Source organism: Canis aureus, chromosome 3 (genome assembly GCF_053574225.1).
Source record: "Canis aureus isolate CA01 chromosome 3, VMU_Caureus_v.1.0, whole genome shotgun sequence".
In the NCBI taxonomy this organism is placed as follows: Eukaryota; Metazoa; Chordata; class Mammalia; order Carnivora; family Canidae; genus Canis; species Canis aureus.
In genome coordinates, this window is record NC_135613.1 from 30,626,227 (window position 1) to 30,748,122 (window position 121,896).

A 121,896-nucleotide genomic window follows, 5' to 3' on the forward strand; every position below is an offset into this window, starting at 1 on the left:
AACAAGTTCCATTAGTTGACATGGGCGGGGGCATCAGGGCTGTTTGCCTTAATACCCCATTTAGCTAACCACAGTTTTCTGCATGTGTGCCTTATTTTACAATGAAAAGGGTTTTTGGCAGGAGCGGGGGGGGGGGGGGCGGGGGGGGCAAAGGGAGGAGGAGAAAGAATCTCACACAGGCTCCATGCCCAGCGCAGAGCCCGACTCAGGGCTCAATCTCACGACCCTAAGTGAGAATCAAATTGGATGCTTAACGGACTGAGCCACACAGGCACCCATACAATGAAAAGGTTTTAAAAGTTAACTACTATAGTTATTATTAAAATTACCATCCTCTCCAACACCATCATCATTATCCTCAAATCATTCCACAGATATTTCTAAAGAGTCCCTTGTGTCTGGCACTATGCTGGGCACTGAGCATTCGGTGATAAGAAAAGCAGGCTTGATCCCTGCACTCATGGAACTTCCCCCCGGGGCAGGTAGGTGGTGGACAGGTAAAAAAATCTGTCCACATAATACCCTAGCCCGAGCTGGAGGCGGGGCGGGGGGGGGGGGTGGCTGAGTCTGGTAGAAGCATGTAAAGTCTTCAGGAAAGGTGGACATTAACCCACAGACATTCCTTGTTCTCACTGAAGAGAAAATGCATTTTGCTCCATGGGAAAGACAGTAAGATTGCAGCCAGCCTGCGTGGATGACCACCACATCCTAGGCACATCCCTTACTAAGAGACATGGGTGTCCCAGTTACCACAAACCCCATGTACATGTGAAAAAAGCAAAAAGAAGTCCTGACTGGTGCTGGGGACCACTGTCAGCTGATGTACGATGGACATGTGGAAACAAATGCACAGTGCCAGTGTTCATTTCAGAGTCAGGCAATTATATACACCCAGTGAACCAGTGCCCCAGAGGACAGTCTCTGTCAGCCCAGCAAGGCCCCGGGGCCACATCCCCACTCATCGCCTCTCTTCCAGAGGCCTCAATTTTACATTGTGGACACCTGATCCAGGCAGATCTGTCACAATCTGGCTATCACTCTCCCTAAAGTGGAGGCCAGGGTTGGTGGCCATCCCCAAGGCCCATGAAACATTACTGCCCACTGTCACCCCCAAACCTGCAAACAGGGGCAAGAAGAAGTGCCAGCTGGCCAGCACCCGGGAAGGGGGCAGATGGGCTAGGAACGCAGGTACCTGTCACCTGCAGACCAGAGTTCACCCACCCACCTGCTTTCAAGGGGTGAGGGCCCAGGAGCCACGACAGCCCCAGGCAGCAGGCTGGGTATATTCCAGAGCAATCCCAGGAAAGAGAGGGGATGGGGGAGTCATTCCTGAATGGCCAGAAGTACCACGGGGGGTGGACAAGCAGGAGTCCTTGTCTCTTTCTCTCGGGCTCCCTTGGGCCACGGAGCTGGCGGCAGTCCATTTTAGTGCGTGGAAGGCAGCTTGCATTTGGATCTTCCTCCAATAGTTCTGTCTGCCGATCGAAACATCCCTGGCATTGAAGCAGGTGCACAGTCCCCAGAGGTGACTTATCCCTGTTTCCTGGTGTCCCAGCCAGCCAAAAAAACATTTGCCTTGATCACAAGGTAAAGTGGTAGAGAACATGGGGGACTGACAGTAAGTCTAGCCCCCCACTCCCCATCCCTGCCCGCTCACAGAGCATCATATCCTAGAGCAGGACAGAGCATAGCCATCCGCTGCCACCACTGAGAAAGGGAGGTGTCTCGACACAGATGACTTTCAAGCCCTATTTGGAAAAGGAAAGAGATTGTCCCTGCACACGCAGCTGATGTCTGTGGGCTGGGAGGAGCTGGCCTCCACGCTGGCCTTCCTGGCACACAAAGGCTTCCTCTGAACCAAATAAAAGCCCTGAGTGAGCCGCGAAGCCACAAATAGCACTGGAGAGGGCAAGCCCTTTGTAGCTGGTGAGTCGCCTGATGGGGGTCCAGAGGCAGGAGGGAGACAACCAGGGGTGTCTTGCCAGAAGGACTAGGATCTCAGGGGCACCATGCTACTGTGTCCCTCTGCCTCCTCTTTGGCAAGTCCCTGGGGCAGGGATCCTGGAATAAGTCCCCGGTCCTATTAGCATCCCTTCAGGAGGACTCTAGGTCTCAACCGTGTGTCACCATCTGACATCACTCCAACATCCTGGCTGTTTGCAGTGGGTGTTTTTGGATGAGAACTCTACCTGGAATTAGTTCAAGAGTTTCGTAGGAAATCTGCTGTATGAATGTCAGTGAAGTGAATCTGGAGGCTGGTTTTCATCCCCCTACGAGCTACTTCCGCATGTGCTTATCCCTCAAAAGGAGGTTAAGTACCAACTCCCACTCCCGGGCCAGGAGTGCGACATAACCCTGATATTTTCCTGTGTGCCCGTCACAAGACAACTGCATAAAGAAAGCCTGGAGAGGGCCCCTTTCAGAATGCTGGGCCGAGGGCCAGGTGACTCACAGAGGTGAGCAGGACCAGGGTCTGCAGCCAGGCCTGGGGTCTGCAGTTGGGTGATCTGTTGTGGCGTCTCCATATCACCTGAAACCCAGAGTCGTAACCCACACTTCCCCCACTCTCAGAAAAGGCACTGAGCAGCAAGGTCAAGTTCACACAGCAATTTAGTTGCAGAGTAAAGCTCTTCCCTCAGATCTGCCCAAATCTGACAGATATAAATCACGTATGTCATCAGATCCACACGCACACAGCATGTATCACGGACGACTAAGAAGACCAGAGAGCACTGCCGACCACACTTTACTACAATGCTTTCTGCTCTCTTTTAATTGATCTTAGAATTCATAAAACCAAAACTCTTGTGGGTTGATTTAGAGATGTTTTATACCACCTTTCCCTCGTGTGCATGCATCAAAAGAAAATGTGTGTGCAAGGTGTCGGAGGAAGGGCTTTAGCCACAAGTGGGACCCCATCCGTCCTCAGGTGGTCGTGTGTGGTTTGTGGCCTGGGCTACAGCTGTGCACGTGGCACAAGGAAAAGCCTCCACGTCCACAAAAGAGCCTACGGGGACGACCCCCGCCAGGCTGCCCTGCCCCCATCACACGCACCCAGCATGGGGGAGAGTGCGCATCAGGGTTGATGAAGTGGGTTGGTCTGTACACGGTGTTTTGCAGTTTGCAGAGCATGTGCTCATTCACTATCTCCCCTGTTCTGAGAACTTCAATGGAAAGTTGTTTTTTTTTTTTTTTAATGGAAAGTATTTTTATCTGCACTTTACTTCAAGGACGCAGGGATTTGGAACTCTCCCCAGGCCACACAGCCAGTCAGTGGCAGAGCCCAGATTCCAACACGAGCTTTCTGTTTAGCACGAAGGAAATACCAACGTGGGAAAGAGCAATTTGGTGCCTTAAAAATGCTGTTTTTAAAGCTTGCCTGTCACCCAGGTCTTTGAAGGGGGACCCAAACCCAGGTTCCAAACTGAGGAAGAAATCAGACAAATGAGTCAGTGCGCGGAGAACCAAAATCTCACTGCTGCACGAAGGGCTGGGGCACAGCTCTGTGGCCGAGCCACGCAGCCTCCCTGCCCCAGGGCAGACCTGGCCAGCTGCTCCCCGCCCCCCATCTGGGCAGAAAGGAAGGAAGGAGGGATACCCAGGCCCTTCAGCTCGTGACATGTCCTCTTTCGTCTGCATCCTACTGGCAAAGGTGGACCAGGAGCCGCCCCTCACCCACAGGAGGTTCACTCCCCTGTGGAGTCAGGACACAAAGCAAGGACAGGAAGCCTGGAGCCTTCCACGAAGGGACATCTCTCCCCTGTAAGGAAACGTCAGGAACAGGCAGTGACCACCCACCCAGACACCCAGGCCTCATGGTGACACAGAGACAATGCCCAGAGCCCTCTGCAAGATTGGACAAGTTTAGAGAAAGACCAGCTGACCTGCCTAGTGAAACATCCTCTCCATGTGAGAAGGCCGTATCTCTGCTGAGGGCATACTCCATGAGCAGATTGGGGCCAGTCAAGAAAGCAGAAGCAATGCCCACATTTTAGGAAAAGGAGTTTCTTATGGGGATTATGGCTTCTGAGAATGTGGAGGGATGGCTGGGGGAGGAAGGTATGGAGGGAGTGGGAGGGGAAGAACAAACCCCTCCAGCCTGAAGCAGCAGCAGATGGGGAGCCGAGTAGCAGAAGCCAGAGGCACAGCATCTGGCCCCAGCTGGTGCCCCACATGGGTCCTGTGGAGGGCTGGCTGAGCCACAGCCTCTGCCACCCTGCCATGCCGACAAAGCCACTGTGTCTGAGCACCGCCACATCTGGCCACCAGGGCCCCAGAGAACCACGGCTTCTGCAGCACCGCACCCTGCAGGCCACACATTGACCGCCGGCCTGCCCAGAGGCAGAGCCCGGCCTTGGCAGGAAGGGCCGGGCAAGTGGACAAGAGACGTCCTGGAGACAGAGATGAGGGAGTCTGAATTCTTGGGAGCTGGGGGAGTCCTCCATGAGACTCGGGGGACTGCGCTGGGGAGGTCAGGAGCAGTGTAGTAGAGGGCCCAGCATGGACAGAGGACCAAGGGACTCTTCAGAATGATGATGGTTGGATTCCCTTTTCTTTTCCCTTTCTGGAGACTGGAGGTACTCATGAGTCATGGGTGGTGTCAGTCAAGCGAAGGGGAAGCAGCTGGGATGAACAGGGGCTAGGGCACCAGCCACAATCACCTTGGGGGCTGTATGGGGAGAGGGCATGGGTGCTGCGTGTTGTGCGTTAAAGGACAGGCTTTCTTGGGGACTGATGGTGAGCTACCACGGCCTTGCTACAGTAGATTCGACGTGACCCTGCACAGCTCCCTAGTCCAGAAGGATGCTCTTCAGCCCTTGCTGGATGCTGCTTCTCGGGGACCATTTCTTCTGTCTTAGAGAACCCCAGCTGCATCCCGCCCTGGCGTGTATGAGTGAGGGCTCTCCAGAGAAACAAAAACAAAACGATGTGCATACACGTGGAGAGAAATTTGGTTCAAGGAACTGGCTCACACAATTATGGAAGCTGCAAGCCCCAAATCTGCAGAATGGATGAGGAAGCTGTAGACCCAACCTTTGCAGCCAATGCTATAGTTCAAGTCCCAAGTCTGTCCGCCACAGAATTTCTTCTTGCTCAGGAGATGCCGGTCTTCTGCTCTAGTCAGGCCTTCAACTGCTTGGATGAGACCCACCACATCACAGAGAGCAATCTGCTTCACTAAAACTCCACTGACGTAAATCTCAATCTCATCCAGAAATAACCCTCATGGAAATACCCAGAATAATGTTTGGCCCCATATCTGGGCACCATGGTCCAGCCAAGTTGACACATAAAATAGACAGCCATATCTGGTCTTAAGATGGTGCCCCTCCAGGGATCCCTGAGTGGCGCAGTGGTTTAGCGCCTGCCTTTGGCCCAGGGCGTGATCCTGGAGACCCGGGATCGAATCCCACATCGGGCTCCTGGTGCATGGAGCCTGCTTCTCCCTCTGCCTATGTCTCTGCCTCTCTCTCTCTGTGTGTGTGTGACTATCATAAATAAATAAAAATTAAAAAAAAAAAAGATGGTGCCCCTCCAGGTCTGTCTTTGCCACAGTCGGGAACCTGGCTGTACATCCCAGCAGTGGGATGGGCAGGGTAGTGGGGGTGATATCCCCATTTCTCCCTTATTCCCCAGAAGAATGGCTGTCACGGGGCACCAGCACCACTTTCAGAGGCCAGACAGCTCAGGAACACCATGGGAGACGTGGCCTCAGTGGTCCTCACGTGTCTGTGACGGGCTCGTCCACCACCTCACACTCCAACCCAGGCTGCTGGCTTCTGACGTGCCAGCTCCTCATATTGACATCATAACACTCAAGTGCCGCCCCACATTCCCGATGCCAGACCTGTCCCAGCTCATCCCACGTCACCCTCAGGGGGCCCAGATACCACACATACTATGTCAATTCCCATCTCCTCCACTAGAGCCTTGGATTCACAGGGCAGGCATCCGGGGCCACTTGTGTCCACTGCTGTGTCCCCAACATTGTCTACACCATGATCGGGCACAAAATCGATACTCTATAAATGGATGTTGAATAAATGCATCATCAATATTTCAAAACTGTATTCTAACCTAAACCTGTCCTGTTGCAGCCCCAGACAATGCCTCCCGGTTCCTGTCCACTGTCCTCAACACAACTGTCTTGTCCTCCTTCCTCAGGGTCATTTGTCAGGTCCCCCCAAGGCTTTCAGAAGCCTCCATAGCAGGAGCTGGACACTGAGTGCCTGGGCATCCCTAGGGAGAGCTGTCAACTCAGAGTCGCCTTCAAGGGAGCGAATTTCTGAGCCATGTCCCAAGTGCAGAGAAGTGCACATGCTTGACCTCTGTCCACACCAGCAGGGCTAGCTGCACCCGGGCACCACCTGGCCATATTCCTTTCAGGTGCCGCTTCCCTGGGCCTGGGGTCTAAACCTGGGAGTTTGTGTCAAACTTCTACTACTCAGCCCCTTGCTCCCGAGCCCCTCTCCCCAGGCCTCCAGGTCACTGGAGACCCAGACACAGAGCAATGGCAGAGTCATGAGAGTGTGCAGCCCTGACCCCACAGCCAGCAGCAGGCCCCAAGGGCAGGCCAGACACTGTCCTCCATGTCTCGGTTCCATTCTGGTTCCACTTGCCATCAGACAGACTATCCCAGACCCACTAGGCTTCACAGGCTCCCTTCTGGGTCCCCACACAGGACACGGCAGCCACTCAGAACTGCACCCCAGAAGGCTCTGTTCTGAGGACGCCTATGCCCACACAGAGATGCCAGTGATGCTGGGTGACCCCGTGCCTGCTGGTCTGACCCTGGTCTGGGTCCTTAGTTCCTGCCCCATCTCTTGGCCCTGGTTAACTTAAGATTTGGCATAAAGGTGCTGGAGTGCATATGCAGAGGGGGCCTGGGAACAACCAAAGCAGAGTGTCTGTGTGGAATGTCCATGTTAAATCAAGGCTGGCCTCTCCAGGGAGCCCTAGAAACCCTGGGACCATGGGCTGCTGGTATCCCTCCTCCAACTGGGCTGGGGGCTTGGGTATCTGCCCCAGGAGGGAAGCAGAGGCAGGAACAAGGTTCAAGACACAGTACGGGAAGGAAAGCTTCAAGGAAAAGTGGGGAGTAGGCAGCAGCTGGAGTGTGATGCTGAGAGAACACAGCCCTGCCCCAGGGCACACCCCCCAGGAGCAGCCCAGCCAGTGGCCCCAGGGCTCCGTTACAGCCTCTGTCACTCTGGGCCTCCCATCTTCCTTTGTGGCTGAGAGATGTGGACCAGCACATCTCTCCCTCCATCGTGCTTCGTCAGAAGCCCCACAAAGGAAGGTCTTCTAGAAGCCCACGGAGTGGGGAGTGGGGAGAGAGGGAAAGTCTGCACCCTTGACCTGGGTCCCAAGTCCTGGCTATGCCTCCTAGGTCCTAGCAGCAGAGGCCCTGTGGACATAGGGGCCTAGCTTGGCCCGCCCTGTAGTGACCCGAAGACCTCGCAGAGGGGCTGAGCTCAGGGGCAGCAGAGGGTGGCAGAAGGCAGGGTGAGCACACTCCACCCACCACCAGGCAAGACCCCAAGCACAGAACGAGAGTACAGACATCACTGTGGCATCAGATCAACGTTGCCTCCGGACCAGCAAGCAGGCACTGTGCAGGGGCAGGGGTTCCTCTGTGACGAGCCTGCATGAGAGCACCTGCCACTTCTCCCCGATTCATATGGAATACGCTTTCACACCCCTCGTCCAACAGGGTGTTGGGAGCCAAAGAGGCACTTTCTCTACAGAAGGGGCTGCTGCTCATGAGACCCTGGCCCACCCATAGATTCTGAAGGTCGTCAGAGAAGGAGCCACCTTCCTTGCCCTGCCCCTGCCGCCCTCATCCTGAGTCTCCTTGGAGCCGGCCACAGGAGCTGGAGCCCCTACCGTGGCTGCAGTTCCCTGTCTCGTCCTGCCCCCTGCTGTCAGGACTGAGACACCAGACTACAGGGTGAGCAGGCCCGGGATGGCTCTCCAGCTGGCCACCCTCCACTTAGCACTTACTGGCACCCAGCACTTCCCCTCCTGGGGTGGGGGGAGGGGAGAGGACCTCCCCCCTGCAAGCTCACCTGGTAGCGAAGTTCAGTCAGGGGCAGGATATCTAAGTCCAGAACCTGACGCTACTACCTCCTTGCTATGTGGTCTTGGGCATGTTTTCTCTCCTCCTCATGCCTCAGTCTCCCCAGGTGTAAATGGATGCAATGAGAGAACCCATCTCTAGGGTGCTTCAAAAATCAAATGAGGTCATGCACAGAAGAAGCTTAGAACAGTGTCAGGCACAATGAAAGTGCCCTCAGAGCACATAAGCATCACTATGCTCACCCCATCAGCATGGGGGCTCAGATGCCGAATGTCCCCAGTGTCACCTGACTTGGCTACTCCATCAACAGTTACCAGGGAGCTGCGAAGGGCCCGGCTTCCATCCCAGTACACCCCACTTCTGTGTTAGCCACCTTTGCAGGTGGGTACCCTACTCTCTACAAAGATGAGACCCTCATGCCAATCAGTAGTTAGGGTGGCCAAGTATGCACAGCTGGGGCACCATACCTCTACTGATGCCTGAGTGCCCTGTTTGCCCTGCCATCCCCCGAAGACTTCCCCAGAAAACTGCCTTGTACTTCCAGCACCAGTGCACAGCCCAGGCCAGGAGGCTTGAGAGGTAAGTGAACATTGGGGCCTGGACCACTGGACCTCAGGAGCAGCTCTACTATCTCAGAAAGTTGGACGTACCTGACACTGCAAAGTTTAAAAAGCCACTGCTAGCAAGAGCCCCATGGTGACACTGAAGCTAAACTTATCACCATCTGGACACAGCACCATGGCCTGTGGGTGACCTTAAGTAACCAGTAACTCAGGTGCCACCAGGCACAGAACCGAGGGTTTACTGACCTTAAAACACATGACTTTTTAAACTCCAGGTAGTAAATGAACGGCAAGAACATCATCCCATTGGAGGTACAGATAATTAATTTGTGGATGACGGGGAAGGCTGGCCTCCGGGGCACGCTAGTGGCCAGGGGTACTGTGGGTCGGGGGTGCAGAGGAGCCTGGCTTGGGTCCTGGTGGTCCTGGGGAGGGGGAAGAATGTGTTTCTGCCAGCCCAGGGACCCGTGTTTCATCATCTCAGCAAGTTGGCGGGAGCTGTTTAACAAATCACTGCAGTTTGGCGGCCCCTGGGCTTTCGCCGGCCTCACTTCCGAGCAGCGCAAATATTAAAACATCGTTATCTGTGTGCCTCTCCACTGGAAGATTGCATCCTTGCAGCAATGGAATCAAAAAATTTTAGTAAATTAAAAAATTATTCAAAAGAACATTTCTCTCTCACCAAGAAAAAGGCAGGGTGCCTCTCATTTTCCTGAGAGGAGAAATGTTCTATAAAACCTTTCCCTTTGTAATCAGGTGCATACAATGGGCATTAGTTCCAGGGAATTCAGCAGAAATCACCAGAAAAGAGATAAGAAAGTTCCAACCAGCCTACGAAAGAGGGAGAGGGAGTTACAGACCCACCAGGACACTGTATTTCATCTTCTCCATGGGGAGGGGGCAAATAATTTAATCTGTCTCCCACCTCTGGGGGACCTCTAAGATGTCCCACCTGGCAGGAGGGCCTGCCTTCCTGGGCCATGGGTCATCCCAAGTAATCCAACGACAAGATGCACATGATACTTCTAGGGTAGGGCCGGCCATGCCTCAAAGACCAGCCCTGTGATTTAGGTACCCATCACCTGGAGACTGAGACCAACGATGCACGCAACCCACTAGTCAATAATCAATTGATGGATCCTCAGTCATCCCTCCGTGAGGCAGAGCTATCTAATGAGCATGTGGGGCAGGGAGGCTTGGGGGAGCTCTCTGGTTGGCGATCCCCTGCGTGTGCATCAATGCTGACCCAGTGGGGAGGGCCAGCGAAACTCACTTTGGGCACTTTTCAGGATCTGTTCATGTGTCTCTTCCTTTGGCTGATCTCAACTTGTGTCCATTCCCCGTAAGAGCCCTCGGAGAGTTCCATGACCCCTTCTAGAGAATTAGCTAACCAGAGGGTGGTCATGGGGACTCCAAGCTTGCAGCTGAAGGGAGGTCTCATGTGGACTGCGTCCTTTACCTGTGAAGTTGAGGGATGCCTGGGTGGCTCAGTGGTTGAGCGTCTGTCTTCAGCTCAGGGCATGATCCCGGGGTCCTGGGATCGAGTCCCGCATCAAGTTCACGTCAGGGAGCCTGCTTCTCTGCCTATGTCTCTGCCTCTCTCTCTGTGTCTCTCATGAATAAATAACTTTGAAACTGGGCTAAATTCATGCCATGTATCTGAGACAGAACAAGAGTCAGAGAGAGAGAGAAAGAAAGAATATCATTCTCCCAATTCCTCATCTGGTACGAATGTGTCTTCTGGATATTGACGTTCTATATCCTAGGACCAACAAATCCAAGAGAAAAGATTATCCCCACCTTTTCACCTCTAAATTCATGCCAATTGTGCTAGTTTGAAAATGTCCAAAAATTCCAGATGGTTCAGTCATAAAACCCTCAACGAGACACAAACCTTGTTAGCCGCCCCTCGTCTGTGAGCCAAAAACCCAGGAACCAAAAGAGACGAGTGTGGAGACCAGATAACAAAGCAGGCCCTGCCTTCCACTTTCTGCCCAGACTTCAAAAAGACGGCTGGAGTGGCACAAGCTGAAACCGTTCCATGAAGCAGCCGGGACAGAGCGGGGAGGAATCCAGCCTTGGCAGCGGCACCACCGGAGAAGCAAGGTTACATCCGTGACATTAGCTCACACCTGTTAGCTGCTGCGAGCAAGGCCGCGGGTAACCCTGGCTGTGCCACTGAAATTTACGTACAATGCCATTTATCCAGCGTTTAGCTGCCTCGAAATGCACTGACCTGAATCTGTTCTGGATTCTTAGCAAGCAGCAAGACAGGGATGCCAGCCGCGGGGATGCGAGGAGACAGATGCCCTTCAAGGATAGCGGGGATTCCTTCATGCAGAGGAGCCAGCCGGAGTGAGGGCAGGCTGATGTGCCATGCTGTCCCCCGTGTCCACGGAGCAAGGGGAACCCTCGCTGACCCATGTGGGGAGGCCCTTCCCGTGTCCCTTGGGACTCCAGTTTACTCAGAGCCACCTTCTCAGCTTGACTTACAGACTCACATCAGTTATGGTTTTGTGAATTAACCACTTCCTCGATCAGATACCTTTCTTTGTTCCCTGAGCCGGCTACCATCCACATGATAAGGAGAAATACGGGGCTCCCCCTGACTTTGCCATGTTTCCCAACAAATACTGCTGATGCAAAATCTCTCTGGTCCCACATCACTGCAAGCAAAACTGCATATTCGTGGCATGTCTTTCAAGTGGGTGAAAGACCACAGGAAAGAAGGGATTCATGTATTGTCTGGGCCTCCAGGGGCAGGCACTTCTGCCTTCCTGAGCTGGCTCTTGCCTGCTTGCCCTCTGGCTGCCCTGGCTGTCCCTCCGAGGGCCTTCATCACCCATACTGACACCCGGGGAAGATGCAGGCACCTGATAGCATCTCTACAGCCCAGAGGAAACTCATCTGATTTGGAATCTGATGAAATTTAGCTCTCCAAGGCCACAGCCATAAATAGACCTAGACTCGGGGTCGGTCATTCTTGGTCCTATTGCTCTATGTCCTGCCAGAATGTGACATCAGTGAGAACGGGCAGGACCACCGCAGTGCCTTCTCCTGCATGGCTTCCCCGACGTGGGTGGTGGCAGGGTCCTACCAATGCTTGGGTTCTGGTGCCTGAAACACAGACCGTTCCAACAGAACTTATTCTTGCACAGCCGCATACCATTACGTTGCCTACGGAGGGAAAAACAACCACCAGTTAATGATCATCGTATTTGTGGACAAATTTCATTTCTTTGGCGGCTGTCCCTAACGTGTCACTGATGCTTAGCCAAATGAGCCAAAAGGGCGATGGGACACGGAAGCATTTGTGAGTGGGAGGCAGAAATAAACCTGCTGTGAGCGCCTAATTTACACATTCAGCTCCGCAGACCGAACCTCGCTTGGCGGTTAATATGATCATAAGCTGATTTCCACCACCACCACCCTGCTTGCTTGAGGGCAAGGGAGCTCCCAAAATAGGGCTTTTCATCTTTGTGTTTTTCTTCCCGCCTGCCCAAAGGTTCTCATAAAATGGCATTTTCTTCATCTAGCTGGAAATTTAGCCTTTTCCAGGCTCTGCAAATTCCAGGCTTTTTATTCAAAGGACATTGTAACTGTGGTCCCCCCCCACACACACTGTGCAGCTAGCAGCTAGGGAGCTTCCAGGCCAAGGCAATGTCAGGGTTCGTGGTCTGAATGCTCCGTGCTGACTGCAGCTCATTTGTACCCCAAAGGGAGTGAAAACTGCAAGCCCCTCCCTCCCTGGTGGGAACCACACCTGCCTGTGGTCAGGGTCCCAGCCGTGTGATATGGTCTGCGATGCTTCTAAAGATGCTGAGGCACACACAGAAAGCTCCGTAAATGTTTGGTGAATAAAATGAATATCCAATGGTAGCACTTAAAACGTGCTGAGGAGGTGTCAGAAGACAGTTCCCGGCTGATGGGGGCTGATCTGCACTGCTCCAACACTGGTGGAATGTGGAAGCATTATAAGGATTTTCCTTCATGCACATTTGCATCCTGACTACTTCCCAAAATGACTTTGAGTTGCTATCAATAAAAACAGAAGTGCTATTAGATTTTTAGGACACACACCTAATTGCAGAACAGACAGAAGGCAAGAATTGAAAGCCAAGTGGATGTGAAAAACAGTGTCAAGAAATCCCAAGTAAGGACCCCTCGTGGTGGTATCTCTAGGTGACCACAGCTGTGAGCATGGAGGGCACCAGGTCCCCTGTCTCTGAGGTGCCAGATGAGAAGCTGGCCCTGGACAATGACCTTCTGCTGACCAGGAACTTACTGAAGCATGCACATGTGTAATCACCCACGCTTGCACACTCTTCCCAGCAGGGTGTAGGAGATTTGAAGCAGAACACGGCCAATTGTTCTCAAACATTTTAATGCCACAAACTGTTTGATTAGCCTGCAAATGAGCTACAAAAATCCCATCCATGTTTAGCCACCAGGGAAGCTTCGTGAAGACCGTCCCCACCCACCCATCCCTGCACAGGTACGTGCCTGTGGCCCCTCTCCGCATCTTCCTCCAGCTGTGTATGCACACACATTCTGCACACTAAAAGCCAATGCCAGCACTGCCTCCTCCAGAAAGCTTTTCTTGCCCAACCTACCTCTACATGACCACTTCCTGCTCCACACTGGCGGCCCTTTGGAACACCATGGCACTTCCCAGCAGCCACAGCAGGAGCTCTGCATGCCTCTCATGTGCCCTCTGAAGCTCAGAGCTTGCATGGCCTCCTTCAACTGCATCCCGAAGATGCCTTACAGGACCCCAGGAACCTATGTGGCATTAGGTGAGGAGTTGAGATCTTTTCCACAGTAGACATCTGTCCGACCATGGTGAGGAGTTGAGATCTTTTCCACAGTAGACATCTGTCCAACCATGGAGCTATGCTTGTCCAACTCATAAAATGAAAACCAGGCTGGGAGCTTTTATTTTTTTAATCAATGCTTAAACATATCACATTCCTTTTATAACTAGACTTGTTTTTCAGAGCGGTTTAGGTTCATGGCCAAACTGAGAAGATACTGAGATTTCTCATATTTCCCCTGTCCCTCCCACCATCACTCAGCCTCCCCCACTAGCAACAACCCCCCCCCCCAGAGTGGGACACATGTTATCATTGGTGAACATATGTTGACACGTCATCATCCCCCAGAGCCCACAGTTTACAGTGGGGTTCACTCTTGGTGTTGGACATTCTTTGGGTTTGGATGAAAATAGTAATTACTCCTAGAGTCACTTCATTGCCTGAATGACCCTATCTTCAGCTCATCCGCCTGCCTCACCCGTCTAGTTTTGCCTTTTCCAGAATGTCACATAGCTGGAATCATACAGCATGTACAGATTTCTGATTGGCTTCTTGTCGTTAGTGTGATGCAATTGGTTCCTCCATGTCTTTCCATGGCTTGACGGCTCATTTCTTCTTAGTGCTGAATAATACTCCATAGTCTGGATGGACCGTTTTGTTAACCCACTAACCTTTTCTAAAGGACTTCTTAGCTGTTTTTAAGTTTTAGCAATTACAAGTAAGGATGCTATCCAACATGCTTGTGCAGGCTTTTGTGTGGATATAAGTTTCACATCCTTTGAGTGGATACCAAGGAGCATGCGTGCTGGATGACAGGGTATGAAGATGTTCAGTTCTGTAAGAAACCACCAACCTGTCTTCCAAAGTGGCCATGGCATGTTGCATTCCAACAGCCATGAGAGAGCTCCTGCTGCTTCATATTCTTCTGTGAGCTTTTTGACTTGTGGTTTTCCCTCACTTAAAAAATTACTATATCTGCTTTTTTATATATAAAAGGTCAGCATAAGAGAGACAATCCTTCGTCATACAGGCCACCATCTGCTGGTACTAAGGAGATGTGCTCCAGGCCAGGATGACCCAAGTGAACGAATCCACTGACTTAATCAATTGAAAATTCTCTCTAACTTTTTCGCCAGCCACGCAGTGTTTGTGGAGGGCAAATATTGAACTGTGGACATAGCAGTGTTTGGATGGTGAGCTTGTGTTACAGGCGAGAATACAGAGTTTCCTCCCAATCTTCAATCCACAACTTCCTCATATGCATTCTTACCACCATTCATCCTTTCAACAAATATTTGCTGAGCACCTAGCAGCATGTCCCGGCCACTGAGCCCGGCTCTGGGGCCGTGGTCATGAGCAAGATGCAGGCCTTGCCTTCCAGGAGCTGAGGATCCCTGTGGGGGACTGACCACAAACAAGGAGCACACCTGCCATTAGGACGGCCCTCATTGTGTCCCCACCTGGAAGGCAGGGCACAATCAGTCTTGAAGAGGGAAATGAAGTACACGTCAGGAACCCACACAGAGGCACGGGCTTTGGTTCTAGCATGCAGGATTCATGGCATCCCAGTGCCAGGAGCCCGAGAAGCAAAGAACGGCTCCTCCACCAGCTTGGGGCTTCCTGCCTCACCAGAAGTGGCAGCCCTGGGGCAGGTGCAGCCCTGGCCCAGGTGTGGGCTCCTGCCTGCTTCCTCCTGCTGCGCTTGAATGGGACTTGGTCCTGGAGGGAAGAGGTGACCCTGAGTAATTTCCACTGCCACTTCCTACCAGGAGCCTTATCTCACACCCCCACCCCCATGAGCTGTCCCTTGATGTGGCTTCTCCCCTGTAACTTCCCTCACTGCTGAAGATTTACAATTCCTTGTTTGATTATTATACCAGCACCCACCCCCCTCACCCCCACCCTAACCACCACTCTACCACCTTAGACTAAAAGCATGACAAAGGCAGGCCTGATGACTCCCTTGAGTGCACCACTGTTGTAAGCCCAGGTCTAGCCCAGTCCCTGGCATACAAGAGGAGCTTAGCACACAACAGTTTAGCAAACACCTAGAATGAACAAGCGAGCAAATGAAGGAGTGATGCTCCAAGAGAGAAAAGAGTCACAGTGCCCCACATCCTGAAGGAAAAGCAGAACACTAAATAAAGCTATAATGAGGAAAGTGAACTTGTGGGCAATTGATTGGTCAGGAGAAGTCTGGTGATGCCCCCTCCCGTCAAGGACAGGCAATTTAAGCTGATTTGAGGTCTGAAGCAGGTATTATTAGTCAGGAAAGATAAGTGGGGGGCTGGGGAGAGCAAGTTTTCCAAGGAGGAGCCATAGCTCAGGGAGCACACACAGCAGAGGGTGAGGGAGAGAGCAGTGGAGCTGTGGTAGGCACCTCACCTCCTACACATTCATTCAACAAACATCACTGAACACCTACCATGTGCAAGGGCTTAAACTGTAGAAGCATGAGGAAGCACCAAAGAGCTTCAGCAGGGGGTCAGCTGGCACTGGTAAGTGACCACTCCCCTGCTGTGGGCTCTGTGGGCAAAACAAGGAGGGGGACCAGCTGTGCAGTCTGGAATTAGCAAGAATGGCCACTGACTGGATCTGGGCGGTGAGGGAGGGTGAGCTGATGGGGCGGGGGGGCGGGGGGGGCGGGAACTGGGTGTCAGGCCTGAGCAGCTGGGGGACTGGACACACCATTCCCACATTGGGGGAGGGGTGGGGGAGCAGGGCATACTTGAAAACAGAGATGAAACCCTCCCCGTGGGGGGCTGGACTCTGGAGGCCCCACCAAGTCAGGTGAACTCATGCAGGGGTCCCAACACCTGCTGACACCATGTGCAATGGGAGAGCCAAGAACTAGCTGGTGGCAATCAAGTCCTAGTTTATGAAAGTGGAGTTCTGAAGGACTCCGGAATAAAATTTCAGGACCTGGCTTATTAGGAAACCAATCTCGGTGCAAATGGGACAAGTTAGGGCCACCAGGTTGGCTCAGTGGTTTAGCACCGCCTTCAGCCCAGGGTGTGATCCTGGAGACCCGTTATTGAGTCCCACGTCAGGCTCCCTGCATGGAGCCTGCTTCTCCCTCTGCCTGTGTCTCTGCCTCTCTCTCTCTCAATCTCTCTCTCTTTCTCTCAAATAAATAAAATTTTAAAGAATGAGATAGTTTGGGTGTTTAACATGGTCCAGCCTTGGGTTTCCCTCCAACAGCTGGCAATGACCTTATCGGTTTCCTTTTCAAATAGATTTTCCTGCCCAAGCACATCTGTCTTCCTTTCACACAGACCATGCAAAACATGCAGCTAGAAACACAACCCTAGGGCAGCCTGGGTGGCTCAGCAGTTTAGCGCCGCCTTCAGTCCAGGGCGTGATCCTGGAGACCCAGGATCGAGTCCTGTGTCAGGTTCCCTGCATGGAGCCTGCTTCTCCCTCTGCCTGTGTCTCTGCCTCTCTCTCTTTCTCTGTGTCTCTCATGAATAAATAAATCTTAAAAAAACAACAAAAACACAACCCTGGGAAGGAAGGAGGGTCCAGACAGTGGCCGGGGGACAAGCATGCATATATGTAAGTGCGTGTGAATACGTGTGAACACGTGAGCGTGAGCACGTGGGAGAGAATGAGTACCTGAGTGTGAACACACGTGGGAGCATGAGCGCATGTATGAGTGTGAGCGTGAGCGCAGAAGCGTGCACAATAGCCCCGCGTGTGTCCGCACCTGCTGCCAGAAGCAGCCCGCGGGGGATCTGCCTGAAGGGGCCCCACCTAGTCTGCAGGGCAGGGATGCAGCGGCGGGATGGGGGGGGGGGCGCTCACATTTATGCACTAGATAGGCTCACTGGGTGTATTTCCAGGCTGAGGGAGGCGGTCCCCAGGAGCAGAGGAGTCAGCGCCTGGAGAGAAGAGTAAGAAGCACGTGTGCTGGGGAACAACGCGCAGAGGGACCCTCGAGCAGTACATGGGGCCGAGCACAACACAGGTCACTTTTCGACCTCTACAGTTAACTGGAAAATCTAATGCTTCTGACAAAACTGCCTATTTTAAATGTTCTCACCTGTAAAAATATAATAACCAGCACTCTCCTGGATGGCGAAGCACACCTACGGTGGCTGCTGCAATTGTGGGGCGCCACCAGGAGGCCAGTCCTGGAGGGGCAGCGGCCAGCCAGGCCAGAGAACAGACTGGTGTCCCTCAGCCCTGGCAGAGGGTCGATGGGCCAGAGGACAAGCTGGCGTGCCTCAGTTCTGGCAGGGGGTGGGGGGAGTCGATGAGCCAAAGGACAGACTGGTGTCCCTCAGTCCTGGGGCGGGGTGGGGGAGAGTCGATGAGCCAGAGGACAGACTGGTGTCCCTCGGTCCTGGGGGGTGTCAATGGGCCAGAGGACAAGCTGGTATCCCTCAGTCCTGGGGGGGTAGGGCTGATGGGCCAAAGGACAGGCTGGTGTCCCTCAGTCCTGGGGGGAGGGCCAATGGGCCAGAGGACAGACTGGTGTCCCTCAGCCCTGGGGGAGGGTCGATGGGCCAGAGGACAAGCTGGCGTGCCTCAGTCCTGGGAGAGGGGAGTCAATGAGCCAGAGGACAGACTGGTGTCCCTCAGCCCTGGGGGAGGGTCGATGGGCCAGAGGACAAGCTGGTGTCCCTCAGTCCTGGGGGGGGTGCCAATGGGTCAGGGGACAGACTGGTGTCCCTCAGACCTGGGGTGGGGTGGTGATGGACCAGAGGCCAGACTAGTGTCCCTCAGTGTTGGGGGGTTCGATGAGCCAGAGGACAGAGCTGGTGTCCCTCAGTCCTGGGGTGGGGTGGCGATGGGCCAGAGGAAGAGCTGGTGTCCCTAAGCCCTGGTGGGGGAGTGAGGGGGTCAATGGGCCAGAGGACAGACAGGTGTCCCTCAGTGTTGGAAGGGGTCGATGGGCCAGAGGACAGACAGGTATCCCTCAGTGTTTGCGGAGTCGATGGGCCTGAGGACAGGCTGGTGTCCCTCAGTGTTGTAGGGGGTCGATGGGCCAGAGGACAGGCAAGTGTCCCTCAGTGTTTGAGGGGTCGATGGGCCTGAGGCCAGACTGGTGTCCCTCAGTGTTGGGAGGGTCAATGGGCCAGAGGACAGACAGGTGTCCCTCAGTGTTGGGGGGGGGGTCGATGGACCAGAGGACAGACAGGTGTCCCTCAGTATTGGGGGCGGATGGGCCAGAGGATGGACAGGTGTCCCTCAGTGTTGGGGGGGTTGATGGGCCAGAGGATAGACAGGTGTCCCTCAGTGTTGGGGGCGGTCGATGGGCCAGAAGATGGACAGGTGTCCCTCAGGGTTGGGGAGTGGATGGGACAGAGGACAGACAGGTATCCTTCAGTGTTGGCGGGATCAATGGGCCAGAGGACAAACAGGTGTCCCTCAGTGTTGGCGGGGTCGATGGGCCAGAGGACAGACAGGAGTCCCGGATGGGCCAGAGGACACACAGGTGTCCCTCAGTCCTGGGGGAGTTGATGGGCCAGAGGACGGACAGGTATCCCTCAGTGTTGGGGGGGCCGATGGGCCAGAGAACAGACAGGTATCCCTCAGTGTTGGGCGGGGGGATGGGCCAGAAAACAGGCAGGTGTCCCTCAGTTCTGGCAGTCAATGGGCCAGAGGACAGACAGGTGTCCCTCAGTCCTGGGGAATCAATGGCCTGAGAGGGACAGGTGTCCTTCAGTCCTGGGGTTCGATGGCCCGAGGACGGAAAGGGGTCCCTCAATCCTAGCAGGTCGATGGCCCGAGGACGGAGAGGCGTCCCTCAGACCTGGGGGTTGATGGCCCAAGGACGGACAGGCGCCCCTCAGCTGGGGTCGGTCCCGAGGACGGACAGGCGCCCCTCAGGTGGGGTCGGTCCCGAGGACGGACAGGCGCCCCTCAGGTGGGGTCGGTCCCGAGGACGGACAGGCGCCCCTCAGGTGGGGTCGGTCCCGAGGACGGACAGGCGCCCCTCAGGTGGGGTCGGTCCCGAGGACGGACAGGCGCCCCTCAGGTGGGGTCGGTCCCGAGGACGGACAGGCGCCCCTCAGGTGGGGTCGGTCCCGAGGACTGACAGGCGCCCCTCAGCTGGGGTCGGTCCCGAGGACGGACAGGCGCCCCTCAGCTGGGGTCGGTCCGAGGACGGACAGGCGCCCCTCAGGTGGGGTCGGTCCCGAGGACGAACAGGCGCCCCTCAGCTGGGGTCGGTCCCGAGGACGGACAGGCGCCCCTCAGCTGGGGTCGGTCCCGAGGACGGACAGGCGCCCCTCAGCTGGGGTCGGTCCCGAGGACGGACAGTCGCCCCTCAGCTGGGGTCGGTCCCGAGGACGGACAGGCGCCCCTCAGGTGGGGTCGGTCCCGAGGACGGACAGGCGCCCCTCAGCTGGGGTCGGTCCCGAGGACGGACAGGCGCCCCTCAGGTGGGGTCGGTCCCGAGGACGGACAGGCGCCCCTCAGGTGGGGTCGGTCCCGAGGACGGACAGGCGCCCCTCAGGTGGGGTCGGTCCCGAGGACGGACAGGCGCCCCTCAGCTGGGGTCGGTCCCGAGGACGGACAGGCGCCCCTCAGCTGGGGTCGGTCCCGAGGACGGACAGGCGCCCCTCAGGTGGGGTCGGTCCCGAGGACGGACAGGCGCCCCTCAGCTGGGGTCGGTCCCGAGGACGGACAGGCGCCCCTCAGCTGGGGTCGGTCCCGAGGACGGACAGGCGCCCCTCAGGTGGGGTCGGTCCCGAGGACGGACAGGCGCCCCTCAGCTGGGGTCGGTCCCGAGGACGGACAGGCGCCCCTCAGGTGGGGTCGGTCCCGAGGACGGACAGGCGCCCCTCAGCTGGGGTCGGTCCCGAGGACGGACAGGCGCCCCTCAGGTGGGGTCGGTCCCGAGGACGGACAGGCGCCCCTCAGCTGGGGTCGGTCCCGAGGACGGACAGGCGCCCCTCAGGTGGGGTCGGTCCCGAGGACGGACAGGCGCCCCTCAGGTGGGGTCGGTCCCGAGGACGGACAGGCGCCCCTCAGCTGGGGTCGGTCCCGAGGACGGACAGGCGCCCCTCAGCTGGGGTCGGTCCCGAGGACGGACAGGCGCCCCTCAGCTGGGGTCGGTCCCGAGGACGGACAGGCGCCCCTCAGGTGGGGTCGGTCCCGAGGACGGACAGGCGCCCCTCAGCTGGGGTCGGTCCCGAGGACGGACAGGCGCCCCTCAGGTGGGGTCGGTCCCGAGGACGGACAGGCGTCCCTCAGCTGGGGTCGGTCCCGAGGACGGACAGGCGCCCCTCAGCTGGGGTCGGTCCCGAGGACGGACAGGCGCCCCTCAGGTGGGGTCGGTCGCGAGGACGGACAGGCGCCCCTCAGCTGGGGTCGGTCCCGAGGACCGCGCGGCCCTCAGTCGCGGGGAGGCTGGCGGGCGGTGCAGCGGCGTCTCCAGGCAGCAGTCCTCGCCCTCAGCGCTGGGCCTGGGCGTCCTAGCGAGCCTGGGTTCGTCCGTCTAAACTCTGGGAGGCGTCCCTGGGCTCGTCGGGTCCCCGCGCCGCCGGGAGGCCGGGCGCTGGCCGGGGCCGCGGAGGAGCCGCCCGCCGGGTGACCCGGGAGGAAGCGCCGTCCGAGGCCGTCCGAGGCCGTCCGCGCCCGGGGGTAAGGGCCAGCGGAGGTCCCCGCAGCGGTCAAGCCCGGGCCGGTCGTGTAGTCCCTGCCGCCGACCTGGAGGAAGAAGCCCGCAGGGACTCGCCAGCCGGCAGCCCCCGGGCCGGGCACTCCCGCGCTGCCGCGACGCGCGGACTCCAGGGACCGGAGCCCAGAAGCCCGCCCCCCGGAGAACGAAGAGAGACCGCCCTCCGGCGGACAACCACTTCCCGCCTTACTCCAGACACGTGGCCGGCGCCCAAGGCGGTGCCCCTCACAAACATGGCCGCCTTTCCCCCCACCCCCATGCTGTGACCTCGGAGGCGCCCCTCACAAACATGGCCGCCGCACCCTTAAATGCTGTGAACACAGGAGCAGCCAGCAGGTGCCCTTCACAAACATGGCCGCCGCCCCTCTTAAGTCCTGTGGCCACAGCGGAAGCCCGCCGGGTGCCCCTCAAAAACCTGGCCGTCGCCCCGCCCGCTGCGCACAGCGCCGACTTTGTTGGGTCACGTGCCTGAGGACGCCGGGCTGTGATTGGCCGAGCTGCTGGTGTCGTCAGACGCCGGGGGCGCGGGCCGAGCACCGCGGGGCTGCGGCTCCTCTGAGAAGCGTTAGGTCGGGACGCGGGGTTCTGGGGCGGTGCTGGGGGCGGCAGTGCGCCGCTCACACTCATGAGGAGCCGGAAGGTGAGGGGCCTAGGCCGTGCAGGAGCTGCGCCAAGGCGGCTGGGGCTCCGGCCACCCGTTGTCTGGGAGCCGAGGAGTGGCCGCGGGACGCCCGGGGCCGAGGGGCGGCCTCTGGTCGGCACCCCCTGGGCCGTCCCCGGGGCAGGGCCTCCCAGACCTGCCGTTGGGTGGGGGAGCACCCCGGGTCACGCCCCCCCGGGTCGGGGTCTCCCGGGCCAGCCCGGGGAGGGGGCGGGGCGGTCCTCGGGGTCACGCGCCCCAGGTCGGGGTCGGGGTCTCCCAGGCCAGCCGGGGGAGGGGAGGGGGCGGGGCGGTCCTCGGGGTCACGTGCCCCGGGTCGGGGTCTCCCAGACCTGCCATCGGGGGGAGGGTCTTCAGGGTCACGTGCCCCGGGTCGGGGTGGGGGGGTCTCCCAGACCAGCCATCGGGGGGACGGTCCTCAGGGTCACGTACCCCGGGTCGGGGTCTCCCAGACCAGCCATCGGGGGGACGGTCCTCAGGGTCACGTACCCCGGGTCGGGGTCTCCCAGACCAGCCATCGGGGGGAGGGTCTTCAGGGTCCCGTACCCCAGGTCGGGGTCTCCCAGACCAGCCGGAGGAGTGGGGCGGGTCGGTCCTCACGGTCCCGTACCCCGGGTCGGGGTCTCCCCTGGAACCAGCCGGGAGCCCTGAGCGCTGCCGCCGCCCCTGAAGCCACTTGGTTTTTCAGCAGGTGACCTCAGCTTGGCCCAGGAGGGTGGGAGGCGACTGACCGCTCGCCGGGCCCTGGCGCTGGGCACCTGGGCTGGGCCGGGTCCTGGGGAGGGGCGGAGTCTTTATGGGCGTCCTCATTCATTCGTTCTTAAAGATCTTATGTACTTATTTGAGAGAGAGCGCACCGAGGGAAGGGCAGAGGGAGAGAGGTTCCCCGCTGCGCAGGCCCCCCCCCCAACACACACCCGGTTCGGGGCCTCCATCCCAGGACCCTGAGGTGCTGACCTGAGCTCTGAGCCACCAGGCGCGCCCCCACCAGTTCACGTTAAAGTCGGACCCCCGTTTTACCATTCTGTCATTTTACTTTTGTTTTCTTTAAATACGTTTGGTTTCTTCTGTTCCTTGTTTAAATGCATTAAAATGAATATTTTCTACTGTAGCATTTTAATTATTCACTTTTTTATAACATTTTTCTCCCAGCAGTTGCTCTAGGTTTTGCCATGTCCCGTAACTTAGTGGAATCAGCTTAAGTCCAGTGAGATATAAAAGTGGACCTTCCCTTTACCTCTCTTGGAGGGTTGTTGTGCCTGTTCCCTCCTCCATCCTTTCCCGTTAGAAACGCGGCAGTCCTGCTCTCATGGTCTCTCCATCTGCAGGCCATTCCTCTGCGCAGGTCGGCCGTGCCTCCACCCCGTCCGCTGTGCTGTTGCTGCCAAACACAGCACCTTTATACGCCGTCAGCTGCTGCTCAAATCCGTGAAGAGAGAAAGGAGGTACTAGTGTAGGGACTTGGTGCTTGTTCTATGACCATGAACTCCCATCCCGGATCACAGAACCTCCCTGAGGATTCCTGTAAGACGGCTCTGCTGGCCGCCATTCTCTGGTACCTGGGAGTGTCTTGCTGTCATCCAGAAGGATAGCTTTCCAGATGGACGATGTTTCGTTGGCAGATTTTTTTCTTTGAGAACTTGGGATGTGTTTGACGAGACCCATTGTTTGTGCTAAGTTAACTGTTTGTCTATGCAGCTCCCTTGTAGTGAGGAGTTGTTTTCTCCCGCCGTTTTCAGGATTTCTCTTGTCTTTGGCTCTCCGCAGTGTCTCTTTATGGAGCTCCTTGCGTTTCTCCTACTGGGAGTTCGGTTCTTGGAGACTCCTGTGTGTTGGTGGTGGTTTTTCAATACATTTGGGAAGTCTGAGCCATTATTTCTCTGCATATGTTTTCTGCCCCTTTCCTTCCTCAGGCTCCCATTACACATATGTTGGTGCCCTTAATTGTGTCCAGTGTGTCCTTGATTCTTTATTCTCTATCCAGTGCTTTAGCTGTGGTTTTTTAGCTCTTGAACGTTTTTTAGCTCTTGAACGTGTTCGTAATGGGTACTTTTAAGGCTTTGTCTGATAACCTCAACCCTGGTCACTCTCACAGGCACTTCTGTTGGTGGCCTTTATTCCAGTGCAAGGGCCTGCTTTCCTGCTTTCTTGCATGCTCCATAATTTGTAGTTGAAACTGGGCATTTCAGATAATGTAGGAATTCTGGGTTCCTGCTTCCACCCCCATTCCGTGGCTTCTTGTCAGGCTTTGTTTAGTGACCGGGCAGATTCTCCTCTTGGACTCGTCCCCCCCACCCTACCCTCACCGGGCAAAGGTTGGACCTGCCCTCCAAGGCCACACTGGGCAACCCACATGCACACTGGGATGGAGAAAGCCAGCTTCCTCTCCTTCCCCTACCACAGTTGGCTGTTAAACTCCCATTGAACGCCATTTGATTGCTCTGTTGTTTTCCACAGTAGCCTGGGGCATAAATTGCTCAGTTGACTATGTGGCCTGAAGTTGATCTTGATTCTCCGTCTGTCTCTCCACAGTCTTCTGTTCTAGAGACCCGCCTTAGGCATGACCTTCTCCACACCTCTCACAAATGAAGTCAGTTCCTTGGGGAAGAGATTAAGAGTTTCTGTTTTAGTGTCTGCCTTTTCCTCAGGCATTCTCTGAATCGGCTCCGTCTGGGACAGTGACAGGCTTCACTGTATGACACTTCTGATTCTGAATGCTCTGGGAGAGGGGGTGCTGGCAGCAGCCCGAGATCCCCTCGGCTTGCTTCTCCTGGTCTGGAACCACCTCCACAAGCAAGGGCTAGGGTGATGGGGTCCCAGTCTTAGTGCTCTGCCCAGGGTGGAGCCTCTACCCACAGCTGGGGTTGGGGCAGAATGAGAAAGGCTGACATCCTGCCCCGTGTGGGAGGAAACCCTTCCGCCTAGGAGTGGGAGGGCACCTGTGTTCTCAGCACTGGCAGTCTAGAGTTCAAATACCACTGAGTTATAGGAGGTCTTGAGTGATTGTTCATCTGCTCTTTGCCCACAGGACCATCTCCAAAAGTCTTCAATGATTTTTCATCCTTCTTGCCAGTTTTATGGGGGGTCAACAGGGCTCTTCATGCTGTCCTATTGGACATCAATCTTGTCCTGCCCTTTGGGAAGCCACATTTTTGCCTTTGACATCCCACTTTTTAAGCAGTCTGCTTGGAAGGCAGAAGACCTCAACAATGAGAAGTTTCTCATTTGGGGATTAAGTGGAAGCAACCAGCTCTCAGAGACAAGAAACTGCTCCATCCTTAACCAAGAGTGGGAGCTTGTACCTTGGGGGAGGAGGCAGCTGTGACTGCTTTCAAGCCAGCAAGCTGCCAGACTTGACTGCAGCTCTCACGTGGATGGCAGGTGGTACCCAGAACAACCACAGCCCCTGAGTGTCCACCCGGAGCCCCCAAGTTTGCCTCTTCAAGGGGGCCTGGAAAGTCAAAGGTGAACAAGCCCCCTCGGGGAGCCTAGTGCACCCCCGGGTTACAGTCCCTGCCTCGGGGACAAAGAGGGAAGGATAAGAGCCAGGACAGCCACTCCCCTGCCCAGCCCGTGCGGAGTAGCCAAGCAGCTGCATGCTGGCAGCTCTTAGAGCTCATAGATGGGAGAGCCCTGTGACATGATGCAGGGCAAGAAGGACTTTGAGGCCACATGTCACTTGGGTCACCTCAAACAGGCTCCTCACTGGAGCCATCTTCACTCTAAAGTGAGAAGGCTGCTTTGGAAGCTATTCAAGCACAGCGCCTGCTCTGTCAGTCCTCTGTCAGACCTCAGTGACACTGGGAGCTGTAGTCAGGGCCAGTCCCGCACCCCCAGCTAAGCAGTCACATGGGACAGTGTTGGGAGTAGGACTTAGAACAGGGAAGAGAAGACAGGTGGTGGCCTGGGGCTAACGTGGCCACTCCCTCCTTGGAGGGGAAAGGGCTGCAGGAGGTGTGCTGGTACAGGGCAGGGAGGAGGACACCTCTGGCATCTCTGCAGGCTCTGCTCCCTTCACATGACTGACCCCACTGCTGCCGGGCTTCAGCAGACCCTGCTCTTGATACGACGTGGGCCCAGACCCAGGTGCACACACCCAGAGGCCCTTTACCTGGCCTGGAGCACCTTGTCCCCACTGTGCACAGCTGAAAGGGTGCCCTGTCCTTCCACAGGCCCCTGCCTTTCCTTTTCCTTACATTTTGAATGTTCTCCAGTATCTCACAGCCTGGGTGAGCTGTCACCTTCCAGGACCTCTGGATACCTCCAGGGCTGTAGGTGAGAGTGGGCAGGATGACACAGTAGAGATTTCTAAGCTAGCTCATCTCTTTTTTGATTGGTTTCCTCTTCTGTCGAGCATGCTGCCCTTCTCTGGGCCCCAGGGCCCCCAGTTCTGGGGACTGCTGTGATGAGAGCCCTCGGGCCTCCCACCTGCATGCCCACCCATGCTCACTGGCTACTCTGTGTGACTCACCTTTATTGCCAGGTTTCAAATTGATCTTTAAGGGCACTGTTTTTTAAATGCATTTGGTATCCTTTCCAGAACAGAAAAGGGAATTAGTGGAAAAACTGGTAAAATTCAAATCCAGTCTAGTTTAGTGAATAGAGGGGGGCTTCACCCATGTGGATTTGTTTTGCCAGATACACCATGGGTTATAAGGTTGATTCTTAGTTCATTCCTTGTTGTCATCAGAAGACTGTCTTGCATTCAGAATAAAGTGGATGCAGACCAATAAGCATTTAAAGCTTCTTTAAAAGCCAGAAGTTAATTGCTTTAAACTGACACCTATAATTTGAGGGAGGGTGGGATGGGGTGGCTTTTGTTTTTTATGTCACCTTTTATCAAGAACTTGGACACCAGGGATGCCTGGGTGGCTCAACAGTTGAGCATCTGCCTTGGGCTCAGGGCATGACCCTGGGGTTCTGGGATCGAGTCCCGCATTGGGCTCCCTGCATGGAGCCTGCTTCTCCTCTGCCTAGGTCTCTGCCTCTCCCTGTGTGTCTCTCGTGAATAAATAAAATCTTTAAAAAAAAAAAAAAAAAGGAACTTGGACACCATGTAAAAAGTTGGAGAACCTTCTGAGGAAGGGTATGTGCTGCTGAGCACGTTTGAAGTTAATGTAACATCTACTAACTGCCAAATGGAGGTTCCTAGAAATGTATAAAGTGAAGGGGGCAAACTGAAATTTCCAAGACTACAGGAAAGAGTAGACCTGCATCTTAAACCCAAAACAGTTTTGTTTGAATTCGCACAAAGCCACAGGTGTTTTCTGGAAAGATGATGGAGACGGGGGTGGGAGGGACTCTCCAGTGTTTCTTTCAGTCAGGAAATCCCTGTTTCCATGCTCACGTCTCCTAAAAGCACTTTCTGACACTATGGGACCCTGTCTAGCTCACAGGTGCAGTGCGGTCTTCAGCGCGCCTGCGAGCCCGCCGTTGCTCGGCCAGGTTGGCCTCTGCTCGGGAAGCCAGCACCGCTGTGTCTGCCAGGACAGTATGTCAGGTGAGCCTTTTTACCACGAAGATGCCTGGACTTGATTGCCTGACAAGTGTCCTACTAAAACAGAATTGTGTTGCTTATACCCCAGAGAGGAGACAGCAGTGCCTTTACTGCCTTCAGAGAGCACTGCTTGCTCCGGTCCGGGGCGGTGCTTTTGGAGTGCTCACCCCTCCTGGGCCTACGTGCCTCGCACTCGGTCTTCACACGCACCTCTCCTAGTCAGTCTTGGAATGCAGCCTTCCTCGTGATGCCAGTAGGCATGCTGCAGGCCCCTTTTCCCCTAAAGTCTTTAGAGAAAGGTTTGCCCGCACCTGCCGTACAGTTGCCGAGAGCCTGAGTGCCCAGGGTTGCAGTAGGGTTGACCTCCCTCACACACGCCCAAAGGTCTGGTTGGGACTTGGTTTCTCTCCTGAGCATTGTTCTAAAAACTTTGAAGTCCATTTAACAAATATTTGCTGAGCACCTGCTCTGTTCCGTAAAACCGATCCTGCCTTCATGCAGCTTACGTTCTAGCAGAGATGCCTGGAAACTGGAGTGTTTGGTTATAATTTTATAATATGTCAGTACCTGCTTCTGAAGTTCCCTCAGGAACTCCACCAGTCCTGGGGGAGCAGCGGTGGGCGTGTGTCTAGATTCTCTAAACTCTGTCCCCTTGGAGGCAGACAGTGTTGTAACCCTGTTGTACAAGCTGTGGTAACAACATCTGTATTGTGTAAGGTGTGAGAAGGAATACTAGCCTCTGGGACTGAGACATTCTTAATTTTGCCCTCTGCCTCGTAATCCTAGATGTTTTCTCTTGACAGACGTCACACAAAGCTGCCGACAGACGAACGTCCAAGAAGTTCAAATGTGACAAAGGTCACCTGGTGAAATCAGAATTACAGAAACTAGCCCCTCAGAGTGACCGTGTTGCTGTGCCCAGAATACCACCCGAGAGCCCTGGTAACAGTGAGCCTCTGGGGTTTGCCAAAGAGCACGCGCTGCCCCCAGGAAAGGGGGCTGGAGCTCCTGCACAGCCGGAGGCCGCGGGGTGCCCCCTCAGGCACGCCACAGCTGTGGGCGACACTTGCCCAGCAGAGACGGAGGACAGCCTGGCCCTGCCAGCACACACACCTCTGGCTGGGGAGGAGCCTCACAGCAGCCGCTCAGCACAGGGTGGGTCCACACTGCACACCGAGCAGGCCGCAAGACCTCCGCTGCAGACGGATGACAGCGTCTTTCTGGATGAGGACAGCAACCAGCCAATGCCTGTGGGCCGGTTCTTCGGGAATGTGGAGCTCATGCAGGTAAGACTGGTGCCTCCTGCCCCATGGCCACCTCCATGCTCGGTCAGCACTGGGCGGCACCCCCCTCTCACCGCATGTTGGCACTGCCTTGGCACAGACTCCAGTCCCCAGGAGGAGAAGCAAGATCGTCGCTAACTGGGAACGACCCCACCTGTCCTAAGCAGAGAATCGTTGCCAGGGCACCAGCTACTGCTGGGAGGCCTCTCCTTCCTTGCTGGGCCTTCAGGTGTGGGCTGGGTGGCCTGCTGGGTGACTCTTAGCCTCCCCACACGGTTGTGGGCAGGGAGCAGCCGGTGGGGAGCCAGCCCTCCCCTGGAGTGCTGACCAGTGCTGTGGGCTGGTCGTGGCTAAAATGAGTGTTTTCTTCCTCCAAGGACCTTCCACCAGCTTCTTCGTCTTGTCCTTCAATGAGCAGACGAGAATTCAGGAAAATGCATTTCAGAGCCAAAGATGATGAAGACGATGATGATGGTGCAGAAATGTAGAGAATAAAGTATACACAGTGATTTCCTTGCATATTTAATACAGTTAATAGTTCGACAGTTTAGCAAGTGATGAGATGTATATCAAGTTTATCTCCCAAGAAACCATATTCTTAACCAAATGTTGAAGCTGGCCCGTAAAAGTCCTCATACAGAACAAGTACCTGGAGCGTTTACACTTGCCATCCAGAACCATCTCTGAGACTGCACAGCCACTGCTCCCACACGCATGCATTTTCTTGTGTTTGTGTGTAAATGACACAGTTTGGGTCCCCCAGGGGGCTCGGGACTCAGTGGGAGAGATCTTTCTAAAGAAACTCCCCACTAAACTCTAGTTTTGATAATACATGAGTTTATTTTCCATTATCTAAATTTGATCATTCTTGTGATTGAGTCAATGCCAGTTCTTAAAGAACTCTCCTTTATCTCTGTATATGAAGCTAATGTTTACCGTGGAAATTTTGCAAAATGCATATGAGAAAGAAATAAAATATATTTTGAAAGTATTTTTAAGGAAATCTCTATGTTCCTAAAACTCTTCCTTTCTAAAATGTTGAGAGCCAAGTGGAGAAAATGACTCCTCTTCTATTTGTAAGGCTGGATCAACCTTTGTACCCGTTCACCCAGAGATGGGGGTGGGGGGCACCCGGAGTACAGAGCTGAGGCCGTGCAGTCTTCACCCCACGTGGTGACAAGGCCAGCTGTCCCCATGGGCTTTGCGCACCCACGTGGTGGAGCAGCTTATGAAGCACTGGGGAGAAGGACCAGCGGGAGGGAGCCATCTATAACTCAAGAAGACAGGGTTATTCACGAGGAGCCACCGTCTCTTCTTGAGCTGTGGTTATCCCCCCACCTGCACTGGGTCTGCAGTTTTAGTTACCCACCCCCCACCGCGAGTCGGAAGCAAGTGTCCTCCCTATGTCGGCTTCATTAAGGTCGGTGGAAGTAGCCCAACGCTGTCCCCCACCCATGTCGCTCACCTTTATCTCAGCACATAGCCATTCACCATGTCACAGCCTCCCAGGAAGAAGGGTGAATGCAGGCCAGGAGAGCACGAGATCCGGGTCACCTAGCATCACAGCAGTGCATTGCTGAGAGCCCTCTGTGTCACTCTTCCCTTCCTGTGTGTCATTTATGGTTATGCTTGATCGCAGGTGTGTGTACAGGAGAAGGGTTGGCACATAGAGGGTCGGGACCAGCCATACCTACAGGCACCCACTGGGGGTCTCAGAAAGGACCCTCCCCCTGCCCCCATAATGGACATTTCTGGCTTAGTTATAACAGCAGCTGGATTTAACCCTGTAAAAATGCCCTGTGAGGCCCAGAGGTACCTTACCTGAAGGATGGTTTGGGGGCAAGTAACTGAGGTGCCCTGGAAGCAGTTTCAGCTCCTCCAAACACCCACCCAAGAGACCTTTCCCTGCAGCCCCTCTGCTTCCAGTGTCATCATCTTCCCATTAGCAGCTGTGACCTCCACCTACGCCAGATAATTGTATGGTTTATTGATCAAGAAATGACTCTATTTAATACTTCGAAATTGTTACTCATAAAGGCATTTTGACGGTAGCCAGGGAAAACAGCTAACTACTTGAGGTTACTGCAGAAATAACTAGTGATCACAGCACGTGGGCTTGTGGTGACCAGGCTGCCTCAAATTCCCGGAGTCTTTGTGTCCTACACACACTTCTAGGAGAAGCATTGGCACACGTGCGGAAGACATGTGTGGCCATGTTCCCACCAAAATGCAAAACAAAAACCATGCCCACTCCTGGGAGCTGACCCCTGCTCACATCAGTGCAATCTCCTGGGGTTGGGAAGGTGGCAGAGGTGGCACATGTGTGTCCCTGCTGGTTACTTCAAGGTGAGACACAGTGTTCCCACAAGAAAAGGCCAAGTGTCCCCTGGGAGCCAGCACAGACCGTGGGGAACTGGGGAGACACACTGCTCATGTGCCATGGGACAGCACAGCAGAAACGTCACCCCTCCGGGTTGGAGGGCCCGCACAGGATGACTTCAGCAACACCGAAGAAGTGGCCCAGAGCCTTGGGACAAGATCAAGTTTCAGGAAGCATATTAACACAGCTGCTAAAATGACTTTAGTTATGAGTTCTTGGTGATCCATCCTGCCTCGGTTGTCTGCCAGCATTTAAAATAATTGCCAGGTCCTGGCACTATTAAGAGTGTGAACTTCTGGAATCACTCCCTGAGGTTGGTCTTCACAAAATGACCTACACATGGCTGGGTGAGCCGTGTAGAGACTAGTAGAGCCGTCCTGCCACCCTGACTTCAGCGCCCCTTGTGCAGAGGACCTTTAGACCAGTATCAGGCCTGATGCTCCCCACCACTCCCAGAACTCAGGAAAGAAGCCACTATATTCACAGTCCTGCTTATCACAGGGAAAGGACATGTAGGGCAAAGTGCGAGGGGAACAGCCTCCAGCGACAGCTTCATTCTGCAGCCACCTGGAAGCTAACCGGGGCCCTACTAGGGTCAGTCACACAGGCTCCTCGGGTCCCAGCCCCACCCAGGTCCCTGCCGCTGAGGGGGCCTAGGGTCTCCTGTGCACAGACCCTCCCAGGGCAGGGTGGTTCCAAGCCACAGCCCTGGCTCTCCATCCCAGCACCCTCTCCCCCTCCTCAGCTGCCATCTGAGGCCGATGGCCACTGCCCCACTCCTGTAAGCTGCAGGACCAGGGTCTGGAGGTCATCTTGCGGCCTTGCTGACCAAAGAGCCTGGCCCACGGCAAGTGGATGGCCTGCCAGTACAAAGGACCTCCTGCCTGGGTGTCACGGCAGTCCTGCGCCCTCAGATCACCAGACTCTATGCTCCCAGCTCCTCAATTTTTCCTCCCACCTGCACCAACCTGGGAGTCTAAGGGTGACACAACTCCTGCCTGGGGACACCACTCCCATCTGTAACAGTCACCCAGCATCCAGGCTGAGGGCCCTAAAACAAGCAAACTCAACCACATCACAACCAGGATAGCCTTGCAGCTCTTGCTCCAAGTCTGCTCTGTGTTGCCAAAGACTGGATTCCTGGTGTCCAGCCTCCCAATCAGAAAAGTGAGCAGGACTGGCTCCCTGCAGTAGGAGTCTTGTTTCTCCCTCTTCCTCTGCCCCTCTACCCCCCCAACTCGTGCTCCCTCCCTCTCTCTCAAATAAATAAAAGTTTTTAGAAAGGTAAGCAGGAGCTTGTGTGGGAGCAGAGGGCAGTGGGGGAGACAGTGAAGTCCTAGCCAATCAAATCTCAAAGCCCAGCCAGGTGGGTGGCACCTGCAGTGCTCTGGGCTGGAAGAAGGCGGGTGGCTCCACAGGTCAGCAAAGACAGCACCAGGGCACTTCCGGACAGCTCCACGAGTGGCACTATCCTGCGGGGCCAGGTGAATACCAGGTGCTGACAGGCACTGCTATGGCCCCACTCTCAGGACTGGCTCATTCCAAGATACTGCTATTTCAGTGAAGAAAATGGAATGATTTGGGGCACCTGATGAGCATCTGCCTTCGGCTCAGGTTGTGATCCCAGGGGTTCTGGGATCGAGTCCCATATCAAGCTCCTGCAGGAAGCCTGCTTCTCCCTCTGTCTATGTCTGTGCCTCTCTCTCTGTGTGTCTCTCATGCATAAATAAATAAGTAAACCTTTTTAAAAAGAGAGGAAAAAAAAGAAAGAAAATGGAATGATTTGTATTTTTTAAAAAATCACCCTTTATTTTTATCCTTATTATCATCCCCAGACAGTGTAAACTTTTTTTGATGTGTCTACTTATGAAAATCTTTTATTACTTTTTATGATTATACAAATATAAAATTCAAATATTACAATCTGCATGACTTTAAAAAGTATTTTAAAAGATTATGAAATAAAGGCTTATTTCAAAAACTTCAAGTTTTATAAAATACATGATTTAGAAAATTAGCCCTTTGTAATCCAGCACACCCCCACCACGTCCCCAGGGTTACTGCTGTCCAGACAGTGTGTTTCCTTGCAGATTCCTGCGTGCACTAACACACTCGTGTGACACACATGCACAGCCGGTTACAAACCTGCAGGTCACACTGCACGGTAAAGTCACTGGCTGCTTCATGTGCCTGACACACAGCCCCTGTTTTGTACATAAAAACACAAAACGGCTACACGGCTTCGCATGATGTCAACGGGTAAGACTGAGTCATGACATCGGACCACTTCTGATTCACAACAACAGCAACTTCCAGTGGGTTCAACACAATACCACAGTCAGCCCGTCCCCTACGGACACACACAGGGAGGGTTTCCTGCTCTCTGAGTCATAAACGACACGATAGCACGTGTCTTTGCACGAGCTTTATGGAATACAAACCTTTTACCCCAAATGAGCTAGAGCAATCAGAAATGTCCAGACACTAGAGCTCCACATCCGCCGTGGAGTGGAGACTGGCGCAGACATTTGGCCTGATGCCGTGTCAGTGTGGAGGCCACTCTGTGCGTGCATAGCAGCAGGACATCAGGGCAGGTGGGCCCCTGCACTGAGGAGTGTGGCTCGTCACTGCCAACCCACACATGCCCCTGCAGTGCACCAAACTTGTCCCTGGGCGCTTGGGCTCTCAGAGGTGCAGAAACTGATTCAGAAACATGAGGTCAAAGTCTGTGGCCCCTGAAGGTTTCCTAGGAGCCTCTGGGATCGTGCACAGGCCAGGGCAGGAGGCACCTGCAGCCCGTCACTGGCACTTCCGGGCTGGCCGCCGCCTCTTGGACTTCGTCGGCAGTTTGTAGATCCTGTGTGGGTCACAGCTGAGCTTGTGAGTGGTTTTCTTATGGCAGGCGATGTGGACCAACTTCAGGTTCTCAGAGGTGAAGAGCAGGCTGTAAAAGTACTCCCAGGCCACTTCTCTGCCATCTCGCTCTGTAACAGCCTCCGCCAGTGCAGGGACCACTGTGCGCTTCTTTTCTATTCTGCAAAGGAAGGGAGAGCCGGTCACTGTGTGCTGTCCCATGGCACCTGCCAGGACGCCTGCTGTTACAGCACAGAGACACTTCCATCAGCTTCTGCTCAGCCACTGATGCTGAAATGGGAACCACCATGAGGGGGCTTACAGGAAAAGACACAGCACAGCGGTTCAGAATTCAGAAGGCACCACACCCAGAAACACCCCGAAGGAACAGCACAGCAGGGACACCTCGTTTGGCTGTCTGCAGGAGAAGGTCTGGGGGACAGTCCTTCACAGGTTCCTCACCGCATGTGGCCATGCCTGCTGGCCCAGCCTAGGACCCACAGAACGGCTGGGGCCGTGCACACCTTCCAGTCCTGGCAAGTACACAGGAGGAGAGGAGTCAAGCCCAGTGTCCTCGCCGTGAGGCAGGAGCGCCTCCTCAACAGCTGCAGAAATGAAGCTGAGCCACTCCATCCTCCCTGGAGAAAGTCGCTGGAAGGGCTGAGGTCTCTTTCCAACCCAAGCCTCGTGCTTGCGTGTGTCCATGCTGCTTTGTGCAAATCTGTTTCATTTATAAACAAACTACTCAAAGGCCCATGTACTGGGTCACCTGGGTGGCTCAGTGGGTGAAGCGTCTGCCTTTAGCTCAGGTCATGATCTCCGGTCCTAGGATTGAGTCCTGCATCCATCAGGCTCCCTGCTCAGGGGGAGTCTGGTCCTCACTTTCCCTCTGACCTGCCCCACTGCTCATTCTCTCTCTCTAATAAGTAGATGAAATCTTTAAAAAAAAAAAAACAAAAACAAAAACGCCATGTACTAACAGGTACAGAGGCTTGTAGACCGACAAGAAAGAACCAGAAATAATACCACAGCTAGGAGGGCTGCCAGCAGCGTGGCAGACCAGACCACAGAGACTCATGTCCCTACAGCACAGAGAAATGCTGAACAAATGGGAAAAGAAGTACATGCATAAGATCACAAGAAAGAAGGGGACCCCCACTGCCAGAAGCAGAGATGCCCACACTTGATCTTTAGGGGCGAGCCACCCTCCTGCATCCTACCAAGACTGCGTCTAGAAGGGGCCCAAAGGGAGAGCCGGAGAGGTAAGAGGGAGACCCCACTCCAGCCATCAGTGCAGGAAGGGAAGTGGCAGGGAGCCCAGAGCTCTGGAGATGGAGAATAAGCCACCCCATCAGCCCCCTCCTGTGGCATACCCAGCCCTGGGGCAGTGGCTTCTGGCGGTCGGTGTGGCAGGGCTCCTGCTGACCCTGACCACTCCATGGCTGTGCTGGCTAGAGGGCTGGCTGGGGGCCAGGCTCCCCCTGGGTACCTCTCACCCTCAAGGAGCCAAGTCAGGCCCCTCCCTGGTGATGGCAGCGCCCAAAACAACAAGGCCCCTGAGCAAGCATCCTGTCTGCTGGCCTCAAGTGGCCGGGCCTTCTTCAGTAAGGGGAGGGGTGGGGAGGACACACAGCTTCAGGCACCAGGAGGCCAGATTCGGGGAGTAACAACAGCATGACCATTTCCATGGTCACACAGAAAACCAGGACCCTAGGCTCACCCTTGACACTGCCACATGGAGCAGCAGCCAAACAAGGAATCAATACTCCATTGTTTCAGAGCCACTGAAAGCCCAGTGTCCTGTAGAAACAGAGACAAAACCAGTCTTTGGGGACAGGACGAGCCAGTGCACCCAGGACGCCAACTGAAAACAATTCCCATGGAGGACGAACTCAGAATCCAGGCACACCGTCACCAGGACCTCACAGCAACAGGCAAGGGGGTTACAGCCATGGACGGCTCTGAGAAAGCCAGGGTACAGCACCCTGAGACACACCACTAAGAGGTTAGGGAGAGGTCCCCAGACCAACCCCCTCCTGACACCCACTGTAAAGGGCAGGGCCCCCCGAGACCTCCCACCTCTGCTCCAGGCTGGCCTGCTCCCCCCCTTTCAAGCTGGGACTGACCTCTAGATGGATGTCCCCATGCCCCAGCCCGTCATGGAAAGTAGCAGACAATGAGCTGGAGAGCCCAGATGTCATCTTGTGGTGCTCAGGGCCAGACAGAAGGGGTGAGACCCCAGGCCCTCCCCAGAGGGTATCTCTGCCCCCCAGCTCTGCCACCAGGAAAGCCCTTCTCACCTGGATGTGCACCCCCATCCCCGTGCCCCAGTAATGGTGGGCAGGGCCCAAGAATCTGCCTTCCTGATCATCCCCAGCTACTGCTGCCAGCCCATGGACCACATCTATGTGGTCCAGAACCGGACACCACGCAGCTTAGCCCTGAACCGGTGTTCACCCCAGGTGGTCTTATAACTGGAAATCAGACCAGAAATGCCTACCAGTTCAGAAATGCAGATGCAAATGACATTCTAGTCACAGAATGAAGCACTCTGCACCTGGGAAACAAGCACCCCAGCCCTACGAACGCATCACAGGATGAATAAGCACAGTGCAGTGTCACCACTGGTGACCCCATCATGTCCATTTTCATGGATGAAATGTCTGTACCAACAGGTATCAGAAGAAGACGTACGAACATCAGAAGAGAGGTTCCTGGGTGTCGAAGGGGATGGACACGGAGAGGTAGGAAGGCAGCCTCGACTGTCCCAGTGACCCCTGGATGCATCCAGTCCCATCTGATTCCCAAAAGTGGTTTAGCCACTTGAAGGGCATCAAAGATGTTTGTCTTCATAAAGCAGAGACAAGGACACCATTATATTCCAGGAAAGCACCTCAGCTAACATAACACAGTTTTATTTCTGCTCTTAGAATGAGCTCATATACACAGAACAATCCTGCTGGCCCTCACTCATCCAGGTGAAAGCCGGAGATGCCCTACACACGAGAACGACCCGGAGCACCTGCTCTGAGCTCATCCTGGCTGAGGCGGAGATGGCCCCAGAGTGCAACGCCATGACAGCACCCACTGGGCCCCACAGATGGGAGCCGGACGGGATAGGGGCACGTGCGCCACGTCTCGATCAGCTCCTGTCACAGCCACCATGCTGAAGGACACCTCATCACGCAGGTGAGGGGCCTGCACCTGGCACCTCATCCACCCCACACATCCAGTACATCTCTGAGTCCATAACCCACAGCTCAGCACATGAAACATGACGCAGACGGCACCCACGGATGCCACGGCTGGGAGAGGCCCCCACAGGCACTCTCTCGGTCTGTGGATATAGTTCTGACCTCAACAGAACGCGTACTCACATGTGGTCCAAGTTCCACGTGCTGAAGAGGACCCGGCTCTCCCGATTACCATAGGGATTGATGGAGTGTTTGGATGCACAGCTGTCCACGTCAAAAGGACCCTAGGCCGAAAGACAACACAGTGAAGTCCACGAAGCGGGCTCAGCTCTCACTGCTGGTCTCATATCAAGCTGAGGAGCTGAGGAGAAGGTCCTACCCCATGGGAGATTCAGTCCTGGTAAACGGCGAGTTGTCTGGGGCAATTAGGAATTCTGTCCTTGGAATGGCAGCCCCCTTTCCCTCGTTACCCCCAGTACGATACTCCGCAGTGGCTAGGGGGGCAGGCTGGCTCCTGCCATTGTTAGGAATGCCAGCTTTCCAACCGTGCGCCTCCTGGATCTCCACCCAGACAGACCCACTGTCTCCAGCCCACTCCACATGCCTGCAGGCACACGCCATCCCCCTCCTCCATGGCATGGCCCACGCACTGGCTGCTTCCTTTCTGTCTGCCCCACGAGCCCTTCCCAATATTTCCCTACAATCCCAACACAGAGGCTGGGCGTCAGAGACATCAGTCTGGACTTCCCGGCTTCGGTTTCCCCGTGGCTGGCGTTCCTGGCCATTCCACAGCTTCAGTCACTCCTTCGCAGATATCTGCTGAGCACACGCCACGTGCCATGGCCCCCACCCGCCGTCTGATGCTCCAGTCACCCCCAAGGTGTGCAGCTCTCCAACAGAGCCCACTGCCCCCACTTCCCTACCCTCATCCCCTTGCAGGGTCACCTGTCCACTCCCACATCCTTCAACCCTGCTTTAAAGTGTCACTCCCTCCCTGAAATCCCCCGCTCTCCCTACTGAGGACTGTCCTGTCTCCTGAGGGCCTGCAAAGCCTCCCAGCTCTAAGCCCACTGCCCTCACTCACTTACAGACCTCAGAGCCTCAAGCCTCCCAAAGTCAGAGTGAAGCTTTTCATCTTTGCCCCTCCCCCGTGAAACACCTGGGCTCAGGTGATGCTCATGGAGAGTACTGCAGTCATTCGGAGGCTAATATACAGTTGGTTGGAAAGAAGGGGTGTCCTGCCAGTCAGGACCCATCACCCACAGAAGGAACCGCCCAGGCAGAAGCACAGGGAGCCCATCTGTGGGAGAGAGGCCATGCCCACCTCCAGGGCCTGCTCTGTACCCTCAGTGGCAATACAAACACCATCAGTGCAGGGAGGAGATTTTACTGGAAATGCAAAGGGGCCCAGATACTTGCTGAAGCCCAGGAGGCCAGGAAGGAGGAGAGGGCGGCAGGACAGCCCCTGCCAGTCCTTGCAAAGACCACCAGCTCCAAGCCCCTAAACTTGTGACCCAGGTTGGTACCACCTGTTGGGAAGTGGTGCCTCTGTAATTTCTCCAAGTGTCCAGGAGGAAGCCCAGAACACTGCTTCCAGCTGGTGTGACCCCACCAGGTCACATCTGGCCACAAATCCTGACATCTGCATTGCCATCCAGAAAGCTTCCCCAGGGACACACTGCTTTTTAGAGGCTGTGAAACTGTCCTTATTGCCCAGTACCCTCCTCCCAAGGGAAGACTCCACTCCTGGTGCAGCTGTGCACTCCTGACCACATCAGCAGCACCCCAGGGAAGCCATCAGAGGGCCTGCCAAACCAGCCACTGGGGACCAAGGGGCATCTTACACCGACCATCCGGTGGGGAGGTAGGGGTTCAAATGCCAGAGATTGGAGATCTAATGGCTGAGCTGACCCTCCCATCAGGCCAAGGCCCAGAGGGCTGCCAGAGAAAAAGCCACAGGAGGCTGGCTCAGCATCCCCTGGGTGGCCCCAGATCCGTGGCCCACGGCGCACCTGGCAGCAGAACCAGCCTTCTGGGGTGCAGAGCCGGAGGCCCGCCCTGGCTCCTCTGTCAAAGTAGCTGCCATTGTATTGCACCGTCCTCAGCTTCTGGCACATGAGATCAACGATGCGGGTATACTCCCCCTGGGCCTCCTCGCCGACAGTGGGGGCATACGAGTTCACCTGCAGGAAATCAAAGGACAGGGCTTGACACAGGCACACAAGGTCCCCAGGCCCACAAGGTCCCCAGGCCCACAGTCTGGCGGGCTCCCACATCCACCTACCTCTCTCAGGTAGCTCCGGATCCGGCTCTCGCAGCTGTACCTCAGGTACCCAGACTTACTCTGGAATCGAGACTCTAAGCCTGGAACCAGAGAAGACAAGACGGCTCTGGAGTCCATGGCCAAGCTCTCCCGGCAGCAGGCTGTGCATACTGCCGGCCTCAGCTGAGAAACGTGCTGTGTTCTGCTCACAGACTCCGGTTCTTTCTGCCTGGGGAGGGTCCCCTGAGCCCCCTGCGTGGGCATCCAAGTCCAAGGGGCTGCAGACTCACAGGGCTTCTCCTGCAGGCTTCAAGGCCAGCCCCGAGGTGACGCACCACGGGTCCACGGCCAGGTGATGGACAAGCAAGTGTGGTCCAGCCACACAGGGGAGCTGGAGCCAGCCTGAAGAAGGGAGAAGCCCTTCAGGGGATCATTCAGAGGATGAGGTCCCATGCCACGTGGGACCCCTGAGAGCGGCCGGGCTCAGGAACCCCCGTGTGATCCCGTCTGAGGCCCTAGGGGAGTCAGAGCAGAGACAGGCGCCAAGGGCCACAGTGAGGACCTGGGGGGGCGGGGGGCAGTGCCAAATAGGCACACGGTCTCAGGGGAGGAACCTGAGAAAGTTCTGGAGACAGACAGTGGTGATGGCGGCACACCACGGCAAATGTGCTCAACTCCATTAAACTACACACTCACGGTAGTTAAAGTGGAAAATTTTATGTTACACACACTTTTCCACAGTGAAGAAATGAAAAGGCCGGTGCCAGGGCTGAGAGCAGAGGGAGCCGGGGAGCCCCTGGCCCGGGAACTGGGATGGGATCTGGTGGTCTCCACGCGGCGGCGGCTCCAAGCAAGCCCTCCCACTCCCAGCACCCCCCTACCTTCGAACCATGGTGGGTCCTCGGCCCTGGTCTCGGCCGCGATGTTCTCGCTGATGGTGTGCAGGAGGTCAGCCAGCAGCTTCTGCCGCAGTGGGGCCCGCTCGTCCGAGAGCAGCTGCCGAGCGGCCTGGATGAGCCCCGCGGACGGCCTGTGGAACGCGCTGAGGAAGCCACTGATGTCACTCACATCTGCCAGCAGGAGGACCAGATAGAAGAGCCAGTTCCCGGGCGCTGCCGCAGGAAGACAGGGAGCTGCCAGCCACGAGAACCGGCTCTCCGCACATCCGGCACCGCCTCGCTTCTGGAACTGCTCAACCTCAGGGCTGCCCTGGGCCCCAATCCTCGCCCAGACACCAGCCAGCCACCTCACCCCCACCTCGGGGCCTGGGCCCCGCTGCCTGCCCCTCAGGGGTCGGACGAGGAGGGGATGGCACTCAAGCAAGTCTCTGCCCTTCTCTTCCCCAAATGAAACCTCCTGCATCCTGGGGCCTCCTTCCAGACCTTCCTCCAGATCTGCCCGCCATGGTGCTGCCTGCGGCTGAGCAAGCGCTGAGCAGCCAGCAAAGCCAGAGTCTTCCACAAGCCCCTACGACACCTCTTACAGCAGCAGGGGCAGTGTGCACAAGGACCCCACGGCCGAGGGGGGTCGTCCCAGGGACAAGAGGCTGGTCTGTGCTCGAAAATCAATCAGAAAAAAAAAAGAAAATCAATCAGTATGATTGGCCCTCAATGGCTAAAGACAAAAAGTGCCATGATCATATCCACTGATGCAGAAAGACTGGGGAGAAACTCTTCCAGGCCGAGGGCTTAGTGAGAAGTTTCCAGACAACGTGGGGAGCGTGAGCACAAGAGGAAGGCTCAGACAACATGGGCTGCATCCAAATGGAAAACATCCACTCCCTGAAACAGCCTGCTCCAGGGATGCAAAGACAAGCGACAAGGCAGGAGATGCCTGTGAGCCACACATCTCACAGAAGACTCGTATCCAGAACACATTGTGAGAGAAACCCCAAAACCCAATAGTTAAAAACTCCAATGAGAAGACAGACAAGACAAATGGATAAAGAACAGTCTCCTCCGCAGAGAGGACAGGTGGCCGGCCAACCAGCCCAGGGACAGACAGCTGGCCGTGCCCCTACAGGGGTGCAAAGCTGCCCGCACCGAGATGGCCCCACACACCCATCAGGGTGGCTGGGGCAGAAGACGGCCTTCCAGCCCACCCGGCCACAGAACGAGCACCACCACTCCAGGACACAGTCTGTTTCTCTGTTTTATTTTTTTTTTTAAGATTTTATTTATTTCTTAGAGAGAGAGAGAGAGAGAGAGAGGCAGAGACACAGGCAGAGGGAGAAGCAGGCTCCATGCAGGGAGCCCGATGCGGGACTCAATCCCAGGTCTCCAGGATCACACCCTGGGCTGAAGTCGGTGCTAAACTGCTGAGCCACCGGGGCTGCCATTTCTCTGTTTTAAAACACACACACACACACACACACACACACACTCCCCACTTTATTGAGAGGTGACCCCCACACTTCATAATTCACCCAATGGAAAGGCACACCCCGTGTTCCCTAGTATGTGCCCCCATCTGCACATCCCACTCAGCGCATCTGCATCACCTCAGAAACAAGTCCTGCACCTGTCAGCTGGATCCCCCTCCCTGCATTCCCTGCCCCCAGCCCGAAACAACCACTGGTCACTTCCAGCCTCTGTAGACATCTCTGTTCCAGACATTTCAATACGGACATTTCAATACGAACAGACCATACGATACATGATCTGTAGTTGCCTCCCTTCCCCTGGTGTGACACATGCAGGGGTCGTCCACGCAGGGGCAGCGTCAGCACCCGGTCCCTTTCCCTGTCAGTATACAGCCCATGGGGCTAATGCACCACACTGTTCATCCATGTGTCTCTCTGTGGACACTGCGGCACTTCCACCTTTTGGCCATTAGGAACAAAGCGTCTGTGAATAATCACGAGCAAGTCTTCATGTGGAAATGGCTTTTGTCTCTCTGGGGTGTACCCTAGCGGTGGGACTGCAGGGTCACAGCTGATTCTATTCAGTTGCAGGAGCCACCCACCTGGCCCCTGCGGCAGCTGCATCTTACACCCTCCAGCAGCACACTAGTGTCCCAGTTCCCCTCTTGCCCTCACCAGCATGTTACTGGCCCAGCAGGTGTGAGGTGGGGCCTCACTGTGGGTGTGGTTGGCATTCCCCAATGACTAATGATATTGAGCATCTTCCCATGGGCTTATTTGCCACCTGAATATCTTCCTTGGAGAAATGTCTATTCAGAACCTTTGCCCGGTTTTATATTAGGTTCCTCTACTGCTGGATTATTTATTCTAGACAAGTCCCTTACCAGATACATGATTTGCAAATTTCTTGTCCCATTCTGTGGGTTGACTTTTCACCTTCTTGATGGCAGCACAAAAGCCTTACACTCGAAAGTCAAATTTACTTATTTATTTTCTTTAGTGGTTCTTGTCATACCTAAGAATCCTTAGTCAAATTCAAGGTCATGAAGACTGACTACTGTGTTTTCTGCTAAGGGTTTTATATTTTTAGGTCTTGCATTTAGGTCATTTACCCATTTTGAGTTGATTGGGTGCCAGCTGAGGGTCCAGCCCATCCTTTGGCATGTGGATGTCCCGTTGTTCCAGCACCACTTATTAAAGAGATTATCCTTTCCCCTACTGGATGGTCTCAGCACCCTTGTCACCATCAGCTGATCACAGATGCATGAGTTCATTGCTGGACTATCTTCTAGTCCAATATCTTGATGGCTGCTACTTTGAAGTAAGTTCTTAAATTAGGAGGTGTGGGGATACCTGGGTGGCTCAGTGGTTTGGTGCCTGCCTTCAGCCCAGGGCATGATCCTGGAGTCCCGGGATTAATTCCCACATCTGAGTTCCCTGCATGAAGCCTGCTTCTCCCTCTGCCTATGTCTCTCTCTCTCTCTCTCTCTCTTTCTCTCTCTCTCTCTCTGTGTTTCTCGTGAATAAAAAAATAAAATCTTTAGATAGATAGATAGATAGATAGATAGATAGATAAGGAAGGGTGAGTGCTCTCCCTATGTTCTTTCTCAAGATTACATATGTATCATGGATTAGAATCAGCTTTCTGGAAGGGAACCAGCTGGAATTCCAATAGGGACTGGTTTGATCTGCAGGTCAATTTGAGAAATGCTGACATCCTAACAGCATTAAACCTTCTGACCCACAAACATAGTATGTTTTCCCATATACTCAAATCCTTATTTTCGGGCACCCTCGTGGCTCAGCAGTTTGGCACCTGCCTTCGGCCTAGGGTGTGATCCTGGGGACCCCGAATCGAGTCCCACATCGAGCTCCCTGCATGGAGCCTGCTTCTCCCTCTGCCTGTGTCTCCACCTCTCTCTCTGTGTCTCTCATAAATAAATAAATAAAACATCTTTTAAAAAAATCCTTATTTTCTTGGAACAATATTTTATAGTTTTCAGAATAGAAGTTTTGGACTTCTTTTGTTACATTTATTCCTAAGTATTTTATTCTTTTTTCATCTTTATGTTATTCATTGCAAGCGTATAAGAACAAAGTTGGGTTTTTCATATTGATCCTGTATCCTGCAACGTTACTGAACTCACTGATCAGTCATAATAGTTTTTTAGTGGACTCCTTAAAATGTTCTATACATGAGATCACAGTGTCTGGATGCCTTTATTTTTCTTGACTAACTGCCCTGTGTAAAACCTCTAGTACAATATTAAATAGAAGTGACAAGCACAGACATCCTTGTCTTTAAAACCCAAACATATACTTACAGCACCCAGCATTTGTACTCCTAGACATTTATTCCGAAGAAATGCAAACTTCCGCCCACACGAAAACCTGTAGGCAACTGGCCCCATGGGCTTTAAACATAATACCCCAAAACTGGAAGCTAAAACGTCTCTCAGTAGGTGAATGGGTAAACAAATGGAGGCACGGCTATGTCTTAAAATGATGAAGTGATGAAGAGGAACACACACCACTTAGATGGATCTCAGCAGCTTACTGTGAGTGAGAAAAGCCCATCTCAAAAGATTATAGTGTGATTCCATTTCCCTAATGTTCTTGAAATGACAACATTACAGAGATGGAGAACACATCAGTGGTCACCAAGGTTGAGGAATGGCATGATTATAAAGGGGCAGCATGCAGGAGAACTTTGTGGTGGCAGATGGGACACCTCTGCAATGCTGACGGCAGCGGCGAACACATAAACCCACATGGTGATAAGTGACACAGAGCACATGTCCTGGACCAGTGTCAGCCTCCTGATTTGGATGTTGTATTAAAACTACATCAACTGCACCTTTTAGGGGACACTGTCTTTGTAACTTCCTATGAATCCATCACTGTTTCAAAATAAGCAATTTAAACTTTTTTTTCCAAAGAAGTTTACCAAGTGAAAGGACTAGTGGTCTCAGTGGAGAGAGGGGGATAAAGTGCCAGAGACAGACAGACAGACAGAGGAAGGGGGGGTGCAGGGGGGAAGGACGGAGGGAGACAAGGAGGGGTAGGTGGGAGTAGGGATGGGAGCGGCCCAGCCTGGTCTGCTCTCAACTACACCATGAAATGGGAAAGAGTAGGAACAGACAAAGATTCTGAGGACCACAACTCTGTACTGCCCAGCCCCACCTCCTGCATGGGACCATCCCAGGTGGCATCAAGCTGACTCTGCTTTCTGGCTCTTCCTCTAGAAGGACAAGGCCCCACAGAGCAAGAGCACTTGCAACCTCGGAGCACACACCAGACATCTCACCCCTCACTGCTGGCAGCAGAGTCCCAACCGCAGGGCAGAGCCACAAACACACTTCTCTGGGGCTTCCTTCTGCCCCTTAGGCCAAAGAGGCAGATATCTCCATCCTCAGGGCTCCCGCTTCCTTCCTGGGGCACCAGAAACATCTCCTGAAATGTAAGCCATTTTGCAAAAGAGCCATAACAACCCTCCTAGGAGGAGAGCACACACACCTGCCACCGACCTGCAGATCCCGTGTGGAGCTCATCATCCTGCAGACACCCACAGAGAATCATCCCTGGAAACCATGGCTCTGCTAAGGCCCCAACATGACAGCATGTCAGCAAACAGCACGAGAGAACAGACAGTGAGCACAACCCGAGCCACCGCTCTTCCATCAGAGCCACAGGGCCCAATGGCACAGAACAGGGCCACTCTCTGGCTCTGCCTTATCGCAACCCCTGCGGGTCCCAACCCCCAAACCCCTCCCTTTTGCCCTCAGGAGTTATGAGGACATCTCAGAAGAACATAAAATTTAAATAACTTAGAAAAGAAAATAAAACACCTAAAATCCCCAACTGGGCTCCTGGGCAAGAGGAGAGGCAGCTCCACCATCTAAGCGTGCTCCTTGATGCTGGGGGCTTGCCCCTCCAGAGTTGTGAGCAGAAAGACCCTCTCCTTCCCAGGCGGCTGTCCACAGCACCTCCAGCACCTCCAAAGCCAGTGCAGCTTCACTGCTGCCCTCCCACGTCCCCACCACTTACAGCCTTGCCAGGTCTGGCCCGAGGTGAGAAGCACCAGCTCCGAGTTGTCAGGCACACTCCAGAAGTAATCTCCAGTTAGCTCTGTACCGTCTTCGTAGAGGCACAGACGGGAGCCGGCGACAGGGAGCTGCGGAGAGGGAGAGCAGGGCGGGATGCTTAGGCACTGGGTCTCTGGCAGGCCCACCCTGGGAGTGGTAACCTGAGGCCTTTCCACCTGCGGTCCTCACAAACAGCAAGAACAAAGTACATTTTGCTCAGGATGCCGTCTGCATTCTACAGGTGGAGAGTGCTGGGGTCTAAGGTACGCACGTGTCATAACAGACACCTACTACACAGGTTGCTCTAAACAGTGACAAGTCACGTGAACATACATACATAGTGGTGACTACTGTGCAAGACTCACCACACAGACCCTTTCAAAATTGGCTCCTTAAGGGCACTTAAAAGCCAAGCCTGTTTCAGAAAATAATGCCTGACTGCTTCCACTAAGCCCATAAACACATCCCCATCGTGAGGGCACAGCACCTGACTGGCGTCAGGACACACCCACTGAGGGCACTCTGTTTTCTTGGGCAATGATTAATTAAGGAGAACATCTTACTGAAAATGACTCATCGCCCCTCTCTGACAAAGCGTAACCAGCACACAGTGCCACTACTTTGCAGGCACTTGTTAGATATTGATCAGCTTTATGAACGTTTATGGCAACTCCTCATGCACCTGCACCTCACACATACACACACCCACAACCAGCAATGCTCCAAGTCCAAGTCCAGTCAAGAAAACAAATGCAGTTAAGAATCCAGTAAGAATGGTGACTGAAATCCCTGGAACAATAGTGCTAGCAGGGCCTTTAGTGCCCTCTGAGCACAAATCCTTCATTTTACAGAAACGGATACTGAGGCCCAGAGAGGCCACGTGGGCTGTGCCCTGGAACCCAGAGCAAATTAGCAGGTGTGTGCTAGAATCTCGGGCCAGACCTGCCATGATCCTCATAGTCAGAAGAGGGAGGTCCCAGATCCCTCCACAAATTCCTGCTGAAGGGGGCTTGAGTAACTAGAGGAAAAAGTCTGAGGAGGCACCAGGCCCCCGGAACCCAGCCCCACACCTCCAGGTGGAGGCATCCGGTCCCAGACCCCAGTCCTGCAGTTCCAGGTGGAAGCACCCAGTCCTGGACCCCAGCATCTCGCACCTCCAGATGGAGGCATCTGGTCCCAGACCCCAGCCTCCCGCACCTGCAGGTGGAGGCACCCGGTCCCCGGACCCCAGGCTCTCGCACCTGCAGGTGGAGGCACCCGGTCCCCGGACCCCAGGCTCTTGCACCTCCAGGTGGAAGCACCCGTCCCTGGACCCCAGCCTCTCGCACCTCCAGGTGGAAGCACCCGGTCCCCGGACCCCAGTCCAGGTGGAAGCACCCGGTCCTGGCCCCCAGCCCCTCGCACCTCCAGGTGGAGGCATCTGGTCCCCGGACCCCAGCCTCTAGCACCTCCAGGTGGAAGCACCCGGTCCTGGACCCCAGCCTCCCGCACCTGCAGGTGGAGGCACCCGGTCCCCAGACCCCAGCCTCTCGCACCTCCAGGTGGAAGCACCCGGTCCTGGACCCCAGCCTCTCGCACCTCCAGGTGGAAGCACCCGGTCCCCGGACCCCAGTCCAGGTGGAAGCACCCGGTCCTGGCCCCCACTCAGCCTCTCGCACCTCCAGGTGGAGGCATCTGGTCCCAGATCGCAGCCTCCCGCACCTGCAGGTGGAGGCATCCCGGTCCCCGGACACCAGTCCTGCACCTCCAGGTGGAAGCACCCGGTCCCCGGACCCCAGTCCAGGTGGAAGCACCCAGTCCTGGCCCCCAGCCTCTTGAACCTCCAGGTGGAGGCATCTGGTCCCAGATCGCAGCCTCCCGCACCTGCAGGTGGAAGCACCCGGTCCCCGGACCCCAGCCCGGCACCTGCAGGTGGAGGCACCCCTTCTTCAGCACCTCCTGGCAGCTCCTCCCCGCCACCCCAAACTTCTTCTGGCTGTGCAGAGCCCGCAGCTTGAACGTCTTGGGCTTCCGGAACACCGCAAACATCCTCAGGGCCTCAGACCCCGCCGGAGGCACCTGCTTGTCGGGCCGCTCAGCCTAGTTCTCGCCCGGGCCGCAGACACCAGCTGAGCGACCGGGATCCTGCGCCCGGGTGGACTCTGCGGCGGGCACCAAGGCCGCGCGGAGTTCCCGGGAAACTCCATTACCCAGAAGGCCCGGGGACGCGGAGGCGCGGCCCCGCCTTGTGCGCAGGCGCCGTCCCCCGGGGACTCCATTACCCAGAAGGCCCCTGGACGCGGAAGCGCGGCCCCGCCTTGTGCGCAGGCGCAGCCCGGCCCAGCCCGCCTGGTTGTCATGAGAGCGGCGGCCGCGGCCCTGGCGCTGGGCGCAGGCGGCCGCGGCTGCTCCTCGGCGGCCACCGGCGCTGCGGCTCGGGGGTGCGGGCCGGCCGGGGACGGCGGAGGAGGCGCCGCCTGAGCTCCGGGAGGCGCTGCCGAAGGGCGGCGGAGGGCCGTGGGGGTCGTGCACGCGCCGAGGTCCGGGCGGGCCTTCCGCTCTGACAGGTACCCCGAACCCCGACTACGCGCGGGCCGGGGCTGCGGGGCCTGCAGAGGTGGGCGCGGCCGGGGGTCCGGGGAGCGGCCTGCAGAGGTGGGCGCGGCCGGGGGTGGTGGGGAGGGCTGCAGAGGTGGGCGCGGCCGGGGGTCGGGGCCTGGGGCTGGGCCCGGGGTTGGGGGGGCGCCTGTCGCGGTGGCGCGGTCGGAGGACCGGGACCGGGCCGCGGGCGGGGAGCTCGCCCCCGGGGGGTGCCCCTGCCGGAGCGGGCACCGCCAGCCACAACCCGAGGTCCGGTCTGCGGTGGCCTGGAGCTGGCGCCGGACTTAGCTGACGGTGACCCGGAACCCCGACCGACCCGAGTGGAGGGAGACCGCGGCCGCGCCCTGTGCGGGTTCAGCGCTGCTCTGCACGCCCACCCCCTCCGTTTGGTGCCGATTCAGTTTCGGATACGCTCTGCGGCACTTTCAGGCTTTAGGATTACTCGACCGAACGTTATTTGCACTTGTAACGTTTAAGTTTCCCTAAAAAGAGAAGTGGAAACAAGGTTTATCTCCTAGTCTTGTAGCAAAATGTTGGGAAGTTGCCGAATTATTTCAGTTTACTTTCTAGATGTCAACAATCCTGATGCACAATTGGAAAGATACGTGTTGATAGCCGCAGTGAAGGACCGGCTGAGCTACCCTCGTCCATGCAGGCACCGGCATGGTAGCAAGGGAACCCAGGACAGCAGTTGCTGCTTGGGGCCCTGCGTGCTAATGGCTGAGTTTCAGCAGAGCTTTGATTTTTGTCAAAATGTTACCGGTGATTTTTATTTTAATTTTTATTTATTTATGATAGTCACACAGAGAGAGAGAGAGAGGCAGAGACATAGGCAGAGGGAGAAGCAGGCTCCATGCACCAGGAGCCCGACATGGAACTCGATCCCAGGTCTCCAGGATCGCGCCCTGGGCCAAAGGCAGGCGCTAAACCGCTGCGCCACCCAGGGATCCCAGCGGTGATTTTTATAGACTGATAGCAGCATCCTTTAGTGACACCTCCAGCATCATGTAACACTCTCAAAGGTTTCCACAAAGAGGACCCTGGGGTACGAGGTGGAAGGGCTTTGGAAGAGAGTGGCCATAAAGGAATGCTTTCCAATACTTAAAGCGAGGTGATGTCTCTACAGTGCCAGGGCGTTCCTCCTACCTGATTCCTACACACCAGTACTTTGTTTGGGATTTATTGAGGCAATATAGTATAGTGGACATAACCCCTATTTGGATTTCAAAGGTCCTATTTTAAGTCTAAGAACCTTAGCAGAGGGTATTGGCCAAGATCAGAGACTCTGGAACCCAACCAGCTAAAATCACTCTGCCTACAGGGCTCGCTAGTCTTATAGCCTTGAGCAAGGGCTCTCTGTACCTCAATTTCACATCTCTAAAGTTGGTATGACGACAAACCTATCAGAGTTGTTATGAAGGCACGCGTATGTGTCTAGTGTTGAGGTCGGCCCTTGGCACACAATAAGTGCATTAAAGGTAGTGTCTATCTGCAAGCGAGAGCGCTCTGTAAAGGAATATACGTGGGGCAATATGCATGGTGTTTCAAACTTTAGAATTTCAGGAAATATAATCACGTTCAGTTGAAGATATTTAGTAGATACCTACTAATTTCAAGGTGGAATAGGCCGTAATGGTCCCTGCTCTTAAAGATGACAGGAAAAATTTGAGAAATTCAGAACAGAGAGAGGGATAACTGATTTTTAGTTAAGCTTGCCTGGACTTTAGAATGCGTGACAAGAACTGAGGGTTTGAACAGCAGATTGGGTCAGGACACAGTTGACCCTTCTGCCCTGGACAGGGAGCACATGAAGAGCTCTGAGTTAGGACACAGATACTGATGACCCCAGTTGGGCTTGAGAAGGAACACAGTATAGCTGGGAACAGGGGGAGTGCTCCAGGTGGGGAGACCTGGCCACAGTGCACTGTCACCCTGTAGAAGAGACAGTGGGGTGGAGAAGAGTGGATTCAGCCATAGTCTATCACCTGAAAGGCAGGACCAATAAGACTTGGCACTTGAGGAATGGGGAGTGGGACAGAGGGTAAGTCTGCTAAGAGCCCAAGGCTGTGGAAGACAAATTCCACTCCTGGTGGGAATGCAGGTGGGGCTCTATAGCACACCCTGTGTATAATCATTCAGTTTTTGTGCTTGGTTTCCTTTATTTTCTGAGTGAGTTTACTTCAGTATTCCTCTGCTGTACTGTGACATCCTTCATTGTCAAAAATTACAATCTTTAATAGTGGTTTATTCTATTTCTAATGCTTGTGTTCATATATTCTAAGAGGATTGGCAAGTAGCAGTTAATAATTTATTGATGTAGGCCTTTTGTTTTGTTTGTTTTGTTTTGTTTTGTTTTTAAAGATCTTATTTATTTGTGGGAGACAGAGAAAGAGACACAGGCAGAGGGAGAAGCAGACTCACGCAGGGGGGCCCAAGGTGGGACTCAATCCCAGGACTCTAGGATCATGCCCCAGGCCAAAGGCAGGCGCCAAACCCCTGAGCCACCCAGGGATCCCCTGATGTAGGCCTTTTGAGGTTCTAAATGAAAGTAAAAGAAAGATCTAGATCATGCATCAAACATATTAAAATAAGCAAAATTTCATTTAGGATATATCTATATGTTACTTGCTATTCAGAATTTCAATTGACAGTATGTCCTATCCCAGAGAACATTCTGGAGAATTCTTTGTTTTCTCTTAGTGAGGATGGGGTTTCATGTTGCAGATACTTAAACCTAGTTCACATTGGCTTACTGTAGGGGAATTTGATTGGCTCCAGAACTGGAAAATAAGCAGAAGTTCATGAGTAGTTTGGGCCTTAAATGTGGCTGAACCTCAGGGTTCCCAAGACAGCTGTTTCCCCATGTCTGCCTGTTCTTTGGCAGAACCTCCTCACTGGTGGCTGTCAGTAACTCCTGGAAATATTCTTTAAAAAAAAAAAAGATTTTATTTATTTATTCATGATAGACATAGAGAGAGAGAGAGAGGCAGAGACACAGGCAGAGGGAGAAGCAGGCTCCATGCCGGGAGCACACTGCAGGACTCGATCCTGGGACTCCAGGATCGTGCCCTGGACCAAAGGCAGGCACCAAACAGCTCAGCCACCCAGGGATCCCCTCCCGGAAATATTCTGTGCCTGCAGCCCCAGCAAAAAAGCTTCTCTTTCCCGGTAGCCCCAGCAGAGGCCCGGGATGGAGTCACATCAGTCCAGTTTGGGTCCTGCTCTCATGTTGCCATCCCTGAACCAGCTGCTGAGGTTCAGGAACCCACAGTCTGACCAAGCCTGGGAGCAGTGCAGGTAGAAACTGCAATTGAGGTGCTGTTTCCAAACCAGGATAGGATGGATGCTGAGCAGGCATGACCAGATATCACAACACCCACCCTCAAAATGATATTCAACTATGAGCAGTTCACTAAACAATGACATAAAAAGTTCATCCAACCAATATTTAAATATCTCCTCAAGCAGGCCCCAGGTGTACTTTCTGCACCTGGCATATCTCCCTGTAGTCCTGCCTTCCTTGCTTGAGCCATACATTTGCATTCAGCAGTTGTCATGATGTTGATTAACCCACCCTTTCCTCCCATATTTTTGTGTAACTTATTAACACACTGGTTATATTAGTTTCTTAACTAATATAAAAAACTTGATGTTTTTATCTTAACAAAACTCTTTATTTTTGCTATAACAAACTGCCACAAACCAGATGACTTAGAAGCCCGCGGTCAGGGTGTTGGCAGGGCCATGCTCCTTGTAAAGGCTCCACAGGAGGATCATCCCATCTTCTGGTGCTGACAGCACTCCTGGGTCCTTCTTGGCTTCTGCTCCGATCTCTTGATCTTCGCCTTGGCTGTGTGCGTGTCTGTGCCTCTCAGATGGACACCAGTGCTTCCATATCAGGGCCCACCGTCCTCCAGCATGACCTCGTTTTCACCTTATTACATCTGTAGAGACCTTATTTCCAATAAAGGTCATATTCACAGGTCCTGGGAGTTAGGACTTCATCCTATTTTGGGGGGGAGACACAATTCAACCCACAACACTTGTCAAATTTTTAAGACCTACTTTTGGAAAAAGTGAAGATAAATGGTACCTTAGAGTTAGAGGCTCCCATGAGAAATACTTAAAACCTAGATTCCTTCAGAGATGAGAAAATTCTGACATGTGAATTATTTTGTCTATGAGCAAGGCATGAGCTAACACGTTCAATGTGATAAAATGTTCCCAAGTTCCTTTATCTTAAAGAAGTCTTTCCTGTCCTTATAAACAGCCCAGCGTCCAGGATGCCCCACAAGATTGGCTTCGTTGTGGTCAGCTCCTCTGGACATGAAGATGGCTTCAGTGCCCGGGAACTAATGATCCACGCACCAACTGTCAGCGGGTGGAGGTCACCGAGGTGGGCCAGACTGGGTCTGTGGACTAGGGTGGCAGGCTCCTTTCATTGGACACTTCTGCTTGTATTAATGACTCAAGCCTCAGAACCATGTGGTGGTTAGCATGCTGCAGTGCCGTCTGTGCATTGATGCCATGGGTTTTTTCCTTATGTTTTTAAAGAAAATTTGTTGGACCCTTTCCCCTAATAATATTTACTGACATTCACCTAAGAAATGTGCAAGTAGGGCGCCCTGGTGCGGGTGAGGAGGGGGTGCATGAGAGAGCTGTGCTGGTGGCCACAGACAGCTCCTATGTGATGTTTGCCAAGGGCAGCCAAGTGGTGGCTTGGTTGCTGAGAAGAATGTGGGGTCACGGAGGGGTTTCTTAAAATGGGGGTGGAGGGGTGGGTTCCAGAGTGTGTTTGTGTGTTGATGGGAGTGATGGGGAGAGAAAAGCCAGGGTGGGGACAGGCTGGCCCTGGTGCAGTTTGGGGTGTGGGTGGGGGATGAGGCCCCAGCAGGGATGCTGTTCCATTTGGGGAGCAGTAGGAACAGCCCCATGTGAGGCTCCTGCTTTCTCAACAGTGGTGTGTAGGGCTGCTAGGAGAGGTGGCGGAGAAGGGAGGGAGCATGGCCAGGAGGCAGGAGTGGGCTCACCCAGGAGACCACTGGGTCCTGTCCAGCTGTTCCATCCTTTGCTGCTTCCCCCTGCCCAGGCCTTGGACGCCCCAGTGTCTTAGTAATCCAGTGCTTGCCAGCCCAGCATATGTAGTATCTACTGTCTGGGGCACTGTGCTCTGTTGCTAAATCATGATCAGCTCCTGCAGTGTGAGGTCTTTGTCGACACTGGTTCTCCAGCTCCTTCTCATGTAGAGTTTTAACGTGCTCTGTCACTTACTAAGCAAAAGTAGAAGTTCCACTGTGGGCAGTTGTAGGCTTCTCCTGCAGACTGCCAAGCACACATTATAGGCACACATCCCTCAGGATTCTCTAAGCAGGTGGCTTTCCTGAAGCATTTGGGTTCCTGTGGAAAAATCCTTTGGCTCTTTCTTGCCCACTAGTACAGCCTCTTACGACTGATGTTGTTTATCTCGTGTTGAACTTCATTTCAAATGGTTTTCCCACTACCAGAAGCATGATTCACATAAGGCAGCAGGCAGATGCAGTCTGCACTGGAGCTTCAGCTCCACCACAGGCAGGTCTCAGACACAGCACTCGCAGACCACCTCGCTGCGTGCAGAGCACCGCACATGCAGCCAGAACCCGCGCATGTGAAAAGCCAAATGTGTTTGCTTTCAGATTTTGCCAGTTTCCACAAGAAATTGTTCTTCAGATGGTGGAGAGGTGTCGAATCAGGAAACTGCAACTGCTTGCCCACCAGTACATGATCCCCAGTAAAGTGGAGTTCTACATCAGTGAGAGCCTGCCCGAGTACTTCGTGCCCTACCAGGCTGAGCGCTTTCGAAGACTTGGGTAAGGGTGAGAGTGAAGGCTCGTGTTGGGAACTTTTAACGTGACTCTCCCTGTGTCAGAGCTGTGGGAATGAAGGGACCACCCCTTGCTTTTGGTCCTGGGTCACAGACTCCCATGTGCTCAAGCACATTTCTGAGCAGCTGCCACACCGAGATGTGCTCTATTAGCAGTGCTGTCCATCTGTTGCTAGCATTTGTCTCTGCTTTTCAGACGCAGAACTCATTTTAAGAAAACTGGTTAGAATACAGTTTCTGGGCTTCTCCCTAGGTTTTCCCTTCAGACTTTGATTTAAACTTTGATTTAAACCCGTTGAGCTCAGTAGGAGCAGAGGCCAGTTTCATTGCACACACATTTCCTGTCATCATGGTTCCAGCGTGTACTCTCTCTTTCAGCTATGTTTCTCTCTGTGACAATGAGAAGACAGGCTGTAAAGCCCGGGAGCTGAAGTCAGTGTACGTGGATGCAGTAGGACAGTTTCTTAAGCTGATTTTTCATGAGAACCATGTCAACAAGTACAACATATACAATCAGGTGAGACACGTGCCCTCACCTAGACTGCTCCCTATCTCCTTGCAGCATTATAGGGGCCTGCACCCCTGCGCAAAGGTATTTCAAATCTTTTTTTAAGATAGTAACTTTTATGGAAGAATATTAAGCTCTTCTGGAACTGTGCTATGTGATCAGGAGCTGCTGCCCCACACCACAGGTACACACTGGGAGCCTGGCCAACCCAAGTACGATGGGCCACTCAGGCTAACTGGATACTCGAACTCAAAGACTTTGTGTGGGTAATAGAATTAGTTATGCAGTGAAATGATAAATTGTGGTGATCTTGGGTTTAAAATTAACATCATCTGCTTTTTACAAAATTTTACTGTGTCCACTAGAAAACTTAAAATTATCTGTGTGGCTTGCATGGTTTCTGTTAGGTGACACTCTTCTGGATAAACCTATAAACCTTTAAGAGATAAATCCCCTGGTAGAACTTAGGGGTATGATTTCATGGTACAGGCAGCCCAGCTCTAAGTCCTCATTCTTAATCTCTCCCTCCCTCCCCTTGTCTTTCTGTTCCTTTTTCTTGTCTTTTAGTTTTGTTTTAGATTTGGCATGATTGATGTAGTAGAAATCAGTTGTGTCCAAAGCAGACTCATAATTAGCATGGATATTGACAGCACTCCCTGCTCCCTCCAAGAGGAGTGGAAACATTCCTTCCACCAAATCAGAGTTTTAAACCCAGCAAGTAGGTTGAGGAGAGCTCTGAGATGCAGTTCCATTGCCTGGTCTGCCGCAACAGTGCTTGACTGTAAACCTGAAGATTGATCGCTAACGTGCTTCTACCTCGGCCCACCAGCAATACCCTGTCGCTCAGTTCCACTGCAGTGACGTTCGAGGAAGGGACGGTGTCAGGTGGAGCCACTGGCCCAGACAAACTGAGCTGTGCTAATGCAGGCCTTCAGTCCATTGTCTAGATTACCAAGATTGAGTAGATGGAACCCCATACTGGACTGTGAGTGGATGGTTTGGTGTGGCACTGTGTTAAAACTGTGGAGGTTTTTAGCCATTATTGTTTTAATGTACTTTAGATATTAAAATAGCCACTTGAGTGATGCCTGAGTGACTCAGCCAGTTACACATCTGCCTTTGGCTCAGGTCATGATCCCGAGGTCCTGAGATCAAGCCCCAGGTCAGGTTCCCTGGTCAGCGGGGAGCCCACTTCTCCCTCTCCTTCTGCCTCCTCTCCATGCTTGTGCTCTCTCACATGAGCACTTTCTCTCTTAAATAGATAAAATCTTTTTTAAAAATTAAAAATTAAACAGCCACTTGATTAGATGTTAGAATATTACCTTGTATAATTTACAGGAATTAGTAATAATAATTCTATAGCTTGACATTTTACAGTTAATATACTTTGGTGTACATCATCCCTTTTGATGACAGTACAGTATGAACAAGCAGATTGTAATAAAGGGGATAAGTCATTGCCAAAATTTTATTCTTAATTTCTATTGGTTAACTCTTTCTTAGGTTGCTCTGGTTGCAGTAAATATCATTGGAGACCCTGCAGATTTCGGTGATGAAAGCCATATTGTAAGTTTGGGAGGTTTCATTCTCAAAAAAGAAAATGTATCTCTAACAAGCAGGATTGATTATTTTTGTCACAAAAAGTGTCACCTTGAAAAATCTTTATTAAGTTGTCTCTTGAATAGCTAGCAGATAATTTTTGGCAGCTATAGTATATTAAAATCTCTTTTCCTCAAGAATTTTAACTGTCCTTCCAAAAACCTAGGATCCTCCAAGCCCACTGACATCTCTATATCATACCTCTTAGTTAAGGTTTCATGTTGTTCCTGTTTTCCTCTGAAACACTAAGCAGAACTCTTTGCTCCCAAAGACCTCTAGAGAGAAACTGATTGATCATTACCTGGGCCAGCACAGCAGTGAGGACCCAGCTCTGGAAGGAACCTGTACTGGGTAAGAGTTCTCCCCCTAGACCCTCAGCTCCTAGGACTTTCTTCAGGATGGCCAAGGTGTGAGTCACTTCCAGAGGACTAGGACTTTGAGAGCCACTAAATTCAGTTCTGAGCTAGATAAGCCACTGATGAGATTGACTCAAATATACTTAAAGATTAAGGTCACTGTTCTCCTTAGCACATCTCCATTTATTGCCCTTCAGAGACAGCTCTATTTCTCGTGTATTCAGGTGTTACTAGAAAGTTCCTACAATGAGTGCAGATAGATCTATCGGCTGTACTTTGGTATTTTACTGGCACAGGCAACTTCATAGGTAAAAATTAAAGGAATTCATTGACCCAGATTATCCATTACTAGAACCTTCATCTTATGTTTGCTTTGAGCCCTCCCCACTCTCATCCATCCCGTGAACATACAGCTCTGCCTCCCGCAGGCGGGGGGCCCAGGGGCGGCTCCACTGGGCGCAAGGCTCACTGCCCACTGGTGCATACACTTAGCACAGCAAGTGGCTCCTGGAGAATCTCCATATTTTATGCAAGCACAAGAGCCTGGCTTAAGAAGGAATTACTTTGTGTCAGTGTTTGGACTGCCTTGCTTCCTGTGGAGTCTTCCTGGGCCTGCAGCCTGGCTATCAACTGGTGGATGTCAGTAGGGAGTGCTTAAAAAATAGACTCTGTCCCTAAATCAGGGCGAGACCTGCTCTTCTGAAGCTGCCCACTGCCCATGCCAGATGATGTCATGTTTTTTTTCTTTGTAGCATTTTCATAATTAAGTCTTTGTTTTCATCTCTAGGACTTGAAGGCAAAGAAACTTTGACTTAAGAGTATAGTATGTATTTAGGTAAAAATAGTTAATCTTGTGCCAATACCAAAGCGTGTTACTGTTTGGTCATCACTGAGATTAACTGATACTGTTCAAAGCTGCCAAAGCTGACCCCATCACCTCATTTCCAGGAGTTGAGAAGTGTTGGGGGGATGTTTGATCATGCTGAAAGGTGATGTCATACTGTGTCCTGTTTCAATTTATTTTTAGACAACCAATTTATTTTATTTTATTTATTTATTTTTTAATTTATTTTTTCATGAGACAGAAAGGCAGAGACATAAGCAGAGGGAGAAGCAGGGTCCCTGTGGGGAACCTGTTACAGGATTTGATCCCAGGACCCCGGGATCATGACCTGAGCCAAGGTTGACCTCAACCACTGAGCCACCCAGGTGCCCTGACGGCCACATTTTTTATGACAAGTAATACTGTCATTAAAATTTACCTGTATATAAAGATATCTAAGTCAAAGCTGCCAGTTGGCTTATTTTGTGTAGCTGTTACAATAGAGACATTGAAACATGTCCCCTGTTAACATTTTTGTTGAGTGGTTAGACTGGCATTATTGTTTTAAATGTTAGACCCTAGAGAAAGCTGCCAGCCTGCTGCAGAACACGAAAGAAAGAATGAGGTAATACTTAATCAGAAATCAGTTACTCAGATCACTAGAAAGATCTTTTATTCCTGGAAGGGTTTTTCTGATCTCCCCAGGACTTGGGATATCATGCAGTCTGACACTTTGAGCTGAGGCCCTAGCAGGGCACCTCTGCATCTTTAGTGCTTGTCACAGTTACTGTGGCACTGGTGTCAAGTATGGACACCTAGATTACACCTGGAACCCACCAAGTCAGATTCTTTATGGATGGGGCCTGGTAGTCTACTTTGGCTTGGGTTTTCCCCTAGACTACACATGATTCACCTGCACTATTATGTCCCCGGTGCCTAGAACAGAGCCGAGCACAGAGTCCACACTCAAAATATTTATTGAAGAACAAATAAACCAAAGACTCAGATGCCCCCAAGTGCAGTTAACTAATGGTCAGGAGCATAAGCTGTGGAGTCAGAGAGACCCACCTGCACTTAAGAGCTGGGTGACCTGAAGCCCATTCCTGATTTTTCTGAGCTTCCACTTTCTCTGGCAAGAATGCTCCAAGAGCAGATGTGGGGGTGCCATTTCTGTGACTATCTGTACCTTCAGACTGAGCCTGTAGGACTCCCTCCGCCATCACTCTATCACACGTGTCGAAGTTAGCTAAAATATTCATCTCTTTCCTTTAGGAAATCTGACTACATTTCTCCACTGGATGACTTAGCTTTTGATATGTACCAAGATCCAGAAGTTGCCCAGATTATACGCAAATTAGATGAAAGAAAACGTGAAGCTGTCCAAAAGGAACGTTACGACTATGCCAAGAAGTTAAAACAAGCTATTGCTGATTTGCAAAAGGTACTACTCCTGGAGACAACAGTCCTCCCTCGGTTGTGTGAGAGTGGTCCTGACACATGGTACAGCAAAGATGTAGGCCACTAAAAGCTATGGACACTAGTGTAGGTCCAAGGAGGTAAGCAACATAAAGTTATAGACAGATGAGCAGCTAAGTAAAATGTAAGTGAAGGCACAAACTCAGCCTCTTCAGATGCCATGTTGCTTTCCTAAGGCAGTAGAAAAACATAAGATGCTTATCATCCCATGGATTCATGCAGTTTCTTAGACACTGGCGTGGTGACAGGCAGCACGCCCCATGCAGGCCAGCGTGGCTGTTGTCTAACTGCCCAGGCTTGGCCCCTCCTCCCAGCAAGGTACATGGGGCAGGCAGCACCTCTATCACCTAGCCCTTGCTTTAAAAGTTGTCTTTGCACTGGATGTGGCTGGATGCACATTTGAAGCAGAGTGGCCTTGTGTGCTTCAGGTTGGCGAGCGCCTTGGGAGGTATGAGGTGGAAAAGCGCTGTGCGGTTGAGAAGGAGGACTATGACCTGGCCAAGGAGAAGAAGCAGCAGATGGAGCAGTTTCGCAACCAAGTGTATGAGCAGCTGCAGCTGCACAGCCTCGTGGATGCTGAGCCGGTAGGTGCCTGGGCAGCAGTCCCCAGGGCCAAAGAGATTCAGCCACGGGGCCCGTGTGTCCTCATTATGTATGTGACGTGCACATGGCTCCATAACACACAGGTGACAGTTCAGACAGGTGACGTCAGCTCTAGAGGTGCTGCTGGACACCCACTTGCACGAAGACTCATGGCAGAGGAGAAAGGGGATGAGCTGGAATCGGGGATCTCACCTCTTCTCCCTGGCTCAGCTTCCTCATTTGTAAAATGAACCGATGGCAGCCCTGCCATGAGTAGCCTCAGGAGTGTTGTGCACGCATAATCCTAACGGCCTCAGCTTGTTGAGGCCGTGTTTCCTGGGACACACTGCCACTGATCTTTAGAACCCACACAGGCAGCTGGTGTACGTACCACCACATTGCAGAGTCGTGCGTGACAGCACAGACTCTGGAGCTGCGCTGCTTGGGCTCAGACCTGGCCCCCTTAGGGCTGTGTGATCTCAGGGTCATTCCTTCGCCACTCTGCCTCAGTTTCCTTCTCCCATTTATGGGGTAAAAGTGGTATGCATTAAATGAGATCGTCTGTCTGACCCACCTACCGCCATGGCCTCCACATGCTAACTATGTTGTGATGACACAAAACAGCCCGCTTTTGCAGCCACTGGGTTTTAGGTCCCACCCAGGTGCTTCCTACCTACATACCACAGCTTTGCTGGCAAGTCTGTGTGTGTGTTTCCATACTGTGGCAACCCAGGCACTGTGCTTATTGTCACTCTAGTGTTCTGGCACACATGTCACTTCTGTAGGGCACATGGCAGCCATGGAGAGATAGCTAAAAGGATATGACAGGACTGGAGGGCACCAGTCCTGATGCCCTCGTGCAGCTTGATGCAGTCCTTGATGCAGCTTGTCACTCTGCCTTCCTAAACTGTCACATCCTCCCGCCCCCCCTCCCCCCAGTGGTGTGGCAACAGCACTGGGAGTGAAGCATCCTGTTTTTCCCCAGATGCGAAGGCCTTCTGACCTGCCCCTCCAGCCCCTCACTCACTCTGCCAGTCCTCGCCACAAACAGCAAGTGCCATCTCTACCACCGCAAGAAGAAAGTGCACCAGAAAGCCGGTTTGCAGAGCCTTTCCTTCAGGAAAAGCCTCCAGCACATCCCCCAGGCCCTTCTCAGCACTCCACAGCAGACCAGTCACCACCTGCCACAGACCCTCATCTCAAGACCCATGTAGGTAACTGGTAACAGATTGTGTGCAATTTATTCAACAGATACATAGAGAGGACCCACATGGTGCTAAGGCTTTCCTGGTGCAGGGGATGGATCAGCGCACACAACTACAGAACTCCTTCCTGCCCTATGTTCCCAAAGCCAGAACATGGTGGTACATGCACCCAGCGGGTAATCACACCTTAGTGGGAGACCCTGTTTGCAGTCAGACGCACCAGCCCTCGCACCTGTGTCTGCACCCATCAGCCGGTGCTCTGGGATGCACCATCCTCCTGAGCCTCTCCTTTGCTCTCTGTAAAAATGCACAAACAGCTGCTTAAGGGATTATTTCCAGGAATAAACAAGACCATGTTTGTAAAGCGCCCACTGAGGTCTGACTTCAGTAGAACCTCCACACAAGTCATGCATGGTTAATATACTATCAGGATTTTCTGTGTTGTAAGTAACAGACGACATTGCTCCCACTGGGTGTTTCCTGGCTTTTGTAACTCGAGACTTAAGAGGTCATGTGGGTTTCAGGGTTCAGTAGCTTCATAGCATCACCAATGCCTCTTTTCTCCTGTCAACTCTGTTTCCTGTGGTTCCAAGTCACCATAGGGCTGGAGCTGTCACGTGGCCCTTAGCTTCAGGTCTGCACGTTGTCCCATCTGAGCAAGAGTCTTCCCGAGTTTATCAGTCACATACCAGCCTCTGAGTGATGGTGAGGACCAGAAGAGGTCTCACTGGAGGTCCTGCTGGCATGCAAGGCAGCATGGCCAGCGACTCTGGGGAGGAAGACAGGATGTTGGGTGGGCACGGGCAAGTGTCCTCCAGGAAAGCCAGAGGGGACAGCACTCATGCTGGCCTCCCAGGGCACATCTTGATGTCATCTCCATCAGGAGCATCTTGTCTGTAACTTTATTGCTTTAAGTCATATCTAATGCTTTGATTTAAAATACTCCAATTTCTCCTTTGTTAGAATGTCAACATGTTTTGTGTTACAGCAGAGTAGATTTTAGAATATGAGGAACTCACTCTCATGCGGTTTATACCCAGTTAATATCTCAGTGGGTATGAAGTGTGAATGTCATAGTGACACCTGCCTCAGAAAATTACTCTGGAATCTGTTATTTAATTTCCCAAAACTCTGCTACATATGTACTTGTTTAGGTGTGCATCTGTGTTTCCACATGTGGATGGAAGCTCTGGGAGGTGGAGAGCCCATGTCACCCCATCGCGTGGGCAGGGGGCCCGATGAGCATCTGCAGGGCTGAGGGGGTAGGCAGCAGACAGCTGCCTGCCCAGAGCTAGAGGAGGCAAAGCCCAGGAAAGCTGTGGAGGTATTGTTAGCTTGGTTGCCTGTTTTTTAGTGGAAATCTCGCAGATAATGAACACATTTAAAATGAGGCTTGGTACTTATTTCTAAGTCATAAACTAAGAAAAAATCAGAAGTCTTGTCAGGAAAACATATAACTTTTACTTTGGTAAGCTAAGTGTCAGCTGAACTGTAACTATTAGTGGTAAGTAGTAACCGAGGCCGAATCTATATCACTTTTCAATTGGGTCCGCGCTGAGTTTAGAAAAGAATGGAAACTGATCTAATTTTTTCAGGTGAATCTTATTGTCACATAAATTATTCTTATCTGATAAAACTGCTGCCATGCAGACCAGAAGGGTGCAGAGCAGTAGGCCAGCGGTGTAGACATGGTGTCGGCAGGTGGGGGGCCTTGGGGAGCTCTGCAGCCGCCCTTCTCTCCTGTAGCTCCAGTCTGTGCCCTATGATGAGCGGCCCCTTCCTGCTACACGGAAGCAGCCGGCGGCAGCAGCCCTGGAACCAGAAAAGAGTGACTCTGATGTCAGCGAGGCTCCCAAAAGAGGTGCCGCTGGAGAGCCTGAGCCCTTAACAGAGAAGGCACTGAGAGAGGCCAGCCCTGCCGTGGACGTGCTTGGAGAAAGCCTGGTACATGGAGGGCTGGAGAGCGCCCTTGGCTTTGTTTTTGATACTGTTGGCTTCCCTTTGGAATCACTATTCATTTGAAGTCTTCCAATAATTATTAATTATATAAAGCAGCAAAAACAGAAACTAGAATTTAAGATCTTACGAATGTCTGTTCGTACCAGACTGAGTGTTTCTGTCTGGTACTGACAGAGTTGATATCGGAAATCTGCCCCTTCTGGAACACCTGCCCCTTCCAGGAGAAAATGAGGGCAGAGCAAAACAAAAGATGGAAGCATTCCATATGGAAATGAGCCCAGTGGGTTTTCCCCTTCTTCCCAGCTTCACAGTATTTCCCTTGGTCGAACTTCTGGTACTTTCTGTATTTTAACAGGGTCTTCAGTATTCCATGTTAGAAAAATTACTTCCTTAAACACAAGTACTTGTTCTGCTCTTACAAGAGATTTTTCTCTGTGTGAAACAAAGGTTCAGGTGGCATGGCTGAGGGGCGGCAGTGGTGTCACTGGTGCACCTGCCCCGAGTCAGCCAGCCTCCACTCTGTGTAGGTTGCGGGGGCCTATTCCAAGACCTGGTCATACCGGGAAAATGCGCTGCTCGCCCTGTATAAGCAGCTGATGGAGACACCTGCTGGAACTCCGAAGGAAGAGCTGAAGAGCATGCTGCGAGCATCTATCTTCCTTGTTAGAAGAGCCATTAGAGACATAGTGACCCCGGTGAGTCCCCTGTGCCCCAAAGTCCCCCAGGAGGTCCAGTGGGCCAGGAGGAAGCACAGTGTATCACTAGGAATTAAGGGTCTCTGGCAAGAAATGTGGTCAGTGAAAAGCTTGCAGAGTCTGTCTTCACTTGGCCGTGCTCCTTGCTCTTGCACGGCATCAGCTTTCCCATGCTCTTGAAAGGTTTGCGGAGGCCGGACTCACCATGACTGAGAAAATGCTCAGTTTATGTTTTTATTTTTAATGAAAACTGAGGAGCTTGAGGTTATTCCTGGATTCCCCTGACTCTGAGGGTGCCGTAAGAGTGAGCACGCCCCAGGTGCACCACTGCCTTCGTGTTTGCCATTAGGCAGGAATGTTCAGGGTGTGGCATCCAGGGCAACACGGGGCACTTGCTGGCATGTGACATGAGAGCACATGCCTTCCATATGGGAAGAACTGCATTTAGAAAGTGGTTTTCGGGTGACCTGTTCCAGCCCTTCAGGCAGCACAGAATCCCCAACATCGTGTTCATGTTGGTTCCCGTCAGTAACCGTCATGTTCTCTCTGCTGGAATGCAGTTATGGGAGCTCTTCCATTTTTACCACTGTTTTCTTAGGTTTTTCAGGCTTCTTTGAAATTGTTGAAAATGATAATTACACAATATATTCCCAAACACAAACTGAGTAAGCTTGAAACTGCTCACTGTGTGGAAAGAACCATACCTGTTCTGCTCACCAGGACTGGAGACTCTTCTGCTCGCCTCCGAGTCATAGCTTCAAATTTTATTCAGGTATGAACTTCACCAGAAAATAATAAGCACGTTACTATGTTATCTGACTTTCTGAATACCTTACCAGTTTCTGTCTCTCCTAAGAGCATTATTGGTTCTCCTCGTGGGTCCCTGTCATACTTACTGGTGCTCTGAAACCTGAAGGTTGCCTTCGATTAAAGTATAGTTTGGGGGTAGCCCTGGTGGCGCAGCGGTTTAGTGCCGCCTGCGGCCCCGGGGTGTGATCCTAGAGACCCGGGATTGAGTCCCGCATCAGGCTTCCTGCGTGGAGCCTGCTTCTCCCTCTACCTGTGTCTCTGCCTCTCTCTCGCTCGCTCTGAATGAATAAATAAATAAATCTTAAGAAAAAAAATTATAAAGTATAGTTTGGCTTGTCTGGTATTTCTTTTCTTCAACATATGCTAGAAACTTCTAGTAAAAATGTATGGAAAACTAAACCATAATAGAAAATTGGGAGTAAAGAGATAATAAATGTGTAATGACCTTAATCTAAATAGTTTTGGGCTTTCACTCCAGGCCAAGTATTAGAGAGAGAGAGCTCTAGGAGTTCTTTTTTTTTTTTTTTTTTCCTAAAGATTTTATTTATTCATGAGAGACACAGAGAGAGAGGCAGAGACATAGGCAGTAAGAGAAGCAGGCTCTCCACAAGGAGTCCGATGTGGGACTCGAATGCTGGGACTCCAGAATCACTCCCTGAACTGACGGCAGATGCTCAGCCACTGAGCCACCCAGGCACCCCATGCTCTAGGAGTTCTTACCCTGAGGCCTATGCCGGGGCTTCAGCAAGTCTATGAATTTCTCACATTTTATATGACATTCTGTTGGGAAGGACTCCATAGCTTTCATAGTTTCTCAGAGGGGTCATTTTTACAGTATGATGAACCACTCATCTCCTTTAACAAACTTGAGTTCTGGGGGAGAATGAAAAAGGAGAAGTAAGTTATACTAACAAGAAGGTAAAAGTGATGTTCAAGTCCTACAAGATACTCCATCTTCATGTGGCTCAGAATCTGGGGGAGATGTCATCTTTTAAAAGGAACATTGAAAATGTTAGTATGTCCTTCCTTTGTTTAGTAATTTATTTTTTAAGAGAGGGAGAGGAAAGGGTGGGGAGGGGCAGAGGGGGAGAGAGAGAATTCCCAAGCAGACTCCCTGCTGAGTGCAGAGCCCAGCACAGGGCTCGCTCTCATGACCCTGAGATCATGACCTAAGCTGAAATCAGAAATCGGATGCAAAAAAAAAAAAGAAATCGGATGCTGAGAAACCTGGGTGATGTCCATGTCTCTGCCTCTGCATTTCTCATGAATAAATAAGTAAAATCTTAAAAAAAAAAAAAAAAAAGATAAAAGAAGTTGAGGCTTAACCGACTAAGCCTCCCAGTTGCTCCCAAAACTGATTTCTTTCTCTATTGCAACCCATATGCTTCAGTATTTTATCATTCCTCTTTCTGTATTTGGCTGTTTAAATGATAAATACATTAATCATAGAAAGACTTGCTCATTGATAGTGGACTTCATGCTTGCCCATAAGCCCAGCAGGAGTCACATCAGCCAGAGTACTGTGCACTTTACACTCTCAGCTGACTTTTCATAAATACTAACACAATACTCATTTGTTTTAGAATGTTAGAAATTAGAAAACCTTTTTCTTAAAGTTGGAAAATCCTGAGAAATCTTAAGTTTTAGATCACATTTCTTATAAAGCTTTCATTTATCTGTGAGTGATCATGTTTTTATGTTTTTGTGCTTTAGGATTTTGTTTTTAATCATTATATCTTAAATAGAAATATGAGCTTATTAGAGATAAATTATCTTACTGCCATTTTTTATTCCCTATTTTTTCCCTTTGTTGTTTACTTTGAAGATTCTGAAGTATACTAAGTTGCCTCTAGCATTTTCCAGTACAAATTAACACGATCATGTTGGTTTTTATAGGAAATGGCCTTGTTCAAGGAAGTTAGGTCTCTCCAAATTATTCCATCCTACTTGGTACAGCCATTAAAAGCCAACTGTTCGACTCATCTGACAATGAGTCAGATGAGTCTCCTGGCCCGGCTTCTGAAAGACCTGGGCACGGGGACCACAGGCTTCACCATTGATAACGTGATGAAGGTAAGTGCACCTCTGGTGCCATGGGCCGCAGTCTCCACACTGGAGATGGGCCTGGAGTGTGGTGAGTGTCTCATCAATGTTTCTTGAATGAATGAATGATTGCAAAAAAAAAAAAAAAAAATAGTCACTGTTTTATCTAACAAAGGAATGTACGAAAGGCTCCCCACCCCTCGTTCTGTCACAAGACAGTACATTATGTGTGGACGTTGGTCCGTGGTGGTGGACAGATTATAAGGAGCACGTACCTGTATGAGAGAACTGCCTATCATGGAGGACATGAAGCATATGGAAGTGTAGGTATTTGTTGTGCTTTGGACAACCTGATGAAACTGCAGACATTCTGGAAGAGGAACTGTCTGCCAGAGCAAGAATTCCCTCCTCCCTAATTTGAAATGTGTTGGAAGTGAGCTTCGATCATACAGCCACCATCTTGGCCAGAAGTGGAGAGGCAGAGCTTTCACAGTGGCCCAATCTGGTACAGCCTGCACACGCTTCCTATTCCTGTGAGAAGGGCAGGGTCTCCCTTCTCTGTGGATTCCAGTGGTGCATTGAGTCGGAGACCTGGGCCAGGTCTTGATGTCATTAAATGTATGATCAGGAAAGGCAGGATCCTATCAGGCCACTTTCATTCATGTGTTCTATCATGGATATATGATTTAGACACTGAAGTGAATAAGCCTTGGCTTCTGGAGCTCTAAGCCCCGTGTCCCCCCCACTCTTAGCCTCATCATCTGGATCCCTTTCCTGGTTCTTTATCCTCCTGATCCCATTGACTTTGGAGTGTCCAGACCTCCTCTTCTGATTTCTGTGCACACACCTTCCCTCAGTGACCTCGCCCATGCCTCTGCACCCACCCATGGAAGACACAGTCTCTGCACATGCCCTCCCTGGACGCCTGACTCTTCCCACAAGCTGTGGATGCCCCACATCTGAATGGAGCGCCTGCCATCCTCTCTGGCATGCTCCTTCTCAGCCTTCTCTGTTTCTGTAAACAGCAACACTGTTCTGTTTGCTCAGCAAGTGCTGTGAGCTCTTGCTCCAAGTACATCCAGATACTGACCCAGCCCCCAAACTCTCATGCCACCCGGCCCGGCCATCCCCAACTCCCCAGCAGACTTTCCTTCTGACTCGTCCTACAGTCTGTTGGCCACCAGCCCTTGGAGGGCTCCCATCACACAAGTCCGCTCAGGCCTGCAATGCCTCCCAGCGCTCTTCTCTGCATGCAGACTGCCTGCTCTTTCCAAGGCTCGTCTCTTTTGTAAAAACGCCAGAGGCAGCAAGCCGCAGCCCCTATACGCCGCCCGCTGCTTCCAGCACTGGCAGCCCTGTAACCACGTGAACCACCACCCTTCTTGGCTCCAAGTTCAGTTTCCTTGCTCCCTAGCACAGAACATGGAGCCTGCCCCACACACTTGGATCCCTGCGACATGGCGCCCTGCTTCCAGATGCCAGCGTCAGCATCAGTCCCACTAAGTTCAGCTGTAGCAACAAGCATAGACATTTCAGTGGAGTAACATGGTAAATGTTGATTGCTCCATCCCTCATGGTCCTGTGCGGTTTAAGATGAGTGGAGGCTCTGCCCCATGCTGGCCTTCAGGCCTTCATCGCCTTCCAGGAGGATGCCACCAGCTTTTTCACATGACTTGAGGGTCACGAAACAGGGAAAACGAGTGGAGGGTGCTGAGGGGGTCTTTATGGACAGAGCTGCTCCCACACTCCCTTCCTGGGACCTAAGTGCATGGGGCAGGGAAGTGTGGCACAGCTGTGCACATGGAAGAAGGCAGCTGGCTTGCTGAGTACTTAGCCATATTCGGGTCCACCTGCATGCTGGGAGGATTAATCCAGACAGAGGGAAGAGAAGAAAGACAGGAATAGAAGTTGGAAGGAGGGGTCAACTACAGGAGGAGAAAGTCCCTGAGTGGCCCAAGATTGGGCTCTGGTGCATATTCACAGGGCTGGCTGCACGTGGAGCAGGGAAAATGTATCCTCTTAATGGACGGAGTCCACTCAGAGCCAGACTGGATAATGGAAGTTTTATAGGCCAGAAGGAAGTATGAATTACCCACCTGATATCTCAGACAGTGAGCTGACCAGAAATGCCTCAGGTCAGGACTCTGTGCACTCCCCTGGGCCCCCATGAGACCAGTCAGCATGCTTCTCAAGTCTGCAGGCAGAGTCCACTTGCCCCGTGACTGCACAGGAAGAAGGGGTCCCAAAAATGACTTGGTGATGGACCATACTATCCAGGCTGGACCCTCAGGGCAGGAAAGACTTGAGGGAGGTGACAGATGGGTGAAGACAGTGGTGGGTGCCAGAGTGTACCAAAAGCCCTGATGAGATTGAGGAATTGTCAGGGGAGAGAGTAGGAAAAAGTGAATGAGAAAAGTAGGAGACGATCATCAGAAGGTGGGACCCCTAAAGCCAGGACTCCTAGAGGTGGTGTCACAATTGGGGGCACCAGGGTCTGGGGTAAAATGAAGAGCCTGTGGCAGGCTGAGGCCTTGCGAAGTGAGGGTCTCCACGCCCATACCCCCCATGAGGAGATGTCGGTTTACTGAGCATGGTCACGTCACTGAGGGTCGGGGTAAATGTATCACGGTGGGTCCTTGTGATGCAACACTGGAGAGCAGCTGAAGTGGATCCTGTGAATAATTGTCCTTGGCAGGAATGTTGAGTAGGAAGAAAGGCAATTTGAGAAAGATAAGCACAGTCTACCATTAAGAATGTCAAAAAAAAAAAAAAAACCACGTGTGTACAAGGCGCAGACACACTAGTAAATATGCACGTCTGGGTGGGAGCACGCAGGCTGGCTACAGGAGAGCCATGCCTCCGAGGAGCATGGGAAGAGTTTGGGGCCAGGGAGGCTTCCTCGGGGACTTACACTGTCACTAGTGTCTTATGTCTTAGGAACAAAGATCCGAGACAAACATGGCAAAGTTAAATATCGGTTATTATGCATAGTGGATGCATGAAGTTTATTATATTTCCTCTTCTCTGTGATTGGAATATTTTGTGACATTTAATATGACGTCTATAGAAGGATTTAACCTTAAAAATGCTTGTTGGCACATTAAGTGGAAAAAAGCAAAACACAAAGTTCTATATCCAACACGAGCTCCACTATGTGTGAGCAGATACAGTAAGGAAAGCTCTGTGTTGTAATAGCCAGAATTCTGTGGGTGGTGGTCTTTTTTTTTTTTTTCTTTTTCAAAATTTTATAATGTGCCTATGTTTCTTTAATGCTGGGAAAAATAAACTGTTATCGTGAGAATCAGTAACGACAAGAACTTTATGTTTAGTTTTCAGTGAGTGCCCTGGAGCACAGAGTGTATGAGGTTCGAGAGACAGCGGTTAGAGTTATTTTGGACATGTATAAACAGCACCGGGCTTTTATTCTAGAGTACCTCCCTCCAGACGACAGCACCACGCGCAAGAATGTTCTCTATAAAACAATTTTTGAGGGATTTGCTAAAATAGATGGCAGACCTACAGATGCTGAAATTAGGGTAAGTTAACTATTATGAAGTTATGATTTAACCTTCTATTGAAGTTATTTGGTCCCTGAATAAACTACAGATTACTTGAAGAGCTTCATGTGCAGGAAACCAGGGAAACGTCCCCCTGAGTTCAGATCCTGGCTCCTCCACCTTCTGCATGAGACTGTCAGTTTCCCCATCTGTAGATAGGAACAGTGATAGCCGAGAGGACTTTGTGGTTATTCTGTCAGTAAACATGGATCAGATTAACCCAGTGAAGGTAGCTTGACTGCAGTTATATTATTAGTCTCAGTGACCATTATAATGTATAAGAAATGTAGTTCATGTGCTGTAATTCATATGTTCTCCCAATTTCTAAGGCTACCCTAAAAAGCTATTCTAATGGAAAAATCATTTCCGTACCAGGCACAGAAGAAAGCAGCTACAGAAGAAGCAGAAAAACGAAAGAAAGACGAAATTAAAGCTTTGCAAGGGCAGTTGGCTGCACTCAAGGACATTCAGGCCGAAGCCCAGGTTGGGAATGCTACGGTTTCCTTCACCCCTGTTCATGGGCATCCTGATTCCTCATTCCCCTAGACAGATGCACAGCATGCTTGCTTTCCTTTCACTACATCATGCAGATGGGTATCTGTAGGCTTTGTTGCTTTCTTAAAACTAGTTTGAGGATACATAAAAGGAATCATCCATTGGCTAGTTTGAATTAGGTGCTGATTCCAGGGAGTGGCATGAGCTGCTGGCCATATTTAAAGAGGTAAGTCCAAGGCTAAAGGGAGGCAGTGGAGGACTATTTCCTCTTCAGAGCTCCTAGGCTCCCTCAGGGCAAAGGAGGAAAATAAACTTGTCTGTGAAGATCTGATTCCCATGCATTAAAGGAGGCAAGTTTCAAGGGAATGTTCTGCCACAGGAAGCTGCTCGGAGACGCAGTCAGCTAGTGCTTGGGTGAGTGTAAACATACTCCTCCTGCTTTGCCCTCCTTCTGGCATTTCACCAGTTTCAGGGCATTGATTTTGTAATGTATTTCCTTAAGTTGAAAGAAAATCTCTTCTAGAGAAAGGGAGAGAGAGTAGAGATTAGCTCTTCGAGGAGCATCAAGTCTCAGGGCTGCAGGAAGAGAAGGCTCCAGAGTGTGCTGCATGGCACCATCTCTGTTGTTGACAGGACTGCACTGTGCCTGCAGCGGTCTGCTAGGAGGAGGGTAGACCTTGGAGTGAGGGTTCTTTCCACTGCTCAAAAAGAGAAAATGCAACAGAATGTTTGTTGAAGTGCCTGTGGCCCAGAGTCACAGTGATGATTCAGGAGGTGCGGACACCTGGGAATAACAGCACAGGAGAAGAAGGTACATTGAGAAATGCGGATTCCTGGGGACACAGACGCCATGGAGTCAGGGGTGGTTCCCTTTTTTTTTTTTTTTTTAAGATCTTATTTATTTATTTGAGAGTGAGAGACAGCACGAACGAGGAGCAGGGACAGACAGAGAGGGAAAAGCAGACGCCCCCTCCTTGAGCAGGCAGCCCAGCATGGGGCTCTGTCCCAGGACCCCAGGATCATGACCTGAGCTGAAGGCAGACACTCAACCAACTGAGCCACCCAGGTGCCCCTCAAGGGTGGTTCTTTAAGACATTCGTGTTTGGGGGATCCCTGAGTGGCTCAGCGGTTTAGCGCCTGCCTTTGGCCCAGGGCGCGATCCTGGAGACCCAGGATCGAATCCCACGTCAGGCTCCCAGTGCATGGAGCCTGCTTCTCCCTCTGCCTGTGTCTCTGCCTCTCTCTCTCTCTCTCTCTCTCTCTCTCTCATGAATAAATAAATAAAGTATAAAAAAAAAAAAAAAGACATTCGTGTTTGGTCCAATTCTCACCTGCTAAAGCAGGCCCAGCAGGTGCTCATAATTTTTCCTAATGTTATACAAATGGAAAAACAAAATTTTGTTTATTTATTTGTTTGTTTATGTTTTTAGAGAGGAGGAAAGAGCATGAGCTGGGTGAGGGGCAGGACAGAGAGAGAGAATCCCAAGCAGTCTCCACACCCAGCACAGAGCCCAACAAAGGGCTTGATCTCACCACCCTGACATCATGACCTGAGCCAAAATCAGGAGTCAGACATTTAACCCACTGAGCCACCCAGGCACCCCAAGGAGAAACAAATTTTTAGAACTGAAGTGATTTACTCCAAGCACAGACCTATCAGTGGTGAAGCCAAGACAACCAGGCTGGTGCTGCTAACCCCTTGTCTCCTCCAGAGCTGCCCTGAGCCTTGCCCCAGTGCCCAGCCTCAGAATCTGTGGGCACCACCAAGGCCATGCACCACCCCCCCATAGATATCTGGGAAAATATGCTGGGTACCTCGTCCTTCAGCTTTCCCAGAGCACCTTCACCAGCTCATCTCCATTCATTGCATGTTGCTGAGCACCTGCTCTGTGCCAGGCATGGTGCTGGGCTCTGGAAATAAGCAGGAAACAAAACCAAGTCCTGCCCGTCCAGGCCACTGCTCCAAGAGGAAGAGACAGTGAAAGAAAAAGCAACACAAAAAAAAAAAAAAAAAAAAAAAAAGAAAAAGCAACACAGGGTAGACCTCGAGGCAGGGACTGGACATCAGCCTGCCGTCTTAGAGTGGTTGTTGAGGACAATGGAATCTTTTTCTGTGTCTTTATTGTGGTGAAATACTTACAGCATATTTACCATTTTAACCACAGTTAAGTGTACAGTTCTGTGCCATTATGTACCTTTGTATGGTTAGCAATATCACCACCATCCATCTCCAAGACTTCGTGAATGACAGGATATTTTTAGATTGCCTGATTGCTTCTGAATTTTAGAAAAAGATTTAAAATTACTGATTGGTTTCCTAAGCTATCCAGAGCATTGATAAGGTAAAACTTGAAGCTAAAATTCAGCTTTCGACATTTACATTGTCTCCCTGCAAAATACACAAACTCGTCTCTCTTAATAAGAAATGTTGATGCCTGGGGCACCTGGGTGGCTCAGTGGTTGAGCATCTGCCTTTGGCTCAGATCGTGATCCCGAGGTTCCAGGATCAAGTCCTGCAAGGAGCTCCCCACAGGGAGCCTGCTTCTCCCTCTACCTGTGTCTCTGCCTCTCTCCACATCTCCCATGAGTAAATACATAAAATCTTAAAAAAAAAAAAAAAAGGAAAGAAAGAAAGAAACATTAAAGCCTAAAATCCAGTCACAAAGTTTGCTTTCTGTGTAGGCATATACATCGTGTGATCCGTGTGCCAGCTTCATGTTAGTCTATCCCTTTCCAGCTCTAAGATTGTATTCTTTTGTGTGTGCCTCCTGCTCCGTGGTTGGCTGTGACATAGGTCACATACTATGACATAAAGCTTAATTCTCTACAAATTCAGCAGACAGTACCTTTTTGTAACACGTCATTTAAGTGCTGGGTGTAGGGCCACCTGTTGTCTCTGGTCTCTAACACGCAAAGTCCAAGCGAGGCTCAACCCAAGCGAGGCTGGTTGGTCACCAGAGTGCTGTGAGGCATTCACCACAGGGTCAGGCTTTGTAGGAAGGAAAGCAGTGTTCAGAGAGCTGGGAGGAAATGTGCTAAAGGGGCTCCCAGAGTTTGGGGGGTGGGGGCACTGGGGGCAGCCCAGGAGCTGCAGCAGGAAGGCCTGTGGCCCCACTCAGCTGGCCACCAGCAGTGACACCAGGTGTTCATAAGGAACCCTCTCCCCTCCTTAGCTCCCAGACACAGGAGGGGAGCCTGGCTGGAAAAGCAAGGCCCAGTCCATTAGACTAGGGGGTACCCAGTATCTGCCTCAGCACAAGAATGCTGTCATGCCAGGTTATCTGTTTGAGTCCACAAGCATACTGGGGACAGTGTGTGCCAGGGACAGTGTGTACCGGAGAACAGAACAGACAAAATTCTCCATCCTCGGGGACCCGTGCCTCCCCTAGCAGCATCCGTCAATGATCAAGATATACAAGGGAATGCATGAGAGTGTGGCAGGTGGTGGGCTGAGGAGGGGCTCGAGGGGCACGGCTGCTGGCAGACACCGAGTTCGGTGGGGGCCTCTGGGGCAGCTTGTCTTGGGAAAAGTTGGGTGACAAGAGGGGAGAGTCAAAGCTCAAGCACCAGGGCCCTGGCAGGGTGGCGGGAGCCAGGAGACTGGAGCACAAGGCAATGCAGAGATGAGATAAGCGACAGGAGACTTGGGAAGCCGGCTGAGAGTTTCAAGCAGAAGTAAATGAACCTGCGAGACATTCACGGGTACACCAGCCAGTGCTTAGGAGGGCCCCCAGAAACAGGGCCCTGACCTGGCAAGAGAGGCGCAGAGGGTGCTCCAAGGGCAGCTGAGGACTGGCTGGTGGGCCGATGGAGGCTGAGTGGGCAGAAGGGTAGAAGGCTGCAATCTGTCCCCGTGTGCACCTGTCACTCTGGAGCCTCATCTCAGCAGGGTGGCCTGGGGCAGCAGCTCAGCCTGGTCAGGAGAAGCTGGGTCCTGGGACCCCCAAGGAGAGAAGGTATGCCCAGCATAAGGAGCCAGGAGTGGGGAGGTGGCTGAGGAGGTGGAGCTCAGGAGCACCCTAGGCCTCCGTGGAGAACTGTGCTGGTCATGTGCTGCCCAGAGCCTATGGGAGGGAGGCGCACCGTTGGGTGTTAACGGCTCACGAGTAACGGTGCTACGTTACTTTGATAGTCTGAATACAGAAAAGCTTACTTTCAGTGTCAAAATATATCCTGGACAGGCTCTCACCATGCAGCCACCTGTTCCTGATCTTTCTGTTTTTGTGTCTTAGGGAAAAGAAGGCCCCTCAATGGAGGTGGAGAGTCAAGGTAGGTGCTGGGTGTGGGGCTCCCTGCAGGGGCCACCTCATTGGCTGAACAAATACCCGGGGAATGTAAAACTAATACAACCCTTGTCGACTACTATGCTTTTTAATGATTGATTAATTTGAGGGAGAGGGAGGGAGGGAGGGAGCAGGAGTGTGAGCAGAGGGAGGGGGTGCAGAGGGAGAAGCAGACCCCCTTGAGCAGAGAGCCTGACATGGGGCTTGATCCCACGACCTCGAGATCATGACCTGAGCTGAGATCAGAGTTGGAGGCTCAAGCGACTGAGCCCTCCAGGCACCCCTCAGTTTGTGTGCGTTTCAATATATTTCATAGCAAACTGGTTACTAAAAATTTGAAAATAATTTCTACGAAAAGCTATTTTTAAATGCTTTCTCTTCATTTCAGACACACAAGGAGGGAAAGCAGCCCCACCTCCGGCTCCAGAAATCCCAGATAATCACTATTTAGATAAGTAAGTAGAGGTGTCTTTACCCTGGTCTGTGAGGGTTGGAGGGACTAGCTGCATGAACATGCCATGAAGCAAGTATTTTCTGGAGCGCGGTGGGCTTCTGTAAACTGATAGCTCTCAATCATTTGTAAACATTAGGACATGCCCCGCCCCCCCACACACACACTGGACTGATAGGTGCTCACTCTGGTGGAGTCAGGAGGCCTCCCCACTTGACCCTGAGAGAAGGCAACAGCCCATTTGTCAGAAGTGCTGCTAAAGGCACAAAATACTATGACAACACAATACTTTTTCCCATTCGGTCACGGCAGCAAACCTACAGGAATTTCAGTAAAATGTCTTTGTTCTCCTGACTTAACTCGAGTCTGCGCTAGATTATGCTGACTGCTTAGAATCTGAATGACCTGGAGATAATTTGTCACAAACACCTGCTCTTCCTACTGAGCTACTAGTGGGCTGTGCCCCCAGGACCGGAATTCCAGTGAGGCCCGCCTGAGGACAGGGAAGGCGGGCATGTCTCCAGGTGACACCCAGGCCTTCCTCTCACTTCTGTTTTGTTTCAGTTTGTGTATTTTCTGTGGGGAAAGGAGTGAGTCATTCACGGAGGAGGGCCTGGACCTGCATTACTGGAAGCATTGTCTTATGCTGACGAGGTGCACCCACTGCAAGCAGGTCAGTCCCCGGGGGTCTGAGTCACAGAGGTGGCTCCAGCTATGGAGTTTGGAAAGGAAAAGCTGTGGGAAAAATAGCTGCCTGCATAGCTACCCGTTTTGTTTGGGGTTGATTTGTTTTCTTTGACGTATGTAGCAGACACAGCTCGGAGACACTGTGGGCTCTGCTCCAGCCCCCACAGGAAAACCTGCAATAAAGTGAGTCAAATGATTTTTAGGGCTTCCGGGGACAGACACAAGTTATGTTTACACCATACTATGGTCTGTTAAGTGAGTGATAGCATTGTCTCTGAAAAACAATGTACATACTTTACAATACTTTATTGCTAAAAAATGCTAGCCATCGTCTGAGCTTTCAGCAAGCCATATTCACTGATAATAGATAGGTCACCATAACTGATGTGATAATAATGCAAAAGTTTTAAATACTGTGTGAATTACTGAAATGTGACACAGAGACACAAAGTGAGCAAATGCTGTTGGAAAAAATGGTGCCAACAGACTCACTCGATGCAGAGTTGCCACAAACCCTCAATTTATAAACAACGCAGCATCTATGAAGCTTGACAAAATGAGGTGCCCATTTTTAAGTCATGTGTGTTAGCACCCACTGAAGCACCACAGATGGCATGCCTGTGTTACCACTCCCAGGCCCTCTCCCCCCAGGGTCACTACTGCCCTGACCTTTGTGTCCTGTTAGTTTTTCTACTCCATAGCACTCATGGTTTGAATAGTCCACAGTTCATCCCTCCATCCTGCTGTTTTTGGAAATTGTGTGGTGTCCAGTTCAAGGCTACCATGAATACTGTTACTACAGACATTCTGGTATCTGTGTCCTGGCACACCTGTGGATGCACCCACCCCAAGGGGTGGAGTGACCGGGCGTGCGGCATTGGGCTGCAGGGCTGACACAGGCGGTACTCCAGAGGGGCCACATGTCCACACTGCGGCCCTGGCATGGGGGACTGCTCCACATCCTCACCAGCTCCCTGCTTCTGCCGATGGCGAGGTGCAGCACCTGTCTGGTGTCCATCGGCCCTTCAAGTGCCCTCTTTTCTAAGATACCTCTAGTCTCTTGTTCATGATTACACTGAACTGCCAGTTGCTCTGCTAATCTGTGCCCATCCTTAATGCATCTGGACCAGAACCCTTAGCCAGCTCTGGGTGCCACAGCTACCCTCTCCCACTCGGGGTCCTGCATGTGCATCATCCTGATGCGTCTTTTAAGTTTACTGTTGTCCACCTTGTCTGTCCGTCTCTTGGTTGACACTTTGTGTATCTTGGTGAAGAAATCTCCTACCCCCCCAAGTTTGAATCTCTTCTGAGGTGCAGTAGGCCTTCCTCTTGATAAGGAGAGGGACTTCCTGCCTCTACCTTGGGGCTCTTGCAAGTGCTCAAGTGGGCAGACCCCCCCCCCACCCTCCGCCTGGCAGTGTGGACTCTGGACCCTAGTGGAGATGGTTGGCTTCTCCACAGGATACGTGAGTCCATGGCTTGACGATTTATCGGGCATTAAGTCACTCCTGCCCAACATACCAGGGAGGCAAGAGACTCTCCTGACACTCTTTGTGATCCTGTTTCTGTGCACACTCTTAAAAGTGTCGGGGAGCTGGGATTCGAACCCAGAGGCCACACGGCTAAGCTGTTCTGCAGCTCACTACCAGTGTTGCCCTGGAATTAACCATCGCTCCTCCAACCTCACCCTTAGTAATGGCCTTGATGTGCCACCACAGTCACATGAGGAGGCCACAGGGTCTTTAGCAAAATACTGTGAATGACTGCAGGAGCCATGTGGGCTAGCAGGGTAAGGACTGAGCTAAGGACCCAGCCCCAGCCCCGAAGCATGCTCGGGTCATGCAGGCCGGCGGGGGCAGCACACTCCCCAGTGTTCTTGGCAACGTGCCGTGTTCTGCATTTTGGCATGCAGGTGGTGGAGATCTCCAGCCTGACGGAGCACCTGCTGACAGAATGCGACAAGAAAGATGGGTTTGGGAAGTGCTACCGCTGCAGTGAGGCCATTCTGAAGGAAGAGCTGCCCAGACACATAAAAACAAAGGAGTGTAATCGTGAGTGCTTGCTCAGGCCCCTGCCTGGACCCCTCCGTGCCCTCTGTGTCTGTAGTGTCCTCCCAGCGGGGAGGGACACGCTGTGGAGGGGTGTCCAGGTCTCATAGGAAGAACTAAATCTTGTTTTATTGACACCATTTCAGCTGCCAAACCAGAGAAGCTGGCAAACCGATGCCCTCTGTGCCATGAGAACTTCTCACCTGGAGAAGAGGTAAGGGTCTACCTCAGGCAGTGACCCCACACGGGGTTAGCCACCCCTGGCAAGTGATGATGACCGGGCTGTCAGGGCTGGACCACGGGCAGGGGGCAGTGAGTGTTCTGGGAGCAGCCTGATCCGTTTCAGCTCTGCCCAAATACTTACTCTGTTTACCTACCTGCTCATGTGATCTTTTCCTTCTGTAGCACTGTGGATCCTCTGGGAGGGCTCAGCTCTGAGGGGTGAGCTCTGGCCTCTGTCCAGTCACTGGGCTCCCCTGTGTCCTGGGGCCCCAAATGGCGTCTAGTTCAGACTGCAGCATGCCCATCCTTCTCATTACTGAAACCGAGCTCAGTGCAGTTTGGAAATTCCACCTCATGGGTGATGCAGGTTCTCCCCTCTGCTACCCCGCCCACCCACTGTGCCTCCGGCTTAGGCCTTCCATTCCCCAACCTCCGTCCTGTACCCCGCTTCTCTGACCAAAGGGAGTCTGAGGCTCGTGAGGGTTGTTCAGCTCACATGACCATGGCGATGCCCTCTGTGTGCCAGGCAGTACAGCTTTGGAGACCTGCCTCTGGCTTAGTCACTTTTGTTCCAGCCTCCTTACCCACTGCTACCTGCCGTCCTCCACTGCATCCCAACCCCGTGGGATGTGGTACCCGCATGACGGCTCAGATCCAGCTGCACCCTGGAGCTCTTGGCCACAGAAAACTTACACCAGACAGCCCTGCTCGGCCACTCTCAGAAAATGTCAAATATATAACAAAGTACGCAGCAGAGCAAAGGAACCTGCAGACAGCCTTCACGTCCCGTCACCCGCAGAAATGACTGTGGGCTGGTGTTCCCTCTGTACCCAACCTGTGTGCCCCCTTCTCGTGCTCCCCAGAGGCCCAGCCGGACAGCGCATCCCTTGCCCTGTGAGTGCTCCGCCACATTGCTCCACAAACCACGACCGTTGGCTGCTCCCCTTGGGCTCGTGCTGCTGGTCTCAGCACAGTGGCAGAAGCACTAGTGTACAGGCTCTAGGTGGGGCTGCACACGAGACCACTCGATATGTTTTTAAGTAGCTTCTTTCTCAAGCTCTTTCCTTACAGTTTGATGAGAAGCCTTTTGCCTAGTAGGGTTTCCTGTGGGCTGGATCTACTCCCGCCTCCCCTCAGCTGGCATGAGTTTTCCTGCCCTGTTCCCGGGGAGTGGAGGCAAGGCCAGGTCAGATCCATCTTTGATTTTTAAAACTATGTGTTTCCTGTGGTTACTTCTTAGGTAGTGGTGCGTTCTTCCAGGACGAATAGGGAATTTTTACAATGAAGTCCTATGATGACATAAAATACTTGGCTGGTCCCAAAGTCTATGGAATGGGACGTATTCAGGAAAGACCAGAGAGAGAATGGCTGCTGTCCCTGCCCCTGCTCACCACCCCTCTGTCCTCACAGGGCTCGTTTCCTCTTCAACAGCTTATCCGTTTTAAGAGATACGTAGTTCTCACACTGTTCTCTCTCCCCGTTTATCTTTAGAAAATAGGAGCCTCTGTGTCCCTATTGCTACCATGACACTCATGCTGTCCTGTGATACCCAGTCCCCTCCTCTGGCTGCTGTGTGTCACTGCCTGCTCTGAGCCAAGCAACCCTCGGCCCCTCTTCCTGCATGCCCTCATGCTCCCAGCTGGGGAGCCGCAGCCCAGCTCACAGCTCACGGCTACAAGGCAGTCTGCAGGCCTCTCGTCCTCATCTGTTTTCTCAGAGTACAGTCATCTGTGCCGTGTCGCAAATCACCACACGCTTGGCAGCTTAAACACCCTTTTATTATCTCGCAGTTTCTGTGGGTCAGGAGTTGTGGGCACAGGTGAAGGCCCCTCTGCACAGGGTATCCCCAGGCCACCTTCCCATTTGTGGGCTATGCGGGGGAGGGATCTTTCAAGCTCACCCAGCTGCTGGCAGAATTTTTTTCTTTGTCACTATAGGACTGACCCCTGCTTTCTTACTGGCCGTCCACCCAGAGCCACTGTCTACTCCTGGGGGTCAAACACACTTACATAACAAGGCCCAGGAGCCATGGCTGCCCCTGGTTTCAGCTCCAGTGTGAGCTCTGTCGGTTGCCTGGTTGCCATACTGTGTGCCTCCTCCTCTGTTTCAGGCGTGGAAAGTTCATCTTATGGGCCCAGCTGGCTGCACGATGAACCTGCGTAAGACCCACGTGCTGCACAAGGTGCCTGCTCCACTGCCAGGTAAGGCCGTGCCTTCCTGCACATCTGTGCCATCGCAGAGGGGTCCCCGCCCCTCTGTGGTGGCTTGGAGACATGTCCCTCCAGTCTGTGTCCTGTCTCTGGGTCTTAACGAGCAGGCTAATTGCGTGACCAGAACTCTTTTTGTCAGCACCACACTCTTGCCAGAGGTTCTTTCATTATGATCCTGCCCTTTCCCGAGGCTCCACAAGGCGTCATCGAGACAGCAAACCCAGCTCCCTGGGTGTTCTTAGGGTGCAACCCTGGTCCTCGGTGTCTTTCTGTGTCACCAACACAGAGCACTTAGAAACACAAAGTTAATAAATAGGAGACTCACAGGTAATGCTGCTGCCTGTTTGTTTGTTTTTATTATATAGATACTTCTTTATTTCTTTTTAAGCTTTTTTTTTTAATTTTTATTTATTTATGATAGTCACAGAGAGAGAGAGAGAGAGAGAGAGGCAGAGACACAGAGACACAGGCAGAGGGAGAAGCAGGCTCCATGCACCGGGAGCCCGATGTGGGATTCAATCCCGGGTCTCCAGGATCGTGCCCTGGGCCAAAGGCAGGCGCCAAACCGCTGTGCCACCCAGGGATCCCTGCCTGTTTTATAAATTATAATTTTAGTTATTTTATGTTAGATTTAGAATATCTTACAAGAATGTTTATTTTTCATTAGAAAATCATTCCTGACCAAAAACCTGTTGAGTGCACAGCTTGACTTTAGGGACGTATAATAAGTAGGAGAATAACCAAGATGAGTGCCGGGATGTGGGTTCTGGGCGCCCCCCTCGCAGCAGCCTCCTCCACAGACGAGCAATCATGGGCACTCAGAGGCCCTGAGGTGAATCAGCCAGGATGTGAAGCTCTGGTCCCACGGCTGCTCCTTCACTTCATTTCTGGAACTGAATTTCTGATGCCAGCAATTGGCAAGCAGCTCCATTCTTTCCCCTCCACCCCTGATGTTGGGTCCCTCCCCTGAGCTCTTCTCCCTCCTGTCCTGGCAGCTCACATGGCACCTCCTGTGTAGCCAGCACTGCCTGTCCTCACTGCCCACTCAGCCTAGCCACCTGAGGACTGAGCGGCCACTGCGCCATCACTGTGGCCTTATGCTCTGTCCGTAACTTACTCTCCCTCCTAACTCAGTGCCTATGTTTTGTGTGTTTAGCAGGTAGAGGCACAGCCGTGACCAAAACAGGGACCTCAGGATCAAAGATCGGAAGCAAGATCCCGACCCCAAAGGGACTGAACAAAAGCTCTGGCAGGACGTACACAAAGCGGTGACATGACACACGTTCTGTCTCCCTTAATCCCACAAGGGACTGAGCACGTTTCCTGACTGTGAATCATTTCTCCTAAAATCCGTCCTTGGACAAGGTGACCCTGTCTACCGCCCCCACTGTCCCTTGGCCCCCTTCGTCCTTACCTGCCACGCCCTGGAAGCTGACCAAAGAGCCTGCGTCCTGGGGTTAGGACCAGACCCACCACAGTTACACGCAGCCAGGCCTCTGCCCTCCTAGCCAGTGTGAACAGAAGAGCCAGCAGTCGCTGTGTTTGAAGGGGACTGACACTGTCGCCCGGGCAGGTCAGCAGGCTGAGGGCGTAGTGCGAGTACAGTGCCCTCTTCTCAAGCACTTGCAGTGATTCCCACGAAGGTTTGCTGTGACCTTTGCATGTCCGGCTCCCACGTGTTGCAGAGTCCCTGCCGGGCCTCAGCTCCCCGGGCAGCGGTGACCAGCAGAAGAGAGACTGCACACACGAGCCTCACCGGGGGCCTTCTCTGCCCAGCACACCTCCTCGCCCGTCTCTGCGGAGCCCGTGCCCCCCCACCGTCACAGGCCGCTGAGCATGGGTCCCGCTGCGGCACTTTCCCAGCTGGAGGCCCATGAGGAGTGCTGGGCCCAGCAGCCCCCTCTTGCAGCAGCCCCCCAGTGGAGCGGAGGTCGACGCTGCTGTCAGTCAAGTCAGAGCTGTCCTCAGGGTGCTCACGTCCCTCCCATGTGTGCCATCCCCAACAGAATTATGAAGTGACTGTCAGTCACCTGATTGTCCTGGGCTCAGGTCGGTCGGAACAACCCTTTCTTAAACCCTTGAGGCAAACATGGCATTATACTTGACTCTGGCGTGGGGTAGCTTCTACATTCTGTAACATCCCCAAGTGAGCATCCAGCACAGACCAGCAGGCTCCAAGCAGCTGCCCTGGGCCTACCGTGCTCCCCCCCACATATCCACACCTGGATTGCGACTGTATGTTCACTCTCAGACACGTCCTGTGACACTTAAAACACTTAAAACAGCCAACATCGCTCAAAATGAAGAAGCCAGACCTGGAAATCCAGCCCCCTGACCAGCTCCTGACCAGCCATCGTGTCTGGGAAGTGGTTCCACATGCTTCATATGCAGGTGGTTGTGGGGAAGAGCCAGTGTGTGTGTGAGCTCTGCTAGGAAGGCCCCAGCGTCTCCTCTGGGACCCGCTGCAGCAGCCAGCCCTTCCTGTCCCCCCACACGGCCCAGGCATGCTTTTCCTGTCCTGAGTACCAGGCAGGCTTTCCGAACACCAGTGAGAAGTGGTAGAGTGGGTCAGATGTGTACTACATCGTGTGTAAGTATTTTTCATTCCCAACCATGTGAAATAACAAAATGGATATTAGAAAACTAACAGCTAAGTTTGAGCAGCGTGCTCCCCGGGTAGAATGTGCACCACTCACTCCATCCTGAATAAACTAATACTTCCTCCTAATGCAGCAAGAATAGGACTAAGAGAATCACCTTTAGATAAAATGACTCAAAAAAATAATAAAATAATAAAATAACTCAATTAAAAAAGTATATCAGGAGAAATAAACTTTGAGCGGACAGAGCCGAGTGCAGATGCCACTGGGATTACAGCACGAGCCTTCCTGGCTCCGTCCTCACCGCACAGACCAGCCACTTCTGTAACTAGAGTAACAGTGACACGAGTTAGGGAAGGAATCCTCCCTTCCCCTCCAATCAAAACCTTTAAATATATATTTTCTATATATTATAAATTTAAAAAAGATATTTGTAAAAATATTTAATTTTAGAGATGACAGAATCGGTGTTTAAAACCAGTTAGCATTGCTGGTTACAGAAGAATTGTGCATTTATGTTGAGATGATCTCTGGTGGTGATTAGTGGCTACTTAAAGCTTTACAGCAGAGTTATATACTATTAAGGAACCACAAATAAAAGATAAAAAATTTGGAAGGAACTGTAAGACCCCTTGGCCATTTATAAATAAATATGTAAATTTGGAACAGGAATTAATAATTGACTTTTCATTCATGAATATGTTGTGGATATTTAACTATTTATTTCTATTATTTTCATATTTCAGAATATTTTATCAAGCTAATTTAAAAGAAATATGTCTATAAATTTGGCATCAGAATACACATGTAAATACTTTTAATGAAAATTTGCAACTTTTTAATATTTTAACATAGTTTTATATTTGTCTTTATTTCAGGTACCAGAATGATAATATCTAACTAATATATTTTTGTTGTTATTTCAGGGCCTAGGGGTCAGTTCACCCTGAGCATATTGACACAATAAAAAGATCACTAAATGTTTTGTCACTTTTATTTCAAGATTACAATTAAAAGTCAAATTGCATATGGCTGGGGGCGGGGGTGTGTGGAGAGGGCAGCTGGCGATCTGCTGCGAGGATGAGGACAGACTGACAGAGCCTGGCCTTCCTCCTGAGAGAGCCGAAGGACTGTAAGCTGCGTTAACTGGAGGAAATCATCACCAGCTCTACCCTCGGAACAGAGTCAGACTGTCCTCACCTGGTGTCACGGGCCCACTGGACTTGGCAGTGTCCTCCGTGGTCCCCTTGGCCGCAGAACCTTTTACCCTCCAACAAGGCCATTTGGCTTTCAAATAAGTAAAAAGGCAGTATTTTCTCTGTTGATTTATGGGGTGATTTTAAGCTTTGATTAGTCTGGGGAATTGCAAACTCCCTTCCATGTTGAAGTTACAATGCACAGGTTTTTCCCCCCCCCCTCCACAAATATATATTAACCTTAATGGCTTTACAGTTTCAACAGGAAAATGACTTCTATTGTTTTTGTTTGGTGAACAGGGTGTGTGCGTGCACCGCAGAGCATGGGACCAAAGGGTGCATGTTCCAAGGGCATGCGCTCCACTCACCCCTGCAGAGGTGCAAGAGGAGGAGAGAGCCCTTCTGTGTGCTGCTGGAATGAGATGTTCCTCTGTGCCATTGCCTGTTTGCTCTTAGAAACCGGGTCCATTCTGCAGAGAAGCTGAGCGCTGTCGTGGTGTGTGCCCAGAGCCTTCCTGGCTCTCACCACCCCTGGCCAGCCTCTGCCTACCCTCCCCATCAAGGAAGTCCTGGGCTGCCAGCTGAACACCCTGGCTCTGGAACACAGGCTGCAGGAGAGACTAATCTGTGATTAGGGTGGTGACCCTCCGAGCTGCTCCTTGTGGGACAGAGGCGGGGAAATCCCCTGGGGATCTTCTGGATTCCTCACAGAATCCTCACAAGGACCACGGGATGGGGATGGGGTAGAGGGGCAGTTGAAGTCCTCCTCAATGGCAGACAGGGATGCTGGCTCCCTAGAAGGCAGTGGGCCCAGGTGAGAACACTGGATCCTCACAGACCTGCCTTGGTTTCCCCTCTATGGAGTGAAGCCAAGGAGAAGGTGCTGATGAGGCCCAGCCTGGCCTGTGGGTCTGCAATTTGGGGGAGGGAGCCCGCCCCTAAGCTGAGGGCCACCCCCAGCCCTTCATCCCTCACTAAGTTGTGCCTGCAAGGGGTAGGGGAGCAAGGAGACAGGCATGAACCAGAAGGCCTCAAGACTCCACCAAGCTTCTCAGGCCCCAGGCCCCCTAACCTGAACCCACTAGTGCGGGTATCACGGGAGGGGCGGGGAGAGTCAGGGGGGTTAAGTCAGATGCTCCATTGGGTAGATTCCCCTGTGCACAAGAGGTCATCAAGCAAAACGCTCTTTTGTGGCCCTGGGCCTGCAGCTTGAGGACTCCCTGGGAGAGGCATCTCTGGCACCTCTGTGTCCTGGGACTGTCCAGGAGAGGGAGGGTGCAGTGTCCTGCCTAAAGGGGTGGGGGTGTTGCAGGGATCCCCATGGGGTATGGAATAACTTGGGAGTGCTGTCAACCAGATGCCAGGATCCCAGCCTGGGGTGGGAGAGGCAGGAGGCCAAGCCTGCAGGTGTCCAGGCTCTAAGCTTCACCTGGTGGCCAGGCCAGGAGCAGGGCCGGGAACAGAAAGCAATCACTACTTAGGTTCTTCCAATTCAAAGGTTTAACCTACCCAGACCTATTTTGTATTTTCTGCTTCTGAATGAGATGGAGATTTATGAAATGAGACACAAACACAACAGCTAAACAATCGATCATCTGACTCTCTAACAACCTGAGTCTGTGTTAAAAGGCGTGTCAGGACACCTCACAGAAACAGAAAACCAGAAGGACACATTTACAACAGGCCACCCACAGAGAGTCGGCACCGGAAGACCCAGAGAGTTCCTGTACATCGCCAGAAAAGCACTGCGCTGGCCTCCAGCCTCGCTTTGAGTGTCAGGGACCTGCTGTTGCTGGGACAGGTTGTGCACCCTCCCTCATGATCCTGCAGATCACACATCTCCCGTGGTCCCTCGGGTCTACGATCGGGGCTCAGCTGGATGCGTCCCTCCATGGGGGCTCCAGGGAGGATCCACTCCTCACCACCCCGCTTCCAGAGGCACCTGCTTACTCCAGCACAGGGCCCCTCTTCTGCACCGGGGCTGCTCAGCCACCAGCCCCCTGGCTCCCCATCTCGGCCTTGCTCTTCTCCTTGTACCCTGTGGCCACCTTGGGCCCCCTCCCCATCTTCAGGTCACCCATCATCACCCATCTTTCCCCTAGGCCATAAAACTTAACACTTGCACAGGTTCTGGGGATTAGAGCCTGGACTTCTCTGGGGGTCATAATTGTGCCCACTGTTTGGATAAGGACACCATATGCCTAATGTCTGCATCACTTTTCACCTGAAAGGTATGTGGAAAACATTTAACAAAGATTAGGAATGGCAATATCAGGAAAAAAAAAAAAAGAGCAATACTAGGACACCTAGGTGGCTTAGTCGGTAAAGTGTCTGTCTTCGGCTCAGGTCATGACCCCAGGGTCCTGGGAGAGAGTCCAAAATGGGTGAGGGAGGTTTCTTGCTCAGTGGGGAGCCTACTTCTCCCTTTACCTCTGCTGCTCCCCGGACTCGTGCTCTCTCTCTCTCTCTCTCTCACTAACAGATAAATAAACCTTTTAAAAAACAAAGCAATACTGGCATTTCAATATTTATTTCACATTAAAAACAGTAGTTTCACTAAAAATAGTTTACAATTCATATGATAAAAATACCAAAACAATATCCAATGCATTTAAAATAACATGTAAACAAATTATAAAACATTAAATGAACTGTAAACTCCTAAAAGATTGAGTATAATTTATCATTGAATAAACAAGACATTTATAAAAAATATTAAAAATACACTGAACAATATGCAAGTGGAAAATGCAATTAGTAATACACATTTTTTTTTATTTTTTTAATATTTTGCTTATTTATAGAGACACACACAGAGAGAGAGGGAGAGGCAGAGACACAGGCAGAGGGAGAAGCAGGCTCCATGCAGGAAGCCCGATGTGAGACTCGATCCCGGGTCTCCAGGATCACATCCCAGGCTGCAGGCGGCGCCAAACCGCTGCACCACCGGGGCTGCCCCAGTAATACCCATTTTTAAAAGAAACTATTTTCTTTTTTGTATATATGCTGCTGAAGTTAGGACTACTTTCTCTTTTTTATTTTTTTTAAGAGAGAGAGCAGGGGAGGGGCAAAGGGAGAGGGAGGGGGGATCTCATGTAGACTCCACGCCCCATGCAGAGGACTTGGAGTTCAAACCTACCACCAAGATCATGACCAAGAGTCAGACACTCAGCTGACAGACTACATCACCCAGGCGCCCCTGGATGATTTTCTATTTTTTAAAGCACCATCTTAGACACAGTATCTCAGGGAGTCACCTCTGGGTCATGGTGCCTTTTGTGATAATTATATTAGGTCCAAAAATGCTCCTTCTCATTCCATGCTAGTGGGAAGCTGATAACTCAGAGGAGACATGAGTACCCTGGGCTTGTGTGTGGAACACCATTCTCTAATGACAGTGAGAAGTGGTCTTGCCCCACAGGAAGTACCTCCAGAGTGTCCCAGGAGCCCTCAGAGATGCCACTGCTGAGTTATTACCTCACTTTCAAAATCATCCTGTCCATCAAAAGTCTGGCTGAGAGTAAGGATTATTCTTGCAATGGAAGCTGTGCTTTGCTTAGCGCTTTCTTCTCTTGAGGATTAGGCATGTACACAAGCACACTTTCTGAACTAGTGCAGCTCACTTTGTTAGATTAGCAATGCTAATTCAGTGCATAGTTTGAATTTTCAGGATTTTAAAAATAACTAAACAGCAGTAAAACCACTGAAATGATCCAGGCTCCTTCTGTAGCTCTCACTGATTTGGCATTGTCTTTCCTCATGGTCTCAAGATGGCTGCTGCAGCACCAAGCATTACATCCTACACTCCAGTGTGCTACGCCAAAACAAAGGTAGATGGGAGATAAAGGGCTTTCTCCTCACATGCCTCTCTTAACTCAGGTAAAACTTCCCAGAAGCCCCCAGCAGACATCCACTTCTATCTTATGGACCAGGTTGAAGTCACAGCCTATCCTTAGAAACACTGTTGGCAAAAAGGGTTTCCAGGGCCAGCTGTGACCCTTCCCTTGAGGCAGGTCAGACACCCAAACAAAGCCTTCTGGGAGCAGCCCCTGCAGAGCTCAGCCAGGATGGGAAGTGCTGAGGATGCCAGAAAGTGGAGATGCTCCAGTTGATGAGGCAGCTTGAGAGGATTCAAGTCTGACGTCCTTCCAGCCCTAAGCCTGTGACTCTAAAGAATTTTCCCTCAAAGCCGATGGAAGCTTCTAGAACAGATTCACACTTAGTTGCCTCCTCCTTGTTCTGGCCATGTGAGTGGGAGGCAGGACACACCCCACTGAGTGCAAGCTGGGTGGCAGTCTTCCTTGACCCAGGTACATGAGGGGATGTGACCCACCTAGGCCACATGATGGACATCAAGGTTGTCTGCAGTGTTGGCTACTATAAAACTACTAATACGCTCACAGCCCATCAAGAGGGAAGAGATGTTGGACTCGTCCCCAAAAATCTATTTGAGAAAAGCAGCAAGAGGACACAGATCCCACACATGTGTATAGGACCCTCCGAGAAATCTCTGCAGAAGCTGAAGGCTGTTCAGCATTCAGTGGCTCCAGCAGGTCACCGAGGGCAGCTGCAGCCAGCTCAGAAAGGACAGCAGGAGGAAGGCCCCTGCAGTGCCCTGGGGGCATAGGCGTCACCAGCCCCTTGCAGAGGGAGTGATCACCATGGCAACCTAGAGGACAATCCACTGGGGTGGTGCTGGTGTGGGGGGGGTGGGCTGTCCCCGAGGCCCAAGGACCCTGCTGGAATGACGGGGCAGATTCACAATCTACTCCTAACAGCCGACAGCCACGATCCCCGGCTGCCTCCCCGACCGGGGTGAACCCACAGGCACGAGTGGAAGGAAAGCAGCCAGCCACTGAGGAGCCTCCTCTACCGTGAGCAGAACCCACCAGAACCAATCTGTGAACTTACTTATGACGCGTGCACACTTTTCTGGGTGTATATCACACTTCAAAGTTCCAAAATTTCGGGCAGCCCCGGTGGCGCAGTGGTTTAGCGCCGACTGCTGCCCAGGGTGTGATCCTGGAGACCCGCGATCGAGTCCATCAGGCTCCCTGTGTGGAGGCTGCTTCTCCCTCTGCCTGTGTCTCTGCCTCTCTCTCTGTGTCTATCATGAATAAATAAATAAAGTCTTTAAAAAAAAATAAAAAGAAAACAGGGGCAGAGAGGGGTGGCGGCCCTGGCCCTGGAGAACGGGCCCATCCCAAGCGCCCTCGCCCCCTGGGACCTGGGGGCACCACAGAGATCTGCACAGCAGCCACCCTGGTGCCCGTGCAAACCAGGACATGCAATCCCAGACCTCAGGGGGTGAGGGGGTGAGGGGTGGGTGGCCTGGCTGGGGAGGGGTGCGAGCTGGGGGCAGGGGGAGAGGATGGGAGCCGCCAGTGCTTGGGGTGGACACTGGGGCAGGCGGTGGGCGTCGTCACCGGCCAGGGTGGAGGGGGTGGTGACCACCGCTGCTCCAGGTCAGTCGGAGGCGGTGGGGTCGGGTGGTGGCCGCGGCTGCGCAGGGCGGGCCGCAGGGTGGCGGGGCTGTGGCTTTGGAGTCCAGGTGCGGTTTGCCGGGGGGAGGTCTGGGGCACGGGACCAAGGACCCCCGGCGGGAAGAGCAGCTGCCCGGGCTGTGAGGGGCGGGAAGGGGCGCCCGACCGTGAACCTGCCCGCAGGGAGGTTTCAGGACTTCCGCACACTTCAGAGGCCGGAGAGGCTGGAGGCCCTGCCGTGCTCGGGCTAAAGGCGGTTTCCCCTCCGGGAAGGCCTGGACGTAGACCGTGGGGGTCGTCTGCGGGGTGTCAGCGCTGCTGCGTCCGCAGTCCCGCTCCGCCGGAGGGGGCACCACCACTCGGCGTCCACGGGGGAGGAGGGGTGGAGGCGGGGGCGACCATCGCCCGTCGGACCGCGCCCCCGAGGCCCGCAGCCGCCCTTCCTCCTCCCTACGAAGCGCCTCCCCGCCGCCCCCCCCCCCGCCCCCGGCCGGGTCCCCGCGAGGTCGCCGCTTCCGGCCCAGGCCGGAAGTGACGCGCCGTGCCCCGGAAGCGGTCCCGCGGCGGCGGCGGCGGCGCGATGGCGGCGGCGGCGGCGGCGGCGGCCCCCGCGCCCGAGGCCTGGCCGGAGCTGGAGCTGGCGGAGCGCGAGCGGCGGCGGGAGCTGTTGCTGACGGGGCCGGGGCTGGAGCAGCGGGTGCGCGAGGCGGGCGGGCGGCTGCCGCCGCGGCTCTTCACGCTGCCGCTGCTGCACTACCTGGAGGTGAGCGGCTGCGGGAGCCTGCGGGAGCCGGGCCCGGGGCTGGCGCAGGGCCTCCCGCAGCTGCACAGCCTCGTGCTGCGGCGCAACGCGCTGGGGCCCGGCCTGAGCCCCGAGCTCGGCCCGCTGCCCGCGCTGCGCGTGCTCGACCTGTCGGGCAACGCGCTGGAGGCGCTGCCGCCGGGCCAGGGCCTGGGCCCCGCCGAGCCGCCGGGGCTCCCGCAGCTGCAGAGCCTCAACCTCAGCGGCAACCGGCTGCGCGAGCTGCCGGCCGACCTGCCGCGCTGCGCCCCGCGCCTGCAGACGCTCAACCTCACGGGCAACCGCCTCGACTCCTTCCCCGCCGCGCTCTTCCGGCCCGGGGCGCTGCCGCTGCTTAGCGAACTGGCGGCCGCCGACAACTGCCTGCGGGAGCTCAGCCCCGACGTCGCGCACCTGACCTCGCTCAAGGTCGGCGGCGGGGGCGGGGCGGGCCTCCGGGGGGGGCGGGGGCGGGGCGGCCCCGGGGCGGAGAGGCCCGCGGCGGGCGGGGAAGCTGTCCGCCCCCGTCACCCCGACGACTGCCTCACCGAGGCTGGAAGGGGTTGCCCGGAGCCCACGACAAATACTTCGTGTCTTCCTCTAGACTGCACTGTGTGGGAGCCGCTTGCTTACTCTCCCCGGGTCCCCAGCGGGATGCTCTGCGGGGGCAGGTGCCCACTGAGTCCGAGTAGGAGTGGGGAGGATGGGAATCGCGCGGCCAGACCCACACCCCGTCGGGGGCGCCGCCTGTCCACCACCGTCTCCCCTGCGTCCTCCCATCTCATCCTTAAAAAGGCAGACTCGTATTTCTTCTTCCTCCTACTTTTCAACCTTTTTATGCAGACTCTTTAAGCAATAAAATGTGTGGACGGTTGAGGAACTGTTGTATTTCCAGCAGAAATTACGCTTAGGATATAATCAACTGATCTTACAAATACGTGTCTGTACAGACCTAAGTGTGCAAGCAGCTGCGTGCGTGGATGTGCATGCGTGTGTGTGTCCGTAGTTAGGAGGAGTGGACGAGGCCGCTCAGCAGACTGACGCCTGCTTGGTGGCAGGACGGGGCTGTCGGGGTGACTGCCAGGGCACTGGGGTCACCGGGGCCTGAGGCCTGCCTTTGTGGCTGAGGTGCGACACCTTGTACAGGCAGCACTGTCGACCCCATCTTCAGGTGTGTCGGACCTCTTGGCTTTCCGGAGGACCGATGTACCAGATACAGGGCTCAGTACAGGTCTTGAGAGCGCAGACTCGGTTCTTCTCTTCAGATCTAGAATGTCTTACCCGAGTTTAAGTTTGTTTTACATGTTCTGCACCACGTGCGCAGCACGCAGCACGTGTAAAGGCATGGGTGACGTGGCCTTCTTTGTGTCCCGACACCATCGTTCAGGAAACGTCTCCTCTGCGACCTCCCTCACCTTCTCCGTCCTGGCTGCCAGCTCCAGGCTTCCATCAGATCTCTTCCACGTGAAGAGGCCTGTCTGTGTTGCGCAGAGTGTGGTGCCAGACCTACTTGGAATCCCTTTTGGATTTAGGTGTCCTCAGGGGGCCTTTCTAAAATGATGCCCCTGTGAGGAGCAGTAGGTACTAGAACCGTGCAAGCAGCGTTGCTACACACGTGCTGGGGCCTTGTGTCCTGCCTGGTGCTGTGGGGAGGCAGCTGGTGTGGGGAAAATGAGCTCCAAGGTAGAAGCACGGGTTTCCTCTGTTCCGTGGCAGGACTGCCGGTGTCCTTGGCCATGGGAGACTTGTGGGGACGGCCACAGTGCCATGAACAGGGAGCTGGTGGCACTGAGAGGGCCAACTGTGACTAGAGGACCATGTCCGAAACCTTGTGGCTGAAAACAGCAACAGTTGTGTGTGGCTGATGGTTCTCCACCCCGGGCTGGCCCAGCTGAGCCCTCACTGTGCTTGCCCGGTCATGAGTGAGCATTCAGCTGGCAGTGAGCTTGGGTTGGGTTCAGCTGGAACGTTGTGATGGCTGCTCTCTCCACGACGTGCTGGCACCTCTCTCTGCCCAGCAGGCTAATCCACTTCTTTACGTGGCAGCTCAGGGCTCCTGAGAGCTCGACTGCCGGAGGACTCCTCAAGGGGAAGGCTTGGAACTAGCACCCCACTAATTAAATGAGTGAAGCCCGGTCCACATTCTTGGGGAGGCTTCATGCAGGATGTAAATACCCAGAGGTGTGGTTCCCCAGGAGCGGGAGCCACCTGAGTAGCAGCACACAGGCCTCTGCTTGTCCCCCCCTCACTTCCACAGCAAGGAGACAGGTGCCCCAGTGTGCCCTCCCCCAAGAATCTGCTCCAGGCCGTGGCCCCAGACCCTGCCACTGTGAAGGCCTGACCCTCTCCCCTCTCTGGCCACAGGTGACACAGGACTAGGAGACGGCTGTGTACTCTCCAAGCTGAACCTCACCAACTGGTTAACTGCCTGCCCTGAGCCCGGTTACGGAGTTTTCCTGGTGTCTGGCCCTTCAGCTTAGCTCCCCACAAGAGACCTCGGAGCATTTAGAAGGGTTTCTCCCGGGGGCCGTGTCCTTCCATTGGGTTTCTGTCACCTGTGGGGCTCAGCTGCCAAGGCCGTGGTACACCACGTCACTCCTGCCTGTCACAGGTGACTGACTGGGCTCTGTCCAGCCATCTGGGGCTGATAGATATCCCCAGGGTCTCCTCTCACCCCTGCTGGTCCCTGCACCCATTTGGGCTATCCGTGCCACTCATGGGTGAGAGTCCCCTGTGGTCAGGCTTCACAGAGACTTTATACTTCAAATGCAACACCTCTGTCCAGCACCCAAAAACACTGAAGTTTAGAAGCCCTTCTTCCGTCTTTGTGTCTTCCTCAGTGGCTGCAGAGGCAGCAGGCCACTTGGTGCCTGGGTGGGGGTCTGGGTCCCCTCGGGCCCTACACCCCCACTGGAATAAAGATAGTCCTAGCACAGCCTGGAGGTGGCGTGTTTGTCTCAGATTCACAAGGCCAGGGTTGTAAGACCCCTTCCGCGGCAGCGTGGCCCTGCAGCAGTGATGGTTGATGGTCCAGTCCAGGTCACAGATGTTCATGCGACCTGCAGGAAGGGAGTAAATGGGTGTCTACATGTGTCGGTTCTGGGTGACGGGTTCTGGGGCACCCTTCCATGTGCAGTTACCCTTCAGGGGTTGGCACACACAATCCAAACTCAGCCTCGTGGTCAGAGACCTGCCCTCCTGCATGAGTGCAGCTCCTCAGTGACGTTGCCTGTTATCTCAGGGCCTCTCCTGAGGCTCCTCTATTCCGTTAGCATTCCTCTTCTAGACAGAAACCCAACTGAGTCTGCTGTTCTGGGTGCACAGTGCCAACCAACCATAGGTTTTTTTTTTTTTTTTTTTTTTTTTTTTATTTTATTTTATATTTTTTTAATTGGTGTTCAATTTACTAACATACAGAATAACACCCAGTGCCCGTCACCCATTCACTCCCACCCAACCATAGGTTTGTACGGGAGCAGCGCGTACCCTGATCTGCAGGTGACCACGTTTTTATAGGACCCCCAACTTCTAGAACTCCAATCTGCTACCGCCTCCTTACTGCTCTGAAATGTCCATAATTTGCTCATTGTTGCCCCTAAAAGAAGCCTCTGCTCCCAGGATGCTCGCGCTGTCGGCCACTGTGGTGGGGGTGGGCAGCCGGTCAGGCACAGCCCCCAGCCGCCTCCTTCCAGCCTCCTCCTCCCTGGTTCTTCCTCTGCTCCCTGCACATTGCATCCACCTGGCCTGCCTGTTTCGTGCAGCAGTGAGGGCTACCCCAGTGTGGAGTTCTCAAGCCTCCAAGGTCCTTTGGTCAATGTGGCAGACCAAAGCTGGTGTGTGCAGGTGTGGCTCCATACAGGCTACCCCAAACCTGACCTCAAAACACCAGCTGCTGGCTGTCATTCACAAGCCTCCAGATGGTGGGGACCTGGAAGGGCCATGATAACACTCCACCTACCCCACCCTCCCAATCCCGCTTGAGTGGAAAGGCCCGGTGAGGCACGAGATGGCCATAGCCCCTTAGGCCGCTCGGTCCCCCGAGGTAACTGAGACAGAAGGCCAGGTCTGGCTTACTTGCTTCTCTTCTTTGTCCCGGGTCCCAAGTGCAAGATGGAAGCCTGTTCTAGTTGCTCCCTCCCTCCCGAGGCTCTGGCGTAGCCTTTGGAGGCTCCTCAGTGACACCTCTTCTGCGTTCTGGTTGCCCAGCTTCTCAGCAGCCTGGCTCCTTGAGCCACAGGATAGCTTCACTCATGACTGGGGTCTGACTTGTCCTCTCTAGCAGCCAAAGCACACAGCGTCTTCTGGATCATCAGAGCCCCTCCCCTCTTCCCAGAAGTTTGTGATAAAATCCATCACCCGTTTTGTTGGGGCCGTTACATCCCAGTCAGGACCAGGCCTGGTCACCAGCCTAGCCCACCAAATGTGAGCGCTTGACCTGTGTGTGTGTTGGGGGGGAGGGGGTGCCAACTGGCGTTGCTTTGACCAGGTATCATTCACACAGGCCCCCTCTGCTCCAGAGCTCTCCCCAAGCCACTGCTCCTTGCTCCCATTTTCCAAACACCACTCCCCTGTGCTCATTCCAGCTAACCAGATAACAGGCTTTCTTCTAGGCTGCCATACTGAAGCTCTAAGACCTGTCTGGTCTTAGCTGTGCCCAGCAAAGCCAGTCCAGAGTTTCCCATTGGCCCAGCAGGAGAACAAGAAAGAGGCCCAGTGCTGTCTGGGCCAAGACTGCTACTAGCACGGTTGTGCTGGGAAGACAGGAGGCAGAGCCTGACCTTTTGGGGGGGGGGGGGTGGCTGTCCTCTTCAGCACAGCTCCAGAAGGGGAAGCAGAAGACCTGCCCCAGACCCACCTCCTGTCCTGCCCAGCCCTGGAAGAGGTGACCCCACAAAGTGGCTGTTTGGATGATTTCCATCAATCATCTCAGCGATACTAATGCCAGCCATGCCCTTTTTTCAAAGCCCCCGTCCTGACGGCAGGTTATTTTGCATGAGCCATAGGGTTTCATCTGCCTCTTTATGGTGCAGACAGCAGAGGCACTACGCCCTCTCCTGGGTCAGGAGGAGGATCAAGCATCCAGGCCAGCGTCACAGCCAGTTTGCCAGTTTGCGTGCAGATGGAGTTGAGTGCTGTGCATTCTGCTGCTGCGGCTTCATATTTCAATATGACTTGTTACCCACCCTGTGTTCTTCGTTTTTAGTTCATTTAGTTAAAAAAAAAAAATCTCAACATCATCTTGTGGGGAACTTGTTTCTCATCTCAAGTACTTATCTGTTCATAACTACACATTCCCCTTGTCCTGTGCTCCTTCCTCTGTCACCTTTGTCTGTTGGGATAGTTGTCACCACAAGGAAACTTGCAGGGAGCAGAAAGAGGAAGACTAGTGTTCCATGGGGGATTGTTGGCAGCCATTGCCCTTGGGTGCAGGGTCGTGGTAGTGGGGGTCAGTCTGCTCGCAGAGCTGGGGACAGCTCGGGTGGGGTGGAGTGGGGTGGGGCTGCGCAACCCACAGCTGTGTGACCACAGGCCCTCTGTCTCCCTCCCAGACGCTGGACCTCTCCAACAACCAGCTCAGTGAGGTCCCGGCAGAGCTGGCTGACTGCCCCAAGCTCAAGGAGGTCAACTTCCGGGGAAACAAGCTGACAGACCGGCGGCTGGAGAAGATGGTGCACGGCTGCCAGACCAAGTCCATCCTGGAGTACCTGCGCAGCGGAGGCCGGGGTGGTGGACGGGGCAAGGGCAGGACAGACGGTCCTGAGAAGGAAGAGGCCCGCAGGAGACGGCGCGAGAGGCGGAGGAGGGAGAGTGGTGAGGGCGAGGAGGAGGAGGTGGGCAGCACCAGCAGGCTGCTGCTCCGCGTCCTGCATGTGTCTGAGAACCCCACCCCCCTGACTGTGCACGTCAACGCCGCAGTCAAGGATGTCCGGCCATTCATTGTGGGGGCTGTCGTGAGAGGCATGGACCTGCAGGCTGGGAATGCGCTCAGACGGTTCCTCACCTCCCAGGTGGGTGTTTGCGGCCCAGGGCGGGGGGGTGGGGTGAGCAGAGTGAGGGACCGCTGGTTCACTGTCCCACTGCCCACTGCCCCTCCACACCTGGGATGTGGGAGGCCAAGCAGGACCTGGCTCCAGTGCAGGTGGGGGTGGTGCCAGCGCACGTGTACCCAGTGCGGGTGAGACCTGGGCCTCAGTCCCGGGGCTGCCCATGGGGGTGGGCACCCCTGCAGTCCTGCCTTGTTTCTGAGGTCAGCTTTGTTCCACGAGAGACCAGTGTTTCCCAAGTTGCTGACGTCTTGGGGCATTTTCTGGTTTCCGTAATGAATTAGTTTCTGACAAGGCAGTATTAACATTGCCAGCTCCTGCCAGCTGCTGTCCTATGACTTCAGTTTCTTGTGGATCTTAGTTCAACGAATCCTGATTCATTTTTCTGTGCAGTCTGCCCGCCTTTTTTTTTTTTTTTTAAGATTTTATTTACTCATTCATGAGAGACACAGAGAGAGAGGCAGAGACACAGGCAGAGGGAGAAGCAGGCTCCATGCAGGGAGCCCGACATGGGACTCGATCCAGGGTCTCCAGGGTCACACCCTGGGCTGAAGGCGGCGCTAAATTGCTGAGCCACAGGGACTGCCCAGTCTGTCCGCTTTTAAAGTAGAAGCCACATCGTTGATGTTTAAAAACCCACCAGTGTGCCCCTGTGGGGACAACGCTGCTTCAGGAAGCAAAGCGCACTCCCAGCCAGGAGTGCTGAATACACTCAAACGTCAGTGTTTTTGAAGAAAAACATGCAGGGGAGATTTTTCTTTTTAAGTCCTGCTTTTGTTTATTCGGTCATAAATTTTAGTTCAGGAAGGGTTCTTTGAAGTCTCAGATCTTCTGTTAGAGAAAGAAATTCTGTCCCTGAACAGATAAGAGAGTTTTCCAGTGGCAGTTCCACAAGATGCATTTTGGGCAGGGGAGGTCGAGGGGGCAGGGTGCGGTGCTTGGGCATGAGCTCCCCAGGTCTCACGTTGCAGACAAAGCTCCACGAGGACATCTGTGAGAAGAGAACAGCGGCCACCATCGCAACCCACGACCTCCGGGCCGTGCGTGGGCCCCTGGTCTACACCGCCCGCCCGCCGCAGGACCTCAAGGTGATGCTGCATGCCCCTCCCTCCCTTCGTACCTGTTCTTTTTGCATTCTTCAGCAATATGCACATGCTGGGGTTGGTGCGCAGTCTCTGAGGCAGCATCTGATGCTGTCCCTGGCAAGTACATCAGGTCAAAAGCCGGTTGTGTTCACGGTTCATTTGAAAGTAAATTCGTCAGAGAAGGTGCTGATTTGGAAGTGGTTTTCTTCATTTGCTCCCGTTTCACCAAACACTGGTTTATGTCCCAATTGCAAAACCCCTCACTGGAGTTGACGAGCCTGGTTTGTCGAAGTCCTGCCACGGTCTGTTACTCCCTGTGGCCATCGTGTGGAATGCCTGGCTTGACCAGCACTAGCTGCTGGGCCATCCAGGGGCCACAGGCCTGGGAGCCACCGTTGCCCATGGCGGGTTGAAGGTTAGTCAGTTCCCAGAGGACTGGTGTGTGTGGCAGTCAGGACCCTGAGGGGCCTCTGGGGGCCTCCTGTGCTCACACCACTGTCACAGGGATTGGGGGGGGACGCCATGTTGGTGGCCAGATGAGCAGTGGACCAGCATGTCCTGGCTGCAGCCCTAACGGAAACTTGTTTCCATTACCCCCTAGATCGTCCCCTTGGGGCGCAAAGAAGTCAAGGCCAAGGACCTGGTGCGGCAGTTGCAGCTAGAGGCTGAGGAGCATAGGAAGCAGAAGAAAAGACAGAACGTCTCAGGCCTCCACAGGTCGGGGGCCTCCTCTCTGGCTGCTGCACTCACCCCACGGCGGGAGGCCCGCCTACCAGCCTCCGTTTACCCACAGGCTGCCATAACTTGAAAACATTTCCCTATGAGTGTTTGAAACATCTCCCAGACTGTATTCCCTGTGCTGTCAGGGAGTCTCAGGTGGAATAAAAGGAACTGAGCCACACGGGCTTTCTCTTGGTGGAGCCGGGGCTCAGAAACTGCTTTGGGGAGAACAGGCTTTCTAGGCACATAGGCCCTTCATCGGGAGGGACAGTTGTCCCTCTGCCCACACCATGTGCACGGGGGTGGGGGGGCAGTGTGGTCACTCTGATGACAGGAAAGCCGTCAGGGCCACAGCGTTTTGTCCCCATCACCAGTGGCTCAGGTGGGGTTCAGGTGCCCTGCCACGCTGCCAGGCCCACATAAGCACAGGCTTTAGCACATCTTGCCGAGCTCATGGACATGCCCTGATCTCCCACCCATTTGTACTGTTAACCCATAGGCCTATCTTCCCATAGTTAGGCCTCTCCTGTTTCTTCCCGCACAGGTATCTGCACTTACTGGATGGGAAGGAGAATTACCCCTGCCTCGTGGATGCTGATGGTGACGTGATTTCTTTCCCACCGATAACCAACAGCGAGAAGACAAAGGTAGGGCAGAGCCTATGCATGTCCCTGTGTCTGGGGCTGTTCCACCTGCTGAGTGAACACAGCATCTACTCCATTATGACATACATCTTGTCCTCATGCCTGAGGTGCAGTCCCCGAGCCCTTGTGGCTCACAGGCTCCCAGTCTCCGGAGTTCCCGTTCCTGTCATATGCGGTGCTGTACCATGTGTCACTGCATGTGCATTCCAGCCTCTGCCTCATTTGGGGAAGGGGACAGTCTTGGTTTGCAGGGCACCGTTTTATAGGTTTCTCCTCAGAACACTTGTTGATGTTTTCAATAATTTTATTCTTCTCTGAAACCCTCTTTCTTTAAGATTAAGAAAACAACTTCTGATCTGTTTTTGGAAGTAACAAGTGCTACAAGTCTACAGACCTGTAAAGAGATAATGGATGCCCTCGTGCTGGTGAGTCAGCCTCCACCTCTCGCCCAGTCAGTGCTCCGGCCATGCGGGACGGACACGCCCCCCCCTGCTGCCCCTTGCAGGCTGCCTTTGTCTTCCCCAGTTGCCCCTAAAACCATATTGTTCATTTGCAGAAAATGGCAGAAATCAACAAGTACACTCTAGAAAATAAAGAGGACGGATCCCTTTCAGATCCTGAAGCTGATGCAGTTTCTGGACCACCTCTGGGTCCCAGCACAAGCCCAAGTGCCGAAAAGGACGGCAGTGCCCCGCTGGTGGTGGAGCAGGTCCGGGTGCTGGATGAGGACGGGCACCTGAGAGTGGTGTACCCCTCCAAGACGGACTTGGGCTGTGCTGCTCCCCACGTGACCGTGATCCGCTGAGCCCCGGGCGGCATGTCCGCCACTGCCACGCGTGTCCTCAGCCGTGCCTCTTGTTGGTGACATCAAGTTACTTGTTACATTTTCACCCCGGTGGTTCTCAAGGTGCACGCGTTGGCTCTTTGATCGTCCAGACAGTTCTCTCCCGTTGCAGTGACACCACATTATCCTGGGCTTGAATCATTTTCCCTTTCCAGCACCAAATTGATTACTAACGCTTTACGAAATTATTCAAATATCGGAATTAACTGTTGAAAACGTTCTGAGATGATGTGGATATAGCAAATACCTTTATTCAGGGGAAAAAACACTAATTGGTTTGGATAGTCAGCTGTACCCTGGGAAGCTAAAGAACACACATTTCGCTGAGCTGTACCATTACTTTTCTACAATACGGCATCTTTTAAAACCACACCACACCATTGGTACAGCCTACAGATGTGGAGTGACGTCATGTTCCTTCCTTGCCGCAAATCGTCATCTTTTTATGAAAAGAATATTTTTTAGGTGACTTTAAAATTGGTGAAAGCATTTTTTTTCCCCTTAATATTACGGTTGGATATGTTAGGGGTAGAGCCACAGCATCCCCTCCTTGGGCCCCAGGGGAAGAGCGGGGCTGTGCTCGTGTACACTGGCACCGTGGGGAGGAGCAGACAGCAGAACACGCAGCTCAGGCCAAGCCCATGGTTCCCTGTTGCAGAACGGGCTTCCACACACAAGCCAGACTGTTCTGTCAGCATCTGGCTAAAGGACAGATGGGCAGGGGCTGTGGGAGGCCAAGTTTGGAGCTGGTGACCACAAAGCGGGTGCCAGGTGAACGGTTCTTGAGCATTTTGTGTTTTAGGTTACTTCCGGTTTTGAATGTCTCGGACAAGCTGTGTATCCGTCTGTGCGAGTCTGCACGTGCTTGCGTACAGGCACCGGCCAGCCAGCCACTCAGGTGGTTTTTACGGACTCACAGACTTTTTATTTAACGTCTCCGTCTGTGTCACTTTCTGTGACCTGCGAAAGTCAGGCTGTGTGTTCTGTGGATTTGGGGAGCATTTGCAAGCGGCCACTGAACCCACGCTTTTAGCCATTGAAACCAGACATATGGGGGCTCACTGACAAAGGCACATGGTTCTCCCAGAGCTCAGCCCACCCGCTCTGTAGGACACTGCACGGCTGCCTTGAGACCCCAATCTCGCTCTCTGGACATCCCCAGGCCTTCCCCTCCGTCCCTGAAGGTGGTGGCTGGGCTGAAGTACGTGAACCAGATGGTGGCTTTTCCTCGTTCTGTTAACCACAACCCTACTGAACATCTGGCTGGTGCCTCTGGCTTGTCCTCTCATGAGCCCCGGGCACTCGGTGCTGGCTGCTGTGGGTGCTGTGGCTGGAGCTACGTCCTGTTACCTGTCACCCTGTAGCCTGACGGCTCAACCCTGTGTTGAACCCTGTGTGAGGTGCACAGATGTGTTGAACTTACCTTGGGAAACCAGACATCCTTGGTCTCTGCTGCCAGCCATCCCTTTGACAAACCCTGACATTCTTGCCGGCCTGACCTTCTAATAAAAGTCATTTCATAACATTTCCACTCCTCCCTGGTGAATCCCCTCCTGCCATTATTTCAGGGTAGTCTATGGGAAAGCAAAGGACCCGAACGAACCCTCTTCCCAACCCAGATCTTGCCGGCAAAAAGCAAGAGGCACTGAACTATCACACAGGCTGGGCCCAGAGAGGCTGCTGGACCCTCCAGGCCTGGTGCGAGAGGTGGATCCCCTCCCAGAGACACCTGCCCCTAGCAGGTCTCCTTCCTGAGTCTTCTGTGGGAAGGGAGGCTGCCCCACATCTCAGCAGGGGCCGTCCCACTTCCAGGCTGGCCAGGGCCTGGGGGCCACATCTGGTGGAGGCAGCTCACAAGGAGGTGGTGTGTACCCCCAGGGCCTCTGCCCACAGCCTCCCCACACAGGCTGAGCTGCTGGCAGAGCCCACGGATGGGGACAAGGCACATCCACGACGACTGGGCTGGTGCAGCCAACTCCATCCAGACGCTGGCTGGGCATCGGCGCGCCAGAGCCTGAAGGCCAGACCCAGATCCCCTTGTCTGCTGTTCCCATGGGACATGCTGTTCCCATGCTGTTCCTCCCTGCCCCAACCCAGGGAGGATGGGTGGGTGAGGGCCTGCAGGGATTATTGAGCAGTGCTGTACTGAGCCAAAGGGTCTCTGAGGACACCACACGCCCTCCTCAGGCTGGCTGCCCACCCCCCACCCCCCCCAGCTCCCCAGAGTGCTCCTGCATGGGCCACACGTGCTGGCTGCACCAGCCCCCCTCTCCCTCTGCCTCTTCACCTTGCCTCCGGCCATTCCCATCTGACCTTCCATCAGTGGACTTACTCCATCCTGCCCAGGGGGTGCTCAGGGACTGTGACTCTGAAGCCCGTGAGGCATTCTGGAAGTCAGGGAGGCCAGAATAGCCTGAGAGAGAAGTGGTGTGCAGGCAGCAGCCAGGGGCCCTCTTTTCTGCGCAGCGCCCTGGCCCGGCTCTTGGCAGAGGCCGCACCCAGTCTTGATGAGGCCCAGGCCCTGCACCTCAGTAGACGCCAACGTCCTAGAGTCCGTGGAGGCCCCCCACCCAGCACCCGCCCTGTGTTGGCTCCAGCAGGGCACCAAGCTAAGGCCGGCCAAAGGTGGGTCGGCCGGCACCCCTCCCTCCTGGAGGATGGCCACTCGGGGTTAGGAGGTCTTTTTGGAGACAGGCACTGAGACCCAGAGACTAGGGCTAGCCGGGCCAAACCCTCTGCCAATGCCCCTTAACTGGCTTCCCCCGTCCCCACCCCATAGCAGACCCTAACCCAGGACAGGCCCACCAGGTGCCACTCCTGCCCTGTGGACAGAGCGAGGAATCACCTGGGTGGTGCAGCCCTCTCTACCAGGCAGGCCAGCCTTTTGGGGTCTCTCCCCTCCCCTGCCAGCTTGGCCTCTGACACGCAGGTCTGCCACGTGACCTCTGATCCCAGGCCCCATGAGGACAGTGATTGTCCCTCAGCTCCTGCCCTCAGTCCTAGGGGAGAAAGCCCTCTGCTAAGTGTTTCTGGCAAGGGTCTACGGGGCCTGAGATGTGAGCTTGTGATGGGTAGGTGGGGGTGCGCATGCGGCCCAGGAGGGCCTGAAGCCCTGAGCCCGGAGGCCCTGTCCAGGTCAGGGGAGACACGAACAGGTCCCACCACCTGCCAGTCCTCAGGCCTGCCCCCAGGGGCTCCCTTCCCACAAGAGGGCCCAGCCAGGCAGAAACACATTCCAAGACGCAGAGCCAAGTGGGAGGGAGGACAGGCCCTTCCCAGCAGCCTCCCATGCCCGCCAACTGCCCCACCTTGGGCCTTGCACGGGGCAGGCACCTGGGGGCCCCGTGGAAGAGGCCTCACCCATCTTTCAATCAACAGACTTTTAATGGCTGCCTTGGCACACAGACTCCCTCAGGGCATAGTGGGGGACCAGCTGCCTCGAGGGGGCACCTCAGGAACAACCGTGCCCCCCTTCACTGCAAGGAAGATGTAGTGGTGAGTCCCAGACAGGGCCAAGGTCCCACTCCCCACCCTGCCCAGGATGGGTGGACAGAGGGACACACGCAACCTCTCCCCAGAGTCATCCTTGCAGGAGCCAGAGAACCCAGAAAGGGTAGGGACCCAGCCAGGGCCACGCAGGGAGGACCCCCCACCTGGAGCTGCCAGGCCTAGCCTTCTCAGCAGGGTCTCTAGGGGCCCTGGGTCCAGCCTGGAGTGTCCTGCAGCCCTGGCTCAGGCTGGCCCAAGTCTCCCGGCCATGTGTCCCCCCAGCTGGCTGCCTGTGCCAGGCATGTGCCCATGTGTCCCTGCAGTGGCCAGAGAGTGCTGTCTGCCCCTGGGGTCTGTATGTGTGTCGGGGTTGAGTCTGTGTGTACAGAGAAGAGTCTTGTGTACACGAGGATCCATGTATATGAGGTTCTGTGTATACAGAGGAGGTTCTGGTGTACGGAGTATCCGTCCAAGCCCACATCCCCAAGCACAGGCAGGCAGCCCCGGGCGTGCGTGCCGGCGGCCTTATTTGCACTTGTGCACGTAGTAGCCGGTGATATAGCCCAGGATGAAGACGACCCAGAAGAGGGCCAGTCCGCCCAGCACCTTCATGCTGATACCCAGCTTGCCTGAGCACAGCTTCCGGGAGATCCTAGAGAGAGAATCGCCGGCACATGAGCCCCCGGGTGGACCGGGAGCTAGGCTGGAGGGGAGCGGGGCCCAGGGCAGGTGGACCCCGAAGGAGGGAAGACGCACACAGAGGTGCCAGGCCCGGGTTTGCTGGGGGGGGGCTGGGGGGGGGGGACCCCCCAGTACGGAAGCCGCGAGGAGGGACAAGGCGGTGGAGGGCTCCTCCCACGGATCTGGGGGCTCTCACCTCTCCCAGCTCGAGGCCTCCCCTGTGCTGCCCACAGCCGCCACATGGACTGCATCCCGGCTGCCGCCATCCCACCGGCTGTACTGGATGCCGCTGTCCTGGGGCTGCATGCTGCAGGAGCTACAGCGAGAGGCAGAAGGTGTGCTGCGGCACCCACGGGCAGGGACACTGAGGCAGGCGACCTGGCCCCGGTGGGGGCGGCTGGGGCTCCGTGTGGGGTTGCCTGGGGGTGGCAGCAGGGGCGGGACGGGTGCCACAGTGGGCTGGCTCCTCTCCTTGCATCTTCTACCTGGCTTACAAGGGACCAGGATGCCACATGGTCACGCCACTTGCCCCAGGTCACACTGGGAGAGGCAGAGCAGGAATTCCAACCCAGGGAGGCTGCGAGCCCGCCAGCCCTGCCCTCAGGAATGTGAGAGACTGCTTCCAGCTGGCCAGGACACAGACACCAGGGCACTGTGAGTCCCTGACCTGATAACTGACTTCCTTCCCTCCCATTCCTGACAGATAAGGCCCAGAGCTTCTCCAAAGGCTGGGACGGCAAGGGATGGGGCAGTGGCTGGTACGGCCTGTCTGGCTGGTCAGGGAGGCCTGGGGGAGGCAGCCCCTCCCCCCCAGGCCTGCGGGAGAAGCTGCAGCCTGCGGGCACCTGGGTCTGCTGGGAGTCCAGGGGTCTCTCACCTAGGGACCCCCTCCCACAGAATCGTGGAGAGGTTTAAAGGCGCGGTGGGCCACTAAACAGCAAGAGACCAACCCAGAAACTCATGAGACCTGGCAGTTCTTAAACTCCTGCCGTGCCTCCATGTCCGTCTCTTTCCCAGTGTCAGGCCAAGAGAGGCAGGAAGGGAGCTTGGCTCAGAGCCACAAGGCCTGCCTGGCAGGTGGGAGCACCTGCTTTACAGCAGCCACTCAGGTCAGTGGCTGTGCACAGGCCCAAGGGAGGCCGAGCGTCCGCTGGGTGTGGGCTGTGCTTTCCCAGGTATCTGGGAGAGGGGCTCTGGGCCAGCTCTGTTAGGTGTCTACCTAACATGCCCCCTCTGCTGCCTGTGGGCACAATCCCCATCCTGTTCCAGGCTGCAATGTCCCACCCCGAGTAAGACAAGCGTCACACCCTGGCCCCTGCCTTCCCATGTCAGCTCGGTGAGGGCAAAGTGCTGGGGTGTAGCAGGAGCTGGGGCTTTCTTCTTTTCACCAAAGAAATAGTAGCCACCTCTTTCTTCCTGCCCTGGTGCGATGGCGGGAACTGCAGCAGCCACCTTGCAACCCGGATATCCATGCAACACCTGCCCTCATGGTGTTGAGTCTCTAAATCCACACCAATTACCCAGCCCTGGGCTTCTTGGTGAGAAGAGTCAGCCCCCGACCTGTTCAAGCTTGGGTTCCTGTCCCGCACGGCAGAAAGCATTCCCAACTGATGGAGACTAGCTTGCGGCTCTCAGGCCATCCCGGTTGGACAGAGCCACTGGAAACTGGTGAGGGCCCAGCACTGAGCTCCTGAGGGCCTCACTCTCCAGGCCCCCACCGGAGGCTCACAGCCTGTAGCAGGAGCCGGGGCTGCGCTGCCCGGAGACACTCGCCAAGGTGGGGACCCTCGGGGGTGCCACTGGTACCTTAGACTCCCCCGCCCCCAGAGCACCGTCGGGGAGCCCACAACTTACAAAGGGAGAGTCCTGGCGTGGACGCCCAGACTCCAGCACCCAGGAAGGTGGTCGGGTGGTCAGAGCCTGGCCACTGTGGTTTGCCTCCTCCCAGGCCCCAGGTCAAGGTCCGAGGAGTGGCCGATGCCTCCAACCTGAAAAAAATGGCAAAGAAAAGGTGGGGACGGGCGCCCCGGGAGGAGCTGGGGTGTCTCCCCTCACCCCTCCGGCGGCCAGCAGGAGGCGAGCGGACAGCTCCCGCACGTGGCCGGGTCACCCCCCGCCCCCGCCGGCCCCGCGGCTCCGCTCTCCCGGGCGGCGGCTCGCAGGGCAGGGAGGCCGCGGCCAGGCCCACCTCCTCCGTCCGCCCGCCCGGGGAGGCTGCCCCCGGCGCAAGTCCTCCGGCCTCTGCCTCCCGCCCTCCGCGCAGCGCAGACGTGTCCCCGGCCGGGGGCGGGGCCCCGGAGGGGCGGGGCCTCGGGGGGCGGGGCCTCGGGGCGGGGCGGCCTGGGGGCGGGGCCTCGGGGCGGGGCGGGGAGGCACCGGGCTCTCGGAGGCGCTGACCCCAGGCCCAGGTGTTCCGGAGGGCGCCGCCGGAGGGCGTGCGTGCTGCAGGGGACAGGGCTGTAGGGGCTGCAGGGGGAGAGGGGCCCCCAGGGGAGGGAGACCTCAGAGGAGTGGGTCTGCAGGGGAGGGGGACGCCGGGGCGAGGGATCGTAGAGGAAAGAGGGCCGCGGGGGCAGCAGGACCCTCGGGGGTCCCAGGGGTGAGGGGGCCAGGTCCACTCCTAGAGGGCGCAGGTGCCGGGCCCTGGAGCCTCGGGGCGCGCCTGGGTCTGAACAGAGAGGCGGAGACGAGGTGGCCCAAGGGGGCGCCCCTCGGGAGCCTGAGCGGAGTTCCTGGCTCAGCTCCTCCAGCGCCCTCCGTGGGGGGTGGGGGTGCCGAGCGCGGCGCAGGAGAGTCCAGCTGCGCGCACAGGTGGAGGGAGGGTGGAGGGCGAAGTCAGGACGCCGTTGCCGGGTGCCTGCATTCAGCCTGCGAGCTGCGGGACCGGGGTAGGCTGCGCAGATGAGGGGTCCTGCCCCCTGGAGCTTTCACTCTGTAGCCATGGAGGGAACAGTAGAAAACCGCCTCCACCTTCTTCCAAAGGGGTCGCAGCAAGAAAGCAGCGCCCCAGCCAGGGGAGCCCCCACCTCCCAGGTTTGTGCTGCAGCAGGTGGAAGGAAGGACCAGGGCGGGCTGAACAGGAGTGTATGGGCACCCAGGCTCCAGCCTCCCAGCCTGGCAGCCACGCTCCGTATGGGAGTCTTCCCAGGAAGGAGCCAGGGGTGCAGGCGGAGGCTGTGGTTGTAGCCCAAGGCCCACGAGTCCCGGGGAAGGAAAAGCTGAGCCCATGGCCAACAGCAGAGTTTAATTCTAAAACACAGGGGGTGGCTCCCTGAGCTGGGTGCCAGCCTCCACTGGGCCGCGGTTCCGGGGGCACCGTCGGGGTCTACTTGGAGGGTAGCTTCTTGGACTTGCTTGAGGAAGATAAAGCCTCGGCCTGCTGCAGCAGAGGCACTCGGACACCTTTCTGTTTCAGCTGATTATAGTAGTCGGCTCTTTCTGTAATGATCCTCTGGAACAGAAGCCTGTGGCTGTGGGGACCTCTCCTCCCCCAGAGGGTGCTGGCAGCAGGGTGTGCGGTGAATGGGCTGAGGTGGGGTGGGGTAGCTCTGGGCTGGAAACACCCCCAGCACTGCTGACCCAGCCCGGGAGGTGAAGCCACAGGCCATAGGACGCAGAGTTGGGAAGAGATGCCGGCCACATCTCAGAGATACACCTGTCCCCTGAAGCAGCACTAACTACATCTCTTATGTCCTCTGAGAATTTCAAGCAACCCAGACCAAGAGACCTCAGAAGCCATCCAGTCTGTCCCTCAAGTCCCTTCTGTCCTGCACACAGAGAGGTGGCCTGCCACCTCCCTCACCTCTCCTGCTTTGGCACATCACTGTCTTGTGTGCCGCACTGGCCCAGGAGAGGGGTTCCTTCCTGGCTCCTGAGTGGTATTGATGACCTCTCCCATCCCCCTTCCCATTCCTCCCTCCTTCCTCTCCCCCACACCCAGCAACAGGAGCTAGGCTGCAGAGCCGTCTCCCCAGGCCCTCCTGCAGCCCACCCTCCAGGACTGTTGCCACCCTCCAGGGGCACTACTGACCCGGGACCCCCCACAACATAGAGGAAAGAAATCAGGTCTTTGGGACATGTGGACACTGCAAGGTCACAGGCAGCTGCTGGGGCGGAGGGCCATGCACAGGAGGCTTGGGGCATGGGGACAGAAGCAGCCCCTAGTGAGAAGTCCATATGGCCTTGCATAGAGCAGGGATAGTCAGGAGCTCTTCTCCCAGCCCTGTTGCCACCATGTCTGTGTGCAGAGAGAGGCTTGCTGCTCAGTGAACTCAAGTGACCAGCCTGTAGCTTCTCAGCCAAGGCCCACAGGGATAACGACATGACCCTGCCAGCCCAAAGCCTGCACTATTTCTCCCGCACCCCCGTCCCTGGGATGCCTCTGCTTGAGGTCAGCAAGACGACAAGTCACACCAAAGCACCAAGAAGCATCCCCACAGAAGCTGAGCTGGACAGAGTCTGGGGGAGTCTCCTGCTGCTGGACAATCTCCAAGACCCCAACAGCACCCTAGAGATGAATGCTGAGAGCAGCCTAGCTTTGCCAGGTGTCCAGCATCACCACCTTTTCGGGACATCTGGCCCCCTCTGCCTGAGTAGAGAGCAAGGATGATTCCAGGGTCCCAGTGGAAGAGTGACACGGCCAGGACAAGAATGGGGATCCCCAGCATCCATGCAGCTCCCCACCCCCCAGCCCCTGGGCTGCACATCAGCACACTCTTGCCTAGAGACACAGCCTCAGGGACGAGGAGGCATCCCAGCACTGGAGATACCTGCAAGGCTTCTAGAATGTCGTTGTCCGAGATCTCAGTGGCAAAGGACTTGCCCCCGGAGGTGCTGAAGGTAGCCTGGATGATCTTGTTTCTCAGTCTTTCAAGCTGTGAGCAAAGGGAAGGAGGGGGCACATCACACCCACCCGAGTGGAGCTTTCCGGAAGGTAGGTCTGTCCTCACATTTCACAGCTTTAGGAACTGGACATGGTTGAAGAGGCCAGCTGGTCTGCCTGTGAGCTAGAAGGTGCCAGATCAAAACCCAGGCCCAGGGCGGCCTGACACCCAGGCTTTAAGTCGCTCCACTCTTTTTTTTTTTTTTAATTGAAAAAGTAAAACCTGCACATGGTTTAAGAAAGGAAAAATAGTACAAGGGCTCCGAACAATCCCGCAGGCTATTCCCCCTTCCCCAAGGTCCCCTCCTGACTCCAGGGGAGACTCCCAATGCCCGAGGAGCACCCTGCATGCTTCTCAGCCCCTCCGGTTAGCACTGGGGGGAACACCTGCAGGCCCCGCCCGGTCGCACCCCCAGCCCTTCTTCCTTTTCTTGTAATGGCTGTTTGCATGAACCAGGTGTTAACTAGGATGGAGTTCAGGCTGTCTAGTCTTGCTGTCATCGGCATCATAGTGTGTGTGTGTGTGTGTGTGTGTGTGTGTGTGTGTGTGCGCGCGCAGGACCCCAAGAGCACTCAGACGGGTCCCCCCAGTCATGGTGGCTGCTCAGCACAGCTCCTCACCCTGTGTCCAGGAGCCCTGATGATGCAGGAGTACCGGGTGAGAGCCAGCCGAAAGAGAGTTTGCATTGCCTAAAAAGGGCTGCAGGCTTGTCCACTTTGCCTCTGAGACAGTGTTTAAGTGACAGAGGGGATGTTAGGAGCTCTTGACCTTGGGTGGGGAGGGGGCTTCCTTTCTTTCCCATGTGGATTGATGCCCGCTCTTTGCCAGATACTGTACTGGGTGTAGGGGTCACTGAGGGAACAGATGGTGAGGGGGGGCTCGCCCCCCCTGGAGGTGGTCCTGGAGGTGACCCCTGCTGGATAAGGGATGGCGATCACCTGGGGAGTCTGGCCACAGGGCCCCACACCCCGGCTGACTCAGACGTCACTCACGGTGCTCGGCACCTCTTCCTGCGGACCCCAGACCCTCCCAGACTTTCCCAGTACAGCATTCCAGACAAGAGTCACCCAGCTACCGATATACCATCACCGGCTAACGCTCCAGCTGCGTGTATTGCGGGATCCGAAACACAGCTTTATGCAAGAGAACAGGTGAAGGGCCCCCGGCGACACTGCCGAGCCATCCAGCAGGAGGCTGGCACCCGGGGGGAGGAGAACACTCCTGGACACAGCAGGGCTCTGGGTGGGTGGGGAAGGTGCTCTGTCAAAAGCCTACATGCACAGGACCTTTCTTTTTGCTGGTTTTGGGATTTGGAATCAGGATGGCTCTTTGCTGATTTCCTTTCTGGCCTGCGTACCTCAGCAGAGGGCACCTCGGCCTCCCCCTGGGCCATAGCTCACGTGCAGCATCGGGGGGTCAGATGTGGGATCCGGCTCTTCACATCCCAGCACCAGCCCTACAAAGCTCTGCAGCCTCAGGCAGGTTATTTCGCTCCCTTGGGCTGCAAGCGCTTTATGTGTCCAGTGAGGATGCTAAGAACACCTGCTTCGTAGCTTTGTTCAGGATGTTAGGGGACTTCACTGAGCAGTTTAGAACAGTGCTGGACCCGCACAAGCACCCGGAAATTATAAATGGATGGCACTCTTACTGTCATACCCCCGGCCTGGAGCTCTCCTTCCTGGCCGGCTGTCCAAAGCCTTGTGCCCCTTCACAGCACAAGCCATACATGGAGCCAACGAGGCCACTCCGCCCTGGGGGCTCCCTCCTGCCACCCTGGCCAAAGTGTGCAAGCCCCATCACACCTTTGCCCTCTCTGCCACTGTTTCTGGAGCGTCAACTCTGTGCCAGGGGCAGGGATACCAGGGAAATGAGCCTCAGACCCTGTCCGCCTCCGTCGGCCGTGGGCGAGGGCGCTGGCGCTCTGCACCTGGGGCCTACCCGGGACTGGGCGCTCTCCAGGGCCACGCGCGCCTGCTGCTCCGCCTGCTGGATCATCTCATTCTTGCTCAACATCTCCTCCTGCAGCCACTTGCGTCTCTGCAGGTGGTTCTGGTTCTGGCTCACCTGGGCCTGCAGCTCGCTGACTTTGGCGTCGAACTCCGAGATGGTGTGTTCCTGCTTCGCGAGTTTGCTCTGCAGCTCGGACACTTGCTGCAGGGGAACCGGGGATGGTAGGCGAGTAGGCCCACCTGGCCCAAACGGGTTGCCCCGCTCCCCGCCCCTTCTCCCCTCCTGAAGTCAGCCAACTCTCATGGGGTCGAGTCTGATCGCCAACAATGGCACGAGGCCTCTGTGTGCAGGTGCTCCTGCAATTGGTGGACAGGGTGCTGCCTGAGGTAGGGGGGCCTGACTCACTGTGGAGGGGTTCTCCAGCTCATCTGCCCCACACTGTCAGGACTTAGAGCAAGAACAGCCATCTGGCTGACAGTTTAACCATGCCTGGCGGTCACCTGGCGGAGAAGAAGATTGTCCTTCTCGATGACGCCCATCATCTCTTCGTGCTTCTTGTCTTCCCTGAGGTTCGAGAACTGGAAGGCAGACAGGCAGTTGGCTCAGGAGGTCGGGGGCAAGAGGACAGACCGAGCACGTGCGTCCAGCTCTTCCACCTGAACCTCAGTAAGATGAAAGCAGTGGGACTTCTGCAGAGGACAAGGAGGGGGAAGACGGCACCCCCGTGGGGCACTGGAAAGCAGGGCCAGCAACAGGGGCATGGAGAACAAGCCCAGCTCACTCTTCAGAGTCCCTAAATCTCAGAAATTGGTGCTGTGGGTTCTTCTGGATCTGGAGCCTGATGTGGGAAGGATCGGCGGAGGATTTCTCAGAAACTGAGAGCCGCAGACCAGTCCTCACCCTCAAGCAGCCAGGACCCTGCTCCTTGTCCACCTGCCAGACTGGATGTCAGGGACACTGCAGAGAGTCTCTGGCTGGAGATGTGCCAGGCGCAGTGGAGTGGGGAGACCCCAGGCTCCAGATGCAGGATGCGGGTCCCCAGTGGGGATGCCCCAACCGTCTTCCCAGCTTGGCTCCCAGAACACAGGCAGCAAGGCCTTTATATTCCAGGGAAGAAACTTCTAGGTTCCCAGATTCCAGGGCAACCTGACCTAACACGAGGACCTCCAAACACTCAGCTAAAGTACCCACACATACCCCATATGCTCAGAGCCATGCTCGGCTCTCATGCTGGAGCGAAACTCTCTTGTGACAGAGACTAAAACAAAGGGACCCAGGGCCCTTGCAGGAGATCACAAAGGTGTAGGAAGTTAAGCCCAGAGATGGTAAGTGTTCCATGGGGTAGGCAAGACACCGAACCATGAAATAAAAGACAAAAGGACGTTCAGAGAATAAGAGTGATCGCGGAAGCCATAGCGTGACAAAGGCAGAGGCAGGAGGTGGCTGTGGCTAATGTGCCCCTGGCATGTGGACAGTAGAGCAAAACTACAGGGAGATGGCGAGCAGGGGAGTGCACAGCAAGAGGAGGAGGAACAGGGGCCTGGTGACACCAGGGGGAGAATTCAGGAAACAAGATGAAGGACAAATGTCCCCATTTGGGCCCTCAGAGCCCAGAACAGGCAATAGTCCTGAACTAGCACCACTCTGCAAACACCGGGGACACCGGGGACAAAGACGGCACTCGGCGGTTTTCCAAAGAGGCAGCAGTGCACCCAGACCCGGATCCCAGGCAGGCGAGAGCCAGGAATGTGCAGGGCTTCCCTCCAGCAGCCTTGGCCACTTGGGTCCATGGCAGCGCCCTCACTGCTCTCCTGGCTGCAGTTTGGCTCCAACGAAGTTCTTTTTTTTTTTCTTCTTTTTTTAAGATTTTATTTATTTGACAGAGAGAGAGAGAGAGAGAGAGAGAGTGAGCACAAGCAGGGGGAGGGGCAGAGGGAGAGGAAGAAGCGGACTCCCCGCTGAGAAGAGAGCCCGACCTGTGACTCTATCCCAGGACCCTAAGATCATGGCCTGAGCCAAATACAGACACTTCACTGGCTGAGCTGCCCAGGCACCCTGTTCCACACAAATTCTATCGAGATGTAGAATTAGGACATTAGCAGAATACAATGTCCCCCCAAATTTACACCCACTCATTTTTTTATCAGAAGACTACTGCAGGATGCACTCCAGTGAAAACACGGGAGTGGATCAGAAAAGAGAAGGAATCTTAATCCTTTTGGCCAAAACCCATGTTTGAGTCCCCGGTGGGCATAAGCTGCTGATAACTATAGCCCGACCACCTCATTGTGATGGGATGGTGCTGGCAGGAGGTGGATATCCTGTGCTGGGGGCCCCAAGCCGAGGGTGGGAGGGTGTGAAAGAGGGAAGCGCTAGCTAATGAGACGATGGAGAAAAATCCAGAACAGGCGTTAGGAGCCTGCCATCTGGAGACCTGCAGAGTGATTCCCAAAGAAGAGTCGAAAGCGGTTGCCCTGGGAGCCAGGCACACATGTAGGAGGAGAGTGGGACATGCCCCTGTTTGCAACAAGCCTGTGGGACTATTTGGTTCTTTAGGCTACGTGCGTGAAAATCTTAGCAAGAGGTGGGCTCGGCGGACTGGTGGCCTCCCTAAGTGTGTGTGCTCAGCCCTGGGACCTGAGGACCCAGGAACGCTGGAGAAGTGGCCAGGAGCCACGCAGCTCCAGGAGGATGGTGAGGGCCAGCAGGCAGTGCAGGGCCATGGGGCATGCTGTGACCCGGGACCAGCCCCCCCGGGCTCCCGTCTCCCACTCCACGTGCCCAGCAGTGGGACGGGAGGGGCTGCTGGCACCCGCCGCGTGACAGGGGCATGGCCACCTTGTTGGACATGGCCTGTAACTGGTCCTTCCGCTCCCGGAGCTCCTTCTGCAAGGTGTTGTTCTCCGTGTTCACCTGCTGCAGTTGGGACTCCTGGAAATCCACTTGGCGTTGTAAAGACGTGATGGTCCCTGTGTGAGCACGGGAGGGGGGGAGCGGGCAGTGCACTGGGAGGCCAGGACAAGGGACTCTGTGGCCCCAGCTGTAGGCTGCAGCCTCCTGCCCCCAAGTCCCTTGGTCCCCTGGGCCACCTGCTCTCCTGTGGCTCCTGGGTCCCCAGCGCCCCACCTGTTGCAAGCGAGTATCTGGTCCTGGTGATCTCCAGTTCTGTCTGGAACTCTTGGAACACTTGCTCGTACTCCTCCAGCTGTGCTATCAGCTCCTGCTCGAAGGCCTCTTCCAGGGAGCGGGAACTCCTCCTGCACTGGTCCTCGTCCTCCTGTACCTCCTTCTCCTCCTCCTGCTCTACCTCCCCCTCCTCTTCTTCCTCCTCCTCCTCCAGCAGCTCCTGCTCCTCACCCCCCATCCTGTCTGCTGGGCCCTTCCCTTCCTTGTCCACAGCCTCCTCAGCCTCCCTGTGCGCAGCCTCTTCTTCATTGCCAACGCCTTCCAGGTCTTTGCCTCTGCTGATCATGGTATACTCCTCCTGGAGCTGGGAGAGGGTTGGGGTCCTGGGCGGGAGTGCAGGAGGAGGAAACACACTAGCAGTGGGGACACTGCCTCTAGCAGCTGTGACAGCCCCCAGCCTCACAGGTCTCAGGAGACCACAACTGCCTGGCACCCCTGGGGCAGTGGAGTGGGAGTCGCTTCTCCAGGAGCTGCCCTGCCACCCTGTACCTGCTCCCCTCACATGGGGTTGAGGGCCTACAACTTGGGAAAGGCCACCAGGGCAGGGCTGCAGGTAGGACATTATGGCCTGGGCAGTACCCGGCAGCCCTGGAGAGGGGGAGCCCAGGGCCAAGCCTGCCCGCTCAGTATCCTGGTCAGCCCGCACCTGCCTCCAGCGCTGCAGCTCCTCCTCATCTCTGAAGAAGGTTTTCAGGATGCTCATCCTCCCCAGGGGCTTTGGCACAGGCTCCTGTAAGTGGGCCACTCCTGTAAGCCTCAGGGATTCAGACTGCACCCTCAGCTGCCCCCAGAGATGTGCTGAGACCTGCCCTTCTGGAAGGGGACAGCCACCTCTCCATGTTGCAGCGGAGAGGGGGACCCAGTGTCTTCCTGCCAAGGGTTCCGTGTCGGTGAGAAGGGGGCAGTGACCTGCAGATGGGCGGCCCTGGGGGGATGGTGACCTGCAGATGGGTGGCCCTGGGGGGACGGTGACCTGCACAGGGCAGCCCTGGGAATAGCTTGGTTTCGGACTCTCCTGGCCCAGCCCCAGCAAGTGGCCTTGCAGCAATGGGCACACCTGCTTTGTTCCAAGAATGGAGGACCAGCCTGCCATGCCTACGGTGATGTCACTGCAGGCCCACTGTGGGCCCACAAATCTCTAACAGCCCCTGGGAGGCCAGGGAATAGGGAAGGCAAGCTGATGCCCCCAGGCTTCTTCAGATTCCCTCTGCCCCTGCCTGCTGGCACCGCAATATCCATTTCTAGGCAGTGTTCTCTGGTGGCATCTTGGGGCCACCCCTGTGCCCTACCAGGACCTGCCTCATTCAATCCTCTGCCCAGACCTGGGGAGGGGTGGCATTCCCCTCCTGGCTTTATAGGCAAGGACACTGAACATCCTGTGGCCAGAAAGATCAGGCTAATCCAAGCCACCATGCCCACTGGGCCCACAGTGAGGCCAGGTCTGGAGCCTCCCTTCCATCCTACAGGATTTCAGAGGAGCTGGCCCTCATCTTCCAGGTAAGGACACTGAGTCCAGAGTATGACATGACCTGTCCCAGGTGGGAAAGCAAGCCAGCAGCAAAGCACAGGGGTCTAGATGTCCAGCTCACAGCTCTTTTTCTGGGCTGAGGTCCCACGAGGATGTGGATGATGGGGCATTTGTCAGGGGCCCAAGGGCCACCAGGAACTTTGGACGCATTGGATGCAGAGCCTGTGACAAGGGCCCCACTCACTTTCATGCCCTGGCTCACCCACATCTCTGGGCCTTTGCTCTTGAGGAGGTACTTTAGCTGCTTCTTCAAGGCCTCCTTCTCCTCCTGGAGGGCCAGGACCTCCTCATCTCTCTTCTGAAGTAGCACCTCCAGCTCCGACAGGCGCTGCACTTCCTCCCCCAGCATGAGCAGGCAGTGATCCTGGGCACAAAAGCACGGGCGGCCCCTGGGTGCCACGCAGGCTCCTTCCTGACCCACCCTCTCCACCTGGTGCCTGTGGAGCGGGGGCTTCAAGTCCAGGAGGAGCAGACTAGCTGTCCTGGGACCCTGAAATCCCAGCCACTCCCACCAGAGGGCAGGCCCCAAATCCTTACTGGGGAGGTTCCTGGCAGCCTCCCTGTCAGGCCCAGTCTTGGCCGGCGCCCCCACACCCGCCAGCTGCAGCAAGGGACACCATCATTCCATGCTGCCCCACAACGAACCAGAAGCACGCCCCAAGAGCCACCCCAGAGCTTGTCAGGGAGTGAAGCCCTCTGCCCCTCCACCATCCATGCTCAAACTATCTGTGCCCTCGCTTACTCAGGGTTGGAGATGAATACCCATGTTCTTGGATAAATGGAAACCGAAGACGTTGCCCTGAACAGCTCTGAATTGGGAGCAGCAGTAAAGGAAGCCCTGGGGACCCGGGGGCCTGGGGGGAAGGGTCCCAGCGCAATCCCAGGGAGAAAGGAACATAAGTAGGATGTTTTCCAAATGTTTAGAATTTAAGTGCCAGGCCTCTGCGTAGCCCATAAAACACAGAAGCAGAAGGCACAAAGGAAGTTAAAAAACATTTTAAGCGGAATGATAATGAACATCATCAAGACATATCAGGACTTGTAGGGGCGAAGCCGAAGCTGTGGTGGGGACAGATGCACAGCCTCCCGTGCACGGACTGGAGCTGGAGCGAGCAAGGAAGCCAACATCTAGGCAACCATAGAAGGGCTCCAGGAAAGAGCTGCAGGCTACGGTGGGAGGAGGGAATGACAAGGATGAAAGGATGAGAATGTGGAGGACCAGCCGGAAACAGGGGAGAGGAAGGGGAAGGTGCAGCGTGGGGAGGCAGGGCAGTTCTCAAGGGTCCCTGTCACTGCAGATGGTCCTCCTGCTTCCAGGGGAGAAGCGCTCCCTATGCCAGCTCAGACCAGGTGGAGATGAGACAAGGAGAACCCTAAGGACACCTTCCAAGCCCCTGGAGCCAGCCAAGCCTGCAGCCCTTCCTCTGGCCACTTCACACATGAGTGCTTTCTCCTTCCCACGGTTGGTATAAATGAAAACACTGCAGAGAATATCCTTTTACACAGATCTGTGTGGCTCTACCTGACTACATCCTCAGGCTTTCCCTGACGTGGAACTGCTTTCCCTAAAGTGGTCACAGGATATTGACACATTTAAAATCGTGAAAATGTGGAGGCAGAGTGTCAGGAGGTAAAAGTAAAACGAAGATTCGTGCAGCCACGCTATCAGGGTTTTGTGTTCCCACCAGCTGCCCAACACTTTATGGTGCTCATTTCCATGACTGTCATTAAAGACTCACCACCAACAACGGAAGGTGATTCTAAGAAAAGAGAGAGAGAGAGAGAGAAAGAGAAAAAGTACAAGGAAGCACTGTCCAGAATGGAAGGGAGGCTCTCGCTCCTGCGGAATCTCCTACAGAAATTAGAGGGGGATTCGGAGACCATTAAGCACAGGATCAGGCTAACAAATCTGAAAATGTACATGAAGCAGAGGCATTCCTCGCAAAACATAGCCTATCCAAACTGACACAAGAGGGAGGAGAAAATCGGAATATCTTTCAAGGAAGCAAATTTCCTATTTGGAAAACCTCCCCCGTGAGGACTCTCTGGACACACGACTTCCTTCTGTGATGAATTCTTCACCAGTCTCATGCAGACTCTTCCAGAGAACAGAAGAGCAGAGAGAAAAATGCCTCTCAACTTTTTGATTGTTTGTTTTGAGGCCAGAATTACTCTGACCCCAAAAGCAAACAAGGGAATTACAGACAGGTAAACTCTCACAAACAAAGATGCACAGAGTGACATCATAAGGAATCAGCTCGTAGGTAGGCCCTTACACACCAAGCTGATTATTGCTATTGTTTTTTAGAGATTTTATGTATTTATTTGTCAGAAAGAGTGTGGGAGCAGAGCAGAGGGAGCAGAGGGAGAGGGAGATGCAGACTCCCCACTGAGCAGGGAACCCGATGCAGGACTCGATCCCAGGACCCCAAGATCCTGAGCCAAAGGCAGATGCTTAAACAACTGAGCCACTCAGATGCCCCTGATTATTACTATTTTTTTTAAAGATTTTATTTATGTATTCATGAGAGACAGACAGAGAGAGAGAGAGGAAGGGAAAGCGGCAGAGACACAGGCAGAGGGAGAAGCAGGCCCCATGCAGGGAGCCCGATGTGGGACTCGATCCAGGGTCTCCAGGATCAGGCCCTGGCTGAAGGCAGCGCTAAACTGCTGAGCCACCTGGGCTGCCCTGATTATTACTATTTTTAAGAATATATTCTCTCAAGTGGGAATAGTGGTATGTGGATGGTTAAGGTTATGATACGTGTGATGAGCTGCAAGCCAGGGAAGCAATGCCAGCTTAAACCACCAGCCACTGGGATGCAGGTGCACAGGGGTCAGAAATTCTTGAAAGCTCTGATTTATGGAGGAAGCCCAAGGAGGGTTCTGGGGGTCAGTTTTGGTTGCATCTGGGGATCTGCTTGGATGGCTAACCAGATGCCCGACAAGAGCCCTCGGGGCTGGCCTGGCCCTCCTCTGGGGCTGGGTGTCAGGTCCAGGCTCTCTGCCCGGGGCTCCATGCACACACACGGTCGTACCTTCTCATGAATGACCGAGATGTACCAGGGTAGCCGTTTGTTCGGGTGGCTCTGCGCCAGGACTGGGCTGCTGGAGACCGGGCTTATGGTCTGGGATTCACTCCTCTTCCACAAGTAGTTGAACTCACAGGCACTCTTACTAAATGGAAGGGGGCACCCTGTGGAGATGCAGCGGGGAGTCAGACTCATCTCAAGTGCTGGGCCGCCCTGGGGGCTTCCATGAGAGTGTCACCTTGTAGGGACCCCCTTTGCTGCCCAGCCATGCTCCTCCAAGCCGCCTAGCTCTGACCGCCATTGGCCATCCCTCCCCACCTGCCAGCGTGTGTGTTGAAGAAATGGAGAAAAATCATCATAGTAGCCCTTGGAGATTCCCAGACACCAGGTGGCACGGATGCCACCATGCACCAGGTGGCCCGGACATCTGCGAGGGGTTTCCTCGCGTCCAGACAAAGGAGATCTCTGTATGCAGAGATCAACTTTAGATAAACCTAAGTTAGTATTTTCATGCGTGGGAACAGGGTGTTCTGCCCAAGGAGGGATCTGTCCCGTGTAAGGGGCAGAGGGCCGAGAAGGTGGTCCTGGGAAGGAGGGTCTCATGAAGCATGATCAAGGAGCCCTGGGCGGGGCGGGGGGAGGAAGGGGCACCAGCAGGTGAAGGCAGAGGCCTCAGAGCTGGGGTGCCAGGGAGAGGACCCCAGGGGTATCTTACCCCTGTGCCAGCCGGCCTTGCCCTCACTGTCCACCTTCATGTCCGAGCCCTGCTGGACAACGCACAAGTCCTCGGGCAACTCGGCTGAGGTGGCTGAGCCTGCAGGATGTTAAAAATGTCAGCTGATGACAGCTAAGGCCACATCTTCCCAAGACCTCCCTGCATTGATGGGACTATCATTTCATTTCTTTTTTTTTTTTTTTTAAGATTTAATTGATTTATTCATGAGAGACACAGAGAGAGAGACAGGCAGAAATACAGGCAGAGGGAGAAGCAGGCTCCATGTAGGGATCCCGACGTGGGACTCAATCCCGGGTCTCCAGGATCACACTCTGAGCCAAAGGCAAATGCTCAACTGCTGAGCCATCCAGGTGTCCCTCATTTCTTTTTAAACTTCAGGTCGGGGCAGCCCGGATGGCTCAGGGGTTTAGCACCGCCTTCGGCCCAGGATTGTGTCCCACGTCGGGCTCCCTGCATGGAGCCTGCTTCTCCCTCTGCCTGTGTCTCTGCCTCTCTCTCTCTCTCTGGGTCTCTTATGAATAAATAAAATCTTTATAAAAAAAATAAACTTCAGGGATCCCTGGGTGGCGCAGCGGTTTGGCGCCTGCCTTTGGCCCAGGGCGCGATCCTGGAGACCCGGGATCGAATCCCACGTCGGGCTCCCGGTGCATGGAGCCTGCTTCTCCCTCTGCCTATGTCTCTGCCTCTCTCTCTCTCTCTCTCTCTCTCTGTGTGACTATCATAAATAAATTAAAAAATTAAAAAAAAATAAATAAACTTCAGGTCGGATTAAAGGTGACTTTTGTCGTATGGATGTATGGGATCAAACCTGGGACCGAATTGAAATGCATGTCTCTTCCCCTGCTGGCCCATTGGTGTGCCCACCCAGAACAGACCAGGTGCAAGTCCATCTCTGCATAGTGGTGCATTCCCTTCCCTGGAAGGACACATCCCCATCTGTAAAAATGGCTCAGCCTTAAGTCTCCAAGAGACCCCTCTGCCCTGAGGGGCAGATCCTGTTTCCCCTAAGTCGTCAGGAATAAGGCCGGTGGCGGGAGCTCTATGAGCAGAATGCAGGATGCAGGGCCCATCTCAGCCCTGCCCAGAATTCACGGACCTGGAGCACTGGCTGCTCTCTGAGGGGACCTTAGGACCTACATGGGTGGGGGCTCCCGCTTCTGATGTGAACAAGGCCCCCATTGCTAGCCACAAGCACGAAGCTTCCATCTCCCTGTCCCTAAGGACAGCATCACATGTGGGTTCATGGAGGTGGCGCAAGCCCAGCAATTGCAAGATCTAGGGCACAGCCTGGTCTGGCTAGGGGCCCCCGGGGACTGCTGAGTGACTGACTGGCTGCCCTCTCCAAGCCTCCTGCTCTCCCGGGTCAGAACAAAAATGGTTCCTACCTTTGGCCTTATGACCTCTTTCCTGCAGCTTTCAGAATTTTGAACCTTTTCTCCGGCCCCTGCCCCTAACCCTACAGAGTCAGGTGGATGAGACAAGAGAAAAGCAAGAAGGCTTTTCCTTGCCTCCCTCCCAGTTGGCCCTGCTACGAGTACGAGCAGGTGCTCCTGCCCACACACCGTGCACGGCCCACGCTGGCATCACTCCAGCTGACAGGTGCTGGGAAGGTGGCCCCACTCCTCCAGGCCAGGAGGTGGTTTTCACGTGGGGCCCCCCTCGTGGTTGGCTCTCACCATAATGAGACATGGACGTGGCCTTGGTGCTGAACTGAGGGCAGCCGGGGCGCGAGAGAAACATCTTTCTGAGCTCCTCCAGTTCGGCCATGAAGCTGGTGTCCCCAGGGCTAATGTCTTGCTTGGACTCACCCTGGTGCAGTGGACACAACAGGACACTGAGGGAAGAGCCCCTGGAAGCCACGTGCCCCAGCCCCAAGAACCTCAAGCTTCAGGACAGTTGTGGGCACCGATGGGAGCAGGCACTGGCGTCCACTTGGGCAGCCTCTGGGGAGCTGCACTCAGCTCTTCTGGCTCCCTGAGCCCCTGGTAGATTCAGGAACCTTCCAGCTGCGCTCTGCCTTCCTCCTCCCCTCCTCCCCCCACTCTGCTCCTTTCCTAGACACCCTCCCCACCACAGGGAGGCCTAGAGCTGATGGCCATCTCCCTCCCAGACTCCAGGGCTGCCAGTTCTCGGTGCTCCCAGCATCAGCCCATCTTTGGCCATCACCAGAGCGTATTTGGAAGGCTGCGTCGACCGAGCAGGCCTTGAGGCCTTCTGCCAACGGGGAGACGTGGGCTGCCCCAAGTCATCCCTGTCTGGCTCCCGGGCCCTGGCACCTTCTGTCTATAGAAGTGGCTGATGGCCTGTGCTGACTTGCTGAGGCAGCGCTGCCTCCGGTGCAGTTTCCACTCCGGGACCTGGTTGTCCCGGCCAGCCATGCTCTGCAGGAGCATCAGCCCCTTCTCCATCAATTTGGGTGCCACGCTGCACTTCCTGGGCGAGCTGTCATCAACCGGCATCATCTGCAGGTTCGGCAGAGGGGCCTGGGCCGCCAGGTGAAGGATGCCTTGGACGGATGGCCGCCGTGGGCCTCTCTGTCTGGAGCAAGCTGCCGAGGGCGACAGGCACTCATGTGGGGACCTGCTGCCTGGCCAAGCCCTGGACACAGCCAGCCCAGAAGCTCCACATCCTGTGGGATCCTGGGAGTGTGTATGGCATCACAGATGTCTCCATAGAAACCAGGCATGTATTTCCAGATGCCAATTGTACATTCCAGCATGACACATTCCTCTATGTCGTAGGAATTTAAAAAATAATCAAATGGAAAGGCTTGTCCCCCAAAAGTTAATCCGACACACAGCCTAGTGCTAGTTTGCTGGGAAGAACTGAGTCTCCAGGTCCACTCAGCCTTCCGACCCCGTGAGGTAGCTCTTCCCTCTGCAGCAGTGCACAGCCCATCC

At 54.2% G+C, this 121,896-nt stretch overlaps 6 protein-coding genes and 3 long non-coding RNA genes across 22 annotated transcripts; 3 read left to right on the top strand and 6 right to left on the bottom strand.

The window, feature by feature from the left end:
- Positions 1-5,465: 5,465 nt before the first annotated feature.
- LOC144310488 (uncharacterized) lies at positions 5,466-21,502 on the bottom strand. Of its 4 annotated transcripts, none has more exons than XR_013376218.1 (4): positions 21,390-21,502; positions 13,257-13,425; positions 12,411-12,678; positions 5,466-11,820 (listed from the first exon to the last, which is right to left on the bottom strand). It is a non-coding gene; the product is annotated as an uncharacterized LOC144310488 (long non-coding RNA). The 4 variants fall into 4 exon arrangements; XR_013376220.1 differs by lacking the exon at positions 21,390-21,502 and having other exon boundaries at positions 5,466-9,257; positions 9,917-11,820; positions 13,257-13,689; XR_013376217.1 differs by lacking the exon at positions 21,390-21,502 and having other exon boundaries at positions 13,257-13,689.
- On the bottom strand, positions 18,566-19,319 carry LOC144304985 (uncharacterized). The gene is made up of 2 exons (XR_013372014.1): positions 19,216-19,319; positions 18,566-19,172 (listed from the first exon to the last, which is right to left on the bottom strand). It is a non-coding gene; the product is annotated as an uncharacterized LOC144304985 (long non-coding RNA).
- A 66-nt stretch (positions 21,503-21,568) lies between the features above and the next one.
- Positions 21,569-32,874, top strand: C3H1orf174 (chromosome 3 C1orf174 homolog). The gene is made up of 4 exons (XM_077891478.1): positions 21,569-21,727; positions 27,138-27,248; positions 28,049-28,531; positions 28,906-32,874. The coding sequence occupies exons 1-4, from the start codon at positions 21,713-21,715 to the stop codon at positions 29,014-29,016; spliced, it is 720 nt and encodes a 239-aa protein (XP_077747604.1). The 5' UTR covers positions 21,569-21,712; the 3' UTR covers positions 29,017-32,874.
- DFFB (DNA fragmentation factor subunit beta) lies at positions 32,755-47,872 on the bottom strand. Of its 4 annotated transcripts, none has more exons than XM_077891477.1 (7): positions 47,571-47,872; positions 45,628-45,754; positions 40,100-40,288; positions 39,240-39,319; positions 38,968-39,138; positions 37,139-37,239; positions 32,755-33,942 (listed from the first exon to the last, which is right to left on the bottom strand). In XM_077891477.1, exons 1-7 carry the CDS (start codon positions 47,691-47,693, stop codon positions 33,708-33,710), a joined length of 1,026 nt encoding a protein of 341 aa, XP_077747603.1. In that variant the 5' UTR covers positions 47,694-47,872; the 3' UTR covers positions 32,755-33,707. The 4 variants fall into 4 exon arrangements, with proteins under 4 accessions (XP_077747603.1, XP_077747602.1, XP_077747600.1 ...); XM_077891476.1 differs by having other exon boundaries at positions 40,100-40,330; XM_077891474.1 differs by having other exon boundaries at positions 47,529-47,872.
- A 186-nt stretch (positions 47,873-48,058) lies between these two features.
- Positions 48,059-86,417, top strand: CEP104 (centrosomal protein 104). 6 transcript variants are annotated; one of them, XR_013376222.1, is made up of 23 exons: positions 48,059-48,211; positions 52,516-52,641; positions 53,918-54,091; positions 54,484-54,622; positions 56,117-56,179; positions 56,484-56,563; positions 58,664-58,832; positions 59,296-59,451; positions 60,435-60,659; positions 62,401-62,598; positions 63,141-63,308; positions 63,907-64,080; positions 66,015-66,191; positions 69,491-69,697; positions 70,094-70,201; positions 74,446-74,482; positions 74,885-74,951; positions 75,512-75,620; positions 77,547-77,685; positions 77,829-77,896; positions 80,015-80,105; positions 81,271-82,704; positions 84,211-86,417. XR_013376222.1 is itself a non-coding variant. In XM_077891479.1 (22 exons), the coding sequence occupies exons 2-22, from the start codon at positions 52,529-52,531 to the stop codon at positions 81,384-81,386; spliced, it is 2,778 nt and encodes a 925-aa protein (XP_077747605.1). In that variant the 5' UTR covers positions 48,059-48,211; positions 52,516-52,528; the 3' UTR covers positions 81,387-83,694. The 6 variants fall into 6 exon arrangements, 3 of the variants coding, with proteins under 3 accessions (XP_077747605.1, XP_077747606.1, XP_077747608.1); XR_013376221.1 differs by lacking the exon at positions 84,211-86,417 and adding an exon at positions 83,641-84,037; XR_013376223.1 differs by lacking the exons at positions 81,271-82,704; positions 84,211-86,417 and adding an exon at positions 78,480-78,798 and having other exon boundaries at positions 80,015-80,090.
- Positions 86,418-86,672: 255 nt separating this feature from the next.
- On the bottom strand, positions 86,673-89,892 carry LOC144310491 (uncharacterized). The gene is made up of 3 exons (XR_013376224.1): positions 89,599-89,892; positions 88,822-89,007; positions 86,673-88,649 (listed from the first exon to the last, which is right to left on the bottom strand). It is a non-coding gene; the product is annotated as an uncharacterized LOC144310491 (long non-coding RNA).
- Positions 89,893-89,958: 66 nt separating this feature from the next.
- On the top strand, positions 89,959-101,036 carry LRRC47 (leucine rich repeat containing 47). Its single transcript, XM_077891483.1, has 7 exons — positions 89,959-90,603; positions 95,724-96,182; positions 97,190-97,306; positions 97,905-98,020; positions 98,568-98,670; positions 99,003-99,092; positions 99,224-101,036. Exons 1-7 carry the CDS (start codon positions 89,974-89,976, stop codon positions 99,470-99,472), a joined length of 1,764 nt encoding a protein of 587 aa, XP_077747609.1. The 5' UTR covers positions 89,959-89,973; the 3' UTR covers positions 99,473-101,036.
- A 1,840-nt stretch (positions 101,037-102,876) lies between these two features.
- SMIM1 (small integral membrane protein 1 (Vel blood group)) lies at positions 102,877-105,995 on the bottom strand. Its single transcript, XM_077891484.1, has 4 exons — positions 105,870-105,995; positions 105,536-105,669; positions 103,878-103,997; positions 102,877-103,652 (listed from the first exon to the last, which is right to left on the bottom strand). The coding sequence occupies exons 3-4, from the start codon at positions 103,985-103,987 to the stop codon at positions 103,526-103,528; spliced, it is 237 nt and encodes a 78-aa protein (XP_077747610.1). The 5' UTR covers positions 103,988-103,997; positions 105,536-105,669; positions 105,870-105,995; the 3' UTR covers positions 102,877-103,525.
- Positions 105,996-106,910: 915 nt separating this feature from the next.
- CCDC27 (coiled-coil domain containing 27) lies at positions 106,911-121,644 on the bottom strand. 3 transcript variants are annotated; one of them, XM_077891485.1, is made up of 12 exons: positions 121,273-121,644; positions 120,673-120,805; positions 118,976-119,074; positions 118,267-118,424; positions 115,431-115,592; positions 114,351-114,430; positions 113,641-114,023; positions 113,353-113,483; positions 111,015-111,092; positions 110,629-110,715; positions 108,451-108,555; positions 106,911-107,132 (listed from the first exon to the last, which is right to left on the bottom strand). In XM_077891485.1, the coding sequence occupies exons 1-12, from the start codon at positions 121,456-121,458 to the stop codon at positions 107,007-107,009; spliced, it is 1,728 nt and encodes a 575-aa protein (XP_077747611.1). In that variant the 5' UTR covers positions 121,459-121,644; the 3' UTR covers positions 106,911-107,006. The 3 variants fall into 3 exon arrangements, with proteins under 3 accessions (XP_077747611.1, XP_077747613.1, XP_077747612.1); XM_077891487.1 differs by having other exon boundaries at positions 110,503-110,715; positions 121,273-121,638; XM_077891486.1 differs by lacking the exons at positions 120,673-120,805; positions 121,273-121,644 and adding an exon at positions 120,382-120,479 and having other exon boundaries at positions 110,503-110,715.
- Positions 121,645-121,896: the final 252 nt, after the last annotated feature.

What these genes read in the sequence shown, in the direction of transcription:
- CEP104 (XM_077891479.1), top strand. Translation starts at nt 52,529, where the DNA reads ATGCCCCACAAGATTGGCTTCGTTGTGGTCAGCTCCTCTGGACATGAA. An exon ending in ACCCTCATCTCAAGACCCAT is followed by an intron (nt 60,660 to 62,400) that starts GTAGGTAACTGG and finishes TCTCTCCTGTAG; the next exon opens with CTCCAGTCTGTGCCCTATGA. An exon ending in AAAAACAAAGGAGTGTAATC is followed by an intron (nt 77,686 to 77,828) that starts GTGAGTGCTTGC and finishes ACACCATTTCAG; the next exon opens with CTGCCAAACCAGAGAAGCTG.
- C3H1orf174 (XM_077891478.1), top strand. An exon ending in CTGCCAGGACAGTATGTCAG is followed by an intron (nt 27,249 to 28,048) that starts GTGAGCCTTTTT and finishes TTCTCTTGACAG; the next exon opens with ACGTCACACAAAGCTGCCGA. An exon ending in GGAATGTGGAGCTCATGCAG is followed by an intron (nt 28,532 to 28,905) that starts GTAAGACTGGTG and finishes TCTTCCTCCAAG; the next exon opens with GACCTTCCACCAGCTTCTTC.
- LRRC47 (XM_077891483.1), top strand. Translation starts at nt 89,974, where the DNA reads ATGGCGGCGGCGGCGGCGGCGGCGGCCCCCGCGCCCGAGGCCTGGCCG. An exon ending in GCCCGCCGCAGGACCTCAAG is followed by an intron (nt 97,307 to 97,904) that starts GTGATGCTGCAT and finishes ATTACCCCCTAG; the next exon opens with ATCGTCCCCTTGGGGCGCAA. An exon ending in AACGTCTCAGGCCTCCACAG is followed by an intron (nt 98,021 to 98,567) that starts GTCGGGGGCCTC and finishes CTTCCCGCACAG; the next exon opens with GTATCTGCACTTACTGGATG.
- CCDC27 (XM_077891487.1), bottom strand. Translation starts at nt 121,458, where the DNA reads ATGATGCCGGTTGATGACAGCTCGCCCAGGAAGTGCAGCGTGGCACCC. An exon ending in CACGTCCATGTCTCATTATG is followed by an intron (nt 119,075 to 120,672) that starts GTGAGAGCCAAC and finishes AACATCCTGCAG; the next exon opens with GCTCAGCCACCTCAGCCGAG. An exon ending in CAAGGCCGGCTGGCACAGGG is followed by an intron (nt 118,425 to 118,975) that starts GTAAGATACCCC and finishes GCATCTCCACAG; the next exon opens with GGTGCCCCCTTCCATTTAGT.
- DFFB (XM_077891473.1), bottom strand. Translation starts at nt 47,693, where the DNA reads ATGTTTGCGGTGTTCCGGAAGCCCAAGACGTTCAAGCTGCGGGCTCTG. An exon ending in GGGCCAGACCTGGCAAGGCT is followed by an intron (nt 40,331 to 45,627) that starts GTAAGTGGTGGG and finishes TTCCTGCGGCAG; the next exon opens with CGCCCGGGAACTGGCTCTTC. An exon ending in ACGTGGAACTTGGACCACAT is followed by an intron (nt 33,943 to 37,138) that starts GTGAGTACGCGT and finishes CTTCCTTTGCAG; the next exon opens with AATAGAAAAGAAGCGCACAG.
- SMIM1 (XM_077891484.1), bottom strand. Translation starts at nt 103,987, where the DNA reads ATGCAGCCCCAGGACAGCGGCATCCAGTACAGCCGGTGGGATGGCGGC. An exon ending in GAGGCCTCGAGCTGGGAGAG is followed by an intron (nt 103,653 to 103,877) that starts GTGAGAGCCCCC and finishes TTCTCTCTCTAG; the next exon opens with GATCTCCCGGAAGCTGTGCT.